Source organism: Pungitius pungitius, chromosome 10 (genome assembly GCF_949316345.1).
Source record: "Pungitius pungitius chromosome 10, fPunPun2.1, whole genome shotgun sequence".
In the NCBI taxonomy this organism is placed as follows: Eukaryota; Metazoa; Chordata; class Actinopteri; order Perciformes; family Gasterosteidae; genus Pungitius; species Pungitius pungitius.
In genome coordinates this window covers 20,230,195-20,374,373 of record NC_084909.1, presented here as the reverse complement: position 1 = coordinate 20,374,373, position 144,179 = coordinate 20,230,195, and the positions used below count along the sequence as shown (strand labels likewise).

Below are 144,179 nucleotides of genomic sequence, written 5' to 3'. Positions count from 1 at the left end.
TTGCGCAATTGAAACCCGAATATTTGGCAAGCCAGTGGTTGTGAGGCATCCAGCATGCAACTGAAGCCAACCTGCACACTCCCAATCAGTGTGGTGTCACGTACTGTGTGTAATAGGTGCTTGGCATGCAATGATACTTACCTAAACGGGTAAACAGGATTAAATGCCCCCATGCTTTGGTTTATCTGTGACCAAACACAAATATTGAAAAATATTGCTGAAAATGAAACCATTATTGTATGTGTACAGGTGAAACATTAGAATATTGTGCAAAAGCTCATTACTTTCTGTAATTCAACTTATGTTGAACATGTATACAAACCATGAAATATAAAAACTGTAATACATTTTCATGTGTTCATGGGTTTTGGCAAAAAAATCTGGCCTGGAATCGATTTAATTATTGCCTTTGGGTGTATGACGTATAGTAGGTCGTATTTTGACACCTGTTTCAATATGTAATTCCACTCCCAGCTGGAAAATTGAGTTTATGTAACTCCCAAACCGCCCCATAATGCCATGCATTTTTGTGGCTTATTTGTAGACATGCTCATGCAAATCAAAATTTATTGGTAATGAAAAATATTAAATATGACTAGCGTGCAACACTAAATGTCAAAAAGAAAAGTGTTGTTTGAGTGCGTCTAACTTTCACCTCAGACCTCGAGTTTATGATCCAGCAAAGAAAATAATGTATTGCATTGAATTTAGGAAGTGCAGGAGTGAAAGTTTAAGGGGGTCTCTTGTAGTTGGGACAAGCAATTTTACAGTGGAAACATTAAAGGACGAATGAAAGTTCCTTTGGCCATTTCAAAAGCAATGGTGCTAAACGGAGGAAGACATCAAAGTGTTGCTGTGAGGTCCCTCGTCCTCATGAAGTCCAGGAGCTTTACACACCTGCACCAGTTAAATGCAATGAGCTATTCATTTTGGTCTTTGTCTTAATCATTTCCACATGTTTTCATACAAAAGGAGCTTTACACACTATTGAGAGCTGAGGATTTGGTGACTGTACATACACATTTCATGTAGTCTTGATTTGGGTGTTTACGATGGTCATTTACAGTTGAAAGGATTGTAAAACTAGTTCTTCATGTAAATTGTACAAACTCAAAAACGCTAGGCACCGTGGCTTGTGAGCAATAATGTTTATGTCAAGTCCTGATTAGTATGACTATACATTTATGATGTTGTACGTTCCTACTGTCATAAAACACCAGGCCATTGCCCTCACATGCCTATCCACAAAATGATTATGTGCATTTGCCAGCTGGGCTTAAAATGATTAGGCAAAGAAAAGTGTTGTAGCCAGATGTCAGTTAGGGCCAGCACTTGTGTGGCACTAACACTTACTCAGAGGGGGCATGCTGTGTACTTCTAAAGTAGTACTCGCCATCTGCCGGATCAAGTCCTGCTATGTGAAAGTGAGATGCTGGATTATTTTGACTTCCCCAAGCAACTGATTCAAAATGACAAAATAATCCATTACATGAAAAGGGCTGCATTCAAAAGTTCAACTCCAAAAAAGTATATTTCTTTTTTGAGGAAAAAAGTATTATGCTGGAAACATTGCAGTGTTTGATCTAGATGCAGTATCAAATGATCAAGACATAAAGTATATGTAGGATATTTAGCATGATTGATGTGATATATCTGGTAATCTAAAGTTAATTCTTTTTCCCCAAACTGATGGTTGTCTTTAGGGATTGTTTTACATTGTTTGACATTTCCCTAATCCTTGTGAAATGCTCCATGGCAGAGAAGCTGTGGGCTCCTACCTGAGCAGGACTGCCACTGACACACAGTACACCTTGGCAGTGAAGAACAAGAGTCCATTCTCTTTCGCTGCAGACCATGAAGTAAATACACGAGCAGTGTAACAAAAACAGCTTCAGATGATGAATTGCTGCAAGTTCATTGGTTGGACTCTGGCATAATGTCCGAGTGAGTGACATTTCCTAAGAGCTAAGCTTTTCAACTTGTCCCGAGGTTTGCAATCACCACCCACAAATACCACTTGATACCCAAGCCAACAGCTTCTATCAAACAATGAATCAGGCATACAAAGAACACATAATCCTGACCCGGCTCTGGGAATGAAACATTCGACTATTGATGTTTCCAGATCCTGTTACATTGTAATTGTAAACTTAACTTACTAAACTTACACAATTCAAATACTCCCCAAGGTGCTCAATAGAGGCCATCATCAATCACACGCATACAATTACTTTTCTTCCTAAAAAAAACACAGTTGAGGAAGTTATTTTGTGTGTGTTGGCGAAGGTAATGGGTTTGTAAAACTGTGCTCCTAACCTGACAATAGTGCTGCTTTTATATGTACTGTTTTCAAAAAATTAAAAGGGATACTGTTTGTTTGGATGCTACTTTTAGATTTTAAATTCTTAAATTGACCATAATTAATGTTGAGCTCAGACTCCTGCCGTGAGCTCTCCTTGGTACTGAAGCGATGTCCATGTGGTCGCCATTTGGCAGATTACTGCATAGATTGGGGCTGCTGCTTTGCAGGGCCTCTGGTTTCTCTGTAGTTGATCGCTAAGGGAAGAAACATGGCTGACTCAAGTCAAAAAACACTGACTGAGGGTGCTCCAATAACCATGTAGCTGCTGAAAGTGCATGTTCCTTTCAAAACTGTTTCCATTGATTTTTCTGAGAGCTTATTGGGGAGCTTCACATCTCGACAAAAGTTAGAAATGTGGGAAAACAATTAGTTTGATGTTTAAGAAAATTTAGTTAGGGTTAAACTATTCTGATGTATTTTTGGAGTCATTCTTTTCAACTTCAAGAGATTATGAAACAATCTCACTTTCACATGAGGTCAATGTGACACAGGTAAAGTAGAGCATCAGAAAGAAGATTACTTCTTCACAGCTTTTCTTGATGCCTTTTCAGCAGAACACATTAGACAATGTTTCAACAGAAATTCCTTCAATGCAGAATCCACACCACACCGCTGTGGCAGAAAGAAATCCAGCTTTTGCCAACGCCTTCGACCAGCGGTCGGAGATCCGGTTTGAGGTGGAGAGCCCTCTGGCCACTTCTTAGGAGCCGAGTCATACACCCTGTCACTGGTCTTGGCTATATTGCTGGGCTGGGTAGGAAGTTGAGGCAGGGGTGGACTAAAACTAGGATTTAGTAGCATGCAGTAAAATGGGAAGTATTCTGCTCATGGGAGTACTTCCACTTTGGTCCAAAAGTGCAGCCAAGAGAGAGACAAAGTCAAAGTGCTTGCGGTAACTTTAAGTCAGCATGGAAAAATAAACTATCCCCCGTTAAATGTATGCATTTTCAGGTTTTTCATAGGCTAAATAGAGTGACCACTGAATAAATAATCACAACCAAACACTACCTAGAATTCTGTATCATCCAATCAAATTTGTTTGCAATGTTTTTTGATGGGTGTGTAACTCTGAAACCTTTGCAACCTTTGCTTGCTAGACTTTAACTTTAACTTGAACACATGTTTGAAAGAACAAGTTGGGGACTTGTGCAGATGAATGTTAGTACACAAGCCTAATAGCATACTGGATACTTCCCCATTCTGTTCCAGTAACTGAACATTAGAAAAGGAAGAAAAAAGGGAGGCGATTAAACCCTGGAGCTGCTCTCACAGCCTTGGCTGCACATCGCTGCAGCCTCTAACACAGAATAGTGGTGAAACTAAATCCCAACTCAAAAAAAGAACAGTCCGTGTTTGTGTGAACATGTAATATTTTTCTGCCTGCAATTCAATTTGAATTCAATTTGTACCCGTGAGCCGCACAGGGCCGCCCGACGCCGTCTCGCAAAAGCCAATCAGAGTTGAGATGCTCCACTCGTCGTCACCACCGTCCTGCTGCCACGGCGTGAAGACACTTTATGAAACAGCCGCTCACCGGAGTCACACAGGCCGCTGAGGCTGAACGCCTGTACGTTAGTTGGTGTCTAACCGAGGGACGCTGGCACCGAGCCGACACGACAGGTCATCAAACCGGATGCTGGTCAGCCTGAAGCGGCGCTGGAAGCGGCGTCATCCAGACGCCGCTTCCTGAAGGAGTCGGTGAAATTCAAGCTGTGTGCGGCGACGATTGTAAGATTTCAAAGTTTAATCCAACCAGGAATAAAACTGTAAAACAAAAACACGATAACTCACAGTATAGCCGTGGTAGACACCTGCCAATCATAAAGGTAGTTATAGCTTCATTATCTATTTACTGTACACAGACCTAAGTTACAAAATGAACATTATGATGTGTTGAACACTCGAAATCAGAGGTGTCGCCCCCATCTGGCCATTAGAGAGAAGGCACTTCCACATTGGCTTAACTTTTCATACACATGAATGTCTCATTATTATGAGCCACAGTGTCCTTTTTATTAATGTTTTACCTTTTGTTTTTTACAAGACAATCAGCAAATTACATTTAATTTCAAGCAACTTAGTGAGTTTGTGGCTCTTACTGTTTTTGTGGCAAAGAAGCTTGAGACTGCAGTAACCTGCTTCCAGTCTATCTATTATCCAGTAGACAAAAAATCTTTCCCATGTCGTCTGACTGCAGTCTAACTCGGACTGACAAACATTCAACCTTTTATGCACTGTGAAATCATTTTCTAATGAAGAATGAATAGGTTGGAGACACAGACTCAACACTGCAGAAATAATGTTGAAGAGTGGGATTTGAGAAAATGTATATTATATTATATTTTCATATAAATGTACTTATTATCATTTTTTTAAATTTAAATTATCAATTGAATTCATTATTATCAAAAAAGCATTCTTTTTTTCTTAAAAGTTCTTTTCTGTACCGTGTTGTTTGGAAGTAGTTCTTAATGTTCTTTCAATTGTGCTGAGATTTACACTTAGTTATGCTTAACAGTTTTATTCCAATTAAAACAAAAAAAACCTAAAACCTAAAAAGTATATTTCCTCTGCAAGGAATTTGTAAACATATTATTATGTTTAAAAAGACATCACAGATTGACACGAGACGTCTTTGAGTACACAGTTGTGTTATAAATCTTGCATTAGTTATTTCTAAATAATTCCTAACTATAACCATAAATTATAATCTGATTCTGACCTAATACGTAGAATACCCAAAGCTGTAGTTAATAAATTGACTCACCGTCATTAAAATGGTGAAGTAATTGATAAATTGCTTCCCTTTTTCATGTAATTGGTTGCACATATTAAATTAAATTGGAAAAAATAATTAGAAAATAATTTATAATAATGTGATGAATATATCCCTTTTTCAGCAAATATATCATCTTTCCTCAGCAGGTCCGTGGGTTTAAATCACACAAGCCTGGTTTTGTGCGTTTGGAAATCAAAGTAGGTATGTGCAAAGAGAAGACTGGCCCTATTGTGTGCGTCTGGTTGCAGAGTGCAGATTCTTGTTAACCTTTGGAATCTGGCACAGCATCAGGCTGGCAGGAACACAAGGGTTGGCACCTGCCTTTTGATACGCCCGGACAAGGAGGAACGTGGGACGTGTCTCATGCACTTGTCTGCAGAGATGCTTTTTTTTTCTGATGCATCGTAAACTTGGAGATTTATGATGATGGGCAATGTATCACTATTTTTTTGCTGCACTCACTGGAAAAGAAATACAGGTAGTTTATCAAAAGACCTCATCAACATTTCTGAGCTAACATGTCAATGTTGACGTCACACCAGCCAGCCAGACATTATTTTAAATATTGCGTGGGTGCATAGCCATTTTTAGTAGCACTCCAGTATGACCAGAGTTTGTCTGTCAGTACCCTGCGATATGTATTTTTCTAGTCTGGAGAAGGATTTCATGGTCTACTGAGTTAAAAGCAGTACTAGAGCCCCAGGGTGACTGTTTTGTCTGTCTACCACAAGTGTCGAGGCGGGCCCATTTTATCATCTACTGACCTGAGACAACCCTCCTCTGCTTTAATTGGTTACCAACCTAAAAATGGGACCAATTCGTCAATCCATGGTTGCTCCCTTGTTTTTTTACTTGCGTTGCTTTTTCTTGATATTGTGCCAGTTCCCCTTATAAAACTGTCTGGCCCAATGCCAGAACCTCTCAAACTACCCTCAAATGGCTCCTGGCAGGGGGCAGGACTGGCTCCTTGGAGAACTGCAGGTGTTCTCGCTAGTTGTGACAATGTCTTCACCCCCTTCCGCCCATAAAAGGCACTTTCCAGAGGATTCACACACTCAGGGTGTCTGCATTAGAATGGTCGGGCCAGGAATTGGACTCTGGGAGGCAGGGTGCTCTACTTTGAGTCTGAAAGCACACCACTGTAGCATTATGGCCATCCTCTGGTAACAATGACACAGCAGAACCAAACAACATCAGCAGGACCGGGTAGACCGCTGCAGCTACAAGCCCACAATGGCACAGCATGGCCCCCGTTATGGGACGAGAGAAGTTTCCTGACGAACATGGATATGCACTTCTAGTAAAACATTGATGTACTTATATTTAGTTGATGTTTGCGTAATCAATGGCCAAATCTTTTTAAACTAAAATTACTGTGACAGGGTTAAAGTTATGAGACACAAATATTGGAGAGAAACTAGTCTGGATGGTGCTGTAGTAGTGAACTGCAGCCACACCCTAAAGCAGGGGTTCCCAATAGGTTGATCATGACTGACCAGTCAATCTCGAAGGCAGTACCAGTCGATTGCGTGGCATACATTAAAAAAAAATTACGTGACATCACGCATGCACGGTCTATCGCGGGGGATGAAACTAATGCTAATTAGCAATACATGAAATACATACAATTTTATTCCAAAGCACAAAGCAACCCAGGCTGCCTCCAGTAAGTTAATGATCAACACAAGGCACGGTTTCCTCCTTCTGACAGATAAGAGGCTCGTTGTTTTCTTATTTGCTCGTTTTGCGCTAAATCGCCATGACCTGGTTGGTTTAAAAGTAAAGCAAAGTGTGTAAATCAAGTGTGGAGTAGGGTGATTGTCTCTTGTTTTACAATTTTTGTAACCAGAATAGAAGTAATCCAGGACAATTAACCAGAAGATGTGCACTGTATGCAAAGCCATCCTGCTGCTAAATGGCCACATTTGAGGTCCCCCCTTGAATGCCAGCTTTTAAAAAAATAAATGGTAAGAAAAGAAAAAAATACAGTATGTACATCACGTATGGATGATGGAGGATCAACTTAACATTGACATCCACATTTCTTTCAAATAAAAAATTAATTAGCATGCATTATATATTTATTTTCTGCATGAAGGTTGCATAAATCCGAATGTTGCAAATTTGCCATGTGAGCAGATACTATTATAACCATTGGCTTTGACGGGGATAACTGATTGGAAGACCATATGTGGAAAAGATCAGTTTTCTGATATGGCATTAATTCACACTGTAAGCTCCAGTATAGTTCTGGACAGCGTTAGTGGTCCACAGAATGACAGAAGTAGCTCCAATGACTGATGAAAAACAGAGCTTTCTTACTGTCACATCACTGAGTTACAGCGTGGAACTGACCTCCCAAGAACACTTACTGTGAAGTCTTTAGAGTGGAGATATGCAGCGTATATAATACATTCAAACCTATCTCATCGCATTCACATGGTTTCACACAAAGATACACAAACAATGTGGATGGGAAAAAAAGTAATTACAATTGTGTATAACTAATATTCCCCATTGTTTGGAACAGATGTCTTAGAATTGCTGCAGAAGCATGAAAACCAGCAACAGCACTTTGTCCTCCTTGAGGCAGAGGGCTCCTGAATCACTCCACTTTCCACACACTGCAGCAACCACGCAAAAGGCAGAGTTTAGGGACAGGCAGTGAAAAGTTTAGACACACTTTCTCATTGAATTAAATAAGAAAATTTGTCCATCTGTTTAATACTTCTACTACACTACTATATACATATCTTTTTTAGGGGTGGGCGCGTTGTTTAATTACCGCCAACAATTGTTTAAATGGGTGCTCAACCACTTACTACTATTAGTATAACATTATTATTAAAAGATAAATACAGATAATACAGAGACTGTTCATGCTGCTCCCTAGTAGAAAAAAACAGAAAACGTTTTCACGAATGTGAGCCTGACAGTTATAATGTTATGTTGTGGAGGCTAACTTGTTTTTTTTTAAGCATTTAGATCATTTGTTTGTACGCTGGCAGTGGCAAATAGCTTTGGTTTTATATTTGATTACATTCATTTTTTTTTTTTTTGAAAATTAGTACAATATGATATTTACAAGAAATATCTAACTGCTAGTGTGTAAAGGAAATACTCGGCTAAAAAGTGCCTTATTTAGTGTTTGGACAAATAAAAGTACGTAATACAGTACTTTTGAATTATTTTGCAATGAATTTAAATTGCAGAGGCTCTTGAGATTAAATCTCAGCTGATGACACCAATAGCAGTCTTTTTGTTGCTGGTGGGCCTGCACATGGCTATGGTATAGACTACTACTAGTGACATAAATGTCTTATGTGTCATGTAATCAATGTGTAGTTGGCTTGCGATTCTCCTATAAATAACACGTCAAGGTCATAATGGGGAGACTAGAATAACAGTCTGGTTTTGCTGTGCAAGTGATGACACTTGTGGCTTACAGTGTGCCTTAATATAGATTCCAGAAGGGAAAACTAAAAATCAAAGCCAGTTTATTTGAAATTCTAAGCCTACCCACTACTGTCCTGCTCAGACAAAGGCTGAACGAGTATCTGAACTTAGTTTCAGGGTGTTTGCAGAGAAACTCAAACTACGCCTCCCACACGTACCATCCTTTGTGTGTAAGGATCCAGGAATGCGTTACACAAAACAATTGTGAGGTTTATCTGCTGAACATGTTGCAGGCATTCACGTTGATCTGGAAAAAAGGTTGAGTCACTATGCCATTTTGGTAAGGAACCTTGCCGTCTAGTTGCTTAAAATAGAATGACGAGCATGGGGAATTCTGCATTTCAGCAATGCTTTCAACCGCATGAGAAGATCCTTCCTTTATCCTTTACCCTCTTTTTCACTGACAGTTGTCCAAATGCATTGAGAGGGCAACGCAACCATAATGGTTTAAAGCATCAACATTTTTTGTGAGCAAATGAAAGTCAGAGGCATGAACTGCTCAGACCAAAACAAAAGGTCAAAGGAATGCAATCACTATACCAACTCAAACAAATTCTACTTTTCTCTACGTGACATGACAAACACACCCCATCTTTGTTTTTGTTCTGCAAGCTATAGCACATATTGGGTGTGCTGAAATCCTGACTTTGCGAGGCAGAGACAGAGCATGTAAACAGTATGAAAAGGTCCTGCACTCCCAAAGAAGGACTTTTGTTCCAGCGTGAACAGGTTCTTGGCTCACTCCCTTTGAATGACTGATTGGATAGTCAAAACTCTTTATCTGGCATGGCCTGCAGAAAAATAGAACAATATTGGGCGCTGTCAATTTGTCAGGGTATTCCATTACGTTACAATGTTGAGGATCAAATTTAAATGTGAGGTGAGTCATTTGAGTTAGCAAAACACAAAGACTGCGGTTTCTTAAATATCGTTTAATACCGGTCAGTAAGCCTAAGGGTTGCTTGAGCTCATAGGTCATGTAAAAAAAAATTGCATTAACACATGCCTTCAATTAGTGGGGACATTGAGTCAACCACATTGCCCTGTTGCTGTGATAAAAGGGTTATTACCCGGTCACTTCACGAGGGCCCTAGACATCCAGAAAGAAAGCTCATTATTTCCTCACGTCATTTTAACTTGTTATTTTTGCTTTATTGTGCTGACAGGGATAATATACAACCATGTTTATACCAGGCCATGGTTGTGAATACCATGTAATCTGATAAACAAAGTTACAGTAAGTAAAAATGAACCATTTATGGATTGTTCTGGATTAGCAGCATCAATCTGAAGCAGTAATATGATTTCATATGTCTGTGCAACAAACTCCATGGCAAATTACTGGTTATTGAAAACATACTGAGCAGTAGACCTTATTCTGATTGTGGTCACAAACTCTCCTCTGGCACTGGTGTAGCCAACCTGTTTGACGAAACACTGTTTGGGGAACACCAAAAACGCTAACAATGTCTATTCAAAAAGGTATGTCTATTGAGTCAATTAGACTAGCCCACTCATCCTAACCCTAACCCCTAATGACCCATTATCCCGTCACCAGCCACATGCACACCCTCGCCAACCAGTACTGAACAGTCTGAACGGGATTGTGGATTTAAGCTGAAATCTGCTTTTAACACCAGATAAACTTGACTGTCATATATTGATGTCCAGCGCTAATGGGAACAACATTTGAAGGTGATTCAGAAAACAAGGTGTTAATATAAAGCTGGTGGGCAGTGAAGGAGGGGAACAGTTGTTTTGTAACTTAATACCTAGCATTTGTTGTAAAATGCATCAGAATTAGACACGGCCCTCTGGTAGCTCGCTGACATTTTAGAAGAATACAATGTCTTTGCTCACTCCTCAACTACCTGTGGAGGACCACAGTAAATTTCATATACTTTTATACATACATATATATATATTATATTATGTATTTCAACATTGTGGGAACAGTTGGGAACACTTGAATAGAACAGAGACAATAATTATTTTTCTCTCATCACAAACCCAAACCAGTTTACCATTTGTTAAAAAACATTTCACAGCAATTAGTCACCCCATGTTGTATTAAATTATTGATGACAACGTCATTTGATTTTGTGTGAACGCTTTTCTGCTTCATTAGATTGTTATGCTTGATTTGGCAGAAGAACAAGGTAGAGAGAGTGAAAGAGGGGTAACATTCTGCTACGTCTACTTAAGGAGGAGTGGCGACAAAACACAGGACAGTGGGAAATTTGAAATAGACAAGAATAGTCGGCAACTTACACTACTTCGGTTCTTGTTTCTTTAACAAAAGGTTTACACTCAGAGTAGTGGATATTTTGACCTGTGGTTGAGCTAAACAAAATAAATCAATACAACATAAACAAGGTCTTGCCTCCTACCTCTGGAAACCAAATAGCTGCACATGCTTTTCTAATACATATTGGCCAAGATTGCACCTAATTGGGGATGAACTCAGAACTCCACCAGCTCGCTGTGACTTCAGGCATCGACATATTTGCTGACTGAATCTGAGTTGCTTTGGTTGCTGACTGTACATCCATCTCCCCGAGCCTCCAAGTGCCGACAAATGGGATACAGTTACTTTTGCCACATGTAACGTCATTCCCATCCCACCCTAAAACTTCATGAAATATCAATCTTGTCGCATTTCTTTAATACATCATTTAACCCTTAAGGCAGTCAACTTCAGAATTGTAATACTCAACCGTATCTATAAGCTCTGTGTATATTTCTTGCTCCCATCTTAACGCTGATCTTCAATCGATCAATGGAGCTGTGTGAAGTCCCCTCTTGCTTCAAATGTTCCGCCATCATCCCAGTTGCCAAGAAATGCAGTTTCCTAGCGAGCAGATGGGTCGGTGGATGATGCAGTCAACATAAGACTTCAACTCACCAGGGACATACCCCTGGACATACCCACAGAATCTGTGGTTGACCCGCTGGTCCTCTGGTTTATTTAGAACAACCTGGAGCCGAACAAGCTCATAACTGTGACAGTGGACTTCCAAAAGAACGCCCTGACTCTCTGTTCTTCCATCTCTGTGTGGTTCGGATTGGCCACTAAACGGGTTGTCAGGTCTGCAGAGAGAATGGTTTCCCTTCATCTTGGACCTGTACACTTCCAGAGCTAGATAGACGGACTGCGTGTGAGATTGAGGTAAAGAAAATAGAATATAGTAACTCACTGTCTAGGTAAACAGAAAAGCCAAGCTATTTTTATTATTTACTTCAATCTCTATGGAGACTTGGGGTGGGGATGGAACCTCCTATACCGAAACCTGGCAAGTCCTGTGGGTATTTCTGTCTGAAAGAGAGAGCTCCCAGAGTGACGGCAGACATCTCTGAGGCATGAGGTCATCAGTTGAAAAAATAAAAAATAATCTATTGATTTTTTTGCAGACACATTATTTGGTCATAATAAATGTCAATGTCTTTTGTATGTTCCTAAGAAAGATAAACCCTATGTTCTCTGTAGTTAAATGTCCAGTACTGTACATACTTCACATATGTACATGGTTGAGTTGTTTTCTATTGCTCTAAGGCACCTGAAACTGAATAAAAGGCAGGGCCCTCCCACTTAAACCTTGAGCCCTTGGAAGAACAATAATACAGTAAGTAAATCCAGGACTGCCTTCAATCAATGATTCTGTCAGAGGGTCGGGCTGGAGCAGGTTGCAGGGAGGACTCAAACGCAGAGTTTTTCCAAACAAAGGGCTCTTTATTCCTAAACAAAGACATGACGTGCTCCAACGCCGAGTGACGTAAGACAATGACGCGACAAAGGACAACTGGCACACAGGGCTTAAATACACAAGGGAGGTGCAGGTGATTGGACACAGGTGGAATCAATCAGGCAATCACAGGACAAGGCAGGAAGTGTAGTCACCCAGGAACACAAGAGACATGAAAACTACAAAATAAGACAGAGCAGACCCAAACCGTGACAGATTCAGTGCAAAGAGACAGGAACAGCAACAACTTAATATAAAATGCAACAATGATAAATGAGTAAACTGTCACTTGTGGGGCCCAGGGATCACAGCTCCTCTGCATCAAGTTCAAAAGCTGTCTTGACATTTAGTGCAAGCTGTATTACAAACTTCACCACACAGGAAGTTGAGTCCATCCCTTCCTTCGCTATAAAAACAAATTCCACTGTGGTCCAAATGAAATAATTGTATGTGCTTTTTTGTTTGTATTTTAGCACATTTTAGTTTCAGGGCGGGCGGGGTTGGATACCAGGAAGCGAGGAAGGAGGCTCCGTGTCCAGGTGCGTGATCCGAGGAGACGGGGTCTCGTGTCCCGGTGATTCCGTGCAGGGGCTCGTGAGGAGAGGCTTGTGGGGTGGGCTGCTGGCAGGTTTGGTGGAATGCTGGGCAGGGTACCGATCGTAGGCTGCGCGAAAGAGCTGGCATAGGTGTCACGTTGACGAGAGACAATCATCCGGCACAGGAGCCCAGGAGAGAGCAGGCTTTAACTGGTGCCAGAGTGCAGGTCAGCCACAGGTGAGAATGGTAAGAGCGTTCCACTCAGCCGTTCCGCCCAGCCTGAAAACAAAACAAGAAAACCAGCCAGCACCCAGGAGCAAATATATATAATTCAATGAAGGCAAAAATTCATAATCATCACAGCATATAATATCCCTGTATTCCTGTGTAACCTTTTGTCTGAAATGTTCAGTTTTAGCACCCTTCCACTTCCCAGACCAATTGCACGAGTCCAATGTTATATTAGCCCAGGTTTGATTTGTGCAAAACCACAGCTTTTTCCCGATTCTTGCACGGACATGGTCTTCGTATATGAAATTAATCAATTTTTCCTTAATAAGAAATATGCAGGTTGTTTTTACCTCCGTTTGGGGGTTGGCAAGCATGCCAGGATGACTCATTAAAGTGTAGCAGTGTTAATTTCATTGACGAAAACTATAAAACGACTTTTCTCCCATGACTAAGACGAAACGGAAATCTGTAAAAATAAAAACTATGACTAAATTCACTCTAACGAAAATGTTGATGGTGACGAAGTCACAATAATTTATTTTCCCTCGCATGCACCTGACATGGGCAACATACACGATAACGGACCATGAAGTTTCCATTGGTCGTGTCAAAAGCATCGCGAGAAAACAGACAAAGACAACAAAGTGTAGCGTTTAGGTCCCTTGTTCTCATGAAGTTGGCGGAGCTTTACACCCTTGCAAATTTGTTAAATATCCTTGCAAATAAATGCTTTGCTACTTGTTAAAATCCTTTAATGATTAATGATTTTTCACATGTCATTTCTATTATCTCACACCTCATCCATTTGTTCCCGGCCCCTCTGTCAAATTTTAGAACCCATTGTGGCCTGCAAGTCAAAAAGTTTGCCCTCCCCTGCTATAGACTGATCCTAGGAGGGATCTCTAATGAACAACCTTACTACTGTCAGCTAGACTATTATGCAGCTGTAGACACAACACAGGGGTCCCTGGTCCTGAGAAGGGAAGAAAAGGAGTTTAATATGGCTATTAAATGTGACTAAAACTAGACTAAATGTAATTAGTTTTCGTTTATGAAAACTAGACTAGAACTAAGAAGGATTAAAATGACTAAATGTGACTAAAACTAACATGCACCTTTGTCTAAAAGACTAAGACTAAATAAAACTAGCTGCCAAAATTAACACTGACGTGTAGAAACTATCAAAGGGCAATTTCCATAATGTGACCATATTATGAATCATAATGACCCCTTTAAACACCATAAGAAAAAATATTATAAAAGGGATAAGACCAACTTGATCCAGGGTCCAATAACTAAACCGCTCTGCTCAATGGAATGTTTGATTTTGGATTTGTGATATACTTGTTTTATGTAGCTAGCTACCACTGAATGCATACGTGTGCTTGTATTTTAGTGCTTGTAAAGGACAAAAATGTATCAACTTTCCGTGTCGGAGCTAGACAAGGGAATTGTATCACTGCTGTACGGTACAGTGAAGAGATTGTCAGCTTAGAAAAACAGGCAAGTTTGTTTTTCTGGTCCAAAAAATCATGCTACACCAAATGAAGCCTTATATTTACTGTACAGAGACAATGGTATAGTTCTTCTCATAGGACTCTGTCATGAAGTGTATATTCATATCTCTTAAGATATCAAACTATTTATGTTACACAATATTAAATCTCTACACAAACCCATGGCTAACAATAACAAGTTGTGCTTGTAATTAATTTCTTGGCAGGGTGCAGTGACTTCTCGGGCTCCCGTCATCACCACAAGGTTCCCAAGTAACCTTATTTGCCCCTCTCTTAATGCCCCATTGATAAAGACGTAACTCCACTCTTCAAATGGACTGAAAAAGTATCGCTAACTATCTCTTTTCACAACAACAACTGCCTCAGCGAGGCTCCAAAAACATTTATGTCGGCCCATCTCTGGCAGCAGCATGCCTGTAAATAAATGATTACCAGCTCTGGTTGCAGCTCCTCTGGCATTCCCTGGTGTCCTGTTACCGTCCCATGTCAGTAGAATGCTAATATGCTTGTACAGCTTCATCGAACATGCAGGGAATGTTGGGGACACCAGCCTGAGCATGAGTAGGGTCCCTTCTTGGAATGTTTTCCTAGGTGTCATTTGCTCATTCCTTCCACTGTTTTTGAGTGCAGGACTTTAGGGGAGCTCAAGTACACTGGAATAGTACTGCACAGTGTACATTGTGTAACCTTTGGCATTAAACCATTGACCTGAGGCTCCAGTTATAAATAAACAAAGTTTGTTTGCTTTTGTAAAAGTTTATTTCTGCATGTGAGATCAATTGAATTAAAGATATATTACAAAATGTAAATGTTTTTTTCTTTGTAAATATATATTCAAGAATATTATTCACCATCGGTTGGAAGACAGAGAGCCGACCTTTTACGCAGTACATCAGTGTCAAAACAACTGCAGAACCACGATTTGCCATTTACATTTCATGATGTGCGGTTGAAAGAATTCCAAGGCCCATCAACTCTAATTTGTAGTTCTGAAAGGAAAGTCGGTTCCATCAGCAGTATCATTGTGTGTAAATGCGTCTTGCACAGGCAAATAAACCAATGGCCATTACAAATCTTGTTAGTTTCCATAGTCATCTCATGTCAAAATATGTGTTCCAAATCGTTTTCAGTACTGTGAAAACCATCACAATGTTCAATAAGCGTACATACCTTTCAGCCCCCCTGTTATGATGGTGGGGGAAAACACTGCATTTTGCAATGAGATTGATCTCCAAAAGACAATGTATGGCATTTCTGCTTCTAGTATAATTCATCTATCCACTCTACCTCCACTATTGTCTTCAAAAAGCTGCTGACCACATGGTAGGCATTACTCAACATGAGTAAACACAGACATTGTTCTTTGTCCGGTAACAACATAATTAAAGCTAAGCCACTTTTTCAGTCTCTTGAAACTAGGTCCATTTTAGGTCAATTTATGTATAAACAAGTAAAGTTCCTGCTAGGGGTTTTCCAAAAACTGTTCTGTTCTGTTTGTTACTGTATAAGGACATCATTTCCACTGTGGATTATCGGGGTGGGAAGGGGGGGGGGGGGGTTCATCACTCACATTTTTATCTTTCTGATCATTGTTCTGCTACTGTCCTGCCACAATAGCAGAGAGGTATGAGAGATATTAACTATGTTTTCTATTCCCAAACTGGGGGGCGGGACCCCCAGTGGGGGCACGGTGGCCGACTGGGAGGTCGCGGCTTCATCACCAACCCTTACACACCGCCGGGACGGTAAAACCCGGAAAGCGGCCAGGTTACAAGTGGACGAGCGCAGAGAAAAAACAGGGTTTTGCTAACCTATTTTTAAGTTATTAAAATTGTCACTTGTATAATTTCAAAGGCCAGACTGTTCAATTAGTAATTTTTATTTATTTATTTTTTAACAGATGATGTTTCAAAACCCAATATTGACCATAAAAGGTACAAAAATACTGTTTAATATATACCAAAAACCCTATGTAGAATCAATATCCACAACACGGTGTGGATTTATAAAGATCCTTCACTTTGAAAAGCTAAAAATGATGCACAGAGTTTATATTGCTGTTTAAATAAAAAAGTTCAAACGCTGTGTGTTCAAAGCCATCTGGCTGAGCTATTGTTTTTGTGGCCCGTAAAGAAGGATCTAATGGTTGTGATTTCAATAAAAACAACTAAAATATCTATTGTAGTGTTGAGACAGAAACCACAGCATCTGTAAACTAATAAAAACACACACATGAACAAATGCTACATCCTGTCTGTCAGGGCACATGTATTTAGTTACCTTCATATGTAAATTACCACAAAAGATTACAAAAGTGTATCATGCTATAGGTTACTGAAAACACATGAATCAACGGGAATGTCACAGGAAGCTGCAGAATTCTATAATTCTATGACCTCTTTTTTCACGATTCGGGCCTCTTCTGTTAAACCACTCGTCAGCTGTATTTTATCCAAGACTATGTCCTTAAACCAGAGGAGTCAGATTAAGTGGGAGAGGGAGTTTTGGAAAGGAAAGTCTTTAGGACTCTGGAGACTGAGACGGACCCGTTTCGATTTTTCATCATGGCAGGCATCTGGCCAAACTAGTCAAACATGCACATCTGGGTAAAGACAGTAACCCCTGTCTACCAGGCTATCAGCAGTGCTTTCAAAGTGTCAAGAGCTTTTGCATTTAGTTCCCTGAAGCCTACAATTAATCTACATTAAATCTTGATTTTTTTCTCTGGTCTGCTGGAGTAGCATTACATATTTTGTTTGCAGTTCTGGGAAGATGTTATACCTCTATAAACTACAAGCACAAGGATCATCGAGGCAAGAGGCTGTTTGTTCTCTTTTCATGGAATTTCTATCGCCACCATTAAAGCGACAGGAAGCTCACAGATTGGTAAGCGTCTATTTTAGCACAAGTTGAGTTAGATTTAACATACAGTGTTACCCCTTCAAAATAAGTTATTTGTTGAGGTTGAGGAGACATCAGGGTGGTTGGTTTGAAACAAAACTTCATAGATGCAAAAGCGAGAGGGTGTTTTTGTTAAATGTATGTTACATTTACATTGTTGTATTTTGTCCACACATTCTTCACCTTGAGAACAGGCCAACAGAGAGATAATGAGAGAGAGAGAGAGAGAGCTTCGACTAAATGAGTGCAAAGTAATCCTCAGCTGAAGGTATGCTTGATCTTGATGTTACCATCTCTTTATGTCCCTGCCTTCCTTCCACTGTGAATTTCCCTCCCACACACGTATCTCCCTTCCTTCCTTCCTCCCTCCCTGCCTTCTCATCCCAATTAGACATATTTACTTCCCAAACACTGATCTCTAAAACATCGGCAGAGGCTTGAGCCGTGGCTCCTTGATGCAGATATGTACCTCGCCCCCCCCCCTCTGTATCTGCTCTCACCCGGGCTTTCCTTCTGCCCGATGAGGTGATGTTGGAACCATTCCTCTCGACAACGTGGTGTGATACAAGCCCAAACAGAGGGGGGCCAAGCCTCTGTTCACACATGAGATCAAGATAGTCGGGGGCATGTTTCCACAGATTGCCCTTGGGACTGTGTCTGTGTAGGTGTGCCTGCGTATGTGAGAGTGACAGATACACTAAGGAGACCTGATCATTAGCTCGTTATTATAACGTCTCTAATGATAAGATGTGATAACTCTTTCATTAGACGCTCTTTTGAAAACTCCAATTTCACGAGAATCTTAAACGACTCTGAGGGCCTTAATTAAAGAAATGCAGCCCATTATATGGGATTCCCAACAGGCACGCCATCATCATGCTTGTTATTTTGTGTCTGTTGATTGAAAACAACGTCCCAATGTTCCGACATTGTGAAGTCGGTGAGGCTCCCGAAAAGGTTTCATTGCCCGAGTTGTTGTCAGAAATATCTTGTTGTGGTCGCACAACTTTAGGAGTTCAAATTTAGGGGTTAATTACGGCTTTGAAGGTAAAATTCACAACACAACCTCTTTTTGCTCACCTTATGCTCACCTTTATGAACACAAAAGGCACATTCCGTAAGCAGAGACCTCTGCTGAGGCCGTTTATAAATAAGTGAAAGATGGTGCGTGTAAGCGGCAGGTGATCAGGATTAGCTCTGGATTTTAATGGGCCCTTCCTTGGCCGGCGCAACGACCTTCCACCAAGCTCCAGGGAAATCTGGCAAGTAGTTTTAACAATATCCTGCTGATGAACAGTGAAGCAGTCAAAATATCTATGGAACCCTTGTTTAACCCGAACAACAGTGATATTGAACCATCATTGTTTGCTCTCCTCAACACAAGCAATTAGGAAATTCAAGCCTTTCTAAGGAAATTCGTTAGTGAGTTAAGATTTATAATAGCAGCTAGATAAAGGTGCAATGAGAGCAGACTGTTTCGATTGTGCAGTCACTGCTGTCATCACGCTGCAAACCTACTAAAGCCAATTTAGTAATTGTATGTCATGTTGCATTTTGCTCGACATTCTCAGGTGTGCAACAAATACTAAACAAACCAACAGTTGTGTGAGGATACACAAGCTGACTGAGGATATGAGCTACTCTCTATAGAAGCTGAATCTAGCTTCCTTTCTCTCATGGTACTGAGGCGGCTCTCTTTTCCTGTGTTTCTAGAAACAGGGATATGATATCTGCCCCCACAGCTTTAAATGGTCCGCAGGTCAACCAGCTGGGGTTTGAAAATTCCATGAAACAAGAAACAAAGCTGTTAATTATTTTGTATTCAGTCCCATGAAGGAAACATTGACTGCCCCAAAAAGCTGTAACTAATTACATGCAAAATCATCCAATGAATAATAAATAAAAGCTTCAGAAAGAGTAACATCCTGTGAAAATGCCCTGAGCCTTCTTTTTAGCGTTAAATTAGTATTTTTGCTTCTCAGGAGATGTTTTTTTGTCAAGTATATTCATCCTGTAGGACATTTTTTGCACGGTGATTTCACTAAACAAAACTCTGTGAACCAATAAAAGAAAATCAGCTTCAGAGTTGACGTGTGAGATGTTGACGTGTTGTGACGTGCTGTGTTTCGTGTGGCAGTTATTTTTTATTTTTTATCTCCCAGCAGAGATCTGCTACATGAAGTCAAGCTTTCAGAGCCACCTCACGCTGATGGACTTCATCGGCTGCCAGGAGGGGGTGTGGAATTCTTCGCCCGGGGCTGAGCCGATCAGGTACAGCAGCCAAAGTTCCAAACACACGCAGACATTGTACTGAAATAACTTTTTTCTCCAACCCTCTGCAGGAGATTCATAAACAATGTTTCTTGTCACGGCTTTGTTAATGCCTGACACAAACTCCAGGCCTTCTCTTTCAGTGAAGAGGGTCATCTTATTCCAGGCTGCTGACTTTCAGGATCACCACCCGAGAATGAAGCAGCCGCTTTGATGGTTCTTGTTATTTCACCTCCTGCTGATAGTTTCTCATCTGTGCATCCGATCCTCGGATCAAGAGTTTGTCTCCACTGCTGCAGGAAGTCATTGCCGGCGTGGGAAGAAGCTACAGATGCCTTGTGGAAAACCACCAGGGTATGCAGAACAACAGGACTTAAGGGTGAAACCACACAGCAAAATGCATTACACACAGCAGGAGGTAGCGGGAGAAAAACCCTACAGCCGACCTGGGAGCTTCTCTTTACATACATACAGGCCAATGGGAAAGGCCCCGACGTCCCACTACTCTGGTTAAACAATGCAAAACTACTGTTAACAACTTTCACATTCATGTCAAGGAGAGGACTGGTGTTCCAGACCTGCTGCTTACCGGACATGGGTTAGATAGAATTAGAGTAGTACAACGTTAACAACCTATTCATTTGAATGGATGACTATACTTTGATGCACTTTGCTATCCAGTACATTAGAAATTGATTGATGGTCTGATTATTAATCAATACATATGTGACAATTTCGCAGCTTCCGTAAAGGATGAGTTGGGATGAGAGCCTGTTGGACATTATCAACAGATTGTGAAGACCTTGCGTTGCAGAGATATCAATTGAATTGAGCATCCTAACTAGCTGGCCCAGGCCCATGATGTCACTGAAGCATCAAGTCTGTTCTCAGCCCAGCATGAGACTGGTGAATGAGAATGGTGGCGCATGGAGAAGTGTGATGCACTGGGAGCTGCAAGGTTGGCGGTTTGAATCCCGGTTGCTCTGTGTGCCATGTCAAAGTGTCCCTGAGCAAGACATCTAAGCTCTAATTGCTCCCCAGGCCAAATGTAAGCCATGTGTTAAAATGTAATGTAAGTCGCTTTGGATAAAAGCGTCAGCTAAATCTAATGTAGTAGAGCTATACATTTGATCTGCTTTTTAGATTTTTTTTCCAATCCATGATGAAAAGGTGATTAGGTTGAAGGCAGGCAGGCCTCAAGCGCAGGCTTCTCAAGGTTTCCAAAGGTGATCTTTATTCACCACAAACAAAATCCAAAGCAACGTGCACCAACGACGGGTAGACATGAACAATGACGCGACCAGGGACACCAGGCTCACAGGGCTTAAATACACAAGGGAGGTGCAGGTGATTGGACACAGGTGGAAACACTCAGGCAATCACAGGACAAGGCAGGAAGTCAAGTTAACCCAGGACCACAAGGAACATGAAACTTCAAACTAAAACAGGAAGAGAGAACAAACCATGACAATATCTGGAAGAATTCAGCTGAACAACATCTGTTGTTCTGGTGGATTTATTTGTTAGATCACAGTATCAGCGCAGGCCAACAGAACAGCTGACTAACATTAGGAAAAACATGACATCTTGATAGATGAAACTGGCGTCGAGGAGGAGCAGGTCCTCCCGCTACAACACAAGATCCAATCACATCCAATGTGTGGTCTCCTGACATTAATTAAAAAAAGAACAAACAAAGCGGGAGTGTTGTATAGTGCTTGGTGAGTCTCTAACTCTCATCCTTTTCAGAATTGGTTCTGTCTGGTTGGCACTTTCTGCTTTGCTTTCTGACCTTGCACTTCTCAAACAGGATAAGACAGTAACTCCCCAAATGAGCCGCAGGAAAAACTTTTTGGATTATCAAGGATGTATTCCAAAGTGGCAGAAATGAGAAAACAACCTTACCACTGTGCCAAGAGGAGGGTGGCGTCTATGCCGGGGCACAGGCCTTCGGTTCAGTTAGCGGTCAGCTGGAGCACCCACAATTGAGCCAGCGCAGAGCGTAGTGGCGGGAGTTGGGACAAGCAGGAGTTTTGTGTCTAAAACGACTGTAAAATGAAGCTGACTTCTTTGGCTTTGAGTCATGGCCGTCCCCTGGGATCAGAATCAAGTGAAAAATAGGGTAATTCTCATCCACTTTCACCCAATCAAACTTCAACCGCAGGAGTCACCCCTTGATTGCCAGTCGAGAGTATCTAAGTTCAAGCCAATCCGCATTGCCTTCACTTCTCAGAACCGGAGGTTTCTGCCTTCTTGAACCACTCTTGACTTTTTAAAACTTTTTCAAAACTAATGACTGAAATGAAGAATATGTGGACCCATTAGTGAAGATACAAATCTGCGCCTTATTTCTCTGGAGCACATGGCCGATTGACCTTACACAGTTGACCTTCAATGTCGGCAGCTCACTTTTTAATGGGACGAAACACCTAGTCTTGTGATCCTGTAATCACACCAAAATAAGCAAATGACAGCTAAAATGGCAGTCCTCACATTTATTTGAATTTGGGTTTGGGCTGTGGCCGTAGAGACCGCTGCTGATGCCAGAGTGAAAAATAAGCGGCTGTTACAATGAAAAGATGAAACACCACCCAAAATCTGCCTACAGCGAACTATCCCCAGCTGTACACCCCAGCCATGAGGGAGCACGAGGACGGCATTCGCCGTGCAATCAGCGTGGTGTGAAGCCATAGCCACACTTATTAAAGCAGACCGCTCCCTTTTGTAGTGCCGTTGTCGTCCACTCCAACGTCACTCTTGAATGAAGTGCAAAGTCGCTCCCTCTGAGTAATAGGTATTTGTTCTCTGCCTAAAACATTTGGTCATGTTGATGTGGTTAGTTTGCAGTTTTTTTCTACAACAAAAACAAAAAAAATGCTTTATGTAATGCAGTAGTAGAATAATGTGCATGCATCCATTTTTTAAATCCATTTCTGACCCGCTTATCAAGGTTTTGATGGCAACAGGGTGACAGAAGAACAGTTACTAAGACTGCTGACATTACTCTAATACTAAAGCTCCTGCTCGGTAGAGTAATGTCAGCAGCACCGTCTTCTGATTAATGTTATTTTACATAACCTGTAACGTTGGAAAAATGGGTTTTGTAAATCAGCCTCAACCAGGTTGCTGGTTTTATTTAGTTTTTTCCCTCTGATGAATCACATCTCAACAGCTTAAGGTCTCTGCTGCAGAAAGAACAACAGGGGGAGGTGAAATGAATATAGTGCTCTACAGAAAAAAAGTTAGGCAGGCTCAGTGCTGTCTGCACACTGACACCATCTCCTATTAAGCTAGAGGCTTTTGTCACGCGGCCCCTGCTTGTTCTGGTTTCTATTTTGGAATCGACATTAGAGTCTTGGAAGCTGCATGTCCCTGCATGTCTTGTGTAAAAGCAAATATGTATGCTGCATGTAGTGCAACTTCATTTCACTTTAGGCAATCACAATTTTCCTATCAGAGACACTTGAGACATTACTGAGATGTTGGAAGCGATTGGGATTATGTTGATGAGTGCTTTGCTGTAAGATCCCTGATGTGAAGCCTAGTGGAGGGTTGATACAGCGTGTCCGTGTTGGTGAGTGATCCGCAATCGTGCATGAGTCAACAGAGGTTCAGACTCATCATATATTAGGATAACTATGCGATCTGAGTGGCACTTCAGAACAATGTTGAAATCATTTAAATTCACCTGTCCGTAATGCGTAATATTTAGCCCTGCTAACAGTTGGATTAGCAGGCAATTTGTGACAGAAGCCACTTCTAACCACATAAAAACTGCAGCTAAAGATAAACTGTTACTTGAATATGGTAAGCTTAAGTTTTAGGCTGTCAGTTAACTCAGGGGAACGTTGAATGTGGGAGCTCAACTTATTCCTAATGCAATCCAATGTTTAGCTGGCAACACACAGGACTTGTTTACTGCTATAGCAATGATATATATGATTAAGCAGTCTGATCTCACCGAAATTGTGTAGTGTCGTGGTTGTACATAATGTGTTACAATTATATGCCAAGCCCTGCAAACACTTTACAAAGGAAGTTAATTGCAATCCATTGTTGTGGTGGGCTGACAAACAACAAAAATCCCAAATGATTGATTGAATTTGTATTGTTTTACATATTGTGCTTATTTTTAACATGTATTTTGTGAAAGTGAATAGGACTGCTTCAATGCATATCTGGCGGTTACCAATCTTCTTTGCCTAGCAGTTACCAAACAGTTTATGTGCAGTAACAACACAACTGGACTCGAGTAGGCTTGATACCTAATGTAGCCCAAAACAAAAAATGGGATTACAGGTAAACCAACTGAGACATACTAACATTATTGGTGTAAATTAGTGTCTTCAATGTCTTCATCCTGGATTCTGCATGTAAATAAAGACCAGGCTTCCCTCTCCCTGTGGGTAGTGGTAGGGGGCGGGTAGTACGAGCCAACCAGAAGTGGGCACTGTTATCGTAACCTAATTACCATCGGTGCTGTCAAACGTCAAAAACTGGTCGACTGTCTGTTGCTGTCAGTTGTCATTTCAGCACGCCATCGTTCCCCGACCCCTCCAATCAACAGAAAAAACAGCGTATTCTCTACCACCAGTGGCTGGACTCTCAAAGGGGGACATGCCTCATCTAATTTTGGCATTTGGGGCCCCTGGTCTCTCCTAGCTTTTTTCCAAGCTTTTCTTGACAGTGACACATATGAATTTTCTTTGGCACCCAGTCCGCCTGGTTGGTTTTCTTAGCATGAAATGTAAATGCAGAAGGATTTTATTTATTTTCAATCCCAGAAAAGATGGGTTGGTATAATAACAGCAAGCAAAGTAGTACAAAGCTCCATCCTTTGTATGAGCTAATAGTGTCTCCGGCACAGTTGCTTTGTCTCACTTCTACATCAGTAACACACCCAATAAAAAAGGGCTCTGCACATTTTAAAGGGACTGTTTTATACCAGCAGTGAAATTAAATGAATTATCTCATAACAAACAGTCAACTCAGTGACTGGCAAAGGATGTTGCTTTTTGACCAAAGGGCGGAGGATAGCAGCGGAATAAGGGCAGTGCCCCTGAGGAAACCAAGGGGTGATGGTCAGAAAGAAACTGCGCATGTCATGCCAAGGCGCCTCGGTGGAAGCAAGGTTCACAGGCATGCAAAGAGATGTGGTTCTTGGGGGTTGATCATGTATTAAACGTTCCTCTCAAGCCAAAGCCTGACATGTCCTTTATTAGGTACACTAATGTGTTAATGACTGTCAATTTATAGGATTATGATTACACCTCCAGTGTAAAAGACTATGTACTAACAGACACACACACACACACACACACTCGTATGGCTCAGATGGTCAAGGTTAGGTGTTGGCCATGAATAATTAAGTTTAGGAAAGGTCATCAGGAAGCAAGTAATATTTTTCCGAGGTAATTATTTTATTTCCCATGAACCTTGTGAGATTATGTGTAGTAAGTCAGCAGATCTCGCTCTGATCTCTGGAACTTGAGTCATTAGAAACAGGAATAATATTTTTTTCTGTCATCCTGTCTGCAGAGACCTATTCAGAAATACGTCACAGGATGGGCTGAGTTTGTGTATCCAAACACACCTCCTATAACACAGGAAATCCCTGGGTGACCTTTGAGTGTTATCAAAATAAGTAAGTTCTTCTGTCCCATGGAGACAGTGTAATGGTTCGATGAAATCATTGTTTCCAAAGGCCACAATATGTATTTGATTTGGTTTTGCTCGGAAACGTTCATGTTATTGACTGTAATTACTGCCAAAAGAGCATCATACTTTCTGTGAAAAACAAAATGGCTATATTGATTATTATATTGTGACAGTTATTTTATGTATTAATTAAACAATATCATACTTTTTTTATAAAACACTGTCTATAGGCAAAGCAAGGCAATTTTATTTGTATAACACAAGGCAATTCAAAAAGCTTCACATAAAACCGTCCTAACATGAAGCAAGAAGATTTACATTTACGAACATTGATTGCAACACAAAATAAAACCCAGTCATTAAAAGAAGACATTAAAAGAAAATGCACATTTTATGCCAAGGAGCCTCGGGGGGCGGCAAGGTTTCACCGTCTATAGGCAAGGCAATTTTATTTGTATAGCATTAAAAGATTAAAAATAGAACAAAATTTAAGATTGTCTTTAGGAATTCCGAATAGCAGAAATGGTCAACAAAAGGCAGCAGCAAACATTCCCTCTCGATTGGTTGTAATACGGACCACAGACCGCAGGGGAGCGGATTACATGTTTTGGCACTGATCTCGTCCCTTCACACACTCTCGCTTCAACTTGCAGTTGCAAAATGGCATATTGCATTACTAAACATTCTCAAAAGTATAATACGGCCATTTTATTGCATTACATCAAGAACAACCCAGTGTGTAATTGAAGTGAAACCATAAAACCAACAGTTAAAAAAGCTTTCCAATCCTTATCACAACAGCGATCCTCTAATTTGATTTACCGTAACCCGATACTGGGAGGAATGTTATTCTCATCTGTTACTGTGCTGCCCAACCTTTGCGTGCTCTCACCCCTCCACCCAGCGGCACGCACACACACAAATACACACACCTGTTCTCATGTGGGAGTCCCGTACCTCTAATCGTACGGTTAGAGTAACAAACGTTTAGTAATATAAACATCCACAAATGTACTTCCTGCTCCTGAACTATGACTAAATTAACATTGGATTTGTCCTTCTGAATTCAGCAGTTTCGCGGTGTTGGCTTCACAAAGCCCGCTGAGCCCGAATGATGATGCCCAAAGATAAAAATTTAAGGTTTAGACAACAAAGATACTAAATTAGATTGAGCCCATCTACTTTGATATTACTATATGTCACCTCTGAGCATTGGATTGTCACAGGGATGCATTTTAATCGTGTGGACACCATAAAAAAGGGTCCATTTTATATTCTTTTCATGCCAAGAGAAAGGAAATAACATGACCCATGGATAGATAGCATTGTGACTCTTTTCAAGGCTGTCATATGAATGGGCTGCTCGGGAAAGGAATGAATACACCCAATGACAATTTGTCCATATGGAGATGACTAGCAGGATTTTTGACCTATGGTTTTATTAAAAGAACAATAGAGTATAAAGGACATGCTCACACATCACGTCTTATTGCCATCAAATGTCCGAGTTTGAAAATGAATAAGCAAACGATTTTAGATATCTAATCTAATTCAGACAGCTGATTTGCATTTGTTCTAGTCATGTCCACACAAAATGTGAGATATAATGTCTTCATTTTACTCTGCTGCTACAGGAGAGAGGGCTATTCCAGTTGGACACAAATTACGGTTACTGACAGACGAGAGGAGTGGGAGAGTGGCTACAAGTCAAGGGTGGAGGGCTTTGACCTGCGGGAGCGACGATAACTCAAAGAGACAAGGAGACAGTAAGAGAAATGATGATGGAAGAAGAAAGCTTTTGGGCCTGGGAAGGAACACGCGCTTCCCTTCGGACCCGCGAGTTTGGCCGCTCCGCTCGACATGACTTCACGTAACGCACCTGAATACACAGATTTACACACAAGCCTGGCTGCAGCTTCTGAGCCGGAATATTCGACACACTGCCTAATGACATCACTACAGCTGGTGTGAATTTAGTAGAACTCAGCCTGGGGCCGACTCTTAGCAACCCCCCCCCCCCCCCACACACACACACTTACATTATGGGTTCCACCTCACTCTCACACTTTTTTTTTTTGGTTGAGCTGATTAAAAAAGCTCCCAACAGTTTAGAGTGGAGCCTGATTTACTGTGAGCTATTTCATGTGACAAAAGACCAGGTTGCAAAAAGGTGTTGTACTGTCTTTGTAGCTCTCGTACAATTCAACCCAGTGAGGACTAATGTCAATCGCACAATATTTGAGAAATAATGATAGGAAAATGCCTTTTGTATATTTTTGATCCACGCCAATGCAAATAATCAAAAGTCATGCATCATCAGCAAAAAAGGACAGTCCTTTTTAGTTTCCCCTTTGCATTGCACAGTGTGCTGCACTTATACTGTATCTGAAATCATTCTCTCTTATTGGCAGAGCACATGTACATCGTTTCTAAACAAACTTTTTTCCTCCCTCCTGTCAGACGTTTTCCACTGCAGGGATGGATGGCTATAATGAGAGTTACAGCGTCAAGCTATTTTTAAGGCTGGAGACAGGCTGTTATTGCGTCGGAGGTAGCGAGGCCTTTGGGGTGGTGGATTACTCCACAAACCTGCACTTCAGACTTCACGGCTTCTGAAAATGACTGTCGTACTGAGCCCTCCCAATGGTCCCCCCCCATAATCACAAAGGGCAGCCATCCATAAATGAATGCGGTATATGCTTTAACTGTCATCTCACCGTGAACCCAAGTTCAAGTATGGACATCATATATTTGGGAAAAATATCAGGTGTCTGAAAGCCTCATTCCTCCCTAGGAATCTCTAAATTGGATTTGTTCATCCATGCCTCACAGATATGCGCTTAAACAGAAATAAGGTGTGAACCATCAAGTAGGTTTCTCCAAGTATGCGTACCACCAGGAACATTTTTCCATAATGTTTCTCTTCAACCAGGACGTACGTGTGACATCATGACCAATGAGCCCAGTCATTCCTCATTGATTCTGAGTAACAACGGCACTTGAACACAAATCTCAGCTTTCACTAAACTTAACGTCTGTTTCCCTGAAGCTGATGTCCTGGCAGAGCCTTTGTTGAGAATCCGAACGGATGGATCCATACTGATGGTGAGGATCAGGATGAAGTGAAGCTTTAACAAAGGTGTAGGAGATGGCCAAGAAACATAACAACTTGTATAGGCCATATCAGCAGGTATTGGTTTGTAATACTTAGTTTGAAGTATTTGCGATCAGGTACAAAGCTGAATTTGACACAGAAAAGTCCTACACAAAAATACCACATGAGAAAACAAATACTGAGTCGTAGAATTGCAGCACGTCGCACATCTTACCAGAACATCAGATACTGCTTATCTTTTGCAGGAAGGATGAGTTTCAGCCTGGCTCAGTAGAAACCAAAGGCTGCACTGCAAGTTAGAGGGAAATAAAACACATGCATACTTTTGGAAAACTAGCAAAGACAACAAAAAAGCAAAATAGAGGTCTAAGTTATTTCCTTAAGCTTTAAAATGACTTCTTTCAAGGAGAAAGCCTGTGTTTTATACAATAATTCAGGGACCCTATTAGAAATTAGACCGTAACATTTTTCCTTTTAGATTTACATGTAATGATATAATGAAAATTGTGATGTTTTCTCAGTGGTAAACATGGTTTGAAGCAGGAAAAGGAATTGAATGTATTGTATATATTTTACATTCTTCATTCTGTACACATGACATCCAATGTAGTCCTTCCATCCCGGGAGAGGGATCCCTCCTCTGACGTTCTCCCTGAGGCTTCTTCCCTATTTTTTAATTGAATTGAAATGCTAAATAAGGGTAAAAATATCCGGATTCTGTTTCCCATTTCTAGGTGGAACTGCATTGGAATATAAGCAACCATATAATGACAAGGATGCTTGAAGCTACTTAAATGTGAAAATCAAGCCCCTCTACTGTGGGATCAATTCTTACTTTCAGTCTGAAACCCTTTCAACGTTTTTAGAGAAGGGTTAAGACCTTCCTCCGTGTTAACTTTATATGTAAGGCTGGCTCAGACTTGCCTCATGGAATTTCCTATAAACACTAAACTCCACTATCTACTCCTCTCCATCACCATCTGAATGCATTCTCATCTCGCAATTGTTCATAGATCTGGGTTACACCTGGATCTTGATAACGTCGGCTCCTTTGGCGCTGCTTGAAACCTGCAGCACATTCACAGTCACTACTACTTTCACTACTGCTATTGCTACTATTCACTGTATCATTTCCTCCGTTGAACTTAACTTTGACTGTATTAGTCATTTATATTACCTCTGTTATGACTGCTGTTATCAGTAACACCTCATAATATGCACCCATACCATTGCTATTTTCATTTATTCTATTTTCATTATAGCTTTTGTGTTCTATGGTTGTTTTTGTCTCTCGCTGTCACTCTTTCTGTTAAAAACATGATGTTTAATTAAATATTGAAATCCATAATGAGCTCTGCTCTGAATAAATACAGGAAGCTTAATAGAAAAGTACATACATCTAAAACAGCAGATCAATTTACCAGAAGTTGCGGTCAGAACATTTACAAAGGATGATGGGAGAAGATGAAACCAGCAGTGCTCTGATGTAGTCCCTTTGAAATCTTTCCAGCTACAGCCTTTCTTCTTCAGTGTTTCCTTGTTGGAGAGGCGTCTCTCCTTTAATATGTCCTCTACTTGCCCGATAGAGAACTGATCTCCCTAAGTTATGTGAGCTAATTCTGGGAATCCGTTGAGAGCTGGACTGGAAGGCATTTTTTTCTTGATATAGCTGCTATTACGTCATTCAAACAGATTATGAGCTAAATAAGCCTAATATCTGTATTGGTTTAAACCTCTGCCATCATCACTGCAGTTGCTGCAGTTGTAAAATGTCAAAATCATTCCTTAACTTCCTTTTAACAATACTAATGTTACACAAGCTAACAATGGAACCCAAAGGGCAACTTTCAATGAGCCAATATGAATGTTAAAATGGTAAAAATGAAAGCGATACACGAGTGAGTAAAAGAAAAGTCCTGTTTTTAATCAGGTCAAGTCTACAGAGCTTCCTGTGATTAAATCATATAAACAACATCACGGTGTAATTACACGTCTGGGCTTATTACCTCGAAAACTAATCAACTTGCTTCATGTTCTGGAATCCATGATGGGAAAAAGATTCTCCAATTGGTATGTGGAAATTGAAGTTTAAACAAGCAGTAATTAACCAAGGACCCAATGTGTTTACCATTTAAAGGTATTTCCGTGAGATCTTCCACCTGCAAATCAAGGACCATGTAAAAGCTGTTCCAAACAGGGCAGCATTGAATGCCTCTAACGTTAACAATATGCATTGTACATAAATGTATTAGCTGTACAGTGAGATAACTTACTGTTATTTCTTGTCTCATTCTATACTATATACCTTCAAATAACACAAAAAATGCCCTGCATCTCGTATACGTCACATATTTATGCTTAAGAGAACATTGAGATCAGACTTGAAATCCAATAATTCTTTCTTGAGATAGATGACAAACTATCCATCATTTGCAAGACATTTGATTCATGAAGAAAGGAGTGAACCCGTTGACCGACCATTCCTAAAAAGTTCTAGCTCAATTCCAAAATCGTGCACAGAGATTATCAGGACTCCACAGCAATCCCATTTTACTCCTGTCCTGGCCTCACTGCTCTGAATCGAATTGAGTCCTTCTCATTACCTCACAGGCCTTACGTAACTTGGCACCACCTTATATCAACATATTGCTGATCCTTTGTTACTCCATTTGGCCCTTGAGGTCCTTGAAGGAAGGTATCTTAGTTTTTCACTCTGGATCAGGACATGATGAGTGGACATTTTCTAAATGATGTTTTACTGGTGAATAATTGTATTGGTGTCCTTTCTTTTATCCCTCTTTTAGTATTGAATGTGCATACTGTACCCATTTTTAATTCCTGTCAGTTTATGGCTAAAGACTCGTTTTCTAAAAACTGACAATACAATGTGATTCATTCATTGTCTACATGTATGAGGACCAAGTGATGTGGGTAACATCACTTGAATTTAACTGTCCTGTGCCAAAAATAATTTCCATGCTAATTGTGGAGTTGACCAGAGTTACATGCTCCGAGCGTACATATGTGAAACACATCTGCTCTTTCCCTAATTGGCCAGGAAGCTGGAGTTAATTTGATGTTCATCACTGGAAAATGTGTGGTGGGAAGCAATTTAACGAATTCATAATTCCATAAACAGACAAGATAATCCATTACAGAGAGAGCAAATCAGGTCACAAACCGAGCAAAACAAAGGTCAGGCAAACACAGGGGGGTTACAGACCAACTTTCCAGATGGGCAATAGAAGTGAATTATTCATTGTGATATAAATGTACAGCTGTGAAATGTCAGTGAAATTGTTACATGTTTCAATGAAGGAAAATAATTAGTGCCTGGAGTGTAGTTGTGGTTTGCAAATGGCAGTTTAACTAAAGCAAAGCAGGGGGGGTTGGTAAAATAACGGCTTTACAATTTGCCTGACATTGAAGTGTTATTTTACAATGTTTTGAGGCAGGGAACATAATGTCCCTCCATTAGTATAGGAAACAAAACAATGGTGCTCTGAAACAAGAGAGGAGCACGAACACACATGTAGGAGTTGCACACTGTTTGTTTTCAAAATTGAATTAGAATATTTTGTAGTGCATTGGCATCACACTTATATTGCACACCCATGTTACATTTATTTGGACTAGAACTGTAAAAAGCTCCATTCTACTGTTATAGAATTAATGTCACTGAGAAAGTATTATGTAGTAATGTTACAGACCACTGATAATGGACTTCATGGTATTGCAGAGTAGTACCAAATCTCCATTTTTCAAATAAACACTGTTAAATCTGTCAGCACTGCTACCCTTGTTCGTACCTTTAGAGCTTTGAGCATCAATAACTAAAAGAAACCTGCCACCTATTCCCCGAATTGAGACCCCTATGGAGGCGGAAGATATGCCCTGAATTTCTTGTTTAAAACTTTGTTGCATCAATCATCAAGTGTCTACACTTCAATGTTGATACAGAAATTGGGATCAAATTTATTTTTTCTTTTGGTCATTGACAATCTGTTCACACAAAGCTGGGATTGGCCGTTTCCTGATTCCAGACGTGCAACCGTGTATTCAATGTGGTCATCTTAAGTCTCTGTGAGGCTTTATTGCAGACCTCATGTTGAAGCCAGTTCTGCCTTCAAGCAGTGTTCACCATGTGTTTCCTGTAGCCCTGAGGCTTGGGTTCTATTAAGTTTAAGAGAGGCAGGGGTAATTGATTGGAGTTACAGCTGAGGTTGGGTTAAGGTGAATCAGAATCAATAAGGAAACAGATTTTCATCATAGCAACAAACCTAAATGTGACTGCAAACGCTCAGCACGGCCGTCCAGGAAAACAAACAGGAATGTGGTAATAAGGAGGACTTCTCACATGATTTGGCTAAGCACTCATATTTATTTCTGTGGAAATTCTGAATACATTTTTTAACGAAGGACGTATTTACAATTCAAAAACAGATGCAGGTGTCTTTATACTGCGTCAAGTGTCCATGTACATAGAGTTCTTCGTTCAGTTCTCAGTACACACCGTCCCTGAGTACACTCATCGATTCCGGGTTCCACACGGACTTCTAACACGTGCAGATGAAAGATCCCATTAATCATGTTGACACAAACCCTTGTGGCCACTTTGACACAGAACTTTAAAAAAAAATCTGCTTTTGCAGTGCAGTCACGCCAAAAATGAATTTTATTTCAGTCAGGCTGGAAAGGAGAAATGATCCCTTCAGCAAAAATATTCCTCCAAACACATTAAAGACGTAAAGACACAAACAGTTAATTCAATTGTTTGTGCTAGAAAACTGAACTCACAATCATAATAGCATTAAACCTGATATCGTTAATTGTATGCAAATAGATGTATTTTTGAGGCAGACAGCGTTTAATTTAAATGAGTATCAGTTTCAAAAATACAGCTAATTAGGAGTTTTTCTTAGCTAAAGAAAATATAACTTGTAATACTATCGAGTTACAGTGATGACCTATTAGGATCCTGGCGGGGTTTCTTGGTAATTTATTTGAACAAATCTCTTTTCCTGCTCCAACTTAATTAAACAAAGTCAGAATTTTCCAATTGAAACAAACCCTTTACCAGGAGTCTTTAAAGGATTCAGTTGGATTCAAAAGTTTAATATCTTATCTCAGTTTCACATCGCTGGCAAGACATGGATAATTAGATAAGTATTTCTTTACCTTCCATTACTGTCATGCTCGAGGAGTGACGGAATACTTGCAAAGGCGTGTTTCATAAAAGACACATAATCAGAAAAAAAGAACAGCACTTCTCAATGGTGTTGCTGTGCAAAATACGTTACTTTAATGTAGTGATACTTGTATTAGGTTACTAGGTTATTTTGTCTGATCGCATTTTTAGAATAACCCTCCAAACCCTTGTTACAGTCCATAGTGAAAGCACAGATCGGCCCTCAATTCAATGGCACCGTCCCCCTTGGTTTATGCACTAAAGTATGGGGCGCTGTTTGTAAAATGTCGGGGGGGCATGGTCCCGTAGACGAGGGTTGCGCGACCATCCGCAACCAAGGATTTTAGAACGTACGACATTTTACAAACGGCGCCTCGAACCCATGAACTCCAAAGGGGTGTGAAGTGCTCTTTTTTGATCATTTATAGTATAAACTATACTTTAACAAATTCCTCCTAGCGATTTCATCAGATCCAACACATATTTGGTCAATACAATTCAAAGACCTTTTTGATTGGTTATTGATAGCTCTTCGTTTGATGGAATGGCGTAGTGCCTCCATTTAGTAATTAATTGATTAAAAGTGAAGCTTTTTTATACCAACAGGTTACAAAAATTACCTCGGGGTGAACATCAGCAAAAGGTGAGGTAAATTAACCCCCAGGAATGAAAGGTGAAGGTCAGGAGAAACGTTAGCAGAAGGTTTTTGAGAAGAGTAAAACACTTTAGACTTAATATATTGGTATAAATATAGAGAATAGTAGTTCAGATGTAACACATAAACACTACACGCAACACATTTGCCTACTAGATTTGCATACGCAAGTTGAATTGCATTATTTGTGTTTATACACAGCTGGTACCACATTAGCATTTCCCATAACACCACGCACAGGCATCCTTCCAACAACACTGACAACAGGCAATACCTCAAACCGAATGCAGCCAAGTGAGACTAGCACAGGAACACATTAGTACATCATCACGAGAAGTCCTGTGATTGGCTGCACTAAATAGTAAACTGTGCTTCATCAATGTAAATCCCTGCTGAGCATGACAATAACATCTTCTACAAAGAAAAACAGAACAAATCAAAATTAAAGGAGACATATAAACAGTCATAATAACAGCCATTTTTTGGATTTGTTCCCAAAAGCTGTTAACAGGCTCCCAGTTTTCACACACTTAAGGGGCCAGCCAGACTCTGTCACTCGCCATCTTGTCCTGAGTGCTGAGAGACCCGTGCTTCTGGTTTCCAAAATAAGTCATCAACAGGAGCCTCTCTGTGGGACGAAACAAAGGGAGGCTGATAGGAGCCCAGGGCTCTCACATTATAGACCCCAAACAGCTGAAGACAAGCGCAACAGACTAAAGCTCTGCTGGACTATTGCATTTGAATAGGGATATTGGAGTCTTAAAGCACTTCTAACCATGAAAAAGCCTTGAAATGCTCAGCGTCAGGCCAAAACAAGTACAGTACATTCTGTTCCCAAAAACTACCCCCCTGCCCCTACCCCTCCTTGAGTACCCTATCATAGCACATCTGAGGTCACTCATTAACAGTCTGCTTTGCATGGCTTTCTTTTAGGCAAATACCTCAAACTTTTATTTATTAAGATTTAAATAGTTGTGTGTGTTTTTTGACATTCAGATACTAACTTTCAAATATGTTTCAGACAATAGACAATACCAGCATTCATTGTACAGTTAACATAAGAAGACAATATACTCCGGTTATGATTGGGGTGTAAGAACACAATAAATTTGTCTATGGTCCAAAAGATGTTTAATGTACAAGATATTGATCGCAGTAATAAATACTGAAATCCAATGCACCTATATCAAAGTCCCAGAGATGGTTGTAAACCTTCCCACATTGGTAATTGGCTGATTGAGCAGCACATGAGATTGGCCATTGACAGATAGACAAAGATGCAAATCGAATTTCACACACGACATGTCAGATACACATTGAATCCTAGCTGGGACACGTCCACTAAATTTATGTGAAGCCATAGTTTTAATAATTCAGCCCTTCATTTTGTATGAAAATCAAGTGATTACAGAATCGTAACCACATGGTCGCCATGTGTTGGGCGGGATCTGTTTTTTCACATTTACAAGACCATGACTTTGCATCATTGAAGTGTTGGATGATAGATAAACTGTTTTAGTGTTTTTTACAGCTGATTTCAGATATGGGTCAAAACCGACCTGTTAACATAAGAGATGGTAACAGAGAGCTAACACAAGAGGCAAGTTGAGCTGGGCACAGAAAGGGAGATTGTTATTTTCAGACAGTGTATCTACTGGCTGGCTTAGAACGATAGAGACAGCTGCTTCCCTGAGCTTTTCGATTGGAATCATCCCTGATTTCATCCAACAGAGCAAAGGGCACTATCCCAAACACAAATAGCATGACTTAAATTTAGATAGGAATTGAAAGTTCACATCAAGGACTTGATATGTAGAATGAACTAGCAATTTTTAAGGGCTTTTGAACTGCAAGTCAAAATACAAGAGAAAGCTGCTGAACACTGATTTCTTTTACTGTCAACACATTTAGTTTGGAAGCCTAAAAGAAAAAAACTCTTGGAGACAAACAAAGAGGAAGAAGCAGTCAAGACAAGCAGAGTGAATGCACCTCAGAGAGCAAGCCAGACACAGCCAGATAGAAAGGGAATAATGGGGAGGGATGTTGCGGGGTGAAGAAAGGGACGAGGAGGAACGGCAAATGCTGAAGACATCTCAGGACGCCTGCTCGGAGCGAAAGAATAGCTCTTCTCACCGAGCCCTATTTACTCTGGTGCAAATCACTGCGAGGCCCGGCAGGCCCAGAGGGGAAAGCACTTTTCTTCACCTCTTCGTCAGGCCTTGGAGTCCCGATCCACTTTTCCAGATGGCTTCAGCAGCAGACTGAGCTGGTCCTGCTTCCACTGACCCGCCCAGTTATCCCATCTGTCCAAACCAAGCAACCCAGTCACTACCGACTGCAACTGTTTGGGACAGGGAACTTAATCCCAGTGCTTTGCTAGAGACCAATTTGTGAGGTGATTTGATGGAAATCCCTAACCCCCATCTATGGCTCTTGTTTCTCTGTACCCAGTAAATAGCATAAATCATTTAGGGTTAACCAAGGAGGAAAGAGTAAAAGGACTGAAATGTGTTTGAATAATACACCAAATAATGGAGTAACAATTGCCTTTTTTAGGAGGAGGTGAAATTCAAATAGCATCCTCTCAACTAAAGTATAAAGTATCTCACACACTACATATGGCAACCAGTGGGTCTCAAATGCTTAATTGAGACATCCCACACTCTGCATGCAATGACATTTGAGACTATTTATTGAGGCTTGTAGGGCTCTAAGAGCCTTCTCACTTTCCACCAGCTGAAAAGGACTTTCCAGCGAGATAGGAACAGGCTGGAAAGCACAGCCAAGTAAGAGCCAGGTTTTGGACTCCAGGCCAAAAACTGTCCCAGCTGCTTCCACCAAGCACTATGCAGACCCAGGTGTTCAGGCAAGATTTGAAACCCAAGCCCAACAGTTAAACTGTTCCACAACCCCCGATCCCATATCTTTGCTCCGTTTAGCCCTCCAAGGGGCTCCTTACCCTATATATTCATTTCTGGCCAATACAAAGTTGTTGTTAAATTGTCAACAGAGGGGACATGTTTCCATTATTCATTAATTTTTTGTTTTTAAAAAAGAATGTTTCCTTTTGTGTATTTACAAAAGCAATTCTTGTGTGTTGTTTCTGCTTTTGATAGTTTGGGCCTACTTAGGGTGGGAGAATTAGAGAAAGTCAGGTTACATAGAATAAAGGAAAATAAAGTCAACTGAGGTAAGAGGTCAATTATGATTCTTGTTATTAAATTCTTTAGCTATACAGTAATATTCGGATATATTTGGTGAGATAAACTTAACTAGCCATTAAATTTATGAAACAAATGCAAATTGATTTGCAGACATCTCTAGACGAGAACAAATTTCCACCATGGTGGTCCATCTCTGATTCATGCAACGCAATACATCTATTTTTTCATGCACACAAATTTAATTTAATGAGGAGAGACAAGTTAGATGAAGAACAGATAATTGTTGACTATTAACAGCTGATATGAGATCGTAAAGAATTGCCTCACAGACTCCAGAATTCCAAGTTGATTGAATGATTAACTGATGAAGCTTATGGATCTGCTAAGACTGGGTGAAGATCCGGAGGTGGAGGTGTGCACAACAGCAACATGAATGTACTGAAGGTAGAGAGACAATCATATTTAAATCAGGAAGCTACACGTTGATGGAATTGTTTTTTATTGTGCTTGTTGGATGAAAGGAGCAGATCTGATATTGTGATCGACAGCCCTGAACAATGACTGCAACAAACTGATGAGTGATTTGAGAAATAATGTACACACCTTTGCAAGGGTATAGTCTTTCTTACTGAATTTAAGCTAGAGCTTAAATAACTTCATAATGCAAGTAACGCAAAGCATACATAGTAAATTGTGTTTGGAATGAATCGCATGTCACCTGTTATGAATAAGGGGGGTAGTTAAATGTATGTGCATGTGTGAGTGTCTTCAGGAGGGGAATTAGGTTAATGAGAAAAGTTCACCCAAAGTCCAACCTCTCCGATTCTATCTTCAGCTTGTAACACAAAGGCAGACAGAGTCCACATGCACTCGCAGGGAAGAAAGGCGAGGTGACAGGTTCAAAAGTTCAGGCCCTGCTTTCGACTCACTTCGCATGCCACTTCCATTCGGCACACCCTGATACTTTGGAAATGTCGGGGGAACCTCATTTATTGTTTCTGTATCGAGCTCTGGGTGGCAAGAGTTTCCACACGGGAATACTAAAAAAGAAAGTGTGGGGGGGGGGGGGGCTCGATTAATTTGTAAAACCGATCCATGATGAAGAGAAGTTCTGGCACGGCCCTCTTCTCAGATGCAGTAATCTCTGAATGGTTGTTACCATCACATGAAATGCCATGAAATCAATCCCTTCACCTGTGACGTCTCATTGCTGTTGTTTTTTGAATTGTCACAACAGAAAAGAAAATGTATTGAGAAGGAACATAACAATAAACTATGTATTCATAATGTTTTAATCACTCAGCCATGGTTGATGATCTGTGTAGGGCAAGTTGACCACTAGTTTTCAATGCTTAACACATGAAATAAACTACAACACTAAATAGGTCCAAAAAAATCAAAAGCAGGATCGAAATATAATAATTATAATGAATGTTAAACTCAAGTTTAGCCCTGCTCACTTCTAAAACCTTTACTATCTTGAGTATTTATACATTTTTAACACATATCCATGCAATCAGACATAGGGGAAGATTTAATCATGATGTAATCCCGGCGTGGACGTGTCTGTGAACTACACACATCTCCTGGTGACATTTAGCTTGGGTTTTCATTGCTGTGCACCACACAGCACAGAGGAGCCGTCACAGAGCTGTTGGCGTGAGGCAGGTCGGGCCCTTTGGCCCGTCTCCATCCTCCTGTCAGACATTCCACATGCCTGAAGGAGCTCCCTGCCCACCATTTCACTTTTAATTATCTCTAATGTCAAACACAATCACAAGTTTGGAAGCAGAGCAGAGGTTTTATCCTTTTACCCTGGTCTTTGGTCACCTTGAGCTCCTTCTGGTTGGAAGGACAGTATGTGACTCTTAAAGAAGAATGTTGGACTAAAAATGTAATGTTGATTTACAATGCAATATGTAATCTGACAATTTAACTGCAGTGCTACTGTCAAAGCGCCACGGTCATTAGGCAACATATTAGGTTCAGTCAGTCAGCATTGCGACACATATCTGTCTACTATCAAACTATGTCGAACAGACATCTCCATCTGGTGTGTTTTACACTGGCCCTGGGAGTAAATCTTAGTGGTCTTTGTGCGTCTAGGTGATGAAATGAATTCCTCCCAAGAGAGACGTTTCTCATGTAGTTTGATGCAGGAGGAGAGGAAAGTGTTTTTGGTTAATCTGCTGGATAACTGACATCATGAAAACCAAACAAATGAATAGTAAAGACCATTGATTTGACTCAGGATTAAGGCCTATTGCTTGCTGAGTCACCGATACTTTGCTGTGCCATTAGAAAGGATTTCTTTCCACTCCTAGAAACAAACACACACACACACACACACACACACACACAAGCAGACACTCTCTCTTCATCCTGTCTTTAAAAGCATAAGATTAAAAGCAAATCCGGACGTGCAACAGGGCAAATCCATTTGAAAAAAAAAGCAAAACAGTAACTACGCCAGAGCAGGCATTTATTTTTAGTGCATGTTTCCAATTGAGAAGAAAACACATATTAATAACTCCTCATATTGTTTTGTTGACAGCAAAGAGCTCGGAGAAAGGAACACTATTTTAAATGCTTTGGTGTGCGGTCGGAATGCCAATTGCTCTGGATGTGTCATATGCTGAAATCAAGCAGCTGCAAAATTACAGTAGCGCGGCCTCACCGCAACCGACTGGAGCTGTGCAATTAATCAGAGGTTAACCCCACAACCCCACAAAACTAGTGCATATCTCTAATTTCGTACCTTCTCTCTTTACATGCGCAAACACACACACAAACCAAGTGAGACACTGAAGCCTCACACATACACACAGTATCGAAGCACTCCCAAAAAGAATGTGGGTAAACATGTCCTATAAGTAGATGTCAAGTACACCGAGGCATCGCATAAAAATGTTTTGGAATCTGTCATGCGGAAAATAATAACTCCAGGGAAGCAATCTGTGGCCTTCACAGATATCTGAGATATACTGATTATTGTTATTAAAGTGTTATGTACCTTTTATGAAACTCCTGGTTTAAACCGTGTGCATGTGGCCCCCCTTTTGGTGTTGTAATCTCCATCTCAGCTTCCTGCATTACATTACATTCATTACATGTCATTTAGCTGACCTTTTTATCCAAAGCGACCTACAAAAGTATTCTGGGCCCTTTAAGGCCAATGCAGGACACATCAGGACAATGCCCCATCTCTCCATGCAAAGCATCTGGAATTAACATCAACAGGTGTCAAGTGCACTGTTGGTACTGAATCAAGCAATCCCATTGTAGTCGTGTTCAGGTCAGCGTCCAAACCGCATTGTAGATGAACAAGATACTGCTTTGATAATTCAAGTCCACATTCAGATGTTTATTGTCCCCCCCAACTCCTGTCCAGCACGGACTTTGATGGTATTTCAATTTCGTCAGTTCCTCTAAATGTCTCACACTGATGTAGATGGGTTCAGGTTGGAGTTGTTTGAGAGCCTGTTGCATCATTCAGAAGCTGAAGTGGGCCTTGGTGCTTGAGGCCCTGGCCAAGCGTCGGTACTTGGCGTGTTGGGATTGAGTCCAGGTGGACTAAAGATGGAGAGGCTGCCTTGTGAGCAATAACCTATCATTGTTTGAACGAACTTTAAGTGAAGTGGCCTGGTCGAATGCCTCAGTTTGTTAGCACAAATAGAAAGCAGCCCTTACTTGTCCTTGGGAGCACCAATGATTGAGTCAGGGATTCTTAAAGCGGTTCATTTCAGTTCGTCCTATACAAGAGAAGATCTCTCCTCTTCAAATTGGTTTTGGTGATGGCCCTTGTTCGTTTAATTCTGTTACAAAGGAAGGAGGAAGGGGAGATCTTTCAACATCCTCGTCATGGATTAGGTTCTTCGTGAATGACATCATTTTCTGGTCCTTTGCCCTGCTATGTTTCATTGTGCTGCACTTGGATAAGGGGAAGCTCTGGCAAGGATGCACTCAGTCACAAACAATATCAGTCTAGAACAGGGAATGCCAATTCTCAAACGTGCCTTTGGTTCTAAAACTACCAACAATTTGGATATACCTGAATTTCTCCTTTAATAGAGGATGAGTGAGAGTTCAAGACCCTAGAAACGGTAATGAAAGACTGCAATGGGAGCTCAAAAAAAAAAGTTGTTGCAAGACCTGAACAAAACACTCACTGAATGGATAATCAGAAACATGTTTAAACTAAAGAATTCAATGTCCTCCTTTTTAGAGTCTCCATTTGAGCTGCCTTAATAAAACTGCCCCATTATTCTGTTGGCCATTGAACAGCCAGACAAAACAGATCTTCTGATGTCTGGTTTCCCAATTTACTTTGTTCATGGTTATTACCAGAGGAAGAGCAGAGTCCTGCAATTGCAGGATTAATTCTAAACCTTTAGCAGAATCCAGTATCTGCAGAGCTTTGTGCGTTCCACAGTTAGTAAAGTTACTACGGGATATTAACTTATTAACCAACCTGCGGATGGTATTGACTCAGGAGTTTGGACTATGGGTATATGACATCATCTTAGTTATTTAGGTATACTCTGTGCTGCTAGACAATGTGTACTATTCAGCAGAGGTGTGGACTCGAGTCATGTGACTTGGACTCGAGTCAGACTCGAGTCATGAATTTGATGACTTGAGACTCGACTCGACAAAACGTACAAAGACTTGCAACTCGACTTGGACTTGAACACCGATGACTCGTGACTTGACTTGGACTCGAGCCTTTTGACTCGAGAAGACTTGCTACTTCCCATGAAAACTGGGGGAAAACATTTTCACACCACCGCGCCGCTCTGTTTATCTGCATCTGTCAAAAAAATGTGCGCCACCTGTATGCAGAGAGCGCGCGTTGCCTGAACAACATCCAATCACTGCAGTCCATTTGACCTTATCAACGAGACAGCTCGTTCATGGTTACAAAAATCGGGATTTTTGAACCCGGATTCAGACTCCGATGGAAATCCTCGCCAACATTATGTCAACGTCCGTTTTAAAGTAGTGTAATGAGCTGAGTTAAAGTTATTAGTTAATCAGTTATGCAGATGTTGCATGTGTTCACGTTATGCTGTTACCAGCTGTAGTTACGCGAGACAACCCGAGTTTTGGGGGGCCGTGTATGCGGAAGTGTTCGTTCGGCGTGGTGACGGCCAACAGTGACCGAAGTTGAGTTGTTTTATATAAATAAATGCAGCGGAGTTGCAAGCCAGTCATCGCCTCCTTATTTACGCTGCAGCATTGGGGTGAGCGTTACAGTACTATAACACAGTCACAGTCGATCCACCATTACCCTTCCCTTCGTAGTCTAGGTCTGTGAGGCAGCGCACCATCACCCAGGGTTCCCCGTCCCCACTATAATAAAAGGACTCGAAATGACTCGAAACTAAAATGGTACGACTTGTGACTCGACTTGAGACTCGACTTGAGACTTGTTGGGTGTGACTTGTGACTCGACTTGGGACTTGCTTCGTCTTTGACTCGACTTGACTCGGGACTCGAGGGCAATGACTTGAGACTTGCTTGTGACTTGCCTAACAGTGACTTGATCCCACCTCTGCTATTCAGTACAGCCATACAGCAGTAGTGTGCATGACAACATGGGGAATAAACAACCTGTCTTTTTTTTGGTCACAAAAAAGAAGAAAGTTGTTTTTTGGAAAAAAAAGGGTTATACATAACCAATCAATGAGAAAATAACAGAACATGAACTTCTCTCCAAAAGTCAGATAGATTATTTGAATACGTTTCAGTGTTCTTAATCAAAGAGCAGAAGCCTGCTGTTGTCATTGTTGACACTGGAGACATATGTGAGTCAAACCAAAAATGCTTGATTGCTCCAATAGCGTAAGCGTTATTTTTTCATAGTGTCATAGTGGACACTTGGGATGTAATGTGGGCTGTTTACAAGAGAGGCTGTGGGTTTCCTGATCCGGTTTAAATACAGATTGTGTAGCTTCATGATTGTGTAGTAGTATTCTGAGAGTAGTGTCTCTGACCTGCAGGTGTTCAAGTTGTCTTGTTTATACTGGCCAATTTATCATAGTGCATAATAGAGATTAGCTTTAATTATTCTATGCAGATTGCAATGAATGCAGCGATTGTAATAACTCATTAACACTGTGAGTGTTTAGATACTCTTGATCAAAATAAAGTGGCTATTAAAAGGGTAAATTAAGGTGATGATTTCTGACTGGGAAACACATTCCCAATTACTAACTCTTCAAATGCAGCTTGGTCGGTGCCACCATACTGTGACGGTCTAGGAACCCCTCTGGCATATAGTTTTGCACATGTCAGGGTTTTTCTGCTTGTGACGTACATTGTATATATATATATATATATTTATATATATATATATATATATATATATAGAAAATAAAAGTTTTTAGATTTAAGTAAAAACCTTGTTGTTAGGTAATAAGGTACTTAATGATGTATAAAAGACACATACTTGGTTTATTTTAGGGAACAACCCACTTAAATTTAGACAATAGACAATCAATTAGTTTCTTATCAAACTTATTAAACTTTTTTTCTTATAAAAGGTAGCAAAAGTACAATCGCTAGAAGTTATGTGCATTATGTCTATTTGTTTATTGTTTACCAACCTCCCTTCCTGGCGCACCTATACTCCACTGCTCATGCTATATATACCTGTCAGTCTCTGTGACTGTCTAACACTGATGTGCATGGGTTGACATTGGACAGACCAAGCAGTGGTATTTGAAGGGTTAGTATAGCTAAGGGTTTGTATTTGTTCAACTCTGAATCTCTCTCTGTTGTGGGAGGATGGACCCTAACCCTAAACCATTGTGATTACATCAACGCAGTGCCCGACCAAACATATGAACTCGCATTAATTCAAAGTGAAGAATAACACATGGCACGAAACGGACCGCGATTCCAAATCTATCTTCATTAACAAATTATCATCATGTTAAATCGGGATGGCTTGACTTGTAGCCATTGAGACTCTTATGACTTAGATTCAAGTTAAAACCACAGAATGGTGGAGTGGGGGAATAGAAGACCAGGTTTTGAGTTCCAGGAGTGTGCATGTGCATCTGTGTTTGTGTTTGTCAGTCGCAGGGTGGGGAAAATAAACACCAAGAGAAGTGTGTGTCTGCATGTGTGTGCATGAAATGGAAATAGAGGGAGCAGACGGCATTCATTGAGGCACAAGAGGTCACAGATGTGAGGAGAGAAAGTGCATATTCAGCTTTTCCCAGGGAGGGAGGGGGATGAGTGCTTAGACAGTTGGAGTTAGAGGATGCAGGTGGTGCTGCTGAACGTGCTGGTAAGCAGTAAACCTGACAAGTCTAATCAGGTCTTATCTGGCTCTGCTACAATTTCATGGCTGTTTGAACCAAGTGGGCCATGTTGCTCAGATCTTTGGTTGAGGATTTTATCTGTGCATCTTGAAGCAATGTGGAGATAAAAAGGAATATTTGGCTGTATTGTTATGTATGAATATAATTTCTACAATGATAACTCAAGCCCACTCCTGAGCACACACAGGACAGTTTTTAAAGAATTTCCACTCCTCAGGGAAAAAGTGATACCCTGTGTGATGAAACTCCTTTATGAGGCAAAGTAAAAGATATGCTATTTGAAATGACGGCACATTAGTTTGATATCATGAAGCAAACTTTTGCTTTGAATATTATTGATCCCAGTGGGACATAATTTGCAGTTTAAACACTGTAGTGAAAGCATTGATTCTTTATTTTGTGTTTTTTTAATGACTTTGGTACATAATCAAGTGGCCGCTGTCCTTACCTCTAGATTATTCATTATTCATGTTAAGCAGGCTAACTTTTGTGTGGATAGAACACAGTGTAAACAGATCTGCTTGAGGGTTTCAGAAAGGCTATTGACTTCAAACATGCTGATATTTCATGCTAGCTTTTTAAAGTCTCCAACTTGTGGTTTAAAAAAAAAACCTTATTGAGAGGAGGTCTGTATCTAAAGCTTCTATTTAGAAGACCAAAAATTCTGTAAAAAATGATGTTGAACATGGTCAACCATCTGCATATTATCAGCTGTGTCGCTAAAAGCAAACCACGAATACCTTGAACGATCACTTTGTAAGTGACGTAGTACAACGCAGAGGAAGTAATATGGTAAAGTGAAAAGAAAAACTAATTAGTGATGCAAACACTGGACTTTTATAAAAGAGGCCACTGTTTGTTGTTTTTGTAAGTAAATTATAACTTTATGCTTATTACTTACTACAAAGATAACACTAAAAAGTATGATGTGTTGGGGTTGTTACATTATTTTTGTAACAAACCATGTTTTTTTTCAACTTAAACCAGGTACTTTTGTTTTGCATAAACTAAACCAATCATTTTACAATGTTAACCAAGTGGCATTTTGCAAGTTACACTTGGCATAAAACATATTTTTCTGTCAAAACCGTCAAGATTTAAGGTATCAAAGTTTGCTAAAATGTGCAGAATGTCTCATCAGAACAGCAACACCAACATTTACAATGACACAACACAAAATAGTGAACAGGGTAGAACAGAGCTCATCATCACGGTCAAGGCACCGATAATGAAATGTCCTCCTCGCTGTCCATGTTGTCCATGGACCGGTGCATGATCACTGGGTTACCCCAGCTTTTATCTCCCAGTCTGTAACACCAAGTCCTTCAGAGACTGCTCATGTAACTACATTCAGAGCTGCTTCACTTCATCCCATTGCTTCCTGCTGCTACAAAAACGGCTTGTGACTCATTGTGTAACTCTGCTCTATTTGTTTTTCAAACCAATTTGAATCTCCAAATGAGGGCTTCTGGGAACAATCGGTGTGCCTGTCTACATGCAGTGTCTGAATCCTGTTGTTGTCCTGTCACTCAGGAAAACAAAAACAACCCTTCTGTGTTCAACTGAGCATTCAAAACACACGAATGACGTGTCCGCTGTGTTCTTTGGATTGTTGTTTTGGCTTGCCTGCTCATTTTTTGCACGTAACAATGACCATGACAACATGAACTTACTTTTTCAAACGCCTTTTGTTTCTGGAGGAGCCTACAAGAGATATTACACACATTCAGATCCGACCTACAACACACCAGAAAGATAATTCATAATCTGTTTGTGAGTGGGACTCGTCAACTCCTCCATCTATAACGCTGCAAGCACCAGGTTCAGAAGACCAAGAGTTATAAAAACATTTATCTAATTCATAATGATAAATCATGAAAATATCTTGTATAAAGCGCGTACCGAATAGAGACAGCAAATATCTTTGTGTGGCAGGAGGTGTGCCAAAATTAAAAAAGAGTCAATGGGCTTAAACACACGTTCAAGGATTCATCAAAAACAGTTACAAAGACCACAAATATGGAGGCAAGTGCGGATGAGAGCGACACAGCCGTTACTACGGGTTGTTGTAAGACAACATAATGAAGTAACAACTCGCACATTGTCATTTCTACCATTATCATAGAAACATTGAACATTAGCATCACAGCTTGGCTGAAAAATACATTTAGATGAAGGCATTTGGCTTAACATTGTTTGTCTGTGAAACACAGTTAAAATAGCATTATCCCCCAAAATGCAGCTAACACAAACATGATGTCACACTAAGGGAAAAAAGAAAGGCAAATTGGTAATTAGCTCTCGTCACACTTTGAGGGCCAGGCAGATTCATGTGGTGAAGTAGGTTAACACGCTGATGCAATGCTATCTTTTATTGCTGCTTTTCGCCAAGTATGTTCACAAGTCTGCTCTTTAAGATTTTTCTCTAACAAAACAAATTGGGAACTAAAATTTGGAGATAGGTGACATTTTGTCAGTCTGATCTCATGGTAAGTATTTAGAATAAATGTATCTTTTAATACACTATATGAGCTATCTTTACTTTCTCAAACCTGTAACAAATAACTTTGTTTATGAAGGTGACATTTTTCTATAACAAGCTGAAGGAAGTAACTCATTAATTAGAGGAAAACCCCATGATATTCCAAAAAAGGATTGCACATGCTTTACGAGGCCACAAAGGGAGGGCTGTGAAGCCTGTCTAAATGTGACTCATCCAGATAAGTAATTGCTGCTGATTTTGCCAAAGACATAACATCATAAAAACAACATTCATTTAAAACTAGCTTGGCACACAAACACACCACCCAAATGTGAACAATATAAGAAAGTAAAACTGGGTTTACGGCCCTTTAGAACATACACCAGGTGTTCTCTATAAAATCAGAGATAAGGTAATAAATAGAGGTGATGCAGTGTGTTTGTCACACTAATGCAGCAGAACACCACTCATCGTGTTTGTATCTTTCAAACCAGAGTTTTACAACAAAACGGGACTCTGATGACCAGTGCAGTAATGACTTAATAAAGTTGATAGTTATCGTGTCACAAATATAACTACGCCTGGCCCACATGGGCTTCCATGACACCAAAACGTTGCATTCAGTTGATGCAGTATGCAGCACAAACATTTTTTATCCAAAAATGTGGAAATCAAATATACAAAATCAGTAATGGGTGTATCGTATTACAGAAAAGGTCTCCTCTGGACAGAGCCAGACTGGATAATTCCCTTTGCCCGGTTTTCATGTCTTCACTTAATTTTGTCTTTGTCAATATGGCCATGATCAAGACATCACAGTGGGTACATAGCAATAAACAAAATATCATTGACTTTTCACCTCTGACACAGCACCCCAATCAAAGACAATATTTTCTTCCTGCCAAGGCAGTTTTGATAACACATAGATACAAAAAGGATATTGGACCGAGACAGACTGCTAACTATGGGCTGAAAGAGTTGGCTTGTAGAACGTCTTATATCATTTGATACTATTTGTAAGAACACAGTCCTTTTGCTGAACTTAACAAAATGAATGGAATCTAGTTTACATTTGTAGTGCAACTCCTAACAAACAACTCCTCAAATTAATCAGGCTTGCAGCTGGTCACAGAAAATAAACAGTTGACACTGCTGAGATGTTTCTGCTCTAATGCTGTGTAGGAACACAGCTACAGTGATCCGTACTGTGTAACATGGTTAAAAAAGGGCAATTTACCTCTGTCACAGTTATCTGTCACTCTTCTTGTTTTCCATTCTTGCGCTTCCATATTAGGACAAATCTTTCATTTGGTTTGAAATAAATGACTCCCTTTTATTTATTCATTTTAATCTATCATGCAAGTTGAGACCAAACTGTTGGTATTACCCGCTGCCAAAGATCTGTTACCAGTCCTCTTTGTGTACTGTCCCATTCAGCTTTTCTGAGAGATCCAAAGATGGATTTTAGGTCAAGTGACTCAACACTAAAACAAAAGAATCAATCTTGTGACACCCATGGAAGGAAGGAAGTTGCCCAGGCTCTAAAGATGACACATTGTACCACAGGGCCATGGTGGTGCATGGATTAGTGTGATGCGCTGGGACCCGCAAGGTCGGTGGTTCGAAACCCATCTGCTCCATGTCAAAGTGTACCTGAGCAAGACACTTAACCCCTAATTGCTCCCCAGGCAAAATATAATGCATGGGTTATGTTGCAATGTAAGTCGCTTTGGATAAAAGCTTCAGCTAAATGACCTGTAATACACAAAGATAGGTAGGTAAAATCACAATAGGTAATGATGCAATGCAGATATGTTACTACTCTGGGGAACACCATTTGGGTTTTTCATTCTTAGAGACAAGGAATGAAGGGACAATCTAAAGTGAGCAACATCTGTATATAAAATTGTAACGTGAACATCTGTACAAGTTAATAACACACAAGTTATTGTTACAATTGGCATAACATTTCCACTTATTGAAGATCCAACCTCTGTTTAAGCGTGACAATAACATAATGAGATGTAAAAAACAAACAGACATTTGTGTCAACCACTCCTTTAATGAAGTGTTGAGTAAAGCGGACTATGGTTCATCTTTTATGAGCGTAGTAATAATAAAGTAGTGGTGGCAATGACTCTTTGATGGTTCCTTTGTTTCAGACAAGGGATGCTTCTTTGGAGGAATTCAAGGAACTTCTACTTTTCTTGAACCAAATGCCTCCCATATGTGTTCAAGTCTGATTCCAAATGAGTGGAACCTTTATATTAACAAAGCAGGGCGGATCAAAAGGCCTACATAACTATGCTCCCATCAAATACAAATTCAGACTTCAAGTGTGTGACAATGAATTCATGTTTCACTGAAGTCTAAACCCTTAAGTACCTAAAGAGTCTAGCGGGTCGTAACATCCTGTCCCAATTTAATTTTGCCCAATGACATGCCGGATATTTGACTTTGTCGCTCCCCCGCTGTCCTCCAACTCTCCCCCCAGTGTGAGCTTGTTAATTCTTAAAGGCCGGTTCCACATTGCCACACCACCAGTCTAACACAAAAACAGAAAGACATTGTTCAATCTACAGGACACAAGTCTGTGTGTGTGGGCTCTCTGGTACCCTTTCTTTTTAACAACATTTACAAACTATCAGCAAAAGTTTTTCAACCAGACCTCATTGTGTTTTTGTCTTCTAAAGAAAGCCAATGCAGTGACGTTGCCTTAACGGACAAACTGTAGCCATGGCGCTTGCCAATTGCTTTGTCAGGCTCCGTTGCCGCATTGTGGTGAGCATAAATGTCCAACAATAGGCCTTTTTGAATCACATCCCCAGAACTGTAAACCTATGAATCACTGTGGCTTCTTCTTGTCCTTCGAGGCGTTGTTGGGTACAAGGAATTTGCGCCTTGGCAGCTCATTTTTGACTAGAGCCGATCTGCATTACCATTTGTGCTCATTACAATGCCACCCCCCCCCCCCCCAATGCACACCCCAACCTCCGTCACTACTTGACAATGGTGACCTGTTTATCTTTGCTAATTTGCTTCATTTGCTCTCAGTAAATGCTTAATGCTTCAAGCCGGGCAATCAGGACGCTGCCCCTGCCGATGTCAAGAATAATTGACACAGAAAGATATCAGCTCAAAATCTATTGTAATTCTTGTTCTTCTAATGACACATGGGCATCTCTTTTTGGCTTCTTTTCTACGAATCGCAATGTGCTTAACAGTGTCTTCCCAAGGTTAACAACTTCGGAGGGGTAGTCAGTCCACTGCGAGCACCACACAGACATATTTGCGCGTGTAATATTTGCGCAACCAAATATTTCTTTTAATTTTTAGGGGGGGCTGTAATAATGGTAGTAAACACTGATTTGTGCCATTCTGCACTCAAATGAAGTACTGACTTGGTTATACATAGCTTGTAATAAGATGTTTGCCACGCAGGACACCCACAACTTTGATCCAAGGGAGCTGGACCTAAGCAGCTATTTAAAGAGTGAAGTGAAATTGGAAAGGTAATGGCTGAAATGACAAGGTTTGACAGCTCTTCTCTTTTTGATTTTTACTAGGATTTATGTCTCCAATTTATAACCTCTTGGTTTTTGTGAGCTGTGATTGCTGCAAAATGATCCAAAGCACGTTTGAGGAGTTACGGAATGGAACTGATGGGTCTCCGCCCTATTTCTTTGAGGTAATTTCCCAAAAAGAGATGAAGATGCCCAACTCGCCATGAAGGAAAGATGCTGCAGTTTCTGGCCGTGTTAATGCAGACGCAAGCTTCCCAAAAACAACACAGGAGCTGAAGCAGTCAGCTACTTCTACAGTGATAAAGAAAAAGACTGCTTTTTCGCTTAAGCTTGACTGGGTAAGTACCCTTCAGAGTATGTTGTAGCACATATTTCCAGTCAATCTTTCCATTACTGTATCTGGTGACTAACCGTGGTTCAAGGTTGTCAGCTTTGTCGGTTGCTTGGCAGTGACAGAGACAGAGACAGAGCCTTATTGGAATGGTACTTTGGACATTTGAACAAGATAGCAACATTCTGGTCAGCCTACTTCTCTTTTTTATTTTATCATAATGTTTCTTTTTAGTCCATCCTTACAACTTGGAGCTGAGAAATTTGTACAATTTTCAGAGTTTTGAGCTTCATTTGATTGAGAAACTGCTCATCTGTCACTTGCAGGTCATAGCTTCATAGTCGGCCTCGACAAAAAGCAACTACTGTGAGTACAATGCTTTACGAAATCCATCTAGAAAGGTTTTGTTAGCGAAACCACTTTCTTTTCATGACACAGATGAGACAACCAGCAGGGTTGCAATGTTTAGAAAATATCTTAAAGGAATCAACACTCGCTAGTAAAACGATAAATCGGAACCAAATTCATTGATTATCGAAGCAATACAGAGGATGTACCTCATGTCACACTAAAAAAGTATGTCATGCCAACGACAATATTGGTCCCCTTCTACACTGCGATCACTGAGTCTTTTCCTCACCTTCACATTCTTGTATGCTGCTGCCACTGCCAAGGTCAAGGACAGACTGTAGCGTATCACCCTTTTTGGCAGTGGGCTGTGGTACACCAGGACCAAAACTTTTCTTCCGTACTCCGCCTGGCCTTATAAACATAGCCTTTGTTTCACTGGATCTAATAGTGTTAATAAAATTAATGTAATGCCAACTGTGTTGCACCAAATTAATCTTCATAACTGTCAGTCTGTCTGACTGGTTATATAAAAAAAATGTCAGGAGACAATTGTTTTTCCCAATTTCTGAATAAAATATGTATAATGTTCTCTGCTTTTGTTACACTGTTGTGACAGGTAGCACCACACAGAGACAAAGACATTTGCCCACTGACACGGACAGAAAATAAATTAAAACCCATTCCTGAAGGCCTATTGTATTGTCTTTTTGTAATAAATCAATTTATCAATGATATCTTACGCTGGACGTCTTTGAATAGAATTGTAGTCTGCATCTCATTGACATGTACGATGGAAGGTAATAAAACCCAGACATGAAAAAGGGATTGAGGGTCTGTAACATCATGTTTTACCCATACATGCTCCGTTGCGAGGTAGATGACTGTTATCAGATTTAGATTACTATCCATCCCCAGCCGTTCCCTTGAAAACTGTTTCCCACATCATAACGACAATGAACTTCCCTCCACCAACCATCCCATTTCATTCTGTGCTTTCCCTTTACTGAAATGCAGAGAAGCAGACGAGGCCAGTGTTTTCAGTCATGTGTTGGCTTATCACCTCTCAATCACCTCATCCTAACAACATGGTGGAAAGACTGTGTCCAACACATGTTTTAGCCTGTTCTTTATATTTTACGGGAAATTAGATCAGAATGCATGCTACTTGTCCATCCACACAAATAAAAATATCTTTCAAAATATGATGCATCATACTAGTTTATTTGCATTTGTCCAATACTCTCATAATTAAATAGTGCATCCCTATTATGAAGCAACTATTACACAACAACTGATGGAGGGTTTAGCACAGAGCTTGCATTTGTGTTTTGATGATCATCGTAATAAATGACAGATTAAGGTTTTCTTCAACTTTATCACCAAGCTATATAAATACATTGTGTATTGGTTTTCTTACAATAGCCCCATTAGCTTGTCATAGATCACATTGATATATTTGCATGTTGGAAGTAAGTGTAACAGGATGGCACAGAGGATTCTGAGACACTGGCAGCGCCGCAGTAAAGAGGCAGAGGCGGGATCGGGTGGTTTTCCATGGCAGTGGGAGTGGGATTGAACTTGGCATAACTCTGTGACCCCTTTGCTCTGCCAGAAAAGTTATGGATTCCCATGGTAGTAATTGCTCAAAGTGAAGTTCCGAGTGCACGCCCTGCATTGGACTATTGTAATGAACAGGAAGCAAAGCAAGAAAGCAAAGCTTTTGATTGACCAATCAGGTAGAACTCTCTCATTGCATTCTTTGTTAGTGCTTTCCGCAAGCGACAGGAGCAACAGGAGTTTGGGTACACAGAACGACCTAGTAGTACACCTGCTGCTCCTTCACAGTGAAGAGAGTCATTTGAGGTGGGATGGATTTCTGAATAGGAGGCCCAATTGACCCTTCTCTGTGGAACAATGTCAGGCATGTCAAAGAGTTGGGAGAAATCCCTGCATTAGAAGCGGAAGGAAGAGGCTATAGGGCATTGGTAGTTTAAATATTTCTATTAATGCACCCAGACAGATTCATAAATAATGCACTTGTTTCTTTAATAACGTAATGTCTGCCTCAGGGAAAACCAATAACATTATTCATGTCATTGGGAAATGAATGAAAGGTCTACCCTCCTGTTGCTATAATTAAGGATAATCAGTATCATTGTGTCATTTCAGAGAACCTGTGCATCATTTCACTTGAAGGTTTGGTGCTGGTTTCCTTACATGCATACACAACACACTCTGCAATTAAATGTGTGACCATTTTATGTAAATAAACTGTTGAGATGTCAATTGTATGATCCTGTAGATTTCTTTTTTTCCGTTTTGGACTGAAAACATGCAAACGTAGGATGGTCATAAAATCTGGTATGAATCTGCATGCTTAATCACATTGTATTAGGCCCCAAGTGGTCTGATATATCATGGTCCGGAATGCACAGAAAGAGACAAAGTAACGCCGCTTGATGGTTCTCACGTTTTTTTATGTCAAAACATAATGGCTGTGTCGCTATATGTATATTTCTGACTTTAGTGCCTTCTGCTTCAGCAAAGTAGCAACTCCTTTAACCACTATTACAATTTCAAGAGAAGAAGACCTTCCCCCCCCCAAAAGTACCTTCGAAGAAAAGGGCTGTTTTGAATTGACTGGCAGAGGCAGAGAGTAAGCGTGTCAGCACTTTTTTTAAAAGTGGCTCATCACATCTTGTTGTGGCTCGCCAACATTGCAGAGCCTGAGGTGCTACGAGCCTGTCACGAGAGGCGCAGATAAAGACTCACATGTGTAACTTTATCCGTATGGCACAGAGTCTGTAAGTACAGCTGCTGCTGGGCAGAAACATGCATCTGCAACAGCGTCTTTCAGAAGTATTAGAAAAGAATGCCTTTTTGTCTCTGCACTAATTGACATGTATTTTGGAAATCACAGTTTGAAAAGGTTCAACGGGTGAGGTCAAAGACCCGTGCCTACTAATTACGATAAATGTAGCATTCATAGCTTAACATGTGTTTACATGCGTGAACTATTTTTACAGAGTGACAGAGTTTTGGGGTTATTCGGAGAGTTTTCTTCCCCCAAAGACAAAGGCTTCAGTGTGTTAAATATATAAAATAACAACTAGTCAATTAAAAGTGAATGGTTATAACTTTTAATTTCATAGCACTGTGTTTCTTCCAACAAATGATCTGTCAATAACTGGTATTATTATATACCCAATGAGTACTTCTTTTTCAATGTGAATTAATGAATACCATTTATTATACAAATGTACAGGAAACCAAAAGGACTATGCAGGCAGCTTCCCCAAATCAGATAATTTTAGGTACAGCGTTGTTTTCATCCATGACTACGTGCTGACCCAGTCTTAAGAGTCGGCCTTAGATCAGGGGGAGAGCGGATTGACCGTTAATCACAAGGTTGGCTTTTCCTCCTGTCTACATGACAAAGACATTCTGGAGAAAAATTGAAGGGTAATTGAACTCAACCCTCCAAATGTACCATCCATCTTTCTACCACTGGCTTTCTCTTTATACACCCATGGCCTTTGCCATGTCCTGTGACCAGGTATGATTGTGTGAAATGCAGAAGCTCAGCAAGGCAGCCATAACCTTTATTTGACTTATTCTAGAATCTTTTTGTACTAGACCAGGGGTGCCCACACTTTTCAGCCTCACAAGCTACTTTTCAACCAACCAAGTCATGGCGATCTACCCCCTCCCCGCCGGCTGACGTAGGGAAGGGGGGGGGGGGAACCGGACAGTAAATAGTAGCGGTGACGAACAACAGCCCTGCCGTAAGCCAAAACGAGTCAATATGACGAAAACAACGAGCCTCTCATCTGCCAGAAGGAGGAAACCGTCACAAGCATCCCGCTGGAGTCCTTACCTTACCTGGGTTGCTTTGGGATAAAATGAAATGCGTCCGATAGTAAGCAAGGATTGCTATGTACTAGACCTTTAAGAATCACACGTAAGTACATTTGTGGTTATGCCAAAATTAACACAAACACTTGTGATGTGGCTTTATTTTCAGATTTACCATGACATGTTGATAAAAATTTTGAAGTAGGGGCAATATCTAATAAACATCTCATTAAAACGCATTTCTGTACTCAAAGCCTGCAGGTCTATTTTATAAAAGAAAATAAAGAGCAGCACCTACTACCGACTCCTTCCCTTGCTGATGATCTATGTTCTGCCTCAGACTGCAGAGACAGATGCCTTAATGTTTGCCTGGCTCTGAATGGGACCTATTGTTGGGGACTAAAACGGAGCAAGTGTCCACACAGGGTCGAGGGTCGGGTTAGTCAAAAGGCACCAGGTTCCACAAGTCTTGACCTTCTTAAATAAGTGCAATGTGATACAATGCATGGGTCAGTAGCAACATGCTGATGGAGGAGACTGACCCCCACCGCCACAGCCCGACCAGGACGTGTGCCGACTGAGACTGTGCTGGGTTAACAACCCCCTGAGGCTTCTGGGTAATTAGGGGACCCAATCAAGCAATCCCTGGGGACTGACCTGGAATGAGGAATGTGAGCAAAGTAGTTTTGACTTCTTGTTCATCTTGAAATTTGGTTTACATCGGAAGATTACATGCTTTTGTTTTATTTTAAGTAAGTTCGGAGACATCTATTTGGCCATCACTGTATCCCAATTGTTTGAATTTAGAGTACTGGTCCCTTTGTCAAGTTTGTTTTTGTGGTTGAACGTTCTTAACTCTCATATGCATTCATTATGGTGTAATGATACTCACCACTAATAAGGTACTCAGAGATGACGTACAATAAAAGTTTGGTGTCTTGTGACAAATCTATTGCGCCGGTTTACGACTGAAGTAGAGCAGATGCAAGTGTGGAGAGTCCAAAATAACTCCACCACACTGGAGGTTTTTCTGACTTAATAATGTCAACACCAGGGCCTTTACAGAACCAGATGGAGTCACTTTATTTTTTGGACTGATTGCACCGACCCAAGTTTTATCTCCATTCGTTCTCATGTCTGGTCTCGTCAACAAAGTAATTTATGAAGTTCTTTTAAAAGCAGGCTTGCCACAAGGTTTTGTGCAACAAAGCAGATAAATACACAAAAACATCTGACCGCACTGCATACATCTAAGCATATGAGGCCACTTCTCTGTCTCGCTCACTCTCTGAGTGAAAACATGTGAAAGAAGCATTATTGAGGTGCACAAAGACCAGAGAGGATCTGTTTCCCCATCATTCAAAATTTGGACTATTTAAACCTGCAGTGTACTTCAATTGTTATCTTTTTGTCATTTGTCATCTGAAAATGTTAAAGCTCCAGGATATCTATTCAATTACTTACTTACTACATTTATCTGACAATATTTATTAAAGTAAGATAGATAGCAGACTCTGAAGTTGGAAATAGCTAACGAGTTCTTTCATTTTGGGGATAAAATGAAGGATTTCTAAGTGCATTGGTGTTGATAAGGTCTTGAATATTAGTTTATAAACCACATACTTTTGCCAGCTTTCACAATACTTCTGTACATTAACCTTTTGAATGCAGGACTTTAGCTGCTAATTGAGTATTCCTTTACACTGTTGTTGATACTTTGACTTCAGTAGGTTTGAGCAATTATTCAACATTCCCTCAAAACCAGAAACACGTGTTTATCTCTAAAACATGTGGCCAAGGAGAAAAGAATATAGATACTTAGGTCTGTTTTCCTTTATCGTCAGTGTTTCTGATCCAACAATAAAGATCAAACCAAGGTGCAAGATACAGACTTTTGAAATATTCAAGTTAACCACAAAGCTAATGGCAGCATGATATCAGGCTGTGTTCAGAACAGAGAAGTATCAACTTACTTTCTAATGAAAAAAATGTAGAGTGAGGTCCATTTAGGGTGGCAAGAACATGTTTGGGTTCTATTGCACAAGCAAATTATGCAAAGGCTAGAGGAGCACAACGACTACTATAAAAATACTTTTTAATGTTCATTATCCTTTCGGCGAACTTGGAGAAAGTCCTCGAGGGAGATCACACTACGATGAATCAAAAGAGTCAGAAATACAATTTAAAAAGTGAAACACAATGTGAATAGTGAAATATTATGCGAAATAGAGAATTCAGTCAAATGTGACTTATCAAAGCGGCTGCTGGAAAATAACAGTTCTTCTCCGGGTTTGGTCCTTCTTTGGGAGGGGGGGGGGGGTATTCTGGGTGCATTTGAATGTGATTGGCTTCTCCTTCAAAGTGTCTCCTCCTGGTTCATCCTCTTCACATCCAGGTGTGAATCTGCTGCTGTAACCTTAAACCTCTCTGTCTTATCCCTCCCTCACATTCCAATACATTCTATGTAGATACATTTGGCTTCATGCCTCAATGAGAGAATATAACAACATAGCATACATAGTTTGTCTTCATCTTATAACTACTAACACTTACTTACAACTTACAACTACTATCTAACATCCAACAAACTACAATTCTACACTAAACATTTCTACATGTATTATCATTATCATTTTTTTTGGTTCATTTATTCCAACAGGATGATGCAGCTCTGTTCTCTACTGATGTAGCAATAACTCCAGAAGTGAAAAAACAGATCCTTCTTTAAGCCCCCCCTCGACGTGTGAACGCAGCGAGACAATCAGCGGAAAATATGACATGCGCGATAGTGGCTCGAGTCTGACTGAGCTGTAATAATACTATAAAAGGGCGAGCAGGCACCATGATACTCTACCCCGGTTTGCACTGGAGCTCATTTCCAGGTAGAAAAGTGGTTGAAATTAGGTCTGAAGGTCTAAGACCTCATTTCAACCTATTTTTCAAGCGGCTAAAATGTGGTTCCAACATCAATGTACATCAAAACGCCTATTTGTTGATGAATGTGTTGTAACGTAAGGTTGCAAGAGAGGAGATTTTGTGGTTGCAATTTTAAGTATTTAAATTTTGATTTAGAACATCATGTCACGGCCAAACAGTAGACCTGAACCCAAATCCACGACTCGAGAAGCAAAGGTCAAAATCAAAGTTTATTCAAGTAAAAATCACTCTCGAAAGAGGAAAACCCTGCACTAAATCTAAGAACAAAAAATGAGATCTTGCGATCAAAGTGGTGCAGTGTGGGGCGGGTTTGACACCCCTGGTCTAAGATGTCCCGGGTTTACACCATCATATTGATTTGTAAAGATGAGGCTCTCTGTCTGCACAGATGACCTTCTTGCTTCATGTTTATTGACAATATTTCATAGTGCCCCAGTGAATAATAAAATGCAAAAGTTGATTCCCTCAAAAACAATAAAGGTCTTGCAGGTACATGGTTAAAATATATGTAGACAACCTCCTTTTTTTAACCGAGTGGCTGTGCGCTGCCAGAGGCTTTCCTTGTAAGCTGGTTTTGAAAATGAATGCCTTTATGTTTTGATTTGGAGCCACTGAATAATTTACTATGTAATTACATACTCTGCAAAAGCTTCCTTGTCCACTAGGGCCCATTTGGGATTCTCTGTAGCATTGCAGTCACAACCAGAGCCTTGACCAAATCAAAACTCAAACCCACTCTCTAATCAAAAAACTGGAAACCTCACATCCAGAGGCAAAGTTTTATGTCTGCCATTTGCTAAATATCCTTACACCAACAATTGGGGTGTAATTTCAGATTCGCTGCTTTGCCAGGCGTTTTTTGTCTTCATTTGAACCACTGCCCTCTGGGGAGACACTGCCGTCATTAAAGTTGGAACGGGTTTTCAGAAAGAGATGACAGCGAACTGCAGCAAAGTTATCCCCGTGGCTAATGGAAAGAGCTCAGACGGATTTAGGACGGATGAAAGGAACGGCTGTCAACATTATGGTCACTTTTACACAGGTTTAAATGATGGTATTTAGTGATTGTTGCAACTTGAGTATTTTCAATAAGCAAGAACAAGCAGGAGAAGGCCCTTTCCAATGGTCCGCATGGGGCTGAGTCATTGACACAATGACTATGTAGTGCTCAGTGAACCCCTCCTGTTTCAGGTAGCCGTGGATGTAAACCAGGCGACAACCCCAGGTGCTGAAAACATGAAGCCAATGCATTGGTCCCAAAGAGCTGCAGCTCTTTCAATGGCCAATTGAGGCACAAGCGGGTTATTGTTTGATTAGTTATCTATTCAAGACAAAAATTCTAGAATAAATCACACGTACTAATTATATCAAAGCTGATCTGTTTCATCAACTGGTCTTGCCTCATTTCCTCCAATGATCCTCCGCTCTGCCCATCCGTGTGTTAGCTGAGGTTAGGCGTAGTCGTCACTGCCTAGATGTCTAAAGTTACAACCCTGTAACAAACAGCAGTAGCCGAGCACTGTATTGTCATCCATTCTGTGTGTAATTCATATACTGTATCTGTCAAAGCACAGCCTGTATGAATCATACCATCACTAATGTTAATATCACATATTTTCCTTCTTAAACATGTCCTTTGCGACCGATGAGGGAGCCCTCACCCTCAGAGGCGAATGCATCTTAAATTACAAAACAACAATGGGCATTAGTCAACTTGGGAACAAACCCCATTAATCATTGTTTAACTACAATGCATGTCTAAAACAATCAATATACAGACAACATAGTGCAGATAAAAATATAATGAAATGAAACTTCTAATACATCCCCTTTTAAGAAAACCCTGCACAGCCTCATTCATGCCACAGGTCCGAGCCCCAAAGCAAGACCCCAAGGTGCTCACACACCCCACACCTCCCACTCCTCCCTTTGGTTTCATGCGCACGTCAAATTGTTCTCCGCCAGATTTTGTTTGGCCAACCGTGCATTAATAGACTATAAAAAGCCTACCGCCTGGTTATGGTTTTACACTTAACGGCCTGATAAGCCTTGGCACCGTTTTGCATCACGAGATCGATGCAGGTGTCCTCAAAATGACACCAAGGAGATTCCGTGCTAATAGGAATCCGCACGGCGCTCATCACCCCAAAGTTTACAGCGCTGTTGACAATGTCTCTATGGCAACCAGGTCAACTGTAGGGAGATCCAATCCAGGCAGGAGCAAGTTGATTCTTTCACACTATTTAGTGAATACAGATCTTTTAAAAAGCTTCAAATTGATTAGGAGATACTTTCCCCCTTCCTACAGAAGTGACTTGGCCTCGGCTTTTATTGAGCACATGAGCTGAGACCACCGACTTTTCTTTCAAGTCATTAAAGAAATGATTTATTTTTCTGCAATATGGATTTCATTTGCTTCAAGGCTGATACTGATATCAGTTTTATTTATTGCGGCTGTCAGTAGCTAATATTTCACACAAATATTTAAAAGGATTCGTTAAAGCTTGACCATTGGCATGACAGAAAAAGTCAATATTCTTATTCTTGACACATAATAAAAGTCTCTGAAACACCATTTATGCCATAATAGGTATTGAAGCGCTCCAGTGAAACCCAGATATATTAAATAATTGCATGGTTACGTGCTGCCTGTAGCAGAGAAATCCACTGATTTCACAGAGGATGAAACCAATGGCTTCTGTAATTGAAAGCTGTGTGAGCCCAGTGTATTAGTCAAAGTGTTTCCTTCCTTTCTTTCTGACTTAATCTCCATCCTGCTCACTCACACATTTGCACATCCACGTTTCTTTCTCACATTCTTTCCATTAGGACTCCACAGCGGACAGAGTTAATTCCACACTTTAAATGACAGAATGCGCAGTGCCAACAGGTTCATTGCCGGAGCCGTGCTGTCTGGTCTCAACAGATAAACACAACAACACTTTTCTGTCTCTCCTTGGAAATGGGACTGTTTGTGTGTCCAGGAGTGTTTGTGTATTGCGCTCTCCTCTTGTGTATATGTAAAGTGACGGCCTGACGAAGTGAAACAAGACAAATTACAAGCTGCATTTTTTAAAGTTTGTTATTTTCCATTTATGGGGAATTCAAGGACGTAAAACACAAAAATACCTGCCCACACAAACCCACAGCTACATGGCGAACGCATGAGAGACTGCCATCTTCTAGGCCCACCTGTAGCTCCAAGGTAAACCCGCCCGGGTCACTATCGGAGCAACAAACATATTTTTAACTACACGTTAGTCGGGTTCGGAGATGTGGTACAAACAGCAGTGTGAAACTTGTCAATGTTGATTCTTTTTCTCATTTATTTGGCACGTATAAAGCAATAACGGATCTTTTGCATGAACGGACCTAAATAATTATTCCATGTAGAATCTTTTACATCCTGAACTTGAACTTGGAGCATACTTCCCTTGTCATTTGTCATCCTCTTTCTCCATCCATCGTGTCGTGCTCAGCTCAGATTTGGTGGATGCAGCGTTAATCCACGCTGCTTTACTGTCTTAATCCTGTTCATTATCGCTGCTCGGGTAGCTCCGATTTATGTCTTGGTTTGCTCTTGCATGGTTTTACCGCTCATGTTGGTTTTGGAGGGAACACTGACTTACACCACAGTGCTTCGCTCTGGAGCTGGCTGGTAAGAAGTTGAACCATCAAAGTTCACTCGGTGCAGTTTTTGCGGCTGCTGCATTAATTTGAGAGCTGTTTTTTACTTTTTCTATGGATCTGTCGTTTTGTGTCAAGCTCTGAAAAAAAGGAAACGTCTGTCCGATCCAGATGTTTATGGTTGAATGCAAAAGTTGGGATGCGATAAGCATGGATGAAGACGTGTAAGAGAAACCAGAGGAAAAAGGAAGTTAAAAAAAAGCAGTCCAGATATGTAAACGGTGGTTATGGAACCGTACGACATTTTACTGACGTTTGTTGCCTTGAAATTTTAAGTTCACCCAACTTTTTTCTTTTTTACAGTGTGTAAACCAACTTGGCTGAATTGAAGTAAAGGAAACACTAAACATGTGCCTCACTAATGCTGTGGTGAAAACAAATACAGAGCTATTACAAAGACATTTTCAAACGCCCATTATAATGCAATTTCATGTAAGTGAGATTAAGCATTTGTCCACGTTTGGTTTTGAATAAATACTTCAGTAGCTCTGTTTATAGATCCACGTGTACCTATGTAACATCAACAAGTCCTCTACATGTGCTGTTGCTGCTGATCAGTTACTGTGCGTCAAGTTCCCAAGTAGTGGACACGTGAGTCCACTGCTGCGCAGAGCTTATCATTGTTAACAGTGCCTTCTAGTGGTCAACTGAGAGTAAAACCAACCTGGAGAGTAAATCACCTCCCTGTGGAGCATAAGCCTGCAGAGGCAGCTTAGCTCGAACTGATAGCCGCGTTCAGGGAGCGACCGTGTGAACGTTCATCAGGCAGTGGATGGACGTGGGAAGGACACGCCACACAGCTTCCTGACACTTAAGGACCAAAACCTGCCCTAAGAGCAGCAGAGATGGAAATAACAGCCCCGGATGGGCTGATTTAGAGCACACACTAGCAATCAGGAATTATTCTCAATACAGGGTATTTATGCATATATATACATTTAACTTGTCAGCCTGATGCCTGAGATATATATATATATATATACTGTATATATATATATAGTACAAATACCTGGAAATGTGTGTTTGTGTCCTAACCCATTAAATAAGTGAATTCAATAAGGGATGTTTGTTCTTTCTGGTGGAAAAAACGTTTTATTCCAAACGTGAATGCAAAGCATCACTTAAGATGTCGCTTTGCTGCTTTTCCTTATGAAGGCTATTCCTTTCAATCCGTCATAATGGAGCATGACTCAAGCAGAGTTACCAAGGATTTATTTTTCATCAACAAAAAGTTTTAAAAAAAAATCCCCTGAGACGTCAAATGGAAGTTAAAGATGTTTTCATTTCCACCAAATTAAAATATAGACGTTGTTGGTGATGATGTGTTATTTCTTATGTGTCTCTAATCTTGGACGTTTTCCAAGATGAATCTCTAAAAAGAATAACCTCAACAACCGTTTTGTAGACAGAAACTTATATGAGAAACGAGCTGGACGATGTGCGTTGGACTGAAAACGCCACCGGGATCTCTGCCGCAGGTCCCCCCGGTGCTGTTCGGATTCGGATGAGGGCTCCGTGGCTCTCTGCATCAGTTCAGTCTTCAGGGTGAGACCAAGAAGCAGAAGAAGAAAAAAAAAAAGGTCTGGCCGCGCGCCAAGTCGTGGAACAAGTGCGCCTCCCTCCCTCGCTGCTTTGCATAGCGTATTCAGTTCGGGGTTTGGGCTCGGCTGTTTTTAAAAGGCAAGGCAGCTCTCCAGTTGATCAGTCTGCTCAGGAAACTTCTGCTGGAGAAAGTACTGGAGTCCAAACTGAAGGGGAGAGAAGTTGAGATTTTGTGCAAAGAATTTCTTTGCTCTTGCAGAGGACATCTCTAGGGAAAGAAAACACAAATATATCTTCTTTTTTTCCAGTTGCTCATTTGAAGTCTTTTTGCAGGGTGCACGGCGCACAATTAATGTGTTTTAAACAAATAGCAACACTCTTGGATAAAGACTCCTGGCTTTAGCTTTAAAAATCGGATTATCTGACCGAGGCATTGTGCTCATTAGACCAGTCTACTTTGGTTCCCCCTCCTCTTCTCATTGAGGTTTATGCTTATACCTGAAGAGCAACACCAACAATGTTTCTGAGTCTCTGCCTCTTGGTGACATTCATCTTGGGACTGTCCGGGTGCTTGGGCTCATACGTGCCGTGCGAGCCTTGTGACCAGAAGGCGCTATCCATGTGCCCCCCGGTCCCGGTCGGATGCCAGCTGGTCAAGGAGCCGGGCTGCGGCTGCTGCCTTACGTGCGCCCTATCCGAGGGGCAGGCGTGCGGCGTGTACACCGGGACGTGCACCCAGGGCCTGCGCTGCTTGCCGCGGAGCGGCGAGGAGAAGCCCCTGCACGCCCTTCTCCACGGCAGGGGAGTGTGCACCAACGAGAAAGGATACAAGCCCGCCCACCCGCCCATAGGTAAGGAGACGCGCACTCAATGCATGCACCGGGTTCGACGTGGGGATGTGTGGGTCCGGGCTGCTGGACGCGCAACGCGCAAAAAAAAGAAGAAGCGTCGTCCAGATTGGGGACAGCAGCGCGTGACATAACGCGTGGATCCATGCGGGAATCCGCCGTGTGCTGCTATAGATGCACATGAGAAGCTACAATCCAAACCTTTTTATGTATGTATTTTCCCCACAGCAAGGTAAAATAACATGTTTGTTAATAGCATGCGTTTGTCACATCCTGGGGGGGATTGGGGGGGTCGGGGGCAGGAGACCCGCTACCCGCTGCTCCCTGACGGAGCGCTTGTTTGACAGATGGTTGGAGGGGGCCGTCTGATTAACTTGTATCCACCGCCCCCCCCCCCCCCCCTCACCCCCTATGAGCTTAAAACACTGCTCCCTCTCCGCGTGACACGAACGCTGGTCGCAGTCACGCCACACGTGTGCGGGGACACGGCGACGTGCGCCCGGTGGCCGGTTGTTCCCTCTGTTGCGGGCGCTCCCGCTGCGGTAACAACGCACATGACGCCGCCCCCCCCCCCCCCCCCTCTCCCCTGGAAGCGTGTCTCCAGTGCGGGCCGTGGTTGTCAAACTGCGGTCTAGCGACAGTCATCCAGGCAGCTTGAAAATAGTCCCATGTTAATGGTTGTTGTCACGAGGTCTCACCGCTGATCCGTTATCCTTCATTTTTGAGACGTGATCATTTTTTATCTGAGGGGGACTAAGAGGACATTTGATTTCCACTCGTGTAACAAGTGTCTGTCAACACGTCCCCGCCCTCATCACGCTTTTCTACCTCTTTGTCTTTCTTCTATTCTTCTTCTGTCCCTCGCACCGTGGCGTGTTCAACGTTCAAAGACTCCATGGTGTCCAACAGGGTTCCGACCCGCACGGCATCCCGTGAACGCGGAACGGCGATGGATTCAGGCCCGCGTCGCGGTCCCGGATTAAATGTGCGCGTGAGAGACATGAAAAGAAGAGCGACGTCACGGAGAGAAAGAGAATGATTTAATGCATTTCTTGCGTGGCTGGGGGAGGCGGGGGGGGGGGGGGGGGCTGCCGCCCGAGAGTGTCAGCAGCTTGTCAACAACTAGATAAGTAGGTGATAACCACAAAGGGTTCCCCCCCCCCCCATTCCATAACATAGGCTCATTTTGGGGATGTTGACAAGAGTCATTAAGAGCGCAGAACAACTCGCCACTTAGTGACGTCACAGCGGTTTGTCCGTGCACGCCACTGGTTTAGAGACCTCGGGTCCTGTGGGTTCGTTCTTCTCGGGGCGGGGCCGCGTGGGCGCGCATTGTCTGTGTGAATGATGGCACCTCGGGCAGGTTTGTCTCGGCTCTGGTTTCGAACACAAAGCACACGCACGCGCACGGACGCGGTTCCTGACTCCTTTGTTGGCTCACGGAGGCAAATCACAGCATCTTCTCTCTGGCCTCTGGCGCTGCATCCCCTGCGTGGGCGCTTACTCACAACGCAGTGATTCAGCACAATGTCTCTGTCTCTCTCTGTCTGCATGGACCGGTTCTGGTCGGGTGCTGGTGAGGTGAGCTTCTGGTTTCCTGTGGTGTGGGGTTGCAGCTGTCATTGTGCTGCTGAGCAAACCAAACACTACGAGGAGGAGCTCAAGTGTCCGCAGCCTACTAAATATTGGCTGGGGCAGCCAAAAAGTGGGAGAGGAATATTTCGCTATCCTACAAACGCTCCCCTAACCCCCCGGCCCTCTTTTTCCTTTTCTTTAAAGCTTATGTACAAAAATGGACCCTGGCCATCGCTCTGCGACTCACATTTAGCTGCTGCTGTGCTTGCGCCAAGGTGTGTCCCCTGCTGGGGCCACTACAACTTTGTTAGCCCCCTACGTGTCCCAAAAAGCTTGCCAACAGATATGACTTCATTGGTACACGCCCCCTCATCCTTTAAGCTTCTCAAAGGGCCTCATGTTTTAAAACAGATTGTTCTTTGCCAAGAAACAAAAGATGATAAGGGAGTACTCAACACACACATGAAAAGAAATACTGTGCCCTCTTCCTAGCATAGCAACAGGAAGCCCGGTACCTTTACTGCACTTTACTTTGCATTCGCTCTCTGAGTGCGTGCCGACGCAGTTTTAGTACGTTGCTGAACAGTTCCGTCGGAGTTAGTGGTTTTCCATCGAGTCGAACTGCAGACCTCCGACACCTCGCGGTTGCAGCTAGTTGCGGAATAACTTGTCATCGCTTACTTTCAGAATGGCCGTCTGAATGAAAGCAAGCGGTAAAACGCTGATTGTCTTCGAGCGTCCGTGGACATTGGGCGTTCGCGTGGACATGGCGTGGTAGATATAGCCCCCGGTCAGATGCGGGCCCCAGCTGCCCCACAGCTTCATTAGCAGGCTCATGCGAAAGGAAAGGCTGAATGGCTTTCCATCCGTCTCACCTTGAACATCTGAGACAACGCAGTGAGGGCTTAGCATGCTGCAACTGATCCGTTGCAGGTGTTCCAGAGAATTATTGAAAAGGTCAATTTGTGAAAATGTTGCACGAGGGCTTAGAAAGGAAAATCAACGCCAATAAAACGCAAGGAATCCGCTTTCTCAGATGTGACATTGATACCCCTGATGTAGAAAACAGGACGATCTTCCACACGTTGCGGCTGTATTTGTACAGATTCTTACCTGCTTGTGGCAACAGCTGGGGAGGATATCAGCGCTTTCGCTGCAGTCTTTCTGCATGTGATTCAATGGTGGCCCCATGCTGGGCTTTAAAATGATGTCACACGTCTTGACACCTGACCTGTGTACTGAGATCTCACCTACAACACCTATAAGCGGGAGAGTGGACCAGAAATAGGCCTTTTGGGTTCTTTAGGATTTGGGAAACAATGGAGGCTGCAGGAACTTCGCTTAAATGGCGCTGTGTGAGCATGAGAGAAAAGTGACGCTTTTGTTTGTCCCTCATGCAGTGGGTAAGTTCATCTAAGAAAACTTCTTCCTGCTAAAAAAACAAAAGTGACCCATTGTTGTTTTGTGAAGGAAAGAATGTTCCAGCACATCCAATTATTGCACGTTCATACTGCCAAATCCATGCATTAACGTCAACGTCAGTTCGTCACTCTCTGTGCTGCTTCCTGTGCCGCATGGAGATGGGATTTGTGCAGCACAGCCGGGAGTGCTCGACTCTTGCCAAAATAGCTGCCCCCTGCCATCGGGGGAGTCAGAGCGCCGTCACACCCGGCAATTCTCTTGCGGCGATGGTGACCCAAAAAAAGAGGTTATGTCCGTCCATGTGGCTTGTTGAAAAACCCAACTCAAATGCAGGATGAGGCCGTAGACCAAAATTAGTAATGTGAAGCGGGGGAGCCATGCGCCTCGCTGTGATAATTTGCACTGTGAAACGTGCACCCGTCTCCACTGAGGAAAAAGGGGTCAGAAAGTTTGCTTACCTACAGAAGCATTTCCCCTCTTGGAAGTTTTTGCATCCTCTCGTAATTCCTGCTTTGTGATTTATAATCCTAGAATTGTTCTTGTTGCTATTTATACAGAGATTTCAGAAAAGCAGGAAACTTTTTGATTGCATGAATATATTCTGCGTACACAATACCGTGGGAAGAGTTATTTCCTGCATTTCCAGGAGCCGGCTGAGGCCACGCACGGGGTCGAGCAACAGAAGCTCCATGGAAACCACAGAGTTTAAGGATCAAAACATTTCAACTTTTACACTGTCACGGACAGAACGTTTGATAAGGCCCACATTTTGTTTCTGCTCCAACTGGTTTGGAATGGAGCCTTATTTCCAGTCATCAGCCTTTCAGTCGTCTCACGTAACCGTGCTACGTGCACTAGCTGTCAGGTCATGTGCCAAGGGTGTATCCTATCTTGTCACTTTATGACAATCCAACACGCCACCCGCGTCACAGGGTTTCACGATGGGGATGCTACATTTTTTACTTGATCTGAAAAAATATGTAGCCTCCCTAAGATGTTTAAAAGTCTCTCCAACCCATTTTTCCTTTTGGTCATCGGAGCTTTGCTTATGCACATCCCCGGTGACTTGCACGACTCGCTCTAGAAACTGCAGGGTTATCTACTTAATATTAAGTAGTCTGAGGCCTGAGGATGGTTTCATAGCATGGTCCTTTATATGACACAATCCCTCACGCTTATTTACCTCCACATTATCTTGCGCTTGAAATTAGACCTTTATTCACAACTCTTACATCTTGAAAAGATGTAATTTATGATGCAATTAAACAAAGGCCGGACATAACAAACGCCGTGTAAGGCTGGAAAATCTGATCAGAGGTGGGACAATCTAGTGTCCTCGCCGTCTAAATTCTTTTATAGTCTTAAAGATCTGGAGGAAAGAAGACGTGGCAGCTTATCTTTCATTCTCGGACTGTTGCCCCGAAGAAACTTGGGATATTCATGAAGCATAATGGGGAGCAGATGTTAATTTTTAAACGGAAAAGTATCAGGTGCAGCTCCTTTGGCTGCTCCGCTCCTCTCATCCTAATGAAATCTTTAGCTGGAGCTAAGAGAGAGAGAGAGAGAGAGAGAGAGAGAGCGATAGCGGCACAGCTTCGGGCTCAGCTGAATGGAGGAGCTGCACATGACTTGGCTCACTTGGCACCCGTCCGGCGTCTTGGCTGAGTTTCAGGAGTTAAACACAGACCCTGTAAGCGTCGTCCTTTACAAGCTGGGTACCGTGAGCATGGAAAAACTGAGGGCCAAAGAGCCCACTTCAGAAAAGATAAATTTGGCAATTTTGTGAGTGGAGGACGACATAAGTCAAACACCTATTGTCTTTAGCGCTTCCATTTGTCTTGAATGCAGTTTAGCAGAGACATTTTTCAAAGTGACTCATTTGTGAGGTGAATATAATCGATGTGCCACGGCTCGGACCCCCTGAGTTGAGCCATTTCTTTCGTCGAATGAGATCACACATGAAACAAGAATGCACATTAAAATAAAAACACAGCCCTGGTTTTTATTATTCATTGCCAAATATGTGGCATTTCAATTAAATATTCGGAGGAATTAGTGGGCCGTGCAGCAGAAAATGCAGTGTTTTTCCACCGTGGCCGCATGCACGGGCGTACATAGGAATGCTGGCTTGACGTATTTATTTATAGCGAGTAATAGCCTCGTAGTCTGAGCGGGGGAGACACAAGGACATATCTAAACACAAACCAAGGCCTGCCAAGTCATGAGTTGTGAGATTAATTTCAAAGAGACGGCAGTGCAAGCGCAGAAGCCAAAGACCCAATTCTGGTAATCACCCCCCCCAACTCCCTCCCCTGCCCTCCCAGAGACTCCAGACGCTCATGCTGTGTCAGGGCTCTTTGAACATCAGCTTTTTGGAGCTTGTGTCCTTGTTTTGTCTCTGCGGAGGCTGTGTACCAACAGGCCAGTCAGCGACTTTATGGCAATTTGTGACATCTTTTTTTTTTCTCCAGCCTTTTCTCTCTTGCTTGTGTGGAAGTTGATTTGTCTTTCAGCAGCACTTGGCCCTCCGGTCCGCAGCCAACATTCCTCTCTGGTTCAGTGCCCCTGGCCCTGTGCACCACGACGGGTTTCCTTGTCAGATAAATATAACCAGGGTCATCCACTGGCACCATCGCTTCGGCCAGTTGGGGCCTGGCAAAGTCCCCACAATAACTCTGTACTTATGGAACAGCTAAGCCAAAATTGGGTGAGGGGTGAGGGTGGGGGCTCAGGGCTTCTTTCTGTGCCCTCAAAGAACCTCTGGGCTGGGGGTTGAGGCTTAAGAGGCTGAGCCCCAAACATAAGAGAAGAGGGAGTGTGTGGGTTGGAGGACTGCGGGGGGTAAGGATAAAGGACCTAAACCTGTAAACATCCTATCAAGAGTCTATAGTTCCCCCCTGGGGGAGCTAAAATTACGTCTAAGCAGCGCATAAAATGTGACAGAAATGTACAAGCATTTATATGAGTTCGCACAGCAACTGGAATTTCCTCAGCCTGACATTTAAATCGGTTTAATGAGGGCCACGTCGCCGTAAAGTTACAGCACTCAGAGGCCCCCGCTGAAGCTTAGCAGTCCAGATAACGTGCGAGCAAATTTTCCGAGCACCGCATATGCAGCCATGCATCATGTGATCCCCTTTTCCCAAGTTATAGACATCTGTTAACTCATGTATATATGCACACTGTGTTTCTGTATTTGTGTGACTTAAACTCACCTTTAGACCAATATGTTGAAATAATAATAATAAATTCTAATTGGCTTTTCATGAATGGGTTTTTTAACACTACTTTTCTATAACTGTATGACAAGGTCAGATGGTGGCGTTGTTGAGAGCTTAAACTCCTGTGTCAGCTGAAGGATTTCATCAGCTGTTCATCAGAGGTCCAACCTCCCCTCCTCCATAAAAAAATGCCAAGCAACAGTTGGTGGTGCAAAACCCGGGAAAAGCACCTGGTATTGTATTCAAAGGGGAAGGATTAACAAGCTGCAAACATTCACATCTCAGATTCATGAAGATGGCAAATAATTGCTTTTTTCCCCATTAATTGTAAAATGTTGCAATTATGCATCTATATTTAAATTGTTCCACTCCATGAGGACTGTTGGAACAGACATCGCTCTTTAAAGAGACATTTAACATTCTAGACATTTTGGGGGAACTTGGGGAATTTCCCACTTAAAAAGTGCTGATCTTTCGTAACTCAATTAGCAACACGTTCGACCAGATTGTTTCACTGCAGTAGCCCGTTTCCACACTATGTCATCGGAGAACAAAAGCCAGTGGGTTCCCGAGGTTACATTGAAACAAAGGGGAACAATGGAAACCAGCACTAACACTTACCCTGAGATCAACTTTCTCCAAGACAATGATGTGGTTAAACAATGATGCGTATGAGATAAGTTTGTTGAATCTATTCTAAAACTCATGCTCATGGGAATATATATATAAATATATATAAAACGAGGACTCATATAAGTGACTTGTTAAAATTAACCACCAACAACGTTTTACTTCCCCTCTGCTCTCAAAACAAAACTAGCACCTTTCAGCTCTTCTTTCTATCGCAGCCTCCATCAGTAGAACTTTGAGCTGCAGCAAACAGCTGCTCATAATCCCAGTGTGCGCTATCTGACCCGCACCACGCAGACAAAGTAGAGGATTTAGGAGCTACAGAAGCCAGTTATATCCCTCAAGGGTTGGTGGCGACCAAAACAGAGTTAAAATAAGAATGAATATTTGACTTGCCGTATGCTGAGGAATACAAGTGTTTGTTGAATGTTAATAAGCCATTGTTTGCTAACGTGTTCATGATATCTAGCTAATATAACATGGCACATATATCAGCTTTAGAAGATAAGAATGAAGGAATTCAATTGAATCCATTTGCATTTCAGCAGAGGACAAACACAACTTGCACGCCAGTTCCAAGCATTTCCTCACATTATGGTTCACGCTATTGTTAATAACACATTATCGGACACACATTGTTTAAAAATGCAACAATGAACTGTATTCTGTTTTCTCCACAGCGGAACGTGAGTCTCGAGAACACGAGGACCCCATTACCATAGAGATTGCAGATGAGCTGCAGCAAGCTAAAGTGCCACTCCTTCCCAAAGACATTGTGAACAATAAGAAAATGCACGCTCTGCGCAAGGAGCAGAAGAGGAAGCTCGGCAAACAGCGCTCCATGGGCTCCCCCATGGACTACTCCCCCCTGCCCATTGACAAGCATGAGCCGGAATTTGTAAGTCTTAGATGTTAGCTTGTTCTGTATAATTCTTCAAAGCCACCATGTGTAGAATGGGAACACTTTGGTTACGCCTAGTATTACTATGTAGCTTTGTCGTTGTATCTTTGAGTTGAACTGAATAAAAGCGCCTTTGTAACCCTACGGTGTTTCACCCCACAGGGTCCATGCAGGAGGAAGCTTGATGGGATCATTCAGGGAATGAAGGACACTTCTCGTGTAATGGCTCTGTCTTTGTATCTTCCAAACTGTGACAGAAAAGGATTCTTCAAGCGCAAGCAGGTGGGTTTGTAGTCTTTCCTACTTTGGACTTTGCATTGATATCTAGTAATTAGAAGTGTTGCTTACTCGTTCCCCAAGCACTCAAATTAGGCTACTGTACCAGTTAAGGTCATTCCAGCATTTCAAACATTTGTTAAAAATCGTATTGCTTGGAAAGGGAAATTAAACCAGCAACAATCTTTGATTTCAATTTGGTCACTGAACTGAAAGCTAACTTTAGCCTGATCTGATACCCTTTGAAGACCGGCAAATAACATTTTGTGAGCTGCTTTCTCGTGTGCCAGGTTCCTTTACCTCCACCAACCTTTCCGACTAGCAGCAGGTTTCACCAAAGCTACCATGTTGTCTTTCGCCCCACAGTGCAAGCCATCTCGCGGCCGCAAACGAGGCATCTGCTGGTGTGTGGACAAGTACGGCGTTCAGCTCCCTGGGACGGACTACAGCGGCGGGGACATTCAGTGTAAAGACCTGGAGAACAGCAACAACAACGAGTGAAAAGGGGAGGACCACCCTTGACCCCCCCCCCCGCCTCCCCGCTCCCACCATCCCTCCCCGCCCATAACCACCACGTGACCCAGGGCCCACTTCTCCTCTCTGAATCCCTTCTGTTTGCTCCACACCTTGCATTGGCTTTTTTTTCAATTGAGGTAAAAAAAGGAAGAAAAAAAAAAAATCCAAACGACGACCAGGCTGAAACAAAGACACCTGTATTTTCTTTTTTTTCTTCTTTTCTGTTGTCGACCCAGCACTCATCTTTAAATGAGGGGAAGATTTCCTGAAGATTTGATAGATCCCTTGACTATTGCTCATGGAACCCCTGTGTGAGGCGGATCCCATGGCTGCAGATCTATGAAAATATATATACACACCATGGATATCATTTTTATAGTAGTTTGGGTGTTTCAATACGACACTTTGTATAATATAAAATACAAAAATAACAGAAAATCATTGTGAATAAAACTCAACATCAGGCACATTGATTAAAAAACATATCAGTTGTAGGCTGTGGAACATGATGCCACTGTGGAACTGTTTATTGGCAGTAATTTGGTTTTTGGTCGGTTTTCCAAAAGAAAAAAAAAAGAAACATTAGAGAGGGGATATGCTGTAACAGCTGACTCTTGAAATGTGGTTCTGTCAGAGCACTTATGAATAGGGGAACCAGCTTAGATGTACCTTCACAAAATGATGGGTGCATGAGTGTGTGTATGTGTACAGTGTGTGTGTGTGTGTGTGGTATGTTTCTGCCTGTGTTGGTGTATGATGGAGCCTATTACAAAAGAATGTCCTTTTATTCTGTTTTGTTTGATTTTGTCACAACAAGTATTGGCTGGCGCTTGAAGTGGTCTTTGGGCTGGCCTTCTCTATAACCGATGTAAAGGATGTCTCGTGACACACAGAGTTTGGAAACAAAAGATCAAGCAGATTGTCACAGATGAAAATATGTAAGTGGCTCGTCGACATTGTAGCTAGCCTGATATGCCAACTGTGCCTATTGAATCAGACGCTGCCGCGCAGGGCGACACGCCGACTCTTCAACCTTCGGGTTGAGCGCTTTATCCAACTTGGCGGTGGAGCCAGTTGTCTCTCTGATCCAGTTGTGTGAAGTGTAGTTCTGTACGGCTTTGTTTGCGCTGTTTTCTTTGCCTTTAGTGAAGTAAAGACCGCCCACTTCTGAGCCATGTTCCTTTATCAAGTGGTTTCCCCTCAGTACAGCTACTACAGTGTAACCATGGTGTATTACATTATTTTTAAATATAGTTATTGAATGTTTTTTTTGCCTGTAGAAACATAGTATGACAACAATGTAATTGTTCTTGGAAAAAGGAAAAAAAAAACGATTTTAGCCTGTAAGAATGAGTTCTTTTGAGCCTCAGAATGACCCAGAGTCAGTCAAAGAAGCTAACCCTCTGGAACCCTTCTGCTTACAAGCCTCCATGCAAAGGTATCACATCTAAAGGGAGGATGATCAAAACAAAAAGGTTACAGCTTAAAACAGGGTCAATTCACTTAGACTTTTTCTCTCTGTGTGCAAGTTACAGTGCCTTTCAAACAGTGACGTGAAAGTGAAACACATAACAAACTGGCCCCCACCCCAACAAATATAGAATATTATGAAGAGGTCTAGAATTAGCTCTGATTAAGTGCGGAATAATGTACATAAAGGATCTGTAAATGGTGTCAGTAACGCATAGCATTTCCATGTGTTATCGCCCCCTGGACCGCAGGGCAATTCTGGACAATAGTCATTTAGACCTACTTCCTATCGTTCTCTGATTACTGATAAGCTATGACAATTGCTTTTGACCAATGCCAATGTATATCATTGCCATAGAGGGGAAGCCAAATGATGTTTGGACGTAAATCAACCGTTTCCTTATGAAAGAGAAATGGTGAAAGTGCATCTTAAATGGCTTCCGGTTGTGAAGGCATTATCAAGGTTCTTTGCCCCAACCCCAAATCCCCAGTACCACTTTCGAAAAATAAAGCAGCTTGCACTTCTTTCAGTTACTCACTATTGATAATGACACTCAACGACGTCCTAAGATGTGGTATCGTGAAGTTGGTGGAACAATAAAAAAGACAAAAAAAAAAACAGCCACAAAAGCTAGATGTTGTGTTATCTTGTGCTTACCTTTTAAAGGTGGTGCTTTGAGGTAATATTTGTCGACAGGGGCTGTGCAGCCCATGCCTGGGACCTCCAATACAGCAACATCCTTTAGGGAGAGATAGATTTTAAAGTAACACGCAGCTAGAGATGTTCTTATGGCCAATTGCACAGAAATGAGAGTTGAGATGGAGAGAGGAGTTCAGAGAGACAGAGGGAAAGGAGAGAGGACGCCATGGGCAGTGGTCATAATCAGGGCCTAGCCACTTCCCCGATACGGGGTCACCAATTGCATGACATTAGATGCATTTAGCAAGACAGTCAACAGGAGTTATGGAAACCTGGGGAATGCACCACTGCAACCGAGAACAGCCTTTAATATGATGCCATGGATTGCAGGTTCAGGCTTAAAAAAGAATGGCCTCTATTTGTGTTGGTGACTTCTTGTTTGCTAGTACCGACTTCCTCGGGTTTTATCCATCTCCTACTTGGTTTAAACTCATATTCACATGTCATACTTCAGTAGTACAGTAACGACAGTACAGCTTTTTTTCTGAGTACATAAAACTTTCCGGATGTAATGAGTCAATACTATTGGTTTTCATAATTTGGTGTTCACTGGCTTGTGAAATGAACCCATCAGTGGCAGGAGTTCAGTGGGAAATAAAATGGTCAGTATTTGGAACTGCATTAAACAAACAAGAAAAAAAAGACAAGAAATCTCAAATTATTAAAGTGAATATCACTGTGTAATATTTATTCAACCTGTAATTTATGTACTCTTTTAACCTTTGTCTTTTTTTTTGTTATGACAAAGCATTTATTTAAATAAAGTTATGTATTCATTTAAACACTGGGTGAGGTTGTCATTTCTCGTGGTGCTTTTGTTTAAGCAGAAGCAGACACCAAAATGGCTTGAAATGTCCAGTTTGGCGCGGAGTGACCCGGGGTGTAAGCGCTGGCTAATCTCCCAGGCACGAGTTGATAAACCTCTTAGACATACGTCTGAGACACCCATTCCTCAGGCAGCACGCAGGATGTGACTTTAAGAAGCCTCGCCCGAAGGCAAGTCACCTGGTTTTCAACACAGTAGTCAAAAGATTGCACAGGAACAAGGAAGTCATTTAACATGAGTTTGAACTTCAAGGGGGGGGGGGGGGGGGGGTGATAACATCTAGAGGGCCCGGGCTCACTATTCTAACGACTCAGAGGAAGGGATTTGTAGCCCGGGGGAGGATTCATGTGAATGAAAAGCTACTTTTATCACCACTTACAGGCAGCACGGACTCCTCTGTGTAATGTCCATTCATAAAGACACACGTGCACCAGGGAGTGCAAACAAAGACACACAACATCCACACACACATGTCTCCCTGCTTTTTCAATAACATCACGAGGCGCAATGGAATTACGTGAACATTTAAAAACAAGAATTATTTCATGTTCTGGATGAGAAGTTTGTGTTGAATTTTACAATTTTACATTTTACATGCAAAAACACTCCAAGAATCGGTAAATTTCCTCCTGGGTTCCAGGAAGAGAACGGGGACTTTGGGGGGGACAAGTCTTCCCCTGAGGAATACAGGACTTTGACCATAACCAGATGTGGGTGACTGATGCGGGGCATGAGAGGGTGGAGGGCACAGCACATCAAGGCTGCCGTAAAGGTTGTTGCGGTGTGTCTTTGTGCGTACATGCAGAAGGGAGGGCACAGCCTTTGACTTCGGGGAGGAGGAAACATGTGTAGAAGATTTGATTTGCGAGGCAGTGAACATGACAATTACTATTTGCCTTCAAAGAAACTGACAACTGCACTTAGGACTTCAAAGCATTTATGCCCCTTTTATTACATAATTAAGGAACAACCTTGGATGGCTCCATCTGACATCAACTCACTCCGTCCCAAACCTCGCTGGGCCTCAGACCTGTTTGCACAGAATGTTGCGGATCCTCCTCTTTGTGATTCTCTTGGGATGCAGGGATGTGATTAAACACATGATTAGCCAGTGGCTCATCATTAAATGTGAGTTTTGGAATCAATGCCGGGGTACTTAGAGACATAAGCGTACAAATGGCATTCAGATTTTCACACTGCATAATTGGGATCTGTGCAAATCACCGCTTGTGCTCTTGTATAATACGATCTCTTAAAGAGGTAAAGGGGGGTTCTTTTCATCACCCGGATGGAGATGAAAGGAGATTTGAAAGAATGTACAGCGCTTGAGAGTAAATCGCATGACTTAGCGCTGGATTCCTCCGATGCCGGTGGTTGTAGACGGCAGACAAGTGTCTGCTAGTTTTCATCCAAGCCCTTTCATCAAAGATGGACTTAGACCCGGAATCCTTAATGGAAGGTTCTTCAGTGCGGATCGGATGTTACTGTGAGAACCTACACTGCGCGTTAAGGAAAGCAGCGTTGAAACAAATAATGCTCTTTTGGCTGCCGTACATGAATCAAAGACACATTCTGAAGTCCTGTTTCTCAGCAAAGGTCAGATACTAAAATACACAGAAAGGAGAAAAGACTGAGAGGAAAACATGACGTCACGAGCGCTTTGGGCAACTAAAGCAAATTATTCCATTTTACAATTTATCTAGTTCTGGCCATCAGTGTGTCACAAAGAAATCGCTAGGATCTCAGAATGCACTTAACATCACTGAGATGCTGTTTGACAGGTAGTAAACGGACCATCAATTTGGACCAATTATTTGGGAAAGGAAACAAAGGCTAACAGTCAAATGATAAACACACTTTCTGTGTTAATCATTACAGCAGAAACATCACTTCTTACCGTAGTGGTACACACTCATGTCTTGGTGCACCTTGACCTCAGCGATTCATTTAGTTTGTAAAACTGTGTGTAAACTGATAGAATTGTGTCTATATACAGTTTAACCATTAGAGTTAGAGAGTGTGTGTGTTTGAGAGAGAAAAGAGAAGATGGAAGGTCAACTATTGCATGTAATCATCCTGTAGGTTATTCATAACTTATTAATGACTTATTTTGAATGCTGCTTTGTCACATCTAGCAAACATCTTGTGCTCGTACCACTTATGCAGTGATTCTCCTTGAACTTGTGTTAAATGTGGTCCCATTTAGTCCCTGACCAGATTTGGCCAATTGGATCCCAATCTGTCGTCAATGCGTTTGAGGTAACTTTTAATTTGATTTAAGAACTGTCGTTGGACGGTAATCTGATCATGCAAAAGACAAAATGCATGATTAAAAAATATGACTTGAAGGTAAATAACTGTTTTTTCTTTTGAAAAGTGCAAATTCCCAAGTGCATAAAATCGTTGTATAGATTCCAGTCACTGTTACCTCAATTATATGTAACACAGCAGATTTCTTTTTAATCTTTCTACCAGGCTGACAAATACTAATTGGCAGAATGTCTCTGCTGTTGCACTTCCTGCTTCCATTGGAGCACCATGTCATTTTAACCAAGATAAAACAACAATTATTTTGTTAACATTCAACAAGTACAGCTTCCGTGAGTCTTAGACGCAGACCAGCCATCAACATATCAAGGGAAGTTGTTGAATGCTAACAAAAGAAATACTAGCCTGTAAGTAGGGCAGATCTTTGCTTCTCCGGGGCAATACACGCACATGTGCTTTTGCACATAGACGTGCACACACACACACACACACACACACACAATCACGCAAGCACACACATACTCACCCCCACTCTTATTCCCACTGCTAAACTACCCTCCTCAGCCCATTGTGCCCGATCTATCAAACCCAAAACAAAAGACACTTGTTTTGAATTGTTTTCAGAAAGCTTGAAGCTGCAAAATAGCATTAAATGCGCCAAACAAGCCAAAGGACACCGGGGATCCGTGTGTGACACCAGGCTGACAAAAAAAACATAAAAAGCAACATGAAAAGAATCGTGTGTCACTAAAAGGGAACAGTTCTGTAAAGTTGTCAAAAAGGAGCATTACTTGGACTGTGCTCGGCTAACTGGCACACAGGCCGATGTATAAGGTTACAAGGCCCGGGTCGGCCAAGAGTGGTCTCATATGATACATGTTTGGCCTGAACTTCAAAGAGGCCTTTCTCTACGCCCGAGTCTTGAATCATTTGATCGCGAATACTTTTGTTTGGGGATGTTTTAAAGCCACGAGTTGGATGTTATACGCTGCATAACGTACCCACTTTGAACCAAAGTCCAAACTCCTGCCTGAACATCGATGATGAGAACGATTCAATCTTAATTAGTCAGTCCCAACATAACAAATTGGACGTGTGGCGGGACACTCAATCACTCACTCCGTGACACTTGAGAGCCCTGAATGTTTATTGTGTCTTTCAAGTGTTTCGACCGACCAAAGCAATTTACACTGCATGTTATCATTCATGCATTTGCTCACATTCACACACTGGTGACACAGTCCACATGCATAGTGCCACCTGCACACTGGGAGCAATTTGGGATTCAGTTTCACAAAAACCCATCCTCCATAATCACAACTTTCTGATGACGCTGCATCTGCGTGTCAGTGGGTTCTTTACAGTCCCAGGATGACGGAATTGTTCCAGCACGTCCTGTAAAAGTGAGACAATACTGCACAAAGTTAAACACGTTGTCACAGTATCTAGTTCTGTCCTGGGCATTCAGAATCATTAATAGCGCCCCCACATCCCTTGGTTAGTTACCCATCTATAGACCGTGATCGGCAACAGAAATATGTGTGTGTGTGTGTGTGTACATTTGCATACTTGGTTTATTCTTAGACACTTTTACCCGCTTAGTATCACATTTGTCAATGTCAGCTGCTCATCCTGAGCCCACCTCTTGTCAACACTTCATTAGTAACCCTAGCAACACATGGGTGCACACACGCACACACACACACACACACACATGCATGTCTGCACACATAGCAGTGATAAAAATACTGAAGCTGCACGCCAGCTTCAAGCATTATTACCACAAGTGCCCTTTTTTTAGTGACAGTTATTTGGAGTAGGAGTTGATGGAAAAACTGCTGACAAATAACAAGGATGGCTCTCTGCAGCGAACCCAACTGATGGGCAGCTTCATGGCAACACGTGGATATGGTGTCGGGTTTGACACCCTGAGCAAAGTTCAATTTAGTTCATTTACAGCAAAAGATGTAGGAAGCAAAGCTGGTGCATCAACACGTAGATATTAAAAGATGCAATCAGTGAAAAGTATGACAGAGACACCATTTTTAATGACATGCTTGATTCAATTGTTCACCAAGAAAAGGTTACACAAGGTGTTCTGAATAGTGTGCACATACATATGAAGGATGTCATGGAGCACCTGTAAATCTTTACCTTTACCGTAGCCTTAAAAAAACAAACAAATTCAGAAACGTTACAGAATAGAGACTTTTGAAAGAAAAAAACAAGGGCGATTTAGTTTTTCTCATTCTTCATTGTTTTGTTCAGGCTCCCATTAACACCCCCCACCCTCCCACAGCAACCACTAAAGCCCATGTATGCTAGCTGCATAGCATGGAATAATGGCCAAGCTACTACTAATAGGAAAGGATTCAGCACCTGAGGAGACAGGTCTCATTCTATGGAGCTGGTAGAGAGCCAAAGGAAGTAAAAGCAAACAGTCAATATTGGACTAACTTTTGTCACACCGTTCCTAAAGAATGCTAATATTACTGAATAATAATAATAATATCAAATATCATATTTTACAGCTTGTTCCGCTGCCCCCTAGTGGCCCAAACAATTAATCAATGCAGCTTTAAAAGACAAGGCTGATAATCTTTTTTTTTTTTATTGTCAACAAATCCAATGAAATGGCCGAAAGCAACAATGAAAAGATCCTACAGCTCCAAGTACTGCCTGCATAGCCAAAGCATGATGGGACTTTTTCCTCTATAAATGCAAATTACACAAACAACAAGGACGCTAGTTTGACTAAATGCCACATAAACTGTCATCAATCTATAAATACTTCCCAAATGGGTTCTAATCGGTAGCTAAAAATAATTCTAAACAAATAAACCTAAATCTACTCTGGCTTAATAAATACTTTCTGAAAACGACCATACCCTGATGTTTCAGTACATTAATTAAAAGAAAATAAAAATGCAGTGCCTCATTAGTAAAGTGTTTAGTCTGCAACATGAGCTCGAGTCTCACTGGGGGACGGACACACTATCGGTCGTGATGCCCTGACAACAGAAACAACATGTTAACCTAGCGATAACAACAACAAAAACACGAGGGAAAGCCTTCATACGTTGCAACATCTTTGACAAATCCTCCCACAGTTGGAATTGTAAAGAAAACCCAACCCAGTGAAGGGCGTCCCGGGCTGTGCTAGTGGAAGGCGGCTGCAGTGGGCAACTCTCTCATCTCCTCCTCAAACTGGTTACAGTTGGGATCCCCTCGTACTTTAGGCGTGGTTGGAAACTGGACCCCGGTAAACGGGTTGACGCACCAGCACGCTCCGCGCTGGCCGTGGGTGGACATGTCGCACTAGAGAGAAAGCAGAAAAACACAAACAAGGCCGGCTGAAAAACACTGGAGAACAAGAGGGAGGGGTCAAGATGCACAGTGGGAAATGAGGGGTGCGTTAATGAAGCATGGCCTATGGTGGCGTGTGTGTGTGTGTCTGTGTGTGTGTGTTTGTGTGGATGTCCTGGTGGTGGAGGGCTATTGGATGAGAGCGGGGGCTATGGCTTGGGTGGGACCACACTCATCCAATAACAGCCCTTCCTCAGGTCATGCCCCCCTACTCCACACCCACACATGCCACCACAGACACTAACAAAAACACACACGCAGCGGCCTGCCAGTGGACCCCCCCCCCCCCCCCCCCCCCCGCGGAGCCCCCCCTCCTCTCAGAAATGAGGTCGTAATTGAAGTGGACACGGTTTACGCCGCGCGCGGGGCGGCCGCGGAGGGGACGGCCAAAAGAATGAAGAGCTGGGGGGAAGAAAAGACTTTTCATTTTCTTCCTTCGATGAGAAAGAACAAAAAAAGTGACAGTTACAGTAATTACTCCGCGACAAGGAGGGACAACTCCAAAGGGGAGCCGAGTGTTGAGGAGGTACAGTGTTCCTCCCTGGGAACCCGGGGCTCCGCTCCAAAACAATGCTGTTGTTTGTGACCAGTGATGGAAATTGGCTTGAAGGTTGAGAGCCCTGCCTTAGGAAACCGGGGGCTCTATTCAAATCTTCTTTTCTGCTCTACTATCCCCGTAAGAAAACACTGGACATGTGACCTTGTTTGTCCTCCTCCATCCCAGTTTCTATGGATGAGCACAGATTGTTCCTCGCTTTAACAAAAGTCTTCCCGTGAAGACGTCTTACTGCTTTGTAACCTTGAGCTCAGAAGCTTTTTGCTTCATTCATGATGGTCTAATCTCAATGTGTGTGTGTGTGTGTGTGTGTGTGTGCATGACCTCGTCTGTTTGTGTGTCTGAGACCAGGGAAGTGAGGAAAAGGAGGGTGTGTAAAACCTAGGGGGGTCGGGAGGGGTGTGGTGGCAGGTGGGAGTGAGGGGGAGGTTATTTGTGTGCGTGGGGGGGGTGAGAGAGACAATCACAGAACGAAAGAGAAGGCAGCGCCATTCCACGAGAGAATCAAACATAAAAGGTGAACGGAACTACCGTGGATGTAAGAGAGTGTGTGTGTGTGTGTGGGGGGGGGGGGGGGCACAGACTGATCCCAACACAATCCCCTTTCCATCATTTAAAAGAGAGCCGTCAAGTAAAGAGACAATGAAGACAATGCTGCCCGTGGCCTGAAACCCGACCTGAATGAGTGATGTCACGGCGGGTGTTGTCCATCCGCCCTCCGAGGCGAAACCTCTCCTGCCACAACACTGACGAGGTGTGGCCAGGATTCCAGGAGAAGCTTTGCCCCGGTCGTTTCAATGACACCGTTTGAGACGGGCTAATCTCCATGGACACCGCCCCCTCGGCCCATGGCTGAGATGCTGTTAGTGCGGACACGTTTGATGACATCATTCAGACCGATGCTGGGCCTCGTGTAATAAGGTGGAATGTTTGACCCACGCGAGGAGTGCAAACCAGGATTCATTTCCTCCAGAACGTGTCTCAAAACGGGGTTAGATGGTAAGACTTTTGATGCTAGTTATTACATTTGAGGTGTTCCGTCTTATTTGTGGGTCGCCCTGCACATTAGAATAAAACTACACGTGGAACCAGTTTTGTGTCTTAAGTGGACCAGTGCTGCGTCCGTGGCTCACCTGTTTGAGGTTGTACAGACCACGTTTGTCGCAGTTTGGGAATTTCAGTAGGTACAGGTCCTCCAGTGGGCCTCTGTTGTCCTCAGAGGTGATTTTGGAGATCTCCTCCAAGACGGCGTCCAGCTCCTGTTGACACGCACTCTGAAGGACAGGCAGGGACAAAGTGATTAACACCAGCGCTAAATGGGACAGTTGCTATTTAGACAGGAGGGACGAAAGCACAAAAGAAACAGGTTGACCAGAAGCCATTAGATGGAGTCGGTTACACGTGTGTGTGTTCTGTCCAAGAAACAGAAAGGAGAAATAAAACACTGATTTGTGCCTTGTAAAAATGTCACAAGTACATTTATAGGTAACATTTTTAAGAGGGGGAAGCCGAAGGTTCTGCTGGTCCTGATGTGGGTCCAGTGCAACACGAGCAGCTCAACTCAGCAAGGGGCCACGGCCACACACACATACACACACACACACACACACTTCATGCAGACACATGTTCATACACCTTCCTGTTGCATGGATGGTCGCACTAACACTGGCCACGTATAGTATCCACGTGCACCCACCCACACACACACACACACACACACACAGATGTTAGTGTGGATCAGGCTGGGTCCCGTCTTATGATCAGTTGGCTGAAGATGAGAGAGACGGACCAGTCTGACATGAGCCTTATGAGACATTTGGCTTTTCTTTTAACACTTTCTCCTAGTCTTTGATTCCTCTCTCATTCATTCATTCTCTCTGTGTGTTACTGTATGAGGGGACATAGTCTTACACTACTGCCATTTATCCAGGGATCAGTTCGTAACCCTTTATATGCGATATACGTGTGTGAGTTATTGGCTGAAATAATGATTTCTCTCCTGGAAGACATCCGTGGCTACAAAGAACTTTGCTTTGATGGATTGTGAGGTTCAGCTCAAGCTGAAATGAGTTTTGTTGTTTCCACAGTGATGAAGTAGCATCCAGTGGTGATATTTTGTCACCCAGACTTGCAACATCAACTTAAGTCTGGTCCGAAAAACCAACATTATCATTATTAGGAAATAATGATTGTGAGACCGATGGTTCAGACACTGAAAGAATGATATCAGACTACAGTAACTCTCCAACATTGTTAAAACCAGACCTAACCGCTTTATTTATTAAACGGAAAACTGAAGAGGATTTAAAAGCGTTTAAAGGCTCATACAGTAGGCCAACTATTGACAAGGGGGGGGGGGGGGCAGGAATGGATCGAATGCTCCAACAGATCTTCAGTTAGAGCAGCTCCCTCTGCAGCCGTGTCTCTGACAACATTAACATGACTCACAACACAGTTTCACAATCAAGGAAATCAAGGAAATATTTAGTCTCCAAAATGTTGCTTTTCATGAAAAAAGCTGCTTTTCTTTTACTTTCACGATTATCTTTTTTAATGGATCAAATGAAGTGTTAAAATTTCTTCTAATAAGGCCAAAGATTAAGAAAAATAAATAAAGAAAAGAAAACTGCCGTCGCAGGATCTGTGTGCGGAAACAATAATATGAATGTGATGGAGACTTGTAATTAACTGACACAAATGTGTTTGCATAATTAAGTAATAAAGGTCACAAATGTGATAGAAACCCAGCTGACATCAAAATGTTATGTCTACAGTATTTGACCTCACAAGAACAAGCGGAACAAAGTGCATCCATGCTGAAAAGCAGCTGCCCTGAAGGCGCTCGCCCAGCTGCTGGACTTCTTCTGGACCACATTCCCCCCTTTGTTGCTTCTAATGATGTTGACAACGTTTTGCAGCCTCCCGCTCATCAAGTTTTTGGTTTTATTTTGTTTTGCTGCTAGCGAGTGAAGCGAGGGAGAAAATGAGCAAATGCACATAGTTGTTTGCCACGTTGCGTCATATATGGGCCTCCACATGTGTCACCCCCCACCCCCCCCCCCCCTCCCTGCCTGGGGCCCAAGCTCATTTGCATGAGACAGAAAGAATATGTGTGTTTGTACGCCGCCCCATTTCACTGGTTTTACTGTTTGTAGAGCTGCGTTTTAGACTGTGAAATGTTGAGTGTTAAAGAATAGGGTGGGGGCTGGGTTAGGTTGGGTTGGGTTAGGGAGGGGGGGGGGGGGGGGGGGGGGGGCTTTGGACTGCATCAAACTGCCAACACACATTCCACTGTGGAGGGAAAAACAACAACTTTACTTCCCAACAGGAAGATGACGATTATCGAAACTTCGAAAGTTCTCTTTTCTTCCTCATACAACATTGGAAAAGCATCAATGAGGCCACAGAAGTAGCACATTACCGCTTTTTGTGTTCTAAAAGTGGAACGCAGTCAAGATGATAAATATCTGTAGTCAACTTATTGCAATATCAACATCATCAACACGGCTGCATTGTTTCCTTATTTCAAACAATTATTCTATGAAGGTCGATTTTCTAAAATGTCATTGACAACAATTGAATTCTTCAACAAATACATTTCCACATCAACAAACATGAACCTGTGCTTGACTAAGTCATGAAGTTGGTACATATATTGGCTCACATAGAAAGCCTGGGGTTGAAGCGTTCTTTTGGGTTAAAGTGAGGCTTAAGTCAGGGAGACATGATGTCTTTGAGGGCGAGGTCAGGGCCAGTGTGCACGTGTGCATGCTTGTTTGAGTGAAAGAGTGCCCAGAGGAGGGCACTACCGTACCAGTCAATGGTGCTCACACGGCCCCTTGTTGACCCCCTCTCACTGCTTGCTTTAGAATAAACGCACAACATGAAAACGCTGCTGGAGGAAACAAATCGGTTATTAGTGGTTAGTTCAGTTCATGCTTAAAAAACCCTGCCATTTTATTTCAATATCTGCTATTGTGCCTGTAAAGGTCGTGTATTCAGCTCACAAATGTGTCACATGTTCTGTTGTTGTATCTGTATTTAGAAAAAAGAATCTTTTCAGATCCAGACAGAGTGTGGAATTGTAATTTTACAACTCGATTTAGTGGCCGGCACCTGTGAAATGTTTCAATTCATCCCACAAGATGAGCTCAACAAACCTTTAATGAAAGAAGTGCTACTTTTAGATTTGGATCTAACCTGAAGCACTTTCTGGGTTCGAGGCTCCTCTAGAAGTGGATTCTTCTTCATCTTGGTTTTGCGCTCGTTCAGGTGTTGTTTCATGGCGGACTCCTGCCAATTGCGAGCTTCTAGGGCAGGTCTCTTGGTAAGAGGATTCTCAGTCCCATGCACCTCTACGACAGAACAAAGACACAAACTTAATCTGCAGCATCTGTAAGTGAACTCTGCCCAGGCCTTCCTGGAAAGGATAATCTATTCAAAGCCTTTGGTATAGGTTCTGGTTCTAATCTCAGTGTCTCAACATTTAATACTTTCTCAGAAAAGCGTATTCTGAGTCCGTTGAGCATTACAGGGTCCTGCTTTTTATGAAGTTAAGGGACAGATGATACACTCGCACACAAAACTACCTCAGCTTGTCTGCAGCTCTTTAAAACACTCACGCATCGATTCCCTAATCAATAACTGTAATATAAAAGCCAACATCTATCTAATAACAGGCCATTCACAAGTGATCTTAATCCTGAAATTGGACAACTCATTCTAAGGCATCTTGGGTCCCTCATAGAACTAACTGTGTTCTGGACAGTGAGGCGTTACAGTGGCGACAGTGAAGGGCCACATTTCACAGCCCCCCCCCCCCCCCTCTAAGCGGGGGCCACTCTGTGTGTTCAGCATTAGTTGGAGAAATAACCCACAAAACGCCAGCAAGATAATTCAGAGCAGAGACCGGATTTCAAATTGATAGATAACATAGTACAGATCTTTATGCGCATAGTCATAGTGAGAACTGACATAATGACATATTGCTGAGTAGGGATTTTCTTTTTTGGGGGGGGGGCTAATATTCCTGCCAGAGGCTGTGCTTGAGTGAGTGTGTGTGTGTGTGTCTGTAATTAGTGTTAAAAAAACAGAAACCCAACCCTGAGGTTGTAAATCAGGCCTGAGAGGGACGGCCCCCTGTGAATCCACATGCTGGGACTCCTCCTGAAATAAATAGACGCGTTTGTCAATACGTGCACTCTGCCAGGTGTGAAATTATGTGTGGCTGCTAAATTGAAACAGATATCTTTTTTCTTCATGTAGGACCTTAAACATTTACATGTTCTCATTACATTCTGCCAATGTTATTTGAGAAGTTGTTGTTAGTATAAATGCGCTTTGAATCTTTGTCATGTGAGAATACTTCAGCACTCATGTGTTGGTAGACGTATTACTGGTGTTACTGGTGCATACATCACATGCCAAGGTATAATATTCTAAAAGACCCATTCTTTCACTTGCAAATGTTAGATCATTTTAAAAAACGTTGACAAGCAGAAGATTTAAATGATCAATAATGATATGGTTATTACACATTAGTTATTGTGGTATGACACTTGACACTCAGGTATTTTAGCAAACATCTAGACCCCATGAAGAGATGATACTCCTGCAGACTGTTTTATTTGGGTTTACTGTAAGCGACTAGATCCAGCCAAGGCAAACAAACGCAGTTTTGTTCCGTGTTTGTAATTCCGTAAACTGAGATCGCCCCCTAGTGTTCAACAGAACTAAATGCATCTCTCCAGGAAACAATAAGATCAGATTTTTTTATCATTAGAGGAAAATTCCTGTAAAAAAAAAAAAGATGACAGATGAAAGAAAAAGTGATTCAACCAATATATGTCACTTTGGATTTAAATGGTGGGTGGAGTGGACTTTACTCTTCTCTCATGCCCAAAATCGACTGCATATCGAGTGATGGCCAAAACTCATCAATTACAACCTCCAGCTGGGCACAGAAACTTCAAATTCTGACCCAAGTTTTAAGACAACATTCAAAGAACAATTACATATCAAACCCATTCAAAGGACAGAGATTGGTTTAAAGATTAGATTTAACCAAAGACGTTGTGAAAACATTCCCCTTAAGTGTGCCAGAACACTACTTTAACTTTTACTATTTGTTTAAAAAGGAACCCAGTGGAGCATACATGTTGAAGCTTAAACCTGATGGACAAGTGGTAAAGCTGTACTAGTCGTGCCGAACATCTCACATGACGTGTTCTGGGAGGAGAAAGAAAAACCCAATACTTGTCCCGAGCCAACAGCTGTCATTTAAATGCTGTGTTGTTGACTCTGTCTTCAGCACCATAGAAACTACCTGTCTCGAGCTGTTGGCTTACGGGCACTGCCTTTGAGCAACGCTTTCACAGTTCTCACAGCGCACGTTGAGGAATGTCTCTCCAGACTTCCTCAGCATTGCTGTATTGGCCCTGTTATTGTCGTCTCAAAAACGTAACTGTGCAACCACAGCGAAGAAAGTGGCCTTACTTCCACCCTTTGTCAGAGTAAATGGTTCCTCTCGAGGCTCGCCCACTTCAAACACTTTGCAGCTGGCAAACAGACAAAAAGGGCACTTAAACCATGCAGGAGGTTCAGCTTCAGACCCTTTACCGTCAGCTAGATCTTTCCACTCTGGATGGTCCTGTTTCATCCGAACCCAATGAAGATGCTTTTGTCAGCTGTCAATCGGAGCTCCTAAAGCGTCTCCAGCCTTTAAAGACAATAAGTGCAGTCTAAGTTAACGTGGATTTGATTTAAGGAATATACGCCATCGACATAAGTGCTCCTTTAGTGTAGATTGACACAACATGTCAAGTGTTACATTACAGACAACAATTTTTAATTTTATATCTTCATGTTATATATTTTGTACATTTTAAAAATCACCAGTAATAAATCCTTAAAACCTTAAAATTTGTTGATGTAATTTTGTAAATTATAAAAAAATGTTGTTTTGTCAACCACTTTTTAAAGTTGTTTTGATGTGCTACATGAATATATTTAATATTAATCACCATTATTATTTTAATAATAATATTCATAGGATATGAAGGAGCTTACAATCACATTTTACACTGGTGATTGGAGTATTCACACCTCAAAATTGTACCTAAAGTACTTAAGTGAATGTACTGATCTTGTTGTTCCCATCCATGTTGCAATCATATTATTCAACGTGTCCCATTTTAGGATTAGCACAAAGGAGGGAGGCCTTCCTATTAACATCTCTGAGGCAGTTTTCTCAGAATTGCAGGCAGAAACACGCGCCCCCCCCCTCATGTCTACCTCTTTCCCTCTGGCTGTGTGCACACACATCTACATGGAGTAATTAAAGACCTGAGTGCGAGTGAGTGAGAATGAGCATGTCTCAGCACAGGATTCCCTGCAGGGCACCAATAGCAGTCATGGACCACGGAGACAGATGCAGGGAGAGGCATCGAAAGGGCAAACAAGGACAGAACAGCCCAGTGGGCTCCTATTGGCTGGAGGAGGGGTGGGGTCATCTGTGGAGGATTGGAGGTTTGTGTAGTTTACAGAGCAGTAGATACACACATGCCATACTTTTGACCAGATAGTGGCGCTTTCTTGTCACCAACCAAGAACAATACTGCCAGATTGTGTTGTGTAAAGAGAGTCTCTTGTTACACCTTGTGGTATGAAACAAAAGAAGAGGTTAAGAAATAAAAACACTTTAAATTTAAGGAAACAATTGCAAATTGCAAGTGTATAAAACTTACTTATGAGTGAAATGGTAAAACTCAGTTTAGTTTAATGTGATTCTTTGATGTACTTTGTAGAATATATAGATGCTTTTTCAGTGGTTTCAGCCCAAAGGAAACTCAAGCCCAATGTCCTCAAGAACCCCCGACCTGTTTAATCCAGATAATCCTTGGACTTTGTAGTGAGCAGTATCCTTCGTTTCAAGTCATTGCTTTTGTGTAATTCAAATGCATTTCATTTTATAAGCCAAGTGCCATTTAATCCCATTTATAGCTCTGCTAGTGATGGGCTTGTGGTGAAATATCTGGTCCCAACAGAACACAGTTCACACGTTACTAAACCGACCTTCACTTGCGACACACTGTATGTTGACTTAATGATGGCTAATACAAATATTTTTGGACAGTGATGCATCCATGTCACTGATACATGCTCCACCATTGTGATTGACTCCCTGAGAGACATTGACTTTATCATCTTTGTCCATAATAAAAACAGATAAATACTGGTTACTGGCCTGAAACCTTCAGGACTGAGACAACGATTCAAAGTCAATATAATAAATAATAATAACCCCAAAATGTGATTCCCTTTCAAGTGAACTGTAGTATTGTTCATTTAGTCCCAAGTAACAACAACAGGAAACGTGCGTTCTGATGGCTACAAAGGAGACAGATGTTGACATCCGACAGCCTGCTGTTGCTGAGTTTGAAATACCAGGCGTAACGCGACCAAACAAGGGAAGAAACCAGAGTCATTTTCTGCTTTTCCTTTAGTGTTCTGACTGCTGTGACCACCAGACACGGTAGATCAAAGCAGACGAGTCCATCACGCTTAGCTGATGTTCCTCGGCCATGCTTATTTCTGTTATCCAAATCCCTAAAGTCCTCATCACAATCTTAAGATTCCTGATGGAAATTCCAAACCACCTGTGTTGACTTTTTCCTCATGTGAAAGTCTGGGAGCTCATCAAATACATTCTTCACGACCCAAGATGATTACGTAGAAAAAGAGCTTGACTGCAAAAGGATGTTGCACCTGTTACCATGGACATCTTATTCCAAATTCTCTTCCATATTTACAGCCTTTCATTTACAACTTCCAAAATGCAATCGGTTGAGGTTACATTTTTCCCTCATGTAGCATAAACAACATCATGTCTAAGTAGGTGGGTCTTAAGTCTTAAGACGTTGTGGGCTCATACAGCCTGTTTGTGGGTATCACGTGTCGACACTCATCGTCACATGGGGGAAAACGGAGATTGACACTTGTGTGTCTCTGCAGGATTTCTGAGTAACGTAGTTTTTAAAGTATTTCTGGGTGTTTTCTGTCATTTGTTTCTATTTCGCATCAACATATCGCTGCTAAGGGTTGTTTTCAGGTCAAAGGTTTCAATTTGTTCCCAGGTACGATGGCAGGTGAGAACTTGCTGCCTTGGTGAGGCTGGCACACACACACACACACACACACACACACACACAACATGCTCCACTCCCCGATGAAGAGCAAAAACACAGCACGAACTTGGCAGTGGACAACTCAATCAATCTGAAGAACCTTAGCGTACTAAATCACTTCATGGTGTGGCTGTGCTTTAATAAAAGGAGTTTTGTGATCCATGGATTGACGGCTCTTTGAAGGAACATTTGCTGTAAACAGAGGCTTCATTTCCAAGAAACCAACAACAGCTTCCAGTCCCAAAGAGAACATGTTGTCTTCCTTTCATGAAAGGATCGCAGCGTCTCCAGCTGACTGAAGGCAGAAGAAATGTCTCCCGTACGGTCGAGAAAATGACACAACGTGCTATTTATCTCTGATTAAGAAATTAAGTTGAACGAATGTTTGCATCTTATTTCTACCTGTCAAATATCCTTTGAAAAAAACAGACAAAATTGTGTAGTTAATAATGACACTGACAGGAACATGCTAATTTGTGTATGAGAACCTATGACAAGATAGTAGTAGATATCAACATTTACAACCTTCACAAGAGTGGTTCAATAAGTGTCCTAATAAAACTACCCTGTTTTAGTTTTTTAGGGAGGAAGTTGAAGGGCTGCGAGTTACACACTTACACAACTGAATATTAAATGACAACTAAGCAACAGGTGGCATCAACCAATCACGTTGTGCAGTCTTAAAGTCTTAAGGTAAAAGCTCTAAACATATAATATTCAAAGACTAGTGTTTCAGATTTTGTGTCACAACATTCAAATTCCGTCTTTGATTTGTTCTGGTGTTTCCTGAAGGAAATATCTGTCCATTTGTCTCCTGGTTACCATGATCTGCTGCTAGCTTGTAGCAGTAGCACACAGTGGGGGTCAATGAGAGCCAAACTGAACAGAAACAGTTGCATAACTGTGACCTGAGGCTTCGATGCTCGGTAGAGTCTGTAGAACATTCAATGTGACTTCATCAGCTTCTACTCTTTACTAAATGGCTGTAAGTGAAGTAAGGTCTGCTTTTATTCCGGCTCCCATCTTCCCTTCCACAACTTACCGTTTGCATCCTGCTGGTCCAGACTTGTCGTTCCATCCAAGTCCACCTGTGGTCCACATCGCCCTAAACCGTGGATGAGCTGCTGCAAAGGTAACTCAGAGTCGGTGCTGGGGTAGCACCTCAGGGCGCCGGAGCACCTTGGCGTGTAGACACCACAAAGCTCCCCTTCCTGCCTGGCGCACAGAGGACAGCAGCCGCAGCCCGGCTCCCTCACTATCTCTGGACACGCTGCAGTGACTCGTGGACATGCAGCTTGACGCTCCGCGGTACAACTCGGGCACCGGAAGGCCAAGTCCCCCAGTAAGATCCCAGGTGCAAAGTAGGCAAACAGCAACCCAGAAGTCAAAAATAAGGACATTCTGATCCTTTCCGAGGTTCATTAGAGACACTGAAAGTCTCTGGGAAGTTCAAACGTGTCAACCTCAGTAGCCAGAAAGTCAACTGAGGTTGCGTAAACCTTGTGATGCCACTGACTGGGTCCTATCTGCTGTCACATTACTACCGTACTGTCAATAATTAAAGCGAAAAGGAGCAAACTGCATGAATGGTTTTGGTTAGTTTGATAGGTCAAAGAAATCTTGGCTAAGAATAATTCTATTCCAGCATTGACAAGCATCCGGGCCGGTTCTGTTTCTAGTATTTCGGCAGCATAGTGCAGCAATCTACATGTTGACACCTCCATGCCTGTAACTCGCTATAGAAGCTCACGTCGACGTGTCTCGTGCTTAAAGGACGTGAAGCCTTTGAACCGTTAGCAGCTGTATTTCCACATGAGAGAAAACTCAACTTTGTGTTCAGCACCATGAGCTTTTTCCTCTCTTGTTTTTAACAGAACATCTGAACAGCTGATCTGTTTAGTGTCTGGCTCACAGTCTTGAGAAGGATTAGCAGCTCATCCTTCTTCTTCTTGGATCCCTAACTCATGGCTTCCTCTTCAGGGAGGGCTTTGGAAACCAACACTCTCCCATCTGCACTTTGTGAGGCCTACAACACGGATTGTACATCACTCATAGATCACCTTAAGTAAGTGTTTTGAAGGAACACTCCCTAAAGTTGTGCTTCACTAACATGCCCTAAAAGGTTTAAATCAATCTTAAGACTAAGTATTTGCCTAATAGATGCCCTTTTTCTTAAAACAAAGTGGGTTCTAATGAGACGTGTATCATTTAACAATAGTTGACTAAACCATTCACTGAGCTGGAGGGGTAAAGACAGCTTCTCAGTTTGAGGCCAATGATGCAATGGGTCATTGGCCTGTGAAAGGGTAAGTCGCCTCACGGTCTACTACAAAAGAGTCCAACCTATACGGTTGTTGAAGATAACATACCCATAAATAGAAAAGGTAAGAATTGTAGGTTATAGTAAGCATGTGACGTACCGTCATGTGATCTAGAAGGAAACTTTCCTCATCTTTCACTGAGCCCATGAAGGCCATGTGCTTTCTGGCCCCAGAGGGACGTCAGTGGAGCTCATATTGTTACACGCCTCAATTTAGCAGTGTGAAAATATGAAGTTAAGTCTGTCACATATCTTCACTTTGCTTGATTCTCTTAGAAAACAATTATGGGATGGAAAAAAGCGTGCGAATGAATAGGATTGATATTTTCCAAGCACACACAATTCCAACATGCTGACACAGCAAATCACAATTTCCCTCCCCAGCCACGTTTACAGCTGCATGGTGATGGAATACACACAGCAACTGGCATTACATTCTCAAGCCTTTAAACTACTCTTTTTAATGGTTGGGGAATGTTACTTAACTGGTTTGTCACTACTTGGCCACCAAGTCTAGAAGTAGTGACAAAGGTACTGTTTAAGAAGGTGACCAAATCGTGTGGTTCCATCTCGACAAGACCACGAATTATGGCTGAATCAGACAGTGGTTGATTTGTAATTTTAGTACCTTCTATTTAAAATAGAATAGAAAATGTATGTTAATATATACAAAAATGTCTAGCCGCACTAATCATCTTAATGCATAATTCTCAACTTAAATGCAGTTTGTGAAGGAAATATTGAAACTTTGGCTCCCTGTTTGCACATTTTTATCAACGTTTAAGGCAAAAAACGTTGTGAACAAAAGATAAAAATGCAGACACCGCCACACACATCAATGGGTCATAAGTGATGGGTTCTTTGTTTATCAGATTTCTTTCCAGAATACCTCTCATCTCGTCTCTTTCAGCCTTCAAGTCGTTTTTGCACACCAAAACAAGGTCTGATGTTTCTCCCAAAATGTCCAAGGCACATAACCAGTTGCAGTACGTGGCCTATTTGTTCTTCGCTCATTGTTGCTGCCTGACTAAATGTTTTCCATGAGAGTAAAAGAGAGACACTGTGCAAACAGCATTTACAGAGCATTTAGACCTTAAATTTAAGAAAACATTTTCCTACTCCGACCACTCCTCAGCATTTCTCCATTCACAAAGACATTATGATTGTACTATGTGTACCCATCGCTTAGCAACTCCAAATGAGGGGGGGGGTGGCTCAACAACGTTGAAACCTTTCGTCTTGCACTTAAGCGGAACAACCTGATGGCGTAGTGATGAGAGACATTTTAACTGGGCTCCTGAAAGATCCATCTTTCAAAGACTCATTTAGGCGAGACCAATGGAATACCGAAGAAAGGTGGTCACATTTTCCACAGTCTGTCACTCACCCTCAATCATGGGTGTAATTCAAAGGAGAGGACTGAAAAGGAAGCCTACATATTCCTCTGAGGTCTCTGATGCCAACAACAGAAACATGAGGTTATGAGGAACTATGAAAAAAGTACAAGAAAGGGGGTTCTCTTTGTTCATTAAACTGTAAAACCCAATGAAAAACATGTTCTGTGTAATTAGAAAAAATGAAAAGGGTTTGTTCCCTGTTGTGTTTCAGCTGCGTTCTGCACGGCTGAGTGGATTCTCACTCAATTGAGATCAGGATTTACGCAAACTCAAGGTTAAGAGAGGCGCTGAGGACGTGGTGTCCACATGTGAGATTTATCTAACCAGCAGTGAAAGTGCTGACGGTGGATGGAACAGCCAGAGGTCTGCGTGTTCCATCCAGGAGCCTTGGCTGCCTCCCACCGTCCACAGACAGGAGGCTCTGCTGAGATGGAAACTGTCAACTGTCCTCGGGTTGTGAACGTTTGACTTCTGGTGTCTCATTCTGAGCCCGGCAATAACCAGCCAGGCCAACTTGTTCAAGGTATTCCCACATGTTTTGCTGGCCGCATGCTGAAGTCGCATAATAGCGTCCACCCCCTGATGGCCGTGCCCATCCCTTTGACCTTAAATAGGAACGAGACTACACTTGAAACATAAACATTGACATTAAATGTCTCCCTGAGATGCTGCCATGCAGGATTGTTGACAGTAAGGCCTCTAAGTGTCTCTGGGGAGGCTTAATAAGGAACGTGTCTTTGGGTAGCATGGGAACAGAGCGCTCAGTCTGGGAAAGGAAGCAAGCTGTCCATTAGTTTCACCGATAAGAAAAGCGGACCAGATGAAACCGGAGCAGATACCGCAAAGGCTTTTTGTGACCAGTTGTGCGTCTGTTAGCTGGCTGCAAACAGGTTCTGATCCATCCTTTCTACCAGGGATCCAACAGCAAAGTAACGTCTGGGGTATGTGCTTCTAAAGCATTTTGATCTTTCTCATCTTTTGGGACATTTGGGAATTTAAACATATTTGTTTTTTTTAATTCCTTCAATCCCTGATACCTTCGATTTACTGAAGAAAATGATATATAAGAGAGGAAATATATCAAATTAATATTTTTCTATTTGCCTTTATTTTTCCATGTGGACGTGTGGGATTATTATACAAATTTGGTAAAACTTACAGGATTTAGAGGTCATTTCCTTCACACAAGCACACACATAAAATCTACTACTGCAATCAACGTCTGTTTTGTAGAGGGTTTATACTTGATTTTGTTTTATTTCTGTTCAAAATGTGACGTTTATTATGTTTTAAATCACGTGTGGTAACTACGGTGGTAAAATGTTCATTTAATCAAAGCACTTTCTTATCAATCAGGTGGGGGGGGGGAGGTGGAGGAAAGTGTGTCTTTGTTCTCGCACATTAAGCAACTTATATTTTATAATAGTTCTATTATTAAATGCATATAAACACGTTGATCTTCATCTTTGAATAGATGGTGTCGACTGCTTCCTTGTTGGTACTCATCTTCATATGGACAGGTAAGCAATAATTCCTAAATACCCAGAGATGGAGCTTGCTAGCAGAACACCATTATATTAAAAAGAGAAACCACCAGGTGGGTTTGGGTATGATAATCATCAAAGGCTCTCTTTTCAACTTGAAAACTTTCTCTTTAGCGACTCCACATCGTCTTCGTGACTGTATTCCATCAAACAATTTACTGCCTTAATAAACCAGTCTATTCCATGATGCTCAGAGTGCTCTCATTTGATTATTTTTGGGTTGAATTTATATATTCATCCCATACGTTTTGTACACCTATACTTATTTGTGAATACATTGTTGTGTTTAAAGACCAAAACTTTCAAGTTGACATTTGTTCTTCAAATGATGAAGACTTTTGACCTGGATTTGGCTCCATAAGAATGTCTGCACTTTTTCAACTGAATGACATCTTTTTGCAGGCTGACAGGCGCTCATACATTCTGTCTCATGTTATCCAATCGACTTTAGCTCCGTACAGAAAGCGTAATTCTCTATCATGTAAGTGTCTCTTTTTTTGCAGGAATAGCTGCAAAATTTGTGGTTCCACCATGTGACCAGCACATGTTTCACTACGGAGTTGACCGATGCTTGTCAGACTTTAACAAGAGCATGGAGACCAGTGGCTATGGGGACCATTGCCCGTGGCCTGCTGAAAAAGGGTACATTTCATTTGCATATATTTTTGTTTCTTTTACACTCACATTATACAATATAATTATTTTTCCTAATGGGAAAGTCAGTTACTTTCCTGTTTCTTGGCTACATTTTGACGCTGGTCAAATTTCTATCTAATTACTCCACTTTTAATGACTAAGTGCGAGACTAGTTTCCAGCCAGCAGCTGTTTGTGGAGACTTTCGTTTGACTTTAATAATCAGTATCTTACTTTTAATGCTGTTGGAGGCCGAGCTCCAATACAGCTCAAATGGTGCTTTAGCGTCAACACAAGGAACCCGGCTTGTTGATCAGGCCTCCAGCTGTAAGATGTTTTTGGCTCACTTTGCGTTATATTAAAATATTGAGTTTGAATATTAAAGTACTTGGCCAGCAGATTAACTTCAAATCATATTAGCAACTTTTTTCACTCAATTCAGGAACTATGGCTGGAAATACTTTCTATTTTATTCCCGTCTGAAGTGTGCTCTGCTGTCCTTCTTTGCAGCGTCTACAACAAACTGATGAGGTGTGTGGACAACCTGGCAATTGTGTTTTGGTGTAATGGTCACGGATTTCTGAAGGACACGGTCTTCTATGAGGTTCATAAGACTTACTTCAGACTGTGTGGACAGGTCCAAGACCCCCCGCTCAACACTCTCGTTCTGTTGATTGGACCTGTTATCATTGCCACACTCCTCCTACCAGTTCTCTGTGCTAATCTCACTACCTCCAGCACTCCACCTCTCTGATGTTCTGACCTGAGAACGGAACCAACAGTATTTTATATTTATATCACTGCATGGGCAGGGTTGCCTCTACTGGCTGTAGTAATAAGGAAAGGAGTTCAAAAGGAATTCACATGGTGCAACATGAAGAGCACTGGGAGGATGGGGTCGAAATACACCTTTACATCAAAAGTTGTAGATTGATTGATTGATGGATGTCATGTATGTGTATTGGTTGAGGAGAAGTGACACTTCCTACTTTGTTTTACAGGAATGTACAATGACTGTATGTTTGATGTGAAAAATACAAATCATTTTATTCTTTCTTTTTTTTCTGACTTTTGTCTTAAGTGTGTGTTAGAAAAATATTACTTGACACTGGTGTAAAATCATCAAACAGGACTTTTATTAACTATTACTTGCGAGTGGCAGCAGAGTTGAAGTCAAGTTGCTGCTCTGAGGTCTGCTTCCCATCCTCTGAATTATATAGTTCTTTATAGTATGACTCACACACAAGTAATGCAACAAAGTCAGCGCCTGAATGTAGGACATATGCATCAAGACTTCTCCGACGTCTGCCTCTCCGTTCAGTTGAGAGAACACACACACACACACACACACACACACACACACACCAGTAGCTTGTAGCCTCTGCTGCGAGGTCACAGACTCTGCAGCGTTCTAAAGTAATGCCACAAACTACAATGACAAACATTGTTTAAACTAGGATTTATTCCTAAATTTAACCAAGTTGGTTTATTTCAGTCCATCTCCTAACCTGCTCAATGACACATTAAGGTTGTGATCAAACCTTTGCTCGGGACGAGTTGGAAGTGAGAATGTGATGTAGTTTGGATTCCATCTTTCAAACTGAAGTGTTTTCTTTCTTTTTTTTAAAATGGTTTAAAATGTCTTTCTTATGGTTTCTGGTGATTATAGATGAAAACAGTTATGAAAGCTTTTCCATTTGTGCTAATAGATCACCGTCAGTCATAGACACTGCAAATAGAACTGTGGGTACAACGTACACTTGGCTGTGAATGTCTGAACTCTCTGTAACTCATTATTCTCTCATGTATGTTGAAGTCCGTGTGGCCCCTTCAGCGAGTAGAGGAAAATAAAACCGTAACGCTTGACTGCACTGTTTGACACCAACTTCATGCTTGAGTAATCTCTATTGCAGATATCTTTTTTTTATACTGACCATAAAATATGAAGAGCTCTTTTCATTTGAACCACAATAAACTTTTATTCAAGACAAAAAATAATGTTTTACAGTTGATTGAACACCTCATTATAGAGAGATGGACCATGTATTTAAGTAGCCACACATACTAGGTTTCATCCTGTGTTACAAATGCAAACATACTGTATTTTACATCTGCTCCTCCTACATCAAGAGTTATTTTCTTCATCAAAACAATGCAGAACTCCACGTACCAATGCTTAATATCAGCTATAATCACCTTTCAGAAAACTGGAAATCCATCCTAGCATCAATCTCACTGAAAATGTAAAACTGATTTTGATCCATGAAGTAACCAACGAGGCATCAAACAAACTCCAACAGACCAATGGAATGGCCATGTTGCTCTCCAAAGTCACTTCCTGCAGCTTTTTATTGAATATGGCTTTACATGAACTTTAAATGAACAAACATGTCACAACAGTGAAATTAAACCTTCTAAAGTGAAATTAAAGAAACATGAATAGCATTTCTGCAGCAGCCCAAAGACATTCTGAACTGTAATTCAGTGCTCGCATGTCACTGTGAACAAGCTGCACAGATATTAGATTTATACCTAAATGATGAACCTAACACGCTAGAACAGATTGCCAGACGCCTTTAGTTGAACCAAAGAAAAATATGAGGGGCCAGGTGTTAGATTTGGGTGGGTGGTCTGCCCTGCGACCCCGGTGGTGCACGCGCACGGCAGAACTTCTTGAGCTGTTTTTCTTTTCATTTTAACATGTAGCACCGAGACGCGAGAGAGTGGCAGCACCACGCTTCTTGTTATCTATACCCACAATTCCCCTTTTTCCTCTTGTGCAAACAACGAGGGGATGTTTGGCTAAGAATAGCTCCCTGGTGGGGTCAGGGGTTCCTGCCACAACAAGAGCACGTGGACGTTTGGAGCAGTTTGGTATCGTCAGACATCAAAGGACAAAGACTCTGCAAAAGGACTCGTCTAAAAGCTCACCAAATAGCTTTTGCTTGTGATTTCAACTGGACTCAAATGGCAGATACCACCTAAGTCCGAGTCCGTTTGTGTGAATATTCGTCCGTGCTAAAGGTCACATGTGGCAGTCAATCAATAACACAACTGTGCTCTAGTTTGAGCGGCCTGAGGCCTTGAGTGTGTCAATCGGGCCGCCAATACAAGAAATAGAAAAGTCCAGCTATTACGGTCACAATTAAAATGTTCTTAACAGGTGATACTCCGGGTCAGTTAAATTGTCCTGGAGTCAACATCAAAGGGGCATAAAAGAGGCAAAGCACAGAGCAGGACTTGTGAGATGAGTGAAGAGGGCTGACCGGGGCTGCAGAGGTCACATGACCTCTGCATTTTGTTCAAGGTATTTGGAAATGAAGTTACAGTTCATCATTCAATAAAAAGTCACATTTATCTTTACAATCTCATATAAATACTGCATCTAGCTGTAGAAAATATGCACCGGTGCATGCAGTATGCATTTAATCAGGACATACTACTTTGTCATAACATCTTGTGAGATGTAATAAAAATACGCCACAAGAAAAATAAATATATGACGTTTTGGTTATTACCTTTAAATAAAGTGGCCTTAAAGTTTCTATCCCACTGTCTGCTCTGGGGGGGGGGGGGGGGGGGCAGGGCTTTTTATCGTGTAGCAACAGGGAAAGATGTTTAAAACACACAATGCCCTCCAAATCACATCCTTTTTCAGTTTTGTTTTAGTACATTGTGTTCATTTGACCGTTGGACCTTGAACTTTGACCCCTTTGCAGCATTTTGACTGAATCCTTGTATTTTGGACAAACAGCATTTTACAAACTACGTATTAGTATTCTGCCATACTTAACAGTATGGAAACACGGGGTCTGGAAGGCATGTAAAAGCTTAAACCAAATATCGTTTTAGAAATTGTTATTTTAAATTTGCCGGTAAAAAAATAATTTTCCCCATTACAATTGAATACGTGGCAGATGGTAGAAAGCTAAGTTAGTCAAGGAGCTTGATGAAAACATGTATGAGACTGGTTACATGTCACTGTTTGACAAACAATTCAAAAGAAAGAAGCAATATAACCTTAGATGAGTTTAATTTAGGGGGATTCTTTTGGTTGGATAAATCTGGCACGTAGCATCTCGTGTGTGCTCAACTGTCAAAGTCTTCTTCCTGCATTCAATAGCTGTTGTTGGAATATGTTGGAATAAGCTCAATCTGACACACAATATTCATGTGACTGAAGATCCAGGATTCCAAACATTTACATTCAACCTCAGTGGGGCCAAGAGTGATGGATTTATATAACAGAGTTATACGTATCAGCTTCTTTGCCCTCAGTTTGCTCTTCTAGTCTTTGTAAACTCTGAAATGTGACACATGGTGTAAAGGTCCATGGAGCGTATTTGAAATGACTCCCCTAGCGGGTCATGAACCTGCAGCTGCACATCAGAGGGTCAGTTCAACGACGCAGGATTGGTTTTCTGCATAATTCCATGCCACATTGGTGAAGTATACACATTATTCTCTTGACTTTCATTCTTTTTCTCCATTATATTACACAAAAAGCCTGTTCAGCTCAATATTTTCGCCTGGAGCGTTCCATGTGCACACAAGGCGACAAACTAAAGGCTCGCAAGCCATATTTACAGATCGAAGGTCAGTTTCCCCTGAGACAGAACTCTTGTATGGCTCATAATGTAGGACATGGTTAACTCAAATGAGATGCTAATCTAAGCTAATGGTTAGCGTACAAAAACCAAACTACACCGATGACCCTGACACTTTAGAGTTTTCAGTAGTCGATTGTATACATGCAAAAGTTTGAATAATTATCAGGTAAAAACATGTTTTCCATATTTAATACGTATTTACAGAAACAACTTCAGCTGCCACACATTGTCTTTTTCCTGATTCTACCTAAAATGAATTTACCATTGAAGCTGATACAGTGCAGAGGTGAAAAAGCAGAAATGTCAAAGGTGCAGGGACAGAAGCCAGAAGGGCCGTGCATACTGTAAGAAAATCACATTTTTATACACAAAATATTGAACTCGGAAAATCGTGACAGTGTGCAGAAACCTTCTTGTGCTTCCCATTCAACACCTAATACGCCACACATCAAACGCTCTGGAATGAAACATCTGAAGCGAGTGGAGTCTAACTCCAAGGCCCTCAAGCCAAGATCACATCAACGTCTTCCTCTTCTTCATAAATAAGAGCGTCACTCGACGTGTTGAGTCTCTCATGAAGAATGGTTTGACTTGTGTGGCAGTGTCATGTGAGCTCTATAGTGGGCTCACTGTATGGGAGGTGGGTTTTCATGGGGATTCCAGGCTGCGCTGTGCATTACTCACACGTCCTGCCAACCCTGAACTCAGTGTGTATGCTGCCGAGTCTCTTACTGTATTATTCATCACGGCCTCCGCCAAGTGGAAACATTACTGAGAAGAGGAAAGAATAATGGATGAAGGTCTCCCCTCTATTTACAGTGTTACAATAATTCTTATAGCATTTTGAGCTATTGGAAGTCTAAACATCACCGGGAGTCTGGCTTTGAGTACAAAAGGTCACAAAATAAATAGATACTACAGAGTAGAAAAATAAGGTTGAGACCATTTTAGTTCTTTACTTTTACATCCAAGGTTACCATGGAGGGGTCAGTGGACCGGTATGTTGAGCATAAAACACCCCTTGGAGAGGCTTGCACAGTCTCTGGAGCGTCTGGCTTCAAGGGAAGACTACATTTAGAGAGGAGGACTAGAGTGAACTTTTGCCCAGTGAAAGTGCTCATTACTGAAGGTCTGTACAAAAAGGGAAAGGACTACTTAACGTCTTGTTTGCACATCGTTGCAACCTATAGGCAAGGGCAGGAGTACAAAGCGACAAAGGGGCAGCTGAACTACACGGGCTCACAGAGATTCAGTTTCAGATCATCGTTACGCATTTTGATGAAAATCCGCTGCCTGGATGAAAATGAAAATGAAAGCAAATCAAGCCTTTCTGCTCAAAAACAAGTTAAAGTGATCCAGTCTGTTTTAGCCCTACATGTTCATCATCATTGCACTTATTCCCATAACCTGCAGAGTAATTAAAGGGATAGACAGGATGAAAAGTTACATAAGTGTTGATGTAAATGACATTTCTTTGCTAGATTTGCTCTGTTCCACAGATAGAAAGGAGAAGGTAAGAGACAAACATCCAGCTGTAGCTTTTGTATATTTTACGATACAAACACCATTACTGCTGCTCCTCTGGCTTCTGTCACCACTACGCAGACACTGAGGTTTCTGGAGAGGCTTGATCTGATTGGTCGGAGCCGGAGGAACCCACACCTGCCCAATTTCATATTCACACAAGCATGTGAATCTCGTTGTACTCGTCTCGGCCATCTTCATCGAAGTTGGGAGAATCCTCGTCACAATCCAGCTGTGAGAAAGAAGAATGATCTTCAAGGATTTGTATTCATGGCTTGCTCAAAAGCTTAAATCAGGGTACTTGGATGTGGACACACTGGTCTGTGTGTTCAATAATTGGACGGAAACGACGTGAATGGCGGATCTCCGCGCTGCTTCAGGACAAAATGGCTGGAAATTAAACATTTTAGAACATTTCTTCTTAGCAAAGCTTAAGAATGAAAACATTGATGCAGGACAAAAATATGAAGCTGAAAGCAGAAACTGGCTAACGTAGCTTAGCACAAAAAGAAGTGGACGACGAGCCCGGTTCTGACCAAACGGTTTGTCAAAGGTCACCTGGAAAAGGAAGTGAACTGAACCTAAAAAAACAATGCACCTATTTTTCCTGGTTCAAATTAAATGAAACTAGGAGTGACTCAGAAATACCCAAAATGTGCTTGAACAAACCAAAGAACCAAAAATGAGTTTGATTCTACTGTGCATTGGGTTCTTGTGACCTTTGGATGAACACAACATGGATGGTGGTCAAGTCAAGAACCAAAAAAAAAGTCAACATTTTGGAAACGAAAGGCTTTAATCTGTCAGTGTTGAAATGTATGGGTCCAGGGAATGAAACCAAGAAAACACGGAGCCCGGGTTTACGTTAGACTGGGAATCTTTTTGTGGTTCGAAATAAAGTATTTGCATTTCATCTGAAAATATTTGCAGGAGAAAGCTGTCTGTGATAATAAAGGAGAAAACAATTTGTGGTTTCTTTGTTTAACCTTGTTTGTTTAATAGATTTTAGAAAACACGCCACCATCCATGTATTGGATTTTTGGTAAAAGAAGTATCCTGCGATCACGGTGGCAAAGACATTCCTGCGGCGAACGTACCGCCTGCAGCTCGCGCTCCTCGAAGATCCTGGAGAGGATGAGGCGGCGAAGCGGCACCGTCATGATGAGGACGAAGGGGAACGCCAGGGAGGCTTCCGTGGACTTCACCACCCACAGGGCCACGATGCATGCCAGCTGGATGATGGTGAACATGTTCATTCGCCACGTCTTCACCTGAAGCGACACGCGGGGAGAGGATGAAAGGAGCAGCGTGCAGACGTACACAGAGCGAAGCCACGGACACATGCAGAGGGCCCCCAAGCCGCATCCCAAACTACCCCCTCGCCTAGAGACCATCTCGTCTCTTTGGCTCCATCTGGTGGGCAAACAGGCATTTAAAGAATTGGCTAAAATGTGGAAGTTGACCAGAACTTGTAAAAACATTTCCTGCTTTTCAAATTCCACTCAATTTGGTTTTAAAGAAAAACCGAGATCAAAATCCATAATTTCGATGGTAATACTAACGTTGAGTAAAAATGATGTGGGGGGAGAGCCATGCGTCATCATTAGCATGAACTTCTGAGCACACTTTCATTACAACAGACAAATGTTCCTTTTCATTTGGAATTGTAACACAGCATTTATTCGGTATTGAATCTAGTCATTAATTTAGTGTCAATGCACAAAACAAGATCTGGTGATATTATACCTAAAGTACCTTAAGGTGTGTCACATTTCTATGGGATTGATAAAGTAAAGTAACACTTAAAAAGGTAAAACACCAACGCTTGAAGTATTCAGAACACATATGTGAGATCACAGCCATTAACTAAAAGAAGTTGTTCAACTTTAAAGGTTCAAAGTGTTTCCCCTTCACCAAAAACCTTGCTCTGCTTCTGCAATTTTTTTGCCAACATGTTGTCAAACTGCCATTTTATTATTATTAATTAAGCTTAGTCACTATTGCGGTTTTCTCTCTTTTTGGTTTCATTTGCCATTTGTTATGTCAGTGTTGTCTACTCTTTGTTTGCATGAGGTTTTTTGTGCATTTTTACCCTTCATCGCCTCGGCCTGAAGGTTCTACTAATGAAAGTGATGGCAGGCAAAATGTACTGTTCTTGTTCTGTAAAAAAAGTTCATCTGAAGTTAATACGAGGCAAATTGGGAGGGACAAGCCAAATGGGTAAAGTTTTAGTGTTTCTATTTCTATTTCTCTCTCCACTGCATCTCAACAGGGACATTTGTGGCTGTGGAAATACAACGTAGGCATTTCATGACCAATTGTCCTATTACCCTCCAATAAACATTCAAATTCATTTTTCCACAGAGCAGGGACAGCAGATATTGCCACAATCACTTCTATTGGAAGCCTGTGAAGATCTGAGAATCTTGTAATTGCCTCCATAAAGAGAAGGAATGGTTACAAGAGGAAGTAAACTTTGCTGTTATTTAAACGGTGAGTATACCCTCTAATATTACCTGCACTATGGGCCCCTAGTTGGGGTAATGTTGTCTCTCTGCAGTTGCTTTGTGCTCATTGTATATACATTGAGTCTTTTTGTGGACCATGTGTCTCTTTGTACTCATTTTGGTGTTCTTTATAGTTGCTTTCTAACCCTTTGTAGAAACATTTATCGTGCTGTTGCTTGGTGTATGTGTTGTCTCTGTGGTTGGTTTGTGTGTCTTTGTGTCTTTGGTAAAGCCGTTGAGTCTCGTCCTGGTTGGTAAAAGTCTTTCTGAGACCAGTAGTTGAAGGACTGTGTCACTTTGGGCCCCTGGGCAGCTCTGCGGTGTGTTCAGGTGCATCCTGGAATTGTCTCAACAGTTAATGTCCTAAAAACACAAAACTTTGTGATGAACGACACAATGACGGATGATGGAGAAGCTGAATCCGACAGTGTGACGATTGCAGCCAGAAACCCAACCGTGTTTATCATCTACTGTTGAGGTAACTCTGTTTGGAGTCAAAAATCCAGCAGCATTTTCCCTCCTCCATTGCTTGTTGGAAGTAGATGAAACCCCTGCTCTGCCTGTAACTCTCTGTTGGTTAAAGGAATGAGAGATTTGCTGCATGTGGTGGAGCCCAGATGCAGCGTGGCTGTAAAAGACCTGGATGCTGAATGATCAGGTCTCTCTATCAAAGCAGCTCTCCAAACCAAAGGCGACCTCCACATCACCACTAACAGCAGGAGACGGGGCGCTGGACAACACTGGTACGGCGTGGGTTACCTTGGTTACGTATATGTGGTCAGGGTGGTGCTTGGCGGGCGTGACCATGAGGGTGATGCGTTCATACAGTTGGATGCCCGTCAGGGAGGTGACCCCCATGTACAGGAAGATGCCAAAGAGCACAGCCAGAGGGATGAGGCGGAGCACGTCTGTCATCACGATGGACATACCTGACGGGGACAAGAGTCTTAAGCTCTTTAAAACAGACGAGAAAAATCATTTGCAGCGGTGGAGAGAATTATTCATTCAACAAGAGAGCAGGCGTCATGACGGACAGGCCGTCAGCGCGGCTCATTCAAAACACATTTGTTGAAGCTCTTTTCCCAAAAGTCTGATTCCAGATCCATTTAAAAAAACAGATTTCAATCAAACAAAGGCTCAACTATGATGAGTCATTATGGTGTTAAACTCTAACTGGATCTGGAACGCTACCTTCATTAAAACCTGATATCCTGCTGGAGACGTAGTGCTGAGCAGCCTGCCTTTTGAGCTTAACATTTTCATTTGAAAAATGTATTTTTTTCGGTTCCATTTTGAGGACAATTTGTAAACAGATTGTCAAATGGTGGAACATAGTGTACTTTGTGAAAGTCTCAGCATGCAGGGGCTGTACAAGCGGCGCTTTGTATCCGTAGAGCTTACGTTTTACTTTGAGTTAAATAAATAAATAATTAACTGGATATTCCAGTTCTGTAATAATGCTGTGCAAAAAAAACATCAAAGCCAAAAATAAAAGGAAAATAATTCCTCTGCAAGTGGTCAGTAGTTCAGATTCGTTTTTATCTTCACTTTAAATGAGAAAGACAATTTTCTTGGTTTTTCATAATTAACTTGACAAGTTTTAAATGTATAATTATACTAAATGTGAGAGCAGCAATCCAACAACTAAAGGGTACATACACGGTGTCTAATGAGCGGCCCACACTCCCACTCCTCCCTTTTCTCTCACCGACAAGAACCGCCACCAGAAGCCCCGTCATTCTCTGTTCCTTCACCTCCTGGATCTCGGGCTTTTCGCCCGGCGCCGTGGCTTTGCTCATGACTGTGAGGGCGTTGACGTGAGTGACGGAGCGCACTGTGGCCGCGGTGAGCCACGGCAGGCCGAAAAGAGGACAGATGGACCCCAGAATGACGATGAGAAGGAGGTCCAGGTGGAAGCCTGAGCCTTTGACGAGGCGACGCTCCTTCTTAGAGACTATTAAGCTGGTGGATCGGAGGGAGAAGTTTACAAAGGAAAGAAGAAAATTCTACAGATCCTACTCTGGACGATCATAGTGTACGTACGAAGTGATCTGGGTTTCCATGAAAATCAGAATGAAGACAAGAATGGCAGGTACAACGGATGCTCCCATCATCCAGGTAGGGAACGGTTTCTTGTCCCCAAAGGGACTGATGAGCCAGCCCCTCTTATCCGGGGAGGTGACTGAGAAGCCCGACGGCACATTGAGTTTCTAGAAGGAAGCAACAGAGAAAAAAATTGTTGGAAATCTACTGAAGATGCACTTTGTCTGTTGCTGAAGTGACAAAATGAAAGTTACCTGTGTGTAAGTGTCAGACACGGAGTAATCCACCAACACTGAAACTAAAATTGAGATGGGGATGCCAAAGTCACCAATGATTCTTCTGGCCTAAGGATATTGACAAACCCAACATCAATCGAATCCAATCAAAACCCAGCACACATCTGATCTCACACACATGGGATGCATCTGTTCAACACATTTTCTTATTCCTTTTATGGAGATGTGATGAAGTGAGAACTTCACTATTTTCCTCAAACTGCCCAATTAGATGGTACAATGTAGTATTGTCAGATCCAATGCACGCTGCATGTAGCAGATCAGCTGATGTATGTAGTTCACCTTAAACATTGTGTATTGACACAGCGGCGTGTCTTTAAGGGCCCTTGAGAAGCCTGACATGCAGAGTTAGGTTAAGGTTTGTTACCTTGCCACCCAAGAAACGACTGTTTCGGAGCTTTCTGAGGAAGAAAGCAACAAAGAAAGTGCCTATCATGAGAACCAGAGACAGAAGAGCCGTGTTGGGCTGGTTGTAGATTGGGGCGTCAACCTCGTGATTCCCAGTCCCAGTTAAATCAATGGGATACGTTGCCAGCAGAGGATGCTCCTTAAAGACCTACAAAACAAGAAGTTTGTTTGGCCTTCTGCACATGTGACAAACAAAAGGATTCAACCTGATTCTTAGATGCTATCAAGTAATACGACTTGTGGTATGATGTCTGGTACCTTGAAGAGTTTGGAGAAAGTCTCATAGATGAAGATAAGAGAGATGAGGAAAGCGAAAATCTCCTGTGTAAACGGTGAGATGTAACGAACAAGGAAGCTTCCCTCCGCTGCCACAATCAGCAGCACAATGAAGATGAGCCAGAAACCGATCCACACACGGCCAGTTAGGTACTCGATGTTTTGGGCCTGACAGAACTGAGTGCAACGACACACATATTAGTCACATGTTCAAGGGAAAACAAAATGGGAATTATGTGGGGGGTTTTTTCTCACCTTGTAGTAGGCTTCTTCAAAAACCAGTAATGGTCCTGAGAAGCCTATGATGAGGAGAGGCTGACCTCCAAGAAGCGAGAATATAATTCCCAGAGTTGCCGTTGACACGATGAGCTCAGTCACTCCCATCATTCCCTGTGTTTTTTCTCCTGTATGAGAAGACAGACCCCTTTGAGCACATGGTGGATTTAGTGTTTCTTGGTTTCTCTGTAGTCTCAGTTTACCCAGCAGGCCTCCAAAGGTAATCGTGGGCGACAGTGCAGCAAAGTAGATGAAGATCACGGCAGCGATGCACTGCATGTCCACGGCGTCCTTCAGGTCGCTGACATTTAGTGGGTAACGCCGGCGGATGTCGTGGATCAGGCCTCCGAACGGGACCCCTGAGCGCTTTAGTGGGTCCACCTCCTGGTCCCCCTCCTCCTCCTCCTCCTCTGCAATCACCTCTAGAGGTTTGTTCCAAAGGCGATAAGTAAGCACACACTGTCCTGCCGAATGTTGTGTCTAGAATCTATAGTATATCTCAAAAACTAAAGCTAGTTATGTTATTATTCATAATTATACATCTAATGCTTACAGTACAATACTGAACAGGCAGATGATTGCTTTAAAACATGAATCATGACACTAAGAGTTAGAACATTATGCCATCATCACTTAATGCAGAGGGTAATTGTCCGAAATAAGATATTTTAATTCATGCAGAATTTGGATATACTACAACTACCCAAAGACCGTTTCTTAGTTCTCTTGATTTGTAGTTTGTACAACATTTAAAAGAAGTTGACTTTAGGGATGGATCTGTGTCACAGAGCAGCTAACCCAGTCATTGAGTTTGGAAAAGAGGCTTTCGATGGAGCACCTTTGTTGTTGAGCTCCATTCCACACGAGGAGTGATGCTTCTTGACTTCTCTTTCCTTCCTCTTGCGCAGCATCTGCTTCTGGAAGTCAGCCACAGTCTTCAGGAGGTCTTTACCCTCCACATCCGAGGGTGGGATGACGATGCTACAGTCCAAGAATTCATTGATTCCATTCAGGAGGTCCTGTCTGTCATCTGCAAAATAGGCCACCTCATGGAAGTTCTGCAACAACATACAATTACATGTCATCACCGGGATCATTTTTGTTTTACAGGAAGCTGTCCAAATGGTTGTTTCATTCATCATTTTAAGGGGGATAAATAGCAGATTTACTCCATTTTCCTCTCATTATTCTAATAGTGAAAGCATTACCTCCTACAAACATTTTATCTGCATGAGTCATATATAAACAATTAGCAGAAACACAGATTTTGATGTTTTAGGAAACTGCAGTGCTCCATATTACAGCAGCAATGTCTCCATGTGGAACCAGGAACACGCCTTCATTCGCCTGCTACGATGAACGTGAGAAGATGTCTCAATCTGGTAGAAAACGTTGAAGCTGGGGCTCCAGATGGAAAGCCTGATTTAATAGACATGATTTTTGGCATCATGGGATCAAGAAGTCTGGTTTCAAGCTGGTACAATGGTAGCCTGTTTGTTGTAATAAATGTCTGTATTTTAATTGGTGACACAGTTTTATTGTAGGAGGGATTAAACATTTAAAAATGAAAGAGCTCCCAATGCCACTAGAGATGAAGGAGAAAGGGTTGATTGGAAGGTCACATCTTCCAGGTTTTACATTTACCTTGTCGGACATGAGAGTGGAGAAGGAGCGTCCGATCTCATGATAGTCCAAGTTGGACTGACTTGGACCAAGCAGGACGAAAATAAAGCGGACAGGGACGGGGACCTCGAGCACGGACTCCAGAAGGACTGCCTCGTTCAGCCGGACAAAGGCCATGGCGGGCTGCTCCAGGAAGTCCACAGAGCCTGGCAGGCGATAACAAACCAAGTCTCTCTTTGGTAAGAACATCAGTGATTTGTTCTGAAATGGGTCAGCATGAATCTCCTCTGCACTGACATCATTTTTAGTGCTCATCCTCTTTAGTGCTGTTCAAGAAAAACAGAACATTCTGCAGCTTTACAGGAAGATGGTTCGAGGTCCTAATGGGGCGCAAGCTGCAGAAGAGTCGACTTTAAATCAACAGCCGCGTAACACTAAAACTTAGATTATGGTGTTGTACTGATGTAATTCAATTATTTCATTTCCATTCACTGGGGAACTTGTAACAAGTAGAAGTCGTTTCTGAAAACGACAAAAGAAGACATTACTAATCTACTTGGTCGAAACCCACGGAGCTTACCAACTAAAACAATGACAGCTTCGGCGTCTTTGGGAATCTTGGCGAGGAGTTTCATCGATCTGGCCGCAGCCGGATGGCTCTCAGGGGGCAACGGGTGGAGGTTTTTCTTGGAGAGGGAATAGAACGTTGATTATATATTACACTATTGCGCGTGATGCGACACCATGACATTGCACAAGACCAATAGTGTGTACTTATTGTGGAAACTGCAATGCATGTGTGCAAAATAATATTCTGCTGGTTTTAATAGGCTGTTTTACATTTTTGTCCAACAACCACAGAGAACATTGTGTTTTCACAGCTAGTGCATCAAGACGCTTTAACTAGAAGCACCTGTAAGCTGACTAAGAACATGTGGCACAGAGGTTCTCGCTCCACCTGACTTCAAGCACCACCTACGACTTCCTTTCAAAGAACAATACGCTATGTACTAGTGTACGTGCTGTGCTCGTTCACTGTCAGACATAGCTGACATGTCAGGGTTGAGGGGTGAAGGAAAGCTTACAAACAGGCTGACGAACACGTCTTGTTTTGGGTCGTACACCCCCCCTTTGACATCTTGGTGCTCCTCCTGCTCTTCAGCCACCAGTGGCAGACTGGTTTCCTGGACGTTGTTGAGATTGAAGCTGCCGTGAAGACTGCTGGATGAGTGGTGGCGCAGGAAACGGTGTTTCAGATCACTCGGGTGGCTGTGAAGGGAACAAGTGAGGAGACAGAGTCAAGGGGGGGGGCGGGGGAGGTGTAAATAGTGAGAGTGTTAACACGCTGATGTAAAGGTCACCGGGTCGGTGTCTTAGTTTTAGTGACGTCGCCGTGCTAAAAGTGCAGCAGTTTGTTCGAGCAACCTAATTATAATAACATGTTAATCTGGCGATGATGCTAAGAACGTATTACATTCACAAATATACTATGTTGGGTGTATACTCAGCTGAAAAAGGTTGTCTAGAAGTTATTAGGTGTGTTTAGTTTTAACTCGGAAATATACAAAAGTTAACCGCATGATCCAAATCCAAACCATTCATCAAATGAAGCGCATCAGAAGGCTCTCATGAGGAAGTCTGAGGTTGACACAGGACTTTGTAAAAAAAGGGAAATTGACATTAGAAGGTTCATAAAACAGCTAATGTGTGTAACAGGTTTCTCGGTTTCTTTGTGAATTCTTAGTGTATCAAACCAGCCAAAGTAACAAGGGTTAAACGCTGCTTCAGGCTCAGGCCATCAGTGACATCACATCATTAGGTCCACATGGTCCAATAAGAAGACGCCCAGATTGGACAAAGGAACGAGGTGTGACACCAAAGTGAATTGTACTGAAGAAGTTTCCAGAGGATCTTTAAGTGGTCTGAGTAAGCCATGAGCTGATTTCAGCAGTACTTCAGTGTGTTTCTTTCCACGTCATGAAGCCTGTGGGAGCAGCCAGGGGCATGCTGGGACTTCATGTTCCAAAGGGAACATAATCTCAATTCTCTTTGCATCTCTCGTGCCGGTTAGTTTGGATCAAAACAATAATAGTATGTTTAATTATTTACACTAATCTACAGGCCTATTCCAAACGTTTGAAATGACATCACAGCATTGCTCATGCAAGAATGTTGCTCATCAAACCCGTCTGTACCATTCTGCCTTAACAGAGACGCCGGCAGACAGAGAACGCTGCACCGGTGGCTTATGAGAGCTGTGTACAGAGACATAAGGACAAAGGGACATTTGTCTGTGAATTTGAGTCAATATCAACCTGTCGGTAGCTCTGGAAAGAAAACCAGGGAATGTCCTCCAACTTTTTTGAAAATTAGCATTTTCCTAAAACTAATGGTGTTACCAGACAAAGGGTCAGAGCAGCACTTAAGTTACAGGCTCAGTACCTTTAACATCAGTGACATATGTCCTGAAATGATACAGCTAGCATGAAGACAACGCGTGTACTTTGAAGAGGCTCGGGACACGTTGTAGCTCTTCTAGTATGAAAAGTCGCTGAACTCTTAGTTGAGATCGTGACACCTGAAAAAAAGGCTGTGGTGTGCTATGATGAACACAATCTCACCCAATCTACACATTACAGGTTTTGAAAACATCAGCACCAATCATATCTTACAACATCATTGAATTTGATACCAACGCTGGCGGACTGGCTGCAAAAAAAAAAAAAACTGATTCTGCAGAAACCACAAAGAACCAAAGACCCACAAAGGGAAAATAAACCAACTGACCGCGATGACGAGAAACAATAAAACCTCAGAATAGATTCACCCGAAATGCTCCCTTCTTACTTTCTGATCCTGGGCCCAAAGGCTTTTTTGCTCATATGGAATCAAGCTTGACTCCAAAAGCAAATCCTAAGAGCTAAGATAACTTACACAACAAAGAATTAGACTTTTAATGCCTCCAGTGCCTGACCATAAGGTCGAGCTACAGTACAGTCTTAAAGTGTGCAGCCCGGGGAAGTACACCAGAGAAGAGCCAAGTGTTGAATGTCACAATTTGGAAATTCCCTGCTCAGTATGCCCGAGTTGGCCTTTCAGTAAAGACCTACACTGCAGCATAATGATTAATGAGGAGGGTTTGGATTTCATTCTTCATGCTGCCATGCCTCCAACCTCTGCTCACAATCTCAACACAACTGCGTCCACACTGCCGTACACGGGCACTCTTGTTCATACGTGGGTGATGAAACAACTCCATTAATTAAATGGAATCGAATGCCATGGTAACAAACACCACCAAACAGAAACCCTGTTTGAATTCAGGCCTTTGTGGCAAACATCAACCAACTGAAAAAGTCCAAATGAAAAAGGCAGGTGTAAATTAGGAAATTAAGAAAACCTGCGTTGAAGAATTGTATTTTTATAGTTAAAGGCGAATATATTGTGTGATATTTACGTTTTGAGATGGTGAAATTAAACTAGTTTTGCACGAGTTTGAGTCAATGGGAGCCAGACAAAGTGAAACTTGCCTGATGAAGACAGCCTCTGGTACAGTAAAGATTTGTTAAAAGACTTTGGGAACACTGCATTCAATTCTATATCTTTTAAATGCTAAAGCTCGCGTTGCAGGTTGCTGACCTGTGTTTGAGAAGCAGGGCCCGGAGAACTCCGGGTCTGTCCTCAGCTCGGATCTGGTCAGAAATGATCATCGTCTCCACCACAAGATGGACGATGCCGGGCAGAGTGTTCTGCTCCAGGTCCAAAAGGACGGCCCCTATATGTGGAAGAAAGGCACAGGACATGGAAACAGGTAAACCACCACCAACCACTGTGGGCGTCTCCCTGGCGCTTGAAGGCAGGAGGCCTTTACCGTGCGTGATGGTGCGCCGAAGCTCCAGCAAGCTGCGGAAGGAGAGAGAAGCCACGTGGGGTTTGCCCCAGCGGTCCGTCTCCTCCTCCACGTCCTCCTCAAACTTGATCCAGCGGGCCCGCTCCTTCCAACGCATGTCATGGTCCTTGTCCACAATCAGCTCATTCAGCTCCACAAACAACTGAAGGTGAAGTAGTAGAGATGTAAATTAAAGCTCTACAGTAAGGGTTCAATAAGAAGACAAAGGATTCCACATTTGAAAACATGTTCTTTTAAAAGACCAGCACAGCCACAGTTTGCTTGTTCCTACTTTGGAGAGTTTTCAACAGAAAAAAGACATTGAACTGAAAATAATTGCAAAGACAGCAAATTCGATGACACAGCAACTAAGTGGTTTGGATCCCTGTGAGAGTGGTTTGGAGTGAGAGGATAAGCAAATGGTTTGAGTCACATTTCAACGTATTGTTTCTTCTTAGCAAAGTTCTCTTACAGCAATGCAATATAATACTTTTGGGACCTTTTTACTGTTTTCACTCAAGTCTCATCAGGTCAATGATGAAGAATGTGCTGAAACTAAGACTGACCTCCAAGAACCATCCATAGCGTCCCGATATTTTTCATATCATGAATCGATCGATGTTGATGAATTAAGAATTGTTATGTTACGCTTTTATGTTTAGAACAGGAGGAGCCTGGTTTAACTAAACCTAAACCCACCTAAAGCTAAGCTGAGTTGGAATAAACTTTTCAATTCAAAAAGCCTTAAGACTGAAATATTTCCCCTCAGGATTTGGAGGAGACCAAACCAGTGCTACAAGGACAGTGAATATGGGTAGTACATGTGTTTTCAGAGGAATACATGATATTCATGCCTTAATAACCTGCTAAAATGTCGGTCTTGTGCATTTGCCTCCAATCGGTCAAGTTTATTAAGTGACATTAAGCTAAAAGGTGTTCATCCAGCTGTTATTGTGCTTCTTAATGTATTTGGAGATAAACAAGGTGCTGCCAACCTCGTGGGTTTTCTTCTCCGCGGCTCTCTTCTTCTTTTTCAGGCTGCTTAGGGGTGTGGAACTGTTGGATCGGGTCACCAGGCACCGCGATGACTTCTTCACCAGGTGGCGTCTCACCCCGGGGTTGTCTTCAAATCGGTGACCTGGTCAGCCACAAGCATGGGAAATCACACGGTAACAGGTCAACATTGCTAAGTCAAAATGATTTTGCGGGGGACTCGTTTAGGAAGAAACACAACGACGTGCGTCTGAAAGCTGGAACTGTGAATCCCACACAACCTGTTTTCTGACTGGAAATGTGCTCAAGGCTGGAAAATCAGAAATTTGAACGTGTTTTAGTTTCCAGTGACAGATGGCTGAGGGAGGATCTACAGAATGTAAGCCACGGGAAACTGTTACAGAGGAGCTGCTTTTGCCTCGAGACATTTTCAGTTCAAAAAGAGTCATTTCATTTTCAATTTCCTTCAGCCACAAATCCTGTTTGATTTATTGAGCCTGATGATGATGATATATTTGAGTACAGTGAGAGGACCTGGCTGTTCTTTTCCATGTAAGAGGGTGGAAAGCTTGTGAGACCATTTGGACAAAGACATGAAGAAAGCCTGCGTGGAAATGTGTTGATCGAGCGGTAAAGTTCATGGTCGAAGAATTGTGATTACCAATCATTATTTTGAGGCACAATGTGTTTTTTTTTCATAGTTAAATGGTGATATATTTAAGACCCACATTTGAAATGGTGAAAGGAAAGAACCAGTAGTTCTGCACGATTTACAAATGACTTTTCTACCCACTCGTTTTCAAAACATGGATGAATGTTTAGCCTGATTTTCCATCGTCTAGGCAACAGATGAGGAATGCATTTGCATTCAGTCTGGATCTGCTGTTGACCACTAAGACGGGTTGAACAGAATTTCTCTCAAAATAAACACTGTCTTCTTTAATTTTCTTTGAGCTGCCTATAGTGGAAGGGGAAGGGTGTGTGTGTGTGTGTGTGTTTGTGTGTGCAGTAATCCTCTCATACTGCTGCGTCATGCCTCCAACCAGGGAAGTCCAGAGAAATGGAAATCAGGATGAAGTTAAGCCGTATTTCCTTTTGTAGTCTCGCAAGGGAAAAGTTCTAAAATCTGTCCTTGTGCGAACTGCTGCATCGGATTCACTCACCCAATGGTGGCGAAGCGTCAGGGTGAAAAAGACATCATTTAAGTGAGTCCTGAAACACTAAAATACACTTCATCTACAGCAGCGAGAGCATATCGATACACAATGTTTCAATGTCTTTGCACTTTCTGGTTGTATCAACTGCTTTGAACACATTAAATCAGCAGCCAATTTACAGTGATTTGGATACATACACCATTATAGAAATGAAAATGGAGTGACTACTATAGGCAGAGACTTTTGGCAATTTGTGTAAAAAGTGTAGAACTTTGTGGCACATTCATGACCTTTGATTATTATAAATTTTCCAGTGGGCTGGAACTCGGTTGAAGGACATTGGTAACTTGAACAAACTTGGATGTTCTTTAATGCTCACTCGCGTCAACGATAAAGAAACATGAGAAATGTTCTTTATCACACAGTCATCTGAACGATCCTTTTGAATTTGATAACAATGTGCATTTTAGAAATCAAACTAATCCCTTAAGGGATCATAATTGTCATCAAGTTATCAAGAGCAACTTGTTAGTCAAAAGTTATAACTGCCTAACCAACCCGACGCACCTATAGTTCTAGAGAGCAGATTTGGCCCAGAAGCTCCATCAGACTTGTCCAGCATTACAAAGATCTGACATATAACAAGAAATGTAAAATACATATGCAGCTTTTGTGTGAAACATTTTGTGCAATAGTCCACCTGCAGCTTCTGTTCCTTCTCTGTAATTCTTCACACACACAACTCTCTTCCTCTGCTTTTTGTCTCAGTCCTCATGTCTGATAATTGTGCCACTATAACGCATAAAGGTTTGTTCTGGTTTTTCATTGATTGTTGCAGGTCGGCCGGTACAGATTATGAACCTGCCCATAACTAAATAGTATGTTGAAGCAGTTGTTGAGTGAGTCATCTCTGTTGAGAGTTGCACATCCTGGTACCCATCGGGCCGGCTGTATGGATCAAGTGACGACACTGACAAACGTCTCTTTCACAAATCAGTGTTTTCTCATGTTTGGCAGTTCTGACAATTTTTATATTAGTGTTTCAAAACGTCTCTTCAATAAAGATCGCCAGAAGGGAAGTGCTGTCGTGAACGTATGTCTCTGTCCACCCTGAAGTTGGACTAATCACATCCCGGCCTCTTTTCAAATAAGCACGATTTTTTTTTATTAATTTGCATTGAATTAAAATCTAAATACATTTTTTTACAAAGGGTGCTGGAACTGTCGGGCCCACATACAGGTCCTGGTTATAACATCGGACTCCAGCCAATTTGTAACCCTGTAAGGTGTTGCAGGCCTATTGCCCTTTGCATGTGTTGGGACCGATTTTCATCACACAACAATATGCTATATGTGCCATGTTCAACATAAAAAAATCAGCAGTGCAACCACCCATTTTTGGTCAATGAAATGTCTTTCCACTCCAGCTGTGGTTCACCCCGGAGCCAATGGGTGGATCAATAGGAAAGCAGGAAAGAGCAACAGTGGAGCACCCTGTCAATTCGCTCAATACTGTGGGCAACTCTGCTCTGTGTGTTGAATGAGCTATTATCAATGTGTGATCGCTCGTCTAAAAATAGAATCATTCATGGGAATTTCTCGGGGGAACTAATGCATCAGAACAGCCTCCATCGGAAAGCTTGGCCTAACTCACTTAAAGCTTTGCATTGGAGGGACAGAAATGAAATGACTCACTACAAGAGATCAGCTGTCTCTCTACACAAAACTTACACGTATGTTCCGGTGAGGACCCCAGCTGAGTGTGGATCGACTCGAGCAAGTCATAGTCATCAAAATCCAAAACAAACTCCTCAAAGTCTTCTTCCACGTTGCACAAAGAGCTGTGGTGCTCGTGTTGGTTCCACTTTGGGCTGCCCAAGCCTTTCTGGACACTGCAGCGATGTTCTGGTCCATGGTGGTCGGTGCCGCGGTTGTTATCAGAGGTCCCATCCACCTGCTTCTCTTGTCCCCCAAAGTCTGTCATCTCGACGGCCGGTACCTCCTCCTATCCTCCTCTCTCCGAGCGGACACACTGATCATCCAGGGCCTGCCCTGGGCCACTGTTATGATGAGCCGGAGTCTTTGCAGCAAACACTAGCCCACCTCCTTTGTATTGCCCTAGTTGTGCAAAATAACCTAGAACTTTCAAAACCCGGTCCAATATTAGACTTTGGCCCTAGGCAGCCAAAAAAAGAATTGCTTGCATTCAGGTAGTAGTCCAACTTCTGAAAAGAAACTACCTCCACAAAGTTCTACAGTTCGTCCGTCACAATAATCACTCTTCAGTCCAAAGAGCCCAATGTCACGCGTTTCGTTTTGTTTGAATTAAATCCAAACACAACGCAGTTGGAGCTCCAAACTCAGGTTGCGTTCACAATGTGTCAATGGTTGCAGCATTCACCTTTTCTACAGCTCCAATAGGGAGAATTGATAAGGGATGGTCTACTTTGTGAGAGCGGCCTGTCCGCTGGAAGGGAGTGCCGCCCTTTTTTAACGATGTCCCTAGCCTATTGATCTCAGTGGCTTTTGGAAATCCAACATAAAATGGATCTGAGCAGAAGAGTTTATGCCCTTCGTTTCCATAGGGCCCCCATCCCTGTCCAACCATGTGATGTGCATGAGGGTCAAGGTGGCCTTTTGCACCCATATCTCATTGTAATGAAAAAGCACACCTATACACCAAAAGCACACATGCAGAAACCTCAAGGATGAGAAGAATAGAATAAGTATCCGCTCATCATGGTGCCAATTATCACAGCAAGCTGCACCATTTCCCCCCCCTGCGTCTCCATGGAAACCACGCTTCCCTGAGGCGTTGTGGTCTGGCTTGTCAACAACAGGTGGCCCAGTGTGAGATTTACAGGACCCTCAGTAAAATGTGCTTGACATTCATGAATATTGTGTGAGTATGAATGTCACTCTGTGCCTGAAGGTGCCTACAAGCGTTATTAGGAAAGAAGAAGGTTTCATCATGTCACCTCATCCTGACAGGCATAAAGGCAGCCTCTGAACCATTGCACTGGACACAATGGTTGAATCTTAGTGGAAAATATCAGATTGAGATATAAAAAATGAGGAAAACTGTTTAAGTTGAGGGACAAATTATGTTTCGATCCAAATGAATTGCGCCATGAAGTAAGAATAATTCTATGTTGCAAGTCAAGAAAGTTGCAACAGATGCAAAGTTCATTTTTTAAACCTATCCCCAACTGACATCTTTACAAAAGAGGGAGTTGCCTCAGTTAAGAATGTCCTTGAGACGGCAGAGACTAAACTATGGCGATGTGATCATGAAGTTATGAATCAGCTTCTTCAGCTTCAGTGGGACTCAAACCTTAACTCAGAGTGCAGCTGAAGATTACCGCTGATTGGCGGTTGATGCACGTGGTCGGTCGATGTGAAGCACCACTCCCTGTGAATCCCGTGGCTGGTTTGCAGTGATTGTGGGTCATCTGGATTCCGCTTCCTAAACAGTCAATGACTACTTTGCCCCGGTGAAGCAGAAACGGCCTCGGGCAGGGTCGCTGCTGAAGGGGAATCGACTGCATCCTTTGTTAATTAATGGCCTGTACGCTGGGAGAGGGAGGCTACCCTGGACCCATGACGTATGTGGTGCATTTTATACTTTCTAATCCAGAAGGATGAGGATCCAGGGTTTAAAGCGTGGTCTAAACTAAAGCAAAGTCTAAAAGCTGCTGTAGACTTAGTCTCCCCCCCCAAAAAAACTGACTAGCAATACACTGCAGTGGGCCTCCCATTAAAATGAGTGGTAATGCAGAGTTTGATGTATTTTATTTTATTAATCATAACTCAGTGTATACATCCACATGAATGATAGTTTCATTCATGTGGATGTATACACTTTATCTTTATCATTAAACAGTATATGACATAATAGTGTAGAGTAGATAGTGTAGTCTGTGTAACTCAGAATGTGCGTTGGGGGCCAGCAGTGTGTGGGGTGGGCTTCATGTGACCCACCGGAGCCACAGGCTGCAATAAGAATACTTTTCAGCAGCACCATAGCAGTACATTTCACAACATGCTTTCCAGTTTGACCCCTGTTTGAAAGAGCCATTACAAAGATCCCTTCACTCTTCCAATATTGTTGACATAAAATAGAATAAAAAATCTCAGCTTGTATTTGAAAGTGAGGAACTAATCAATCCTTTCCCTGCTGCAAAGCCTTTACTTGTCCACAGTAATGATTTGTTGGGCTGGTAACAGAAGAATCCCAGCCATGTCATGACTGCGAGAAAACCATTTAGTATTGGTAGAGTAGTGGGTCACATTGTATATTTGGTTCAACCAGGTCTATGCCTTTTTTGTTATGGTTCGATAACCATAGCAGCAGTGCTTTTATTTAATGCCATCTATCGTGGCTTGAGAGGTAGAATACCGGTAACCCGGTATATCTCCCTTACTTTTCATGTCATCCAGGTCGGCGCTGGCCAGCATCTGGGCCTCGGCCTCATCGGTGGGCACCTGCTGGTAGACCGCCGTCTCCAGAGCAGTCATGCTGCCGATGCAGATCCGCTCCCGCAGGTCATAGTTGCTGCGCTGGGCGCCCACCAGACGATGGTGGACGGGCTTCCTCCGGAGCCAGGTGCGGTTTGTGGTAGAGCTTACAGGATCTGATCCTTGGGGCACACTGACAAAAAGCAAAAGGTAGATTGAAGACCCTCAAACGTTGCAGTAATTCCGATTTGGGGATTTACTCTAAACTGTAGCTGCTGGCGAAAATCCTGGGTTGAGGCAGTGTGGTCTTGTCACCAGTAGAGGGCTTTACAACACAGCAGTAGGACTGCATCTGCTCAGCAAACCTCTGAGTCATCCTCATCTGTGCTAGCTCATGCACAGCAAAACACTCGTGGATGGCACAGGCTCGGTGGGGTTTCTGTGCTTTTATCCAAACTGATATTAGCGGGCACTAATACCTGAATCACCATGGGGCCCCTGACCTCCCGGCAGCAAAATCCATACATTATTTTATATTCATAGAAAAATAAACAAACAATGGATTCCGATGTCATGCATTGCTAGTTGGTCTTTCAATAACTACAACAAAGCCAGAGGCATTATCCAAACATCCACCCTAAGAACTACTGAAATATTTACACTGCTAATGTTAAGTTCACACATTATATATATATATATATATATATATATATATATATATATATATATATATACCTTTCAATAACTACAACAAAGCCAGAGGCATTATCCAAACATCCACCCTAAGAACTACTGAAATATTTACACTGCTAATGTTAAGTTCACACATTATATATATATATATATATATATATATATATATATATATATATATACCTGAGCCTATGGATGCAATAAGAGCAAAAAAAACTCTGTCTGCTTTATTCTGTTGAGCTGCTTCTTACCAATTACTGCACCTGCTATTTTAGAAAGGGATTCACGGATATATTTGATGCAAGAGTCCCTGGAATAATAATAGAGTCATCAATGAAGCCTGGAAATGAATGTCTTGCTGGCAGGTGGGTGTTTAATTAAGAGAAACTTGTGTGTGTACTGTATGTTTCATCACCAGTACACACTCCGCACTAAAAATAGACCTGAGAGGAAAACCAAGCACGATGCACTAAATTTAGTGTAAAATGAGGACTCATTTATAACTATTCAACAAGCGACACCTTTCATATTACAAATTGTAATAATATTGCACTTGTATGAACATGTTGATAGTACAATATCAACGTGTGTTCCAAATCCTCTCATTTAACCCAAATAACAGAACCCTTGGCTTTGCTTGGGAGGCCTACCTATTGCCAGCTTCACGTTCCTCTCCATCCACTTGCTCATTGGGTGCATTTCCCACATCATGAGCCTCCTTCTGTATCAGAATCGATGAGGTTTTCCTGGACAATGGATGCGCTTCGTTTTCCGTGTGGAAGGCGGCGTGGGGAAGCGGTTCCTCAGAGTCCTCTTGGCTCCCCAAACTAAACTGAGAGGAAGATGAAGATTAGTGAGAGGGGAGGAACGCACTCACTTGTGCTCATGCATCGAGCCGAGCCCCGATTCCGCAGATACTGATGCACGGCCGCCTCAATACCTCCTCGACACCAGAAGCAGCGCGGTTCCTCAGTCCTATTTTACCTGTGGCTGGGTATCAGGTAGCTCCGTGGGTGTGGCAGCCACTCCGGGTCCGTCAGACTCGGCCTCTTCCTCGTCTACCTCGTGGATGGTGGGCGTAACGTCGGAGGGGGGCAGAGAGGTCTTTTTTTTCTTCCGTTTCTTTTTGCGCCTTCTGTCCATGCTGTGCACCCTCTTGCGTAGTCGCTGGGGCAGGGGCAGGTGGGTGGATAAGGGGTGGTGCGTGTGGTGAAAAGTGTGTCTGTGATCTGTGTTAAACAACATTAAGAAATGAATCACAAGTGTGTAGTACGTCAATTATTTTTGCATGAACATTTGGATATGAAAATATATTGATGTTGGAAATAGCAAGTAATGATCCTTCCTCAAGATGACAGCAGCACATTTAAGGGAGGTTAATATTCTGAGCTCTAGGTATGGTTGAATGCTCCTTGGTCTATTAAAGAATCCAAAACACAGAACCAAATTATTTTAGTGGAATTTAATCGAAAGAATCTCAGCCATAACGCTGAAGCATTGGCTCACTATACATATTCCAAACAAAACTATAAATAATCATTTCTTAATAATTTGATTCCACTGGGTATTAAAGAAAATCATGCTATTCTTAGAGGTGATGATCTCTCCCTCGCTGCCTTATTCCCTATTGAGACACAACACAAACAAACGCTTTAGATTTTAATTAACTTGCAATAATGGAAAAATGCGGGTTTAATAAGTGAGCCACTATTATCTCCTGCCAGAGCATGTGGCCTCAGCCAGCCATCTAATAATAATCCACTGATGTGTCGACATACAAGGATTTCGTGCTCTGCTCTAATTGTAATCTCTTCATATTAAAACAAGCCAAACTTTAAAAGACAAGGTCAGGATCAGTTTATTTAAATGTGTATTATACACATAAGACATTTATATCAAAGTGTATATATGACACATATATAAAATGGATATTTCTAATGCTAGTAGATCTAATGGCACCATGTTGACATAACACTATTTACCAGGTTAACCATATCATTGGTGTTCATAATACAGGTAGATGAAATCCAGCGTTCTGATTGGGTGAGAGTGAGTCACTCTTTTTAGCTTTTAGCTCACGTGTCGAGCTACGCCTGAAGGAAATGTCAGTATTTGAATAGTTGCGTGGATTTCGTGAACATATAAACCGACCTGAAGAGGATGAGGGATAACAAGTTGATTGCAGCACATACTGACTCAAATATGAATGGCTTTACCACAACAAATGTCTCCTGGTTGCTGCTGAAGAGAGGAATCTTCCTCCAGGCACCTTGAATATCTTCAGAATATTTCAAGGCTAGTGGCATCACAATGGTGGATTTCAGTTGTTATTGTGTTCTTGTAGATGTAATGTATATTAAGTCATGGTGCTTACTTTCAAAGTCTTTCTCGGTGTAGTGGCGGCCCATCCGGTCTCCAGTGGTGGAAGCACAATCACTGATGATGTCTCCAAAGCGCTCCACAGACAAGGCTTTCTCCCAGTTTTCCTCCTCCTCTTCTCCTTCCGCTTCCTCTGCTGATCCTTCATCACCTTCCTCCTCCACCTTTACCTAGAGATGGATGGAGAGGAAGAGAAAACGTTGCCAGAGATGGTAAAAAAGGCTGTTACACAAAGATGGCACAACATCCAACCTCCAGCACAAGGTGGATGGTTGAAAGGTTGTTTTTCTTTGTGCCTTCACGGTGAACAGAGAATGATAAAAACAGAAGATTCTTCATCAATGGCATTAAACGGAGACCAGGTTTAACAAAGAAAACTGAAAATATCCATTTCCTCGCAACATATAAAGAAAACATCAGTTTCATTACCCTGTTGTATGTTTCGCAACAAATTGTAAATGTTTAAAAGCATTTCTACACCAAGTCTTTGCATGAGACGGCACTGGAGCAAGAAGAGTGGAGTTTGCACACTACGATTGTGGGAAATAGATGGTTTCTATCTTCAATTTTGAGGAAACGTAGTGTTAGTAATGTTCATTATGTGCGTAAAGGGAGTGCTGTGGTAGAAGTTCTAATCCAGATGAACCTAGAACAAGTAAATAGGGGACCTCCATCCCCAGATCTACAGTCTACCATAAAAAAATCATTCTGCCAACACAATCTGTTATTATTACTGCTCCAAATCGAGCCAGGAACCACGCACAGCTGTTCTTGCTTTGTATTTGCCACAGGAGTAGGCTAAAAGTAGCACAACAAGCGTGTAGTGTGTGTACACCTTCCACTGCTTGTGAGGACATCAAATCAATACAACACAGTGCTAAGAGACCTAATGCATGGACGGCCCCTTGAGACACTGGACGGAGCGTCCCCCCAGAGCCGCTCGGTGCCTCTGATTGGTCAAATCTTTGGGAGGGGCTGCTTCCTCCGCCTGCGATTGGTGGCGTTGGGAGCGGCGGGCCCTGCGGCTACTGCTCGGTGGTCTCAGATTTCTCTGGACCAGGGCTCCATCACTCCCTGATTACCAGTGGGATGGAGGGACGAGGTATGTCAAAGGATCGGAGCGATCTACACGAGGCAGGATATAAAAGGGGGGGGGGGGGCGTAAAAGCTTTGTTTTCAGTACAAAGCCAGCACAGGGTTGCTCACTACTTTAGATGCTCTATATTCCTGCAAAAAACATTTTGGATGAATTCAAGCACTGTATCAGTGTAATCCTGATGTAATGCATGTGGAACAATACTCTCTACTGAGGCAGATACTGCAGCAAAGGGATTTTCCTCTGAAGCTGCTTCTTCCTGAATCGCCTTTGGCACAAGCCTCTTTCATGTTGCCTCTGAAGTCAGGTAGAGGTGGAGGGACACAGCAGGAGAGCAGCCCATGCCCAGGTGCTGGAGGCACCACGCAACGCAGGTTTGGATGCCAGACAACGGAGTGCCGTGATTTGAAGGGCAGCACATTTAATCGACAGTGGGACAGAATGGCAGTCAGAGACGATAAAGAGGGCTCTGTCACACTGAAACTCGATCTCCATCCACACCGACACAGATGGACCAGTCATTCTGTCTGGTGAGAAAGTCACAAATCACCAAAAGCAACTTGAAACCACGGTGAAAGGGGGAGCTGGAGTGTCCTTTCAACAAGGGCAGGTTGGTAATAAGATCGATTGAAATGGATTCTTTAAAATAAGACGGGTGTGGATCAGGGGACGCAGTCCCGTTTCAGATGGACTACACCCACACCTCCCTCACAGGACATTACATCAGAATCCAAATTCCAAAGGAATAATACAGGCGACACAGGGACCAGAGAGGTGTCACACCTGACCTACTACTACTAGACTACTGACGTGGACAAACAGGAGACGGACATGGCTTAAACACACAGGGGAGGTGCAGGTGATTAACACCATTTCATCAGTAAAAGCTCAAGGTTTCTGTGGCCTCTTGAAATGTTCCTATGAGGAGCGGAGGCTGCACATCAAGCAGGGGATCGCTGTTCAGTCAAAAGATGCCGTGTGACCTTTTCTCTCATGAGCCAAGGGCCCAACTTCTACTGCGTTATGAATATTTCATATTTAATGGAATGCTGAGCCAGAGAGCTGTATTAAAATATTCATCAGCTGCTGACTAATATCGAAGAGGGTGTTTATCCTTTTTTGCTCCCACAGTAAGATTAGGAAAAGGTTCTATTTGGGTCATTCCTGTCTGGAGTGAATGTTCTGCTGGTGACGAGGTAAAAGCAGTGTGAGAGTTTATCCATGTGGAGCAGGACTTTGTTGTTGAGATATTATAAAGTTACTGTGAAGCTTTGAATCTAACAAACTGTTTAATTCCATATAGCTTTTTAATATTTGTGTTGGATCAAGTTTCCCTTAAACTTGTCACCAGACAATCCGTTTAATCCGTTAAAACGTCTGTTTTTATATTTATTGGAATAGATTCATGCTGGAATATTGCATATTTACTCATAGGATTGTGCAGCCATGAAATAAACTGTGGGCTTCCTGAACCTACAGAACAGCAGTTTGCTCTGCAGAGGGATTACTTCTACTGGTTATACATCGATGGGACACGTCCTACACATTAGCCTTTCATTTCCCCAGGAAAAAACTCTATTTTTACAACAATTAACAACATTTGTGTTTTCAAAAAGTAAAAGGATGGATTTTTAGAGACTCCCAAAGACAATTATTCCCTGAGAAATATTGTGTGAATATTTGGCTCAGCTCTACAATTACAGTGGAAACAATATCTCTTCAACGCTCTCTGGGATAATAATGACTTCGACCTCTACATTTTACAGTTTCAGCTCTACAAAAGGTTGATGCAAACTTTCAGCCTTGTAATTTGACATCCTCAGCATCCAGCACAATGGTTTACTCTCACAAAGCTCTGTGCACCACCTGAGATGCATTCATCATGTGACCAAAAGGACACAATGGAATCCACGTCTGCTGGATGTGGATCAATCAAGGCAAAGGGAGTCGTCTCTTTCCACATGCTGAGCAATGCTCTTGTTTGATGACACAGTGCCAGGCGGAGAGGATCACATGGTGCTACTGAGTCAGTCTGTTTGCTCATTATGAGGCTGTTCTGCTGCTTTGTGCTTGTGTTTATTCAGCAGTGTTTATACGTCCCACCCCCATCATCTATTCTATTCCAGCATCAGTGATTGAGAGAGATGGCACTAACAAAAATATCAGCATCAGGGTTTGGCTTTCATTTCACTGCTGATGTTTTTGAGCCATTATTTCTGAATGTCTGCCCGGATGAAAAGGATTGTCTGCAACTTTGCCTTCAAAGTAATCAAGTCATAAAAGAAAACATGTAACTATCACTTTGGTTTCTCATCTGACATTAAACAGAGAGAGGCCAGATTCAGCAGAGCAGAAATTCCGTAATCTTCACCATCGTGAGAAGATCATGTTGCAAAACGGCATCTGACGTAAGTTGGCAGCAGCTGGTGATGTTTCTGTGGCAACACACACTCCGCTGGACCACACAATTTACATTAATGTCCTACACACACACACACACACACACACACACACACACACACACACACACACACACACACACACACACACACACACACACACACACACACACACACACACACACACACACACACACACACACACACACACACACACAACAAAAAGCAATGCATAAGCTGGTCAGACAGTGACATGGATCAGCTATTGGAGGTTAGGCTGTAAATAAGCAGTTCTGTCCTTCTATAGATATTATGTGTGTGTGGAGGGGAGGGAGGGGGGGGGGGGGGGCCCAAGTAATTGATGGTAAGAAATTGAAGGGCCTTTTATTTCCTTCAAACCAGTGTCACTGTGCACACGGTTGATGACATTATCCCCACTGTGGGTAATGACACACCACACAGCGTTTTCTCCCTGAGAACAAAGGCTAATAGCTGGGGGGGCTTCTGCTGTGTAGGACACGAGCACTGGACCGAGTTCTGAAGCAGTTGTCCACTTCTTTCAATCATGGATTCAAATTTAAAGATTCAACCAAATCACGATTTTCTTGTTGTGTTCAGCACCGACACTATAACAGCACTCCACTTATATTGTATTCGTTATATACTATATGATTTAAAAGTTGTGAACGTTGAGCCACTTGTGACCCCCCCGCGGTAATTCGGGGTGACGAAATGTATTGGTACGAGCCAATGGGCCCTTATACAAGCCACGTGAAAGCTGTGTCCGTATTCTCACACATGAAGGCGATGACCTTCACCAAGATGTGCGCTACAGACCGAGATCTTCACGACCCAAAGGGGAGGTGTGCAGCCGAATGTCAGGTGGTCAGATTGGGAGTCAGTGACGTTGGGAAGGGGGCCGCCCCGCCCCCCCCCCGGCTATGAGCGCTTGGTAGTGGCCAGACCATAATAAGCTTCCTTGGTAGAGCGGTTGGGCTCAGCCTTCGGTATAGGATGAAGAGCTCAGATGTACTGGAGGAGTTTGGAGTAGAGCCCAAGCTCCTTTGTACAGAACCAGGACCAGCTGTATTGTAACAATATGGAAAATGTCACATAGCTGGAAGAGACCCTTTGATTGACATTGATGATATAAACCACTGATTTGCTGGTCAGCCGTGGGTTAGAGAACAGTTACGTTCACATCTTCCAGCTGGACAAATACTTCATTAGGGAAACAAGCTGTAAACAAGCTGTTTGGCAGCAGATTTTTTGTGAGTATTTGAAACTAAGGTTCAAGATTCTGCAGCTGAGAAATAGACTGCCAACACTAATTTCCCTATAGGCCTCAAGTTATGAAAGATTATTTCACTTGCTCACTGAGAGTAACTCAAAATCAAACCGTCCTCCAGTTCTCAGTTTGCATATCCATCTTCAGGATGCCAGTCAATTTCATAAAGGAGCTATTAACTCTGCTTAATAGAGATCATAATCTCATTATCTCATAAAGATAACGAGTTCTGCTCTCCAAAAAGAAGGTTCATTTTATTATGTTTAAATGTTATTGTAAGTAATGTAATAAGTAATCCATTCATATGGCTAATTGTGCTTATTTTGAAATATATAAAATATGATGATAACTACTGGACATAGCTGGACACTTCTATAGAAATAGACATCTATAGAAAATCCATGAAATCAACATGGACAAACTGCAGCAACATTGGCCTCGTTGCCAAAGGGACTCTGACACTGTTCTTACTCACTGGGTTGCTTGGGAGAGTCTAATTAGAGCAATTCAGATCAAACTGGAAGCTGATTCTGAACAACGTCCTGCGGACCACTGGCCAACGCAGTCCAGCTCCGACTAGCGACTATTTCATATGTTTATGGTTCTAAACCCAACAAAGTTTTGAACAGGAAAGTAATGCACAGGGTCTTTCATTCATAGATGTTTTGTTTCAGTAACTCTCACCTGTTGCAGGTTGTCCACCACATCTACCTCTGGGGCCTGACCTCCTGTAGCCATGGGGCCCGGCCTGAGGAGTAGAGAGTGTGGCTGCAGTTTCACTGAAGGAAGACACTGAGTACGGAGTTGCTCCGGGGAGGGATGTGTCAGGACGGACAGTCTTACAGGTGTGGGTGGGGGTCGGGTGGGGTCAGTGCTGTTGGAGAGGGGAAAAGGCCAGAGCGGGAAGGAGGGGGAGATGGGTGCAGAGCAGCGAGAGCCTGGGGGGGGGGGGGCAGGGATCAGCCCTTCTCTTTCACGGCCGGGGATCCAGGAAGGCTTTGGGGTGGCATAACCTGCAAGAGACGTATGAGTGTAAACAATCAACACATGCCCACAAATACACAAATGACAACAATTCAACTTTGCTGTCGGTCAAAGTGTGCAAGCAGCAAATGAGAGAAAATGAAAGTCATTTAAAATGTTTTCACAGCAGTTACAGTACGAAACACAACCATCAAACTCTCAATAGATTCTTCACTTTGTTTCACTCTCATCTTTATTCATTTGAAACCAACATGCAGCCGTAAACACATCGCAGTGGTTTTAAAGGGAACAGTGAACGGCTGCGATATTCCAGCTCTCATCATATTCCAGCTCCCTTCATTTTCCAGCTCCAATCATATTCCAACTCCAATCATATTCCAGCTCTCATCATATTCCAGCTCTCATCATATTCCAGCTCCCTTCATTTTCCAGCTCCAATCATATTCCAACTCCAATCATATTCCAGCTCTCATCATATTCCAGCTCCCTTCATATTCCAGCTCCCATCATATTCCAACTCCAATCATATTCCAGCTCCCATCATATTCCAGCTCTCATCATATTCCAACTCCAATCATATTCCAGCTCTCATCATATTCCAGCTCCCTTCATTTTCCAGCTCCAATCATATTCCAACTCCAATCATATTCCAGCTCTCATCATATTCCAGCTCCCTTCATATTCCAGCTCCCATCATATTCCAACTCCCTTCATATTCCAGCTCCCATCATATTCCAACTCCAATCATATTCCAGCTCCCATCATATTCCAGCTCCCATCATATTCCAACTCCAATCATATTCCAGCTCTCATCATATTCCAGCTCCCATTATATTCCAGCTCCCTTCATATTCCAGCTCCCATCATATTCCAGCTCCCATTATATTCCAGCTCCCTTCATATTCCAGCTTCCATCATATTCCAGCTCCCATCATATTCCAGCTCCCACATTTCCAGGAACACATCCTGACACTGGCATCACCGAACCATCTCACACTCACTTCTCAGTCCACTTTAGAGACAGTAGCACACACACAGATGAGCAAACACAGGGCACCTTGGCACCGCTTCGTTATGCAGATGATGCCCAAATCGACGCAGCTGATTATTTTGGTGACCACCTGGAGGAAAACCGGGTGCTTCTCATCCTTGTGAACAAGCCAAGAATCGTTGGTCAGCAAATGCCGCTGTGAGTCAGCGTCTAGTCACTCGGCGTTTGGCTCCTTCATGCAACGACGAGAGAACAATCCCTGAATATAAAGCCCCAGCAGTGCATGCCGTGATGGGGGGAAAAACAAAAACACATGGACTTTAGTAGACATCGTGTAGATACTGCTCTACACAAGGAGGTCCATGGAAAATAGCCTATAAATAAGCATAAGATGCCTCCACTCCATTCAGCGCACTCACTCGCTCCCTCTGAAGATGCTGAACAACACAAAGCAGGAGATGGATCATCTGCAGTTTTGGCCCCCTACCTTCTACGGTGTCTCAGGGGCCTGTGTGTCATCCTCAGCGGCCCGCTGGCGGAATGGCGACCTTGCCCCCCCCGAGCTCCTGCCCACCGCCACCTGACTGGCTGCTCCAGTAACACAAAATGTCCCGCCCCCTTCATACCAGCTGTAATCAGAGAGCCGCCCTTTGAATGTGTGAAGGGGACGCTGACATACATGAGTGACTGACATTGATAGTGTTGGTGGAGGCCGGGGGGGGAGGGGGGGGGCAGCAGCTGAGGAACGCCAACAGACACAAGAAGAGGGAAACAAAACCTCTGGTGAAGAGAGCGCTGCGATACAGATGATCAGGGCGCCCCCCTTAAAATAACCTGCCACATGTCTCACAGCAGTGAAGGAACGGGGGCCACGTGCTCTGTGGAACGGACAAAACACTCATCACCTGGGGAGGGATCGCACAACGCCACAGTCCATACATTTCATTCTCTCCTGTTATATAATACTATAATACTACAACACAACAGAAGCTTCTTCCAGCTGATTATTTGATTGCAAAACAATGCATTATGAACTAGTAAGACTTGACTTGAACTGAAAAACAAATAACTGCACTCATAATTCTACTGTATCGCATTATATCAGAAGAATCAGGTCCAATTCGATTGTTGCCAAGCAACTTGGGAGGAAAGCAAAGTCTTCTGTGGCCTCCTGCTGAGGTTGGGGATTGAATAAACTGAAGGGGATTTCCATGCAGTCAGCTTACTGCTTTACTTGCATCCATACTTTGAACAGCTATGATTTTTTTCTAATGTATCTACTGTTGCACAGCATTTCTTTAAAAGTCAGGAGTAATACTCAAATTCTTAATTGAAAATAATTCATTAATAAACCATCAGCCTGTAATCCATTAGCTTTCAGACTCCTTCTCCCCAGCGCTGTTTTCTAGCTCGTGCTGGTGGAGCCGGAGGTGTTACTGGTCCAGACGAGATATTCAATCTGTTTAAAGGGAAGTGTCCAGGAGGCATTTCAACACAAAGGAGGCCCTACTCCCAGCTCCCTCTGGAGGTCTGGCCTTCTCCCCCTTGTCTCCAAGTGGGAGCCCAGCCAGCTCATTGTGCCTTCCAACAGGTTCATGCTGAATGCCCCCACATCACTGCTGTGGGGAACCCTCGGCCCCTTTGATGCTCCCAACATGATCGGGGAGCAATCCCACACGTCCATAACATGATGTCCCAGAATACAAATAGCACTTCATCAAAAAGGTTTCCTTTAGTTATTCTTCATACACACAATTCACTGGGAATTATTATGGAGAGCAGAGAGAATGATTCATCAAGAACCACACCAGACCGACTGGTACATGAGGACAAACGTGGACAGGACCTCACATTCGGTGCAGAGGGACCCCAGTGGACACGTATCAGGGGTGAAGAAGCACTTATTGCAGCCTTCAACATATGCACGGCTTTATCAACAGGGCAGGGCAGCACTGCCAGAAATAGCATCTGTGCGAGCACAATGCAAACATGTCGGTTTGTCAGGTAACAAACCAAGCCACTGCACACAGACTTGAGTGATTTTTTTTTTTTTAAATGTAAAAATCTATATTTAGAGACAAGTGAGCAAACTCTGAGAGCCTGTGGCTCTTTTAATAGTTTCAAAGAGGCTTCAGAGTGCAGCAGTGGAGAGAAAGCTTCAAGGCCAAACACAAAGTATGGCCTCAAAGCAATAAACAAGTCTTTGCATAGCTCCCGACCGTTTCACCCCCCCGAAGGGGCCCTTTGCTGTAAACGTTATAAAGCATTCAACATTTAATTCAAATCGGAATGATTGTTGCATGGTGGTCAGAATGGATGTTACGGAGGACTTTCCTGCTGCATCACAACCGTTTCAGAGCAACAGGTGCTTCCATGTTGACTGGTGACCTTTAGCAGAATGCGTCCTTGGTGCTTTGCATGAATTGGCAATAAACAAGTGTGTAAACTGAGAATCAGCTGTTTACATGATTGTTATGCGCTCAAAGTTGTCCATGAATGATCATGATTAGCCAACAGCATTGTCTTACACATTTAACATCACAACTAGCGAGCTTCTCCTTGTCCCGATGGTTGTGTAATAACCATTTGACTTCCAAATAGTTTTGGAATAATACAATGCAAACTGGGTAGCTACAGGAGAAGAATACGCTACAAAGAGGCATAAAGGGAAGCTATGACCACTACAGCCATGAGAAGTGAATATCTTTAATGAAATCACAGACAATAGAACAAAGACTCAGCCAACGATACTCCTGGCTGCCAGAGTCTACTGTGGTTCACACGGCTGTTGAAATCCACTCCCGGCTCCTTCTACTTGCTCGGCCATAAGTGGAACATTAATCGATACTCTCACTCAATCCTGAAACTCCTTATTTATAAAACATTTTGTGCTAAAAAGGTCTCCGGTTACAACAAGCGTTCTGCTTCCCACCGGAAACCAAACAGACAGCAGCTTTTGAACTCTCCCCACAGAGGAACTAGTGGCCCTCCATTAGTTTACTCCTCAGTGGAGGATATTGCTGAGTCATGACTGAGCTCCATCCAGCGGCGGCTTCTGTCTGCACTTCACTCTCAGGTTACTCCCCAAAGGCGCAGTATTAGATTGCATCATCATCATCATCATCATCAATATTATTACTATCAGCAGTCTTTTTCAAGCCAGACGCCCTTGCACGTTCTGTTGCACGATGGTAAACACGCGACACCAGCAAGCCACCGCCTCCGGAGCCGCGCACACCGAGGACGTGTCCGCCTCACAGCGCGGCGGTGCACGCGCAGACAACCGTGCACCTGCAGAGAAAACGCACCGGTGCGACATGGGTTGCACATCTGACTCTAAGCAACACCAGAAGAAAAAGCCACTACGAATAATCATTTCAAAAAAATCCATCCGCTCACGCGCTGGTGCGTCTTATTGGCGTCGTGTCGATGCCAGCGCGCGGAGTCCGCGCAGCAGCACGTTCTGCATGCGACACCTTCGCGTGCGTCGCCTTACCTGCGATTTCCGAGGGCAGTCCAGCGGCGTGGAGGAGAGGTGAGGGGACCGAAACCGAAACAAGGAGGCGGGATCGGTCCACGCAGTAACCCACGGAGCGAAGACGCGCCTCGCAGCCGTGGCGGTTTGTGCAAAGGATGCTCCCGCGTGACCACGTGACTCTGGAGGACAACCTGCCCATCGGGAGTCAGCGAAGGATGGACAGCAGCATGCTGCTCTTATGGAATAGATGAAGTAAGATGCCGTAGTAGTAGTAGTAGTAGTAGAAGTAGTACATGAACTGCAGCCTCGCAGCATGAATACAGTGAGGAGTGGGCAGACAGATGGCAAATAGAAATGTCTAAATACATGTAATTTTTTTAAAGATGGTTGAATACTTGAGGTGTGAAAGCAAAACAAACAACAAGACTATTGATCCCACACTGTATTACAGTTTTATTATGGAGTCTTTGGACAAGTGTCCACTGTGTGGCAGTAACGCCTCAAATCTCAAAATGCAGAGTTATTCAGACACACAAAGCTGGATCGTCTGCCAGGACAAGCAGGAAATGACTTGGAGGCCCCAGGCCTCCAGGGGCCACTAAAGGCCGCTGTGTGTCCCGTGGATCTCTTCCTCTAATCCCCTCTTCATCCTGTAAATATCCTTCCAACTGTCTACTGTCACTTGTTTTTGTTGCCAAATCACCATTATAACATGTTAAATATTTCTGTGTGGGATTTGCCGGTTGGCTGCGAGCGAATGCCTGCGGGGGGGGGGGGGGGGGGGTGATGATGACACAGAGGCTGAAGCGTTTCCCAGGATCCGATGGCTCGGATGGAAGAAAGACTGCAGGACGTGGACTGGCGGAAGGAGCTCCTGGGTGGAGTCGGATATGATCATTGCTGCAGGGAAGGGGGAAGGTTTCAAAGCTTTTTTAGCAACGAGATCATCGGCTCACATGCTTTGAAGGGAAAACTTAACAGGAAGAGTGGAGTCAAATGTTTGAATTGGTAGCGCCAACAAACAGAGTGAGGGAAAGGTAAGGAGTGTTATTTTAGTTAACTATCTTAACAATTCTTTTTTTTAATCCAGGCTAATATACAAATATATATTTTCAAATTAAAGTACACCCATTGTAAGAAAGACTACATGTGTGCATGGACCTGGAGATGTGCCTGTATGCAATACGGATTCACTCCAATAGAGGGAGCCATAACTTCAAAAACAGAAACACTGGATTTCAGGAGTCCATAGAAATCAAGGTGGACTTTTCACAGCGGGGAGCTCACCCAAATGGAACATTTTCCACCAATAACCAAAACAATGAACACCATCTGAGTATTGTGAAAGCGTTCAATAGGAAAAAGCACTAGGCCAGCGCCACAGATGAGCGGTACAAACATCTGGACCCACGTGCAGTAGCAGTGGAGCCCCCTCGAGGTTGATGAACTTCCAGCGTGGGCAATCAGTGGCTTCCTCTGGTGACCTCCCATGGGCTTCCTCAGGGGTCCTGTGTCATGTGTCCTTTAGCTCTGCACCCGAGGCTGTTAGTCCAGTGATTACAGGTCTTGGGAAGAGAGAAATAACACAGTGGGGCCATCATTTATTTCACTCTCTTCAAACACCTTCCTTCATCTGAGGATAAATTCCCAGACAACTCAGTTGAACTGGTTTTATTTTTTTATTCATAAGATATTTTGCGTTAACAACAGATCATCAAAAAGCTTTTCTCATTGTATGAAGTCCATGGAGACTATTCACAGATTTCACATCAGGTTCAGTCCAATTTAGATTAGTGTTTTGCTTACCTGGTCCACAACTTTGAGTAGTACCCCTTCCCCTACCCCTTTAATCTATATTAAGACATGGTATAAAAATCATTCAATGCTATTAATTGTCCTTAATCTACAAAGTAATTAGTAGATCACAAAAGAAACATGCAATGTTTCACTCTGAAATGCTGCACATAACACAAAAAGGAAAAAAACACACATAAAGTATCTAAAAATGTTACATTAACGCAGTACTTGAGTGAATGTATTTACATCCCATCACTAGAAATGCTCACAAGAAGGTGGTGTCCAGCAAAGGGAAATTTGAATCCCAAAGTCATGAAGCGGCTTCTCTCGTGGTCGTACTCTCAGATTAAAGAGTTCCTCCCTCTCGTACCGCGCGGCTTCATTTGGTACTGTTGATTTATTTTGCCACCAGATTTCCTGTCTAATAACAAGTCACAGCCTGCTCCTCCTCATCTGTGTGCGTGTGTGTGTGAGGATGCAGGCTTGAAGCACAAATATTGTGCATCACCAAGGCAAGTGTGTGCAGGGTTCTGGATTCTTCCTTAGCACCGTCTCCACGGTAGCCATTTTAGAATGAGAAGGTATTAGTGATGTTTTTGTTGAGTCGTACCAAACACTATTCGTTCACTATGGTTCTTTTCTCTTGAGCTAATCAGCATGAGGGGCCGGGAGTGAAAAGCGTGATCTTAAAGGGACAGTCCCAACAGCTTGGAGCCATTGTGACGTAGCTTGTGATTCTGTCTTTTTAAAAATAAAAGTGTTGAGAGTGTGCAAGTCGAACTACTGAGAAGATCTGTTTGTGGAAGGGTCTCTTTAACAGTGAGGACACAGGCTCCCTCTGAGCAGTAGAAGGAAGTAGAATGGTAGAAGAGCTGGAACACGACGTAGCCAACAACATCTGGGTTGCCTCTGCTCCCACAAAGACCCAGAGGCCTTCTCAGTCCAACTGCAGAACAACTGCGTGCTCTGTTGAATCGGACACCTTATTGTTCAGTAAAACTAGTCTGAAACCACGTGAAAATTCCTAATTTCCCCCCTGGGGAGATTCCAAGATGTTGTAAAACAATGCATGTAAGCTGTCTTAATTCTTGTTTCAACAATAACCTGCTGAACTGAAAACAAACGGTTTTAGACCCATATCACCAACACAAACACGACTCACAATGAATACGACAACTTTGTACGTTTCATCAAACCGTTAAAATAAACTTTCTGGCCTTTTGTGATTTTTCTTCGACAATGTTTTTGAACTTTTTTTGTCTGCTCTAGTATTACTAGAGCAGAATAGAATATTTCATATTTTGAAAACCTATGCTGCTTCTTTGTTTTGCTTTTCGGATCTATTGTTTAAACTGACTTTTTTGGAATTGATACGATCCCTTAAATTGCTCATCATGTGGACCTTTTACGACGGCACCCAAATTGCAAGGTTCACCGAGGACAAAGGCTGAATGCTGCTTTAAAGTGCAACTTCTGCCCCACGTGTGGTCCACACATCAAGGCTTTTATCGGGATGGCAGCGCACAGGGCTCACGTCTCCTTAAACACGGCCTGCTGCCAGAGAGCAGCACAGCCCTCCTCCCCACTCGGTGGCACCGACTGGCGTCTCTGCTCCGGCTGAACGAGGCTAAACAAGGAGGTGAATCACAAGCCGTTCTGGCAGCCATCAAATGCTGGAAACTGATGGGTCTTAGTTATTATAATAAATAAGGACAGACAGGGCAGTTTTCAAGATGATGTTCTTGGCATTGTGTAAAATAATTCTGGGGGTGGGCCGTTGGAACCCATTGTGCAACAGAGTGAGAGACAAAATGGAGTTTAAACCTCACCCTACACATGCAGCGTTCACCACGCACCAACCCAGTTCTGCTACTGCTGGCTTTGCTTTTGTACCGTCACCCACTGAGATAGTGAATCAGCTCCCACAACCCTGCATCTGCAGGACAGTGAGTTCAACGAACGATTCCAGGCTACCAAATGGCCACCTCTGGGTCAGGGAAACCACAATGATTCCTTTTGAGAGAGGTTGAGAGTGAGTACCTGTTCACATTGACCAAAGGGTTTCCATATCAGTACGTACTTTTAAATAACAGTAGGATCTTGTGCAAAGTTAGTGGTCATTCCATTTTTTAGCTAAGCGGTGAAAGGACCTGGAAACACGGCAACACGTGCCTTGAATTGCAACCATTTCAAGGCACCTTTTAAAAAAGACAATTCATCATCATGACCAATGTAAAAGAATGTGATGGTGCGCGAGCTAGCCAAGAGACCAGAGATGTTTTCAGACGCACAACTGTCAACTGTCAATCTCCGAGCTCTTCATCATACGTATGGACTCTTCTGTTCTTCAGTCACACAGAGTTGTGTGCTACGCATGCTGCATTTGTGCATGCAAAATGGATGACTTCTTTCTGCACACTGTACAACTACAGTATATGCAAGAACATATGTGGGTATTTTGGTGCATATTATACTGCATATACTATGTGTTGGGGCGATGGTGGCACTTGGAGTAGTGTGGTGTGCTGGGAGCTGCAAGGTTGGTTGTTCAAATCCAGGCTGCCCTATGTGCCATGTCAAAGTGTCCCTAAAAAAGACCCCTAACCCCTAATTACTCCCCAGGCAAAAATGTAATGCATGGGTTATAATGCACAAGTTGCTTTGGATAAATGTGATGTAATGTGTTGTGGTTTGTATGTATAGATAAATATGTGGCTGAAAACTGAAGAACCTGGCTTCACTCCAGCAGGACTCAAGTCACAATTTTCATCATACCTCACAGGGTGATACTAGGTCAAATATTATTATAATACTGGAAAAAGTTCATGTAAAAAATGTGTTACTGTGACTTTTAATAATGTGCCTTGAAGCACAAAACAATAAAAACATCTGTGTCAAAGCCTGGAATTAAACCAGAAACTTAATTTGAAGAGAAATAATTCAAATCGAGAGGAAAGATTTATATGTAAAGCTGTAAATCTTATACAAGATAAAACATCTGGTTGAGCTCCTCGCTCCTTCTTTGTAGTCTTACAAGTCAGGACAAGATGAGGAAGGTGTACTCTGTGAATTATTGGCAAGGAAGCATCAACGTCTTACAGCCCCAACGATGGTTGGAGACACACAGGTATCTGCGGGCGGCAGCGGGGGAAGCAAACACCCCCTGCGTGAACCAACGACAAGCCGACACGGTTGAATAAATAACTTTTTTGAAGAGCTGTCATTACTCAGCTATCAGCTATTTGTAACATTACCTGCCGCAGGTTAGCTTTCCCTCTCCATCACTCAGCTCGAAGACAAAGGAGAGTCCTTGTGCCTGGAGGCTTTTGTATACCTTAAGGGGAGTCTGCATGGACATGTGGCAGGCATGTTGCAAAGCAGGCAAACAGTGGATTTAGGGGAGTGGAGGTTGAGGTGATAACTACAGCATCACTGCTCTTTCATGTGAGCTGAGGCTAAGAGGTGATGTCAAGGTCACGTATCTGTCTTTTTTGTTGATAGCAAAATGATCAGATGTTGCCTTTTCCATATGTTGTATTTTGTCAAAGAAAAGTTCTTAGTGAAAAATGCTTTTATAGATTTAGCAAATTATGGCTCTTTCTCGTAAAACAATAAAACAATCTTTCTTGACTCAGACGTCAGCGTGAGATTACAAAGGAGACCCCCACTCAGCAGACCCACAGTAGTGGTTTACCCATGTGTGGAATCCACTGGAAATATGAGAACCATGAACCCCTCCCGGCAGTGGAAAGAAAAAGCTCACATCCTAAAAGTGTGACATCACCCAAGTACTAGCAATCGTTTAACAGCCAGTGATTATCCTGCTGTTGCTGGCTAGAAAGTTCTCATAAGCTTCTCTCCTCTCTTCTCAGTTAATATTGCATCCATGGTTCATACACACAATTATTTTTCTTTGAATAACAGAAACGCGTAGATTGTATGACTTACAAAGACGTACACTGCGTGTCTCGTTCCATACAACTAGCAACAGCAAACTTGTAGCCTGTGGTGTTGTTTTTATAACTGAGATTTTCACAAAGTCCCATTTCGGGGACTATAAAGTTCATTTGACCTCATCTGCAGGGCATTGTAAGGAGAGACAGCTTTATTACCCAAGCTCCACGAAGACTAGACGTTTTGTGCTGCGGTATGCAGAATTGCTCCCCAGCTTGTGGTCACAGGGGCTTGGATGAAAACTTCTTCTGCTATTATGGCAAATACTGGCAATGGGGTTTTGCAAATATGGTCTAAAATGGAAGCATATTGCAGAGATGACATGGAATGGATGATCGTGTAAAAGCAGTTCTGGTGGTTGAGAGTCAAGGTCAAACTGGCAGTGATAGTACGTTTCTTTCCTTACCTGATTTTGGACTACATTTTTGTAACAAAGCGCATCATGCAGCTTACACTCAGGCGCATGCAATCCAGGATTAAGCAGGACCACTCCCTTCTCAGTAGGTGGAAGCTAATGTGAGATCACATGAAGGAGAGGAGAATAGTTTATCAAGGGAACACAGGAAGACCCCTAAATGTGTACTTTGAGTATTAATGACCCTTTTGGAATTAGCGGCTTGTAGCTTGAACCTCTTTGAGGAAATCTGGTGTGGTTCGCGTCCAAGCACGACAGGACTTCAAACAATGGGAAAAGGTACCCAAACATAGCGAGAAACTGAACACAGTCCCTGCTTCTGAATCTAAATGTCCAATAATCTGCCATTCTGCCCTTTGACAAAAGATAATGTCAAAATATGCCACTAGTCATGAGAGGGCATCTATGCCCCCTGTGGGGGGAGTGTGGTAGTCAGGCGAACGGGAAACGTAGCGGAACAACAATACTGTTGTGGTCGAGGGCGCAAAACAAATGGATATGGAAAAAAGCACAGAGCCTCCCGTCTGTCAGAAGCGAGGGAACCACTGGTGACCCATCGGCAGGAGACCTACCGGCACTGCCTTGTTGATTTGACTAGTTCAAACTCATTTATTTATTTTCCTCTTTGGGAGGGAGGTTGACCCTGATTGCGACTTGCGGATCAATAGTATTATTTGATCGGGGTTTGACGTCATCTCACCCGTCATAGCCCAGTGTGTGGGCTTGGGCCCTGGTCTTCAATCCTGTTTCGTTGGAACTTTTAGGAATAGCAGCTAGTTTTATAGAAATGCAATTTATGTCTTTCTTTAATTCTCACAATAGCAAAGTGATCCGGCGGGCTGCACTATTTAAACTCTCGCCTATATGTGCTTGTGGGACACACTGTCAGATGAAATGTAAGGGACTCAAGCGGTTCTTTAACTCGTCAAGTCCGTTTTTGGCTCTCATCAAACATCGGCGCACAGAGAGCCAACAGTCGAAGCTGGTTGCCAGTTTCATAATAGTTTGACAGCCGTGCAGCAAACCCCGAGAACATCCAAAGTGCTGTGAGCCATTATAAGGCCTCCACTGCTCTCACAAACATGCAAGTTCAGTCCTGTTCCAAGTGAAAAGACTCTGCTCTGATACTTTGGTTGAAAAGTAAAGGATAAGTGATTGCTGATGATAAAATAGAAAATGAGAAAAAGCTTACGTGCCAGTATAGTTTTCAAGATAATAATTTTATTTGTAACACACTTTTTATCAACAAATCTCAGAGGGCTACAAAGCCATCGAGATAATTTATATGATTTTAACAAAAATAAGATTATAAAGTCATGCTAGCAGCCCTGTATTTACAATATTTCCCATCATTGTTTACACTGTTATCTTGTTCTTCTCCTCATATATTTAACAAGTGCTTGATTTGGACATTGTATGTATTGTACATATCGGGGATTAAAATGTCCCTCTTTGTAATTTGGGTCATCTTCTCTCAAAACAATGTTGTGCCACGTTTTAAAGGGAAGTAGGACCCAAACGCAGAACCAGGGTCCAAAAGAAATAACTCTAATCAAGTAGGAGTAACACCAGCATCCTAGTAGGCCCAACGGTAGAGAACAAACAATCCGAGGCAAGGGACACACATGGTTTAAGTACACTGTGGAGGTAATTAGACACAGGTGGAAACGATCAGGGAGTCGACCCAGGAACACGAGAGGCAGGGAAAAACAAAATAAAACAGGAAAAACCCAAACGCCGTCTGGAAATCACAAAAATGATCATCAGGTCATTCATGTATGTACACAAATACCGAGCAATCCATCGAATCAATGGGTGAACTGACAGACATTCTGACATATATAAATATATATATATATATATATATATATCCCTGATCGTTTCCACCTGTGTCTAATTACCTCCACAGTGTACTTAAACCATGTGTGTCCCTTGCCTCAGATTGTTTGTTCTCTACTATATATATATATATATAAAATCAATTCTTCCTTTTATTTTTGTTCATTTAATATTATTTAAAAAAAAATGGAGGGTTACATTTCCAAACATTGCAAGAGAGCTTCAGAGTAAAACACATAAATCAGTATGTTCTGAATCATTTGACATGATACTATGCACTAATTCACAAATAAATGAATATGATAAATGCTTCTCTTCAAACCAAATCCTTTGGTTTGGGCAATGCGCATTCAGCTCTCGTACAAAGTTATTGCTTTTTGAAACTAGTAGAAAAAAGTAGTGGCTGGCCGTGTGTCAAATCCATTGACGTTTTTGCATCGAGTAATTATCACCTTCAATGAGAGAATCTTTTAATAAAATCAATGAGGGAAAGGCTTGATTGGAGGTGAGGAGCATCATGCAAGCAGCGACACCACGGATTCACGTTGACTGGTTGAGATTCATGTCAATCAACAAACTTCCCAGTCTTCCTTTGAAAGAGAAGTTGGCTGCTCATTCCCCTCCGAATTAACTTTAATGAGTGGATGGGGAGTGTCACCCTTTGGTAAGACACATGGTCCTTGGCGAGTTGCCTCATGGCTCTCCGCTGTAAGCAGTCCTCACATTTCACTAAAGAGTTGGGTGAGCTCCTGAGAGGTAGTCATACTTTCCCCAGTCTCCTGCAGCTTGTCTCAGCCACTAAGATTATCTGACTAGCCATGATCTCATGGGAACTCCATCCACTGAGGCAAAGCGCAGCTGGGAAACAAATTGAAAGGCCGAGAACTGCCCAAATTCTAACAATTTTACATATATTGTCTAAAATGAGTCTTTAAGAGAACTCTTACAATGTCCCAACATAATACGCACTTTAACTGGAAGGATATTTGGAGCACCATTTCCCCTCCTTGTGCCTCTCAGCTCCTCTGTCTGCAAAGTAAACAAACGTCTGAGTCCGGCACTTCAAGGCAAGACTTCCATCCCCCTCAGAGATAGCTGGCCAATGACTCATGCTCAGTGGCCTCAGCCCTCCTCATATTTTCCACAAGGTGAAAATAATTTCCCCACAACCATGTAAAAGCAAATGTGCATGCGGTTAAATATTACTCTGTGAAAAGCTTTATTCCACTTATTGCTGTGTCGGTTCCTGCTCATGGAGACAAAGTACTAAAGAGCAGAAACTGTAATCTGTCTTGTCAAGCAAGATCTTTTAGGTTAGGTTCATGTTAGGGAATCACAAGCACTGAGGGGCAAATCATGTCTTTGAAATGGTAGGAAATATGCAACTGGGAAGGTCTGAGGATATCAGGTTGCATAACAAAAAGCCATTGCAGCACATCGTAGGTGACTGTGAGAGTCAGTTTGACAAAGGTAATCTTCATCCATTTTGTAGATAGACAGCAGCTTTCTTCATTGCCGACACACATCATGAATT

General features: G+C 42.4%; 4 protein-coding genes across 6 annotated transcripts; 2 read left to right on the top strand and 2 right to left on the bottom strand.

The window, feature by feature from the left end:
* The first annotated feature begins 63,710 nt into the window (after positions 1-63,710).
* LOC119228704 (insulin-like growth factor-binding protein 5) lies at positions 63,711-75,958 on the top strand. The gene is made up of 4 exons (XM_037488573.2): positions 63,711-64,468; positions 71,994-72,211; positions 72,377-72,496; positions 72,857-75,958. Exons 1-4 carry the CDS (start codon positions 64,135-64,137, stop codon positions 72,989-72,991), a joined length of 807 nt encoding a protein of 268 aa, XP_037344470.1. The 5' UTR covers positions 63,711-64,134; the 3' UTR covers positions 72,992-75,958.
* Positions 75,959-79,380: 3,422 nt separating this feature from the next.
* LOC119229101 (insulin-like growth factor-binding protein 2-B) lies at positions 79,381-92,909 on the bottom strand. Its single transcript, XM_037489235.2, has 4 exons — positions 92,420-92,909; positions 86,393-86,547; positions 83,326-83,466; positions 79,381-81,588 (listed from the first exon to the last, which is right to left on the bottom strand). The coding sequence occupies exons 1-4, from the start codon at positions 92,775-92,777 to the stop codon at positions 81,430-81,432; spliced, it is 813 nt and encodes a 270-aa protein (XP_037345132.1). The 5' UTR covers positions 92,778-92,909; the 3' UTR covers positions 79,381-81,429.
* A 2,836-nt stretch (positions 92,910-95,745) lies between these two features.
* Positions 95,746-98,740, top strand: LOC134132829 (receptor activity-modifying protein 1-like). Of its 3 annotated transcripts, none has more exons than XM_062565141.1 (4): positions 95,746-95,984; positions 96,569-96,614; positions 97,142-97,280; positions 97,783-98,740. In XM_062565141.1, exons 2-4 carry the CDS (start codon positions 96,569-96,571, stop codon positions 98,024-98,026), a joined length of 429 nt encoding a protein of 142 aa, XP_062421125.1. In that variant the 5' UTR covers positions 95,746-95,984; the 3' UTR covers positions 98,027-98,740. The 3 variants fall into 3 exon arrangements, with proteins under 3 accessions (XP_062421125.1, XP_062421124.1, XP_062421123.1); XM_062565140.1 differs by having other exon boundaries at positions 95,746-96,023; XM_062565139.1 differs by having other exon boundaries at positions 95,746-96,035.
* A 233-nt stretch (positions 98,741-98,973) lies between these two features.
* On the bottom strand, positions 98,974-135,407 carry slc4a3 (solute carrier family 4 member 3). Its single transcript, XM_037487737.2, has 23 exons — positions 134,659-135,407; positions 129,872-130,200; positions 124,400-124,574; positions 123,010-123,254; positions 122,676-122,857; positions 121,299-121,525; positions 115,720-115,862; positions 114,707-114,887; positions 114,475-114,610; positions 111,921-112,104; positions 111,416-111,521; positions 110,857-111,041; positions 110,051-110,270; positions 109,416-109,634; positions 109,192-109,340; positions 108,919-109,113; positions 108,620-108,808; positions 108,211-108,300; positions 107,957-108,123; positions 107,622-107,875; positions 106,673-106,842; positions 104,504-104,677; positions 98,974-103,638 (listed from the first exon to the last, which is right to left on the bottom strand). The coding sequence occupies exons 1-23, from the start codon at positions 134,837-134,839 to the stop codon at positions 103,561-103,563; spliced, it is 4,179 nt and encodes a 1,392-aa protein (XP_037343634.2). The 5' UTR covers positions 134,840-135,407; the 3' UTR covers positions 98,974-103,560.
* Positions 135,408-144,179: the final 8,772 nt, after the last annotated feature.

What these genes read in the sequence shown, in the direction of transcription:
- LOC119228704 (XM_037488573.2), top strand. Translation starts at nt 64,135, where the DNA reads ATGTTTCTGAGTCTCTGCCTCTTGGTGACATTCATCTTGGGACTGTCC. An exon ending in ACAAGCATGAGCCGGAATTT is followed by an intron (nt 72,212 to 72,376) that starts GTAAGTCTTAGA and finishes TTCACCCCACAG; the next exon opens with GGTCCATGCAGGAGGAAGCT. An exon ending in GATTCTTCAAGCGCAAGCAG is followed by an intron (nt 72,497 to 72,856) that starts GTGGGTTTGTAG and finishes TTCGCCCCACAG; the next exon opens with TGCAAGCCATCTCGCGGCCG.
- LOC119229101 (XM_037489235.2), bottom strand. Translation starts at nt 92,777, where the DNA reads ATGTCCTTATTTTTGACTTCTGGGTTGCTGTTTGCCTACTTTGCACCT. An exon ending in GGACCAGCAGGATGCAAACG is followed by an intron (nt 86,548 to 92,419) that starts GTAAGTTGTGGA and finishes GTTCTGTCGTAG; the next exon opens with AGGTGCATGGGACTGAGAAT. An exon ending in GAACCCAGAAAGTGCTTCAG is followed by an intron (nt 83,467 to 86,392) that starts GTTAGATCCAAA and finishes CCTGTCCTTCAG; the next exon opens with AGTGCGTGTCAACAGGAGCT.
- LOC134132829 (XM_062565141.1), top strand. Translation starts at nt 96,569, where the DNA reads ATGGTGTCGACTGCTTCCTTGTTGGTACTCATCTTCATATGGACAG. An exon ending in ACTCATCTTCATATGGACAG is followed by an intron (nt 96,615 to 97,141) that starts GTAAGCAATAAT and finishes CTTTTTTTGCAG; the next exon opens with GAATAGCTGCAAAATTTGTG. An exon ending in CCGTGGCCTGCTGAAAAAGG is followed by an intron (nt 97,281 to 97,782) that starts GTACATTTCATT and finishes CCTTCTTTGCAG; the next exon opens with CGTCTACAACAAACTGATGA.
- slc4a3 (XM_037487737.2), bottom strand. Translation starts at nt 134,839, where the DNA reads ATGGGCAGGTTGTCCTCCAGAGTCACGTGGTCACGCGGGAGCATCCTT. An exon ending in ACGTGTTCGTCAGCCTGTTT is followed by an intron (nt 111,522 to 111,920) that starts GTAAGCTTTCCT and finishes TCCCTCTCCAAG; the next exon opens with AAAAACCTCCACCCGTTGCC. An exon ending in CTTTCTCCAAACTCTTCAAG is followed by an intron (nt 108,809 to 108,918) that starts GTACCAGACATC and finishes CTTGTTTTGTAG; the next exon opens with GTCTTTAAGGAGCATCCTCT.